At 40.6% G+C, this 121,896-nt stretch overlaps 8 protein-coding genes across 15 annotated transcripts; 3 read left to right on the forward strand and 5 right to left on the reverse strand.

Moving 5' to 3' along the window:
* Positions 1 to 7,607: 7,607 nt before the first annotated feature.
* On the reverse strand, positions 7,608 to 16,312 carry usp18 (ubiquitin specific peptidase 18). 2 transcript variants are annotated; one of them, XM_041977233.1, is made up of 10 exons: positions 15,345 to 16,312; positions 13,919 to 14,015; positions 13,530 to 13,672; positions 13,381 to 13,460; positions 13,167 to 13,301; positions 12,946 to 13,041; positions 12,707 to 12,868; positions 12,507 to 12,638; positions 10,023 to 10,037; positions 7,608 to 9,088 (listed from the first exon to the last, which is right to left on the reverse strand). In XM_041977233.1, the coding sequence occupies exons 1-10, from the start codon at positions 15,382 to 15,384 to the stop codon at positions 9,062 to 9,064; spliced, it is 927 nt and encodes a 308-aa protein (XP_041833167.1). In that variant the 5' UTR covers positions 15,385 to 16,312; the 3' UTR covers positions 7,608 to 9,061. The 2 variants fall into 2 exon arrangements, with proteins under 2 accessions (XP_041833167.1, XP_041833166.1); XM_041977232.1 differs by having other exon boundaries at positions 9,994 to 10,037.
* A 134-nt stretch (positions 16,313 to 16,446) lies between these two features.
* On the reverse strand, positions 16,447 to 20,066 carry pex26 (peroxisomal biogenesis factor 26). 2 transcript variants are annotated; one of them, XM_041977235.1, is made up of 6 exons: positions 19,975 to 20,066; positions 19,621 to 19,840; positions 19,398 to 19,538; positions 17,693 to 18,018; positions 17,467 to 17,607; positions 16,447 to 17,374 (listed from the first exon to the last, which is right to left on the reverse strand). In XM_041977235.1, the coding sequence occupies exons 2-6, from the start codon at positions 19,824 to 19,826 to the stop codon at positions 17,262 to 17,264; spliced, it is 927 nt and encodes a 308-aa protein (XP_041833169.1). In that variant the 5' UTR covers positions 19,827 to 19,840; positions 19,975 to 20,066; the 3' UTR covers positions 16,447 to 17,261. The 2 variants fall into 2 exon arrangements, with proteins under 2 accessions (XP_041833169.1, XP_041833168.1); XM_041977234.1 differs by having other exon boundaries at positions 19,621 to 20,011.
* Positions 20,067 to 20,105: 39 nt separating this feature from the next.
* On the forward strand, positions 20,106 to 22,871 carry llph (LLP homolog, long-term synaptic facilitation factor). The gene is made up of 3 exons (XM_041977236.1): positions 20,106 to 20,195; positions 20,872 to 21,100; positions 22,302 to 22,871. The coding sequence occupies exons 2-3, from the start codon at positions 20,884 to 20,886 to the stop codon at positions 22,463 to 22,465; spliced, it is 381 nt and encodes a 126-aa protein (XP_041833170.1). The 5' UTR covers positions 20,106 to 20,195; positions 20,872 to 20,883; the 3' UTR covers positions 22,466 to 22,871.
* Positions 22,872 to 22,875: 4 nt separating this feature from the next.
* Positions 22,876 to 28,830, reverse strand: hcls1 (hematopoietic cell-specific Lyn substrate 1). Its single transcript, XM_041977231.1, has 16 exons — positions 28,695 to 28,830; positions 28,076 to 28,159; positions 27,918 to 27,991; positions 26,823 to 26,946; positions 26,620 to 26,730; positions 26,389 to 26,443; positions 26,212 to 26,322; positions 25,079 to 25,189; positions 24,894 to 25,004; positions 24,758 to 24,813; positions 24,163 to 24,232; positions 23,933 to 24,081; positions 23,722 to 23,853; positions 23,441 to 23,597; positions 23,295 to 23,360; positions 22,876 to 23,209 (listed from the first exon to the last, which is right to left on the reverse strand). The coding sequence occupies exons 2-16, from the start codon at positions 28,157 to 28,159 to the stop codon at positions 23,076 to 23,078; spliced, it is 1,545 nt and encodes a 514-aa protein (XP_041833165.1). The 5' UTR covers positions 28,695 to 28,830; the 3' UTR covers positions 22,876 to 23,075.
* Positions 28,831 to 31,610: 2,780 nt separating this feature from the next.
* golgb1 (golgin B1) lies at positions 31,611 to 51,367 on the reverse strand. Of its 2 annotated transcripts, none has more exons than XM_041976891.1 (20): positions 51,278 to 51,367; positions 49,314 to 49,392; positions 47,764 to 47,955; positions 47,553 to 47,666; positions 47,253 to 47,417; positions 46,605 to 46,727; positions 44,654 to 44,767; positions 43,815 to 44,499; positions 43,641 to 43,717; positions 42,016 to 42,073; positions 36,809 to 41,798; positions 36,313 to 36,724; positions 35,995 to 36,228; positions 35,072 to 35,914; positions 34,764 to 34,957; positions 34,508 to 34,667; positions 34,257 to 34,354; positions 34,114 to 34,185; positions 33,340 to 33,430; positions 31,611 to 33,252 (listed from the first exon to the last, which is right to left on the reverse strand). In XM_041976891.1, the coding sequence occupies exons 2-20, from the start codon at positions 49,380 to 49,382 to the stop codon at positions 33,115 to 33,117; spliced, it is 8,829 nt and encodes a 2,942-aa protein (XP_041832825.1). In that variant the 5' UTR covers positions 49,383 to 49,392; positions 51,278 to 51,367; the 3' UTR covers positions 31,611 to 33,114. The 2 variants fall into 2 exon arrangements, with proteins under 2 accessions (XP_041832825.1, XP_041832824.1); XM_041976890.1 differs by having other exon boundaries at positions 47,253 to 47,420.
* Positions 51,368 to 54,778: 3,411 nt separating this feature from the next.
* Positions 54,779 to 58,927, forward strand: guca1a (guanylate cyclase activator 1A). Its single transcript, XM_041977677.1, has 4 exons — positions 54,779 to 55,556; positions 57,010 to 57,159; positions 57,243 to 57,336; positions 57,965 to 58,927. The coding sequence occupies exons 1-4, from the start codon at positions 55,359 to 55,361 to the stop codon at positions 58,090 to 58,092; spliced, it is 570 nt and encodes a 189-aa protein (XP_041833611.1). The 5' UTR covers positions 54,779 to 55,358; the 3' UTR covers positions 58,093 to 58,927.
* Positions 58,928 to 59,746: 819 nt separating this feature from the next.
* On the reverse strand, positions 59,747 to 88,141 carry orc5 (origin recognition complex, subunit 5). 5 transcript variants are annotated; one of them, XM_041977364.1, is made up of 16 exons: positions 88,063 to 88,130; positions 75,828 to 75,890; positions 71,182 to 71,330; positions 70,088 to 70,180; positions 69,116 to 69,301; positions 68,689 to 68,763; positions 67,080 to 67,191; positions 66,685 to 66,815; positions 66,554 to 66,602; positions 63,261 to 63,351; positions 63,128 to 63,180; positions 62,605 to 62,717; positions 62,433 to 62,480; positions 62,233 to 62,343; positions 60,576 to 60,688; positions 59,749 to 60,479 (listed from the first exon to the last, which is right to left on the reverse strand). In XM_041977364.1, the coding sequence occupies exons 3-16, from the start codon at positions 71,293 to 71,295 to the stop codon at positions 60,434 to 60,436; spliced, it is 1,335 nt and encodes a 444-aa protein (XP_041833298.1). In that variant the 5' UTR covers positions 71,296 to 71,330; positions 75,828 to 75,890; positions 88,063 to 88,130; the 3' UTR covers positions 59,749 to 60,433. The 5 variants fall into 5 exon arrangements, with proteins under 5 accessions (XP_041833301.1, XP_041833298.1, XP_041833299.1 ...); XM_041977365.1 differs by lacking the exon at positions 75,828 to 75,890 and having other exon boundaries at positions 88,063 to 88,141; XM_041977363.1 differs by lacking the exons at positions 75,828 to 75,890; positions 88,063 to 88,130 and adding an exon at positions 71,591 to 71,696.
* Positions 72,250 to 120,651, forward strand: lhfpl3 (LHFPL tetraspan subfamily member 3). The gene is made up of 4 exons (XM_041977368.1): positions 72,250 to 73,165; positions 116,099 to 116,329; positions 118,165 to 118,220; positions 119,952 to 120,651. Exons 1-3 carry the CDS (start codon positions 72,730 to 72,732, stop codon positions 118,185 to 118,187), a joined length of 690 nt encoding a protein of 229 aa, XP_041833302.1. The 5' UTR covers positions 72,250 to 72,729; the 3' UTR covers positions 118,188 to 118,220; positions 119,952 to 120,651.
* Positions 120,652 to 121,896: the final 1,245 nt, after the last annotated feature.

Raw genomic sequence — 121,896 nt, forward strand, 5'->3', positions numbered from 1 at the left:
TTTTCATGATATATTAATTTGTTCTGTCTTTGACCCTTTGGTACATGCTGCACCTTTAAATATCACCAGTTGGTATGCCAATGTTCTTTTTAGAGCTAATTTCATTCATTGGTGCAAAATGACTTTGTAGAAATCCCTACACACTATTGCCTCTTTTTCCACCTATATTTTAACAAATTCTATCAATGACTGAATAATTAATGTCATGTCAAAGACTGATGTTGTAACTATTTGACAAAATCCCCTAAAAACAACTTTTAAATCCCACTCGAAACACTTTCTACGACATATCGAGGATGTTCAGTGAACTGGGAGTGAGAACTTGTTGCCAAAGCATATAGTTTTGGTGCCAAAAACTAACAAGTTTTGCAAACCAAATAAGAAACACGGTACTTGAGAATATAAATTAACAATTTTGTGCTTTAAGCTAATCTCACCATGCTAACAATGCTAATGTCAAGCACATACAGTTTGCCTTGTGTGTTTATATTCTACCAGCTGAAAACTGGCTCTAGAAAGTGTACTTGGTATGTTTTTGTGGGTATTTTGAACCAAAAAATTACATTTCAATTCTTGGCATAACATCATTAAACCCAATCAAGGTGACTTTTCATTATGAAGTATGTGATAAACAAAGCTGAAAGCAAGGAAACCTGTCACAATTCATCATGAAAGGTCATAAAGATCCTCTGTCAGAATTCCCATGAGTTACACTTTTTCCCATATCTAAATATTCTTATCAAGAATATCTGTTGTTGTGGGAGAGGGAAAATGCTTTAACAGTAAATTCTCCTCCAAATCTTCCCAAGCCAGAGTTTACATCCTTAGAGGAGGGGAGGAGAGAATTAACCACTGCATGTGGAGGTGCACCTTCACAAATAATAAAAAAAAGTTGGTAGAATGATTTCTGATTAATGATGCCATAAATAAAATCTGGGTTCTGAGTTCTGACATTAAACAATAATTCTTGAGGTGATGATTTAATTTTTTCTTGCTGTATGTCATTGGAAATGAAAATATTTTTTATTTCAGAACCTGTCCATGATTAAACTTCACCACATTCACGGCCACTAAAAGGTAAACCTGCTGATCCAACATCTGCACAGCACCAATGATTTAGAGAAAACTTGCCCTTGTTTAAACTTGACACTTGCTAGATATCTGATCCTGATCCATCCAAACGACACAGGTGATCCGTTCTGTTTCTTTAAGCCCCGTGGACAGTAGTATTGTTTGTTGAGTGCTGTAAGTGTCAATAAAACAAACACTTCACGTGCTTCTTTTGTAACCGCTAAAATAACTTTCCATTCCTGTTTCTGGTTAAACAAGTTACATAAAGTAGTAGCAGAGGTTGTTTTGGTAGTAACCATTTTTCTGAGCACGTTATATTCACTATTATATATTTGCATATAAGGTGCACATCTGAAAATAAGACTTCCCCCGAAAGCCCTGGTCTTGCGAGCCCTGGCCATGGTGCATGTTCAAAATGGCCACCATACTGATATCCAGTTGCTGACATGTGACACAGTGTCATAAAGCAAAACTCAGCTATAACATGACGCAGCATCCTGGAAGCTAAAAGTCATGAAGTACGGTTTCATGCTGCTGGGAAACGACAGCTCCAGAAATGTACATAATAAATGTCACTGTGGCACAAGTCCGAAACACATATTTTTTTGGTCAGAAAGTTACATAGTGCTACTTTAATCATCAGTCATGAACACAGTATCACTCTAAGATTTCAGCTTGAAAGCAAAAAAGCATTTTCCCACAAGACATTAGGTTTGGCAACTACATTTTTAATGCATGTCATTCTTGCTTTCCTGTTGCTATGAGTGAAGACCAGTAACATCAAAACTGTGCAACTTTCCATCCACACATTTAATCCAAGCACTACTCATAACGTCTGCCACTGGAAGATTTAACTGTCAAAAGCAAACATGGGAAAAGAAGGGTGTAGTGCAGTTATCCGTACTCCTATCGTCCTCTTTCATGACTTCTGACTCCTCTATGTAAGAAGACCTCTTCCTTGTCAATGTGTCTTTAGGTTTGTGTCATAGAGACTGTGTGAGCTATGCCCCGCTTTGCATTCCTCTGCCATCCAACCTCTGTCCAGTCTGGACTTTCCCACAGAACCCTAAACCCTGTGAATGAGAGTGGGTCTTTGTTTCAGGCATTTTTCATCCTGATCCCAGCAACTTCCCCATGGTGGAATGCAACAGGAATGCCAGCAGCAGCTACCTGGCATTAGAGAGTCTTTGTGCGGAAATGGGAGAGGCTGAAGGAGAGAGCAGGTCAAAGAGGTTCGACAACAGATAGCTCACTTCTCAAGGTGCCCAGCCCATCTAACAGAATGGCTGTGCAGCACGGATGGGGTCAAGTAAGCTCAGAGAGGTGCACAAAGAAGACACTTTGCATCTTGACCATTTTCACCATAAATTCTCTACTACTGTACAAATTATTAACCGGAGCACTGATCTAGCAACTGATTGTCATGCATACACAAGCTGAAATGTGCAGCAGTTAACAGGTTGCTGTGAGCTTATCACTAACTGAGAGCTGGAATGGTGAGGCATTGGTTAGCCTCGAGGTGCAATTCCATTCATTCCTGTCTACTGAGACAGATGAAGTAAGATTTTGTGGGAAGTAAAGGTGGGAATTTAAAACTGAGAATAACATTGATTTGAATACATATTTCTACCTGAACATGTCACAACACAAGTTTATTTTTCTTTTGCTTTGAAAATGAAAACAAATCCCACAATAAATCAAAGTACTTGAAGTGACAACAGGAGCTTGCTTCCAGGAGAGAAGCTCCCACCGACGGCTACCTGCACCCATTAGTAAAACCGTTTCTTGTGCAACCTGAGCAGCCAGGCCTCTGAGACGGCGGCTCAAAATGTCATCTTTCCTGGATCCTGAGCCCGATGATAGGGAGACAAGATAAGGTGCTAGCTGAAGGGTAACGACAGACTTATGAAGACATGGGTGGGGCATTAGGTCATATATCCCAACATGTCATGACTACAATTACTTCGGGGTCTCCAGTCACCAGTTAGGACCGACATCTGCAGTCTGCCACCAACTCATCGCTGCCAGAAATCCACTTTATAAAACTGAGACTGAATAGGAATCATGAGCTTCTAAAGAGCAGTGTAATTCATCATGTTGAGCCAGGTGAAAGCAAATGAACCTCTATTTCAGTTCTGCTCCAAACTGATGCTAGATTCCTAGAAAACTCAGCAGATGTTGTGTTTATTATGCTCAGACTGCCAAGAATCTCTGGGAGGACAACTGAACATGGGAAGAGAGAGGGAAAACATATTGCTAACCCTACTCCACCTCTCCCTCCTGAGAGGACATTTTAGGAATTCACAGGAGAAAGACGAGACTCAACAAATGACATGTCTGTTCATATTATAGAAATCACTAGAATATTTTCAGGCCAGTTTTTAAGTTAAACATTTAAAATAGATGCAGTTTGGATAAAAAATAAAGAATTTTCAATTCTGTCCTCTGTCTGCTTTATCTGATTTACCAATTTTTTATATGAGGAAAAATCTAAGTCATGCAGCAGACATTCCCCTTCAGTTCTTGTTTGCTATTTACAAAAGCAGACTTCAACATGGACCTGCATGTTGAGCAAAAAAGGAACTTTTTCCTATTTGAAACCTCATTATGTAACCAAAGAATAGCAGTGCGAGCTGATTTGCCACCCTTGGAGTATCCAGAGATTTACTGTTAGCTTATATAGGATCAGAGCAGTCAGGATGGAGCTTGTTAAAGGGTCTCAGTTTTGACATTATGAGAGAAACATTCATCTCAAAGATATTTCTGAAAATCAAACCACTATTCACAATCTGGTGTGTGCAGTAAAGGAGAAGTGTGAGTGGACAGTGAGGGAACCATTCCCTTTAAAAGCTTAAAATCTAAAAATGACACGTATGAATTCTGAATGAAAGAGGCAACTCGGCCTAATCACAGTCATTTTGTGTGGAAACATTTTGTGGTTATTGTCATCATTTCAAAAATACTCTGTCAATGCAAATACATAAGCAGTACTTAAAAACAATGGAATCTCATGTTTTCAGTACCACCAAACACAAAATTAACATAGTGTCAGAAATGGTCACATGTTCACTGAGGTGTTACGTTAAATAGTTATTCTGGTCTTTGGAAAGTGGGGGAGAAGAGGGGGTTGCTGCATACCCCTTTAAACGTTCCTTTAGCATTCTGTCGCGCTGTGTAAAATGTAAACAGAATACAATGACTTGCCAATCTCACCAACTCATATTTTATTCCAAAACATAAACATATTAGATGTTGAAACTGAGATATTTTATCGTTTTATGGAAAATTTTAACTCATTTTGAATTTGTTGGCAGCAACACATCTGGTTGCTGCCAAAAGGTTGAAGAAGGGTTAAGAACTGGAGGAGTATTTGACAACTAATCAGGTTAATTGACAACATATCAGTAACATGACTGGGTATAAAAGGAGCATTTCAGAGAGGCAGAGCCTCTCAGATGTAAAGATGGACAGAGGTTCACCAATCTGAGACAAACTGGGTCTAAAATGTCCCTCAACATAAAATTGTGGGCATTTTGATGATCCTATGATTTACAATGTAAAATATCATCAAAAGATTCAGACCATCAGGAGGAATCTCTGTGTGCATGGGACAATGCAACAGGTCAAAACTGGATGCCCCGCGCTGCATTAAAACTAGACATGATTCTCTACTGGAAACCACTGCATGGACTCAGGAAGACTTCCAGAAACCACTGTCTGTGAACACAGTTCACCCTGAAATCCACTAATGCAGGTTAAATCTCCATCATACAAAGAAAAAGAAGCCAGATGTGAATAGGATTCAGAACTAGCACCACCTTCTCTGGACCAAAGCTCATTTAAAATAGTCTGAGGCAAAGTGGAAACCTGGATGAAGATGTGAACTAGTTTGTGGAAAGCATGGACGACGTGTCCTGCAGACTAAAGAGGAGAGGGAGCATCCAGCTTGTTATCAGTGGCTTTGCAGATTTCAGAAAGACGATGCTGAACCACATCCTGCATCATCAGAAGAGTCCGGCTGCTGGCCTAGTATGTTACTAGTACACATGCAGACATCGCCCGCTACACATACATAAGTATGTTTACTACACTTAGCTCTTTTTACTAGTGTTTGATCATTTTATACACTGTAAATGTAAAACACACATTCATTTGCATTGAGTACGCCCTACTTTGGCTGTCCCATTAAGGTTAGAAACACTTTAATGGAAGAGCAAATTTAGTTAAATGGTTTAGGTTTAATTTGCAGTGTCATGTATTCACATGCCAAGTAAGAGAAAAAACATCAGATTAGACAAAACACAAGTTAACCTGTTTAATTACTTGTGGTTTTAATTTTTGACATATACACATTTGCTCTGTGGTGTTTAGCCACTTAGTGCCTTGAGCTAGCACTGTTCTCAGTGGATTTTAAGAACATCTCTCCCTTCTTTACTGTTACAGACTTTTGCTCATTTTGAATTTGATTAAAACAGAACAGGAGCATGTTTTCAATAATGTTGCAACACCTCTTCTTTTAGAAATCACTCTGTATGTTTTGAGGAACTAAGGAGACTAAAATGTTCTCTAATTTTGCTTGGATTTTGTTTGCTCTGCAGTTAAATGTCGGGTTTTTGGTCATTTTAGTTTCATAATGCTCCAAATGTTTTCAGTGGGTGACAGTAGGCTGCACACAAGCCGGTTTAGTTTCTTGACTTTTTGCTGTGTTGTATTCCACAGATTTAAAACTCCAGGCCTTGTGGGGCACTATCCTGCAGGTTTGGTTTGTTCCCTGCTCCAAGACACCTGAATGAATTATATGGGTCATTGGGAAGAAGTTGACAAGAAGTTGTTGGAATCAGGTGTGTTGGAGCAGGGAAACAACAAAAACCTGCAGCCCTTGAGGACCAGAGTTTGAAACCCCTGGATGCAGACTGTGGTTTGGCATTGTCTTGCTGAAATAAGCCAGCCATTCCCTAAAAAAGACTATTCGAAAGGCAGCATGTGTAGCTTAACTCTTTTTTTCCTGCTCAGTTTTTATAGTGCTTCACTATATGCTAAGTGATAAGATTGGGTTTTTATTTCAACCCAAAGCATCATAAACGGGCTGAAATGGCTATAAAGTTAAGGGTTTTAAGAATTATTGTTTAATCATTGCACAGAGAGTTGAATTATTGCACAAATAAGAAAATAACTGTGCAATGTGCACATGGATCAGCACTGGGAATGTAATTTCTTTTGCAGGTGTTTGGTCGTAAACCAAAGTGTCAAGCAGGTTAAAATCTTGACTTAATAATGCTACGGGCAGAAAACTTAGGAATGTGTGAAACTAACTGAAATGCACTTTGAAAAGACAAAATCTTTTGACCAAAATGTCACGGCCCCAAATGACTAAGATATTGCTCAATAACAGGATGAGACTGCCAAAGAGTCATGCTGTTGGGATGGCTAAAAAGCCATAAAATAAGGGGTTTGGATTCTTTGTGTCTGACAGAGTTTGCCCATCATCTCACAGCTGAACTCCATTGCTTTCTTATTGCTCTATCTACAGGAGAGCTTGCAGGATACTCTTTGATGACTGGCATAAAGCGGTGGTTTTCAGACAGAGGATGGGTTATTTGTTAGCTAGTAAATTTGAAAATAAATTAAATCAGACACAAGCATTTACCTAAGCTGTTTTCAAAATCCTCTGCTTGCAAAAAAGAGAAAATCTAAGTGTTCACAACCAGCCAAAGTCCACGTATCACCTAGTAACTGGTAAACACGCATCAACAATCACTGAAAAGCATTTACAAACATCAGCATATTGTGTTGCCACCCTCCAAACCCATGAGGACATAATTTCTGCTGCAGGCCCACTGGTCGTCCCACTGCCAGCTGTTTTATGGATTTATTGTGTCAATCACTATCACTGCTGCAGAAGCAACCTGCCAAAACAAAACAACATAAGGTGTCCTTGAGTGACCGGGTACCACCTGACAGAGATAAGGAGCACAATAGCAGAGATTATGATCTGCTGTAAGGTGTGTAAATGAGTACATCTAGGGATCTGGGCTCAATCAAACAATGAAACAATGGCCTGATGTATTTGTGACACATGCTTGAGGGGAAACGGAGACGTGCAGACGTTTAGTCAGACTTTAAACGTGCAGCCTCGGGCGGCCGTGGTGCTTTCGTGTCATACAGTTACATTGTTAGCATCTGTGAGGTGGTCTCTGTCATGCTGGTTCTGGACAGGTGTTCATCTAGCATGTATTTCACACATGGCTGGAGAACATGCATAATTAATTAAAAACTTTTCCAAAGAAGAATCAGCTCTTTGGATAACATTTCAGTTGACCTGTTTTACAATCAGGACCGCCTTTCTGGTGGCACAAATACACCAAATGTGACTGAAGCACCACAAGGGATGAAAATTCACTGAAAGTTTTATTGAACAAACTTTGTACATTGTTGACTTTTGCATATTTTGCTACACTCATTTCAGATTTACCTTTTTTTTTTTTACTATACTACGAGTAAGTAAAGCTGAAATCAATCGCGTGTACCAATATAGATGATTTCTAAATACAATATACAGCATTTTATTAACCAAACCAATCAACAGGATATAAAATGGTTTAATTAGTTCCACTTTGAACAGCTTTAACACCAAAATGAACCCTTCATTGCACATTTGGCTTCAATGGAGATATTAGTGCTCTTATACTGAACTATATATATATATATATACATATACCCTAATTCCAAATAGTTGTGAAGCTGTGTAAAATGTAAATAAAAACAAAATGCAATGATCTGAGAATCGTATGAACCCAGATTTAATTCACAATATAACATAAACAGCATATCAGATGCTGAAAATGTGACATTTTACCATTAAATTTAATGCAAGCAACACATCTGTAAAAATTATTGATTTGTTAATATGTGCTTGAATGAAAGCATGTAAGGCATCTAAAACCCAAAGTTGTGGCACATATTGATTGAAGACTCAGGACCGTTTTAAATGTCAGCGTTGTTTCATTCTGAGAAAGATTTATGATCTTCCGTCACCAACGAAATTCAAAGCAGCTGACCGTATCAGCGACACCAACTCAGGTCAAGCCAAACATCTAACAGCTTCCTGCGCTCTGACCGTGAGAAGATACCTTCTAAAGCTGTAAAAAGACTGCATCTGTGCTACACAGCACAGAGATGACTAAGCACGACGCCCTGCTGCCTCTGGCCCTGTGCAGACATGTTCCATTCAGTCAGCGCTCTGCAGCACATAGGAACCATTTCACACGTTTCCCAGACTCTTGGCTGAGCGACTGGGAACTTCAGTGGCTCGACTGACGGGCTGCAGCGAGCGCTGTTTACACACCGTGGCTGCATCTACCGCATTTCCCCTCTTTTCACTGGATGGTTCCCTTAACATGCAGAAGCACACACACACAGTTGGTGGTGTTTTTGCATCAGTAAATGAATAACAAATTCTGGTGATCGGTTTTTAACAGTGGAAAGATAAAACTTCATAAAATCACAGCTGACATGGTGATAATTGATTATTCTTCCAGAAAAACAAGATAAAAAAATTAGTTCATTCTCTTTGTAAGCAACTTATTTGTAAAATTGTTGGGAAAATTAGTCATATTGCAGGTATTTCCTTTAAATGTCAAAGCTAAGCATTCCCTTCAAACCCACCGCCCCCCTGTGTCACCGAGTGTGTTTACAGTGTGTGTGGTCTGAGGGGGAAACTGTTCATGCTTTCAGTCTTGAGCTACACCTACTGGTCACTGACAACAATCACACTGCTGGTTCACATTCCTGATGAGCTCATTCCTGATAAGAGCCACAAAGTCAGAAAAAAACAGAAAGAAAAAACATACACAGTATATCCAAACCTATCCAAATGCAATAAGTTACTTCAAGAACATAAAAAGTTTGGGTTTGCCTATGTTCATCCATCTTTCCACTGCTTCATTATCCAGAGAATTCAGGCTGTTGTCCCTCTTCTCCTGAATTTCTTCTATACATCAACATATATGCTGTCCCTCTGTAAAACAAAGGAAAAGAAAAGAAAGGTGGACTTCTTAAATTTAGGAGAAAAAGTAAAGACGGTTCCATTACACCACACAGGAATAAAAAAATCACAACCAGGTTTCCAAAGGCACAAGTGACAGATGAGGCGGATTTCCTTTAAGAACTCAGAGGTTTAAGCATCTTTGTGTCAAAAATACTGTCACCTTTCGACTTTAATCTTTATCATGAACCAGACAATAAGGCTTTGTCTAAGGAACATAAAGCAGTTTCTCAAGTTATGAGAATAAAAGCTCCATGAAGCCGGGACTGTTGAACTTTTAGGTGCTGTAAATATTATTAATAAGATCCCATTGAACTCTAAAACAAAACTGAAGCAGCTGTAAAAAGAATAAAATGAGTCACATGGTTTTGCTGAGTTTTGTCTTCCAAATGTTGAGATTTTATAGATGAGGATGAAGTAAAAGAACAGAAGTAAAAATGAGAAAAAATTAATCTGAACATTTTGTTTTGGGCTCAGAAAGTGTTTTCAGAACATTTTTTCATGCATCTTTAAAAATAATTAAAGGAACAGTGTGCCATTTAGGAGCATTGAGCAGAGACCAGAACAGCTTAACTTAGAGTTAGCTTAGCTTAACTTATAAAGGTTAAAAACAGGGCTAATAGCTAGCTTGGTTGTGTCCTTACATCAAACGTATTCATCAGAGGCACTGCCAAGTTGCAACGTGTACTTTATTCATTCATGGATGGAGTTATTTTTTATCCTGTTTTGAGTCTATTATATTATTAGCTAGTATATTAAGCTAGTTGTTATGGCATGCCCAGTATAAAGATATAAAGTGTTCATCTTTATCATGTGTCCTCTCTTAGTAGGAAACCAAATAATCACAACATAGGAATGAAAACTGATGAGCGAAGTACCGATCACGTCCTCCATATGTTGTCTTCACCTTTTCCCAGGAGACCTGTAAAAATAAAGATAAAAGATAATAAACTAGAAGAACTTGCACTAGAAGCTCGCATACCTCCACCAAGCCCCTGTAATTGTTTTTCTTTCTTTTTGTTTGCCAATTATTGTGGACATTGTTTTTGAGTTAGAAGCTGTAATGGCAAAATTATCCCCATCTCCCCACAGTAGAGAATCCTTTACAAATTCCTGGATCCAGAAAGTGATCCAGATCACCCCCAAAATGTAATCACTTGTTCCTTATTCCATTTCTGAGATTTTCCAAAAATTTAACCAAAATCCGTCCATAACTTTTTAAGTTATGTTGCTAACAGACAGACAAACCAACGCTGCCGAATACGTGACCTCCCCTTTGATGGAAGAAATAATTCACAAAACTGAACATTATTTTTTACAGTAAAACCCTTGTTACACAAATGTTGGTAAGATTAATCTAGCTTTTAACTAAAATTAGCACGAAATTACATAATAAACTTTGAAGCTGAGAAATGCAATGTTTGAAACAATAAACACTAAATTTGATTTAAAGTAAAACAAGGAAAAGAGCTACTACAGAGGACTGTTTACCACTTTACTGCATCCGCTAAACAATGTTTACTGTTGCTAACAGTTTGGCTTTAAATGTAAGTTTTCTCACTTCAAATTAAAGTGTGCTAACATGCAGGATGTCCTTGGTCGTATTTGATTTTTCATATTACACCAGATCTCTCCAGCAGGTTGTAGGTCTGGACTACAGCAGGGGTGTTAGAAAACATCGATGTACTGAAATATCGCAATATTTTGTGTGACGATATTGTATCGATCTTAAAAAGAACTGTATCTTCTGTCATGTAAAATTTACTGAATATGCAAACATTAACAGTAGTGGTTCATTTTTGTGTTGCGCTTAAACTTCACTTTATTTTGTTAATGTTTACTTGAAGAGTCCTAAGCATATTAACTTTTTATTATATAGATGTACATGTTAAAAGGATACCAGTAAAAGTGTTGTTTTGATTTTACATCCAGCATACTTTCTTTTGATAAATACTTTGAAACAAGAAACTAACTTATTCTATATATGTATGATCATTGTTTACATATTTATATTAAGCTACAGATTGTTTGTATTGCACTTTGGTATGTTTGATGCTACAGGGATTACAATTTGTGATCTTTACTGATGAGGCAGATTTTATTTCTTTATTCATCTTGTACATAAAGGGCGAGTGTTTTTATTAATTCTGTAGTGAAACGTAACTGATGTAACAGCTTTAAGTGTCTACTATGCTGTAAGTTTTCTTACCATTAAATTCTGGTAAAGAAAAATCGCAATATATCGTCTTATCTCGCCAATACACACCCCCAGACTACAGGCAGACCAATTCAATACCTTTCATCCCAAAAGCATCCTGCTGTAATACACAGACTCTGGTGTGTTATTGTTTTGCTGAAATAAGTAAGGTATTCTCTGCATAGTCAACTCTTTTTTGAATTTTTGTGCTGATAACATGCAAGATGTTTTGTTAGTCCAGAGGATACCATATCCATGATTTCCAAAAACACATAAAATTTTAATCCTGACCAGAGCTTTTTTGCTTCACCTTAGTCGTTCTTAAATTAGCTCAGGCCCAGAAAAGGCATAAACATTTTTGGAGCTTATTTTTGTACAGAACGGTTTCTGTCTAAAGGTTTGAAGATTTCAACCATTAAAGGTACAGTGTGTAAGAATTACTGACATCTAGTGGTAAAGATGGGCATAGAAATTACTTGCTAATGTAATTAATGCCAAGTGCAGTTAATGTACGGTGGCCGTCAGTGGCCAAAGTTCTTCCAGACATAAACATGTTTTCATGTGTGAGTGGATCAAGTGGCCTCAGGTGCAGCGATGACTGCACTGCAGGTAACTACTTCAACATTGTGTACATGTGCATTATCTTCTTTTATTGTCCTTTTAAAGCTTTACTTATCCCTAACAGTCCTCTAGCTCCTATAGAAAAAAGCTGCTACTGCAGTTTTAAAGTTGTTTGTCCATTCAGAGACACCGTAGCTGCCATGTCTGTGGACCCCCAACAAGTAGATATAAATGGATCATTCTAAGAGAATACAAACATAATTATTTTAGAAAATTGATTAGATGCCAATAGAAACACAGTTTATAATGATATATTATTTTTTTCTGTTATTGATCTTTGATTTAGTTGCAAGCTGCACCTTTAAGAACGGGTTTTCATCTCCATCCCACACAGAGATTTGCCTGGATTACCTGATTCTTATTATCTGTCGTAAATAATGAAATCCTTTAACTTTGTGCAACGTTATGTTGAGAAACATGCTGTGTTAATACAAAACATGTTCAAGACTTTCAGGTTACTGATTAATATTGGTTACTATGAAATGCTTCATTTATTAGTAAATATTTTTAGCATCTAAGAAGCCAGAAATAACTTTAATTAATATGAGACAGACACCATCTGATTGAACATACCTGCTGTATGTGGCTGTCATCTGCATAGTACCAGTGCTTGTTCACCTTGTCACGAACGTAGGCGGTGTAGTGACCGAAGCCTGCGGAGCCAGAGTGCACCACCACCCCATACAAAGTGTACTTGCAGTTGTTCTGAAAGAACATATACAGTTTTAGACAAATGATAAAATAATTAGCTGCTACATGGGAAATAGAAGCACCTGTGCAAAGTCTGCAGAGAATGCTTCCGTCAGTATCTCGGAGAGGTCAAAGGCTTCTGGAAAAGTAACTCTGCAGTCAAGTTTGTAGGTTAAACCCCGATTGTTCCTAAATCGTTCCAGGTGCACGCACAAGATGCGAGGCAGGGAGCGGACTTTCATGCCCTGAAAAACAAATTTAACTTCCAAGTAGAAGACGTTGTTAGACGATACAGTTTGGCAGCATCTAAACCAAGCCTCACCTTTCTGGATGGTTTCTTAGTTCCACATTGTGGACAAAAGCAGCAGTTTCTGTCCCTCAGCTCCTGAGGCTCAAAGAAAGAAGTCATGCAGTCTTCCTAAAAATTTCAGAGTTAGGGCAGAAAATTTTGAGCGAAGGGAACGTGGGACTCTTAGAACAAGGATATGTTTCAGTCTGATGTTGTCTGTGTGAATTTAAGACATTATTTAACAGAAACTGCACCAGAGTGTTGGGATCTTCCTTTATATGTAGAGGCAGACTGAGCAGGTAGCTGTTTAGAGTTTGGATGGAGCCACACTCCAAACACTGCAGGTATGTTCCCACTGAAATCTTGTACAGATTCTGGATTTGAAGAGCCTGGCAGAGAAAGTGAGGGCTGTACATATAGAAGACTTAAAAGATGAAATATAGCCTGAATTTCTGATTAAAGACCAACCAGAACTTGGTCATCCATCTGCTGCTGCGTGAAGTTTAAAATGGAGAGGAACACCTCGTTGGCGTCATGCTGCGTATTAACTGCGAGACAACATTGTTAGAAGCTGTGACTGATGTCAGACATTTGCTGTGTGAGGCTGCGTCTCTTACGTCGAATGCAGTTTCTGTCCAGACAGTGGAGGAAGTCGCGATGTGGAGCCAGCTGAGGAAGGTCGCCCCGCATGGCCGCGAGGACTCTCTTTAGCTGCAGGGGAAGATTACGACTGTCCGCTCTCACACCAGCTGCTTCCCACCTTGTGAAATTCACAAACCCTCATCACTCTTCTTTATTACCACTTTAGAAACACAGACTTGCTTCCAGATGGACAACTCTGCATTTTTCAAATATTTGAAAGAGGTTATATGAGGTCAAACAGCCACAGAACTCAACATGTGGAAACTAAAACCTCACTTCAGCTCCTATTAAAAGCATTGGTTTGTTTTCCACCATGTAGTGATTATATTAGTACTTTATTGGGGATTACAAGTAGTTTGCTTACTTTTCTAGTAGATCTGCTAATTCCCAGGTAGCAGAGAAGGTCTGCAGCAATGTGTTCACACAGCAGGACAGATTGTAGTTGATAAGGCCTCTCATTCCTGAGACAGACCACCAAAAAGACAAAAAAAAACTGTCTGTGTACCAACAGTAAGGTTTACTGTCAAAAAAACACCAAGGAATCCTCTTTAGTTTATCATAGAGCAGATTTAGTGTATATTAGGGGGAAAACTGGGTAGAGGAAAGCAAAATATTTTGAATATCAACTAGATATGTGGTTGATCCAGATTTTAATTTATCCCTCATGTATAAGTTGCATCAGGTGGCAAAGCTCCAAGTCTGTGCAAGTCTTCCAGATTGTGAAAGGGTGTCAGAGAAAAATGCAGGGAAATTTGTGGACTTGCGTAGAGAAATTGCAGAATTGTTTACTATCTCTGTGATGTGAGCTTGAGTAATGGAGCATGAAAACAATTAGTTATATATGTTGCCCCTTAACAAATTGCAGCTATGTTACAGTATGATATACTGTACTTTACAGGTAAGTAAGGTGGTGTGCAGAACTTTTACTTATATAAAAGTACTGAAGTAAAAGTACTAATATCCTATTTTAATCCACAGTATTTGCTAATTTTACTATTTAAATTATTAGAACATGTGCTTTTTGTTATAATTTTTTCATATTATTGTTATTATTTATTTGTTTAACCTTTATTTTATCAGGATGTCCCCTGACCTAAAATCTTTTTTTAAGGAAGACCTGGTGAAAAGATACTAGCAAAATACAAAAGACTAAAACAGAAAAACACTCAATTTAGACATCCTAAAGTCATTTAAGTCAGTTTAATAATAAACTGAATATGAAAAGATCAAATATAAAACACAAATTTACATAATTACAGCAATATTTGCAAAAACATATTGCATTCACTAGAAAATCTCATTTTAAAAGATCTATCAACACCAAGACACCTACTGTCACAAACCTGCAACAAACTTTTCTTAAATTTTTATGCAATAATTTGTTTATATTTTATTACAATTTATTTATACATAATTCATTTTTTGTTATCAATTTATCTAAATATTGAATTATATTTTACTTTATAAAAAAAACTGTTTGATCAAGTCACTTTAAGAAAAAATTTCAGAAAACAGGAAAATAATAATAATAATAATAATAATAATAATAATAAAAAGTTAAACCAAGAAATTGGTCTTTTTTATTCTAAAGTGAGGAAAATGTCGGACAAAGTAGCTAAAATCTTCTTCTCTGCTGGTATTTGGCTGTTTGAGCGTCATTAGGAGCGCGCGGTGTGTCCTCCATCCAACCTTTATTTCATAACTTTGATCCAAATCTACAAAAGGATTCGTTTTTTATTCCGCTACTGATAGAAACAGGCACAAAGGCAAAAGTCGACAGTTTTACTTACCTAAGTGTGGACGCCACAGAGCTGGAAAAAACCTCCACATCTCTGAACTCTTGGTTTCATTTAGCAGGTTTAACTCCTGGAGGGAGACTCGCCCTCATACTTACCATCCTGGAAATAAACTAAGCAGGTCTGACTCAGCTGAGCTGTGAAAACACATTCCTGCCCAGCTTCAGTTTCACTTTCCTTTCAACGGTTGTATTGGAATCGAAACTTAAAAGCGGACATGCGCAGAACTAAATACACAAACCTTATAAACGCGTTATATGGGACAATGTCAAGATCACACACAGAAACATGTAATTAAAGTTTAAATTGTTTGACAACATCAGATTTTTAGTTACAAAGGGCTTCCATACTTCTATGAGGAGTTTTTACATAAATAGAGTTCCTGTCTCTCTAAAGCAGCAGCTCTGTAATAAAAGCTGGAGTTATTGTGTCCATCACGCTGTAGATCTTATCTGTGTGATCTTATTCTACTTTAAATCATTTCAGTATCTCTGTTAAAGCATTTCCCATCAACAATGCTCACTTCCAGAGTAATAATGCCAGTCAAACTGAAACGGCTGAACTAGCCATCAATGGCAGGTTACGGATGGATGGATAAATATTTCCCTGATGTTAAAGATAAACGCTCTTTTCTAATTATTTGGTGGAAACTCTACATCTCTTCAGTGTACATGTGTCACATTGCTTTGGAAAGACGGCCCGAAAACTTATTTTGGTGAAGAAACTGAAGGAACACGACTTGATTACAAATTTTCTTGAATCCCACTTAACTCCAGTAATGAACAAAATATTGTTGATTCATTATTTTAGGCAGTTTTTAAAACCATAAAATGACATTTGTAGAAAGATTACCCTACTAGTAGTAGTAGTACTAGTAGTAGTAGTGCGGAAAAAGGGCTGATTCAAACTTTTATTTAAACTTTTATTCCGGTTATGAATTAAGACCTAAATAATATGTATTATTATTATTATCATCATCATTACAGGTATTTAATTCTTAGGATTTTTACCTTAGTTATAAACTTATTAAACTGCCGTCTATAATATTCATTCTTATTCTTCTGCTTAAAACCTTCACGAGGTTACAACAGTCATATTTCTGCACAACATTTTATTTTACACTTTCAGACTTTTCAAATTAAGGTCTTGATGCTTTATAAGATTTCAAACTATGAGATATGCTTAACCGCAGGCACAGTTGAGCCCATCTGTCTAAATTTGGTCCTCTAGATATATAAAAAAATAAAGCTTCAAGTCCAAAATGTAATCCAACTTTCACAACCCCTGACATTTACCCTGTGATGCTTTAACTACCTCATTAACATAAGCTGGACTGATGAAGTCCTGCAAGTCTGTGTGAGCATAAGCAGTACTGCATTGGTATTAATCAAATACATAATCCTTAATACTCTGACTTTTAAACTTAAAGAGGTTTGATGATGACAAATTGTGGCTTTGACTCAGTGCTTTTATATGAGGTTACTTCTCTGTAAATGTCTGAGCTTTTCTTCCACTAACTGCTGAGTCAGTGTCATAGTAAAATAACTTTTTCCTGAAAACCAAAAAGCCAAACTCAACATTTAAAGACTTACTGCAGGAGTACCTTTACCTTATTCTTAGGCTCATAGTTTATTGATGCCACCCTGACCTGGATTATTGATCTAATAAAGTTGTAAAGCTGATGCCTGGACCTACAACTTCAATGATGAGCTGGTGGGACAGCGGTGAAACGTGGAAAGATGAGTTGCTGAACTGTAGCTTAACAAATCAAGCAATAAAATAGGTTATTGGTAATCTGATGCATCTTTGTAACATCAAAATGCTGTGTTTTTATCCCCAAAATAAAACTGTTTATGGGCTTTGGAGAATAAAAGAGCTTATTGTACAGAGAACATTGTGATTTTCAGTCTTTTACAGCCCTTGACTGTCAGCTAGAGCCTTATAATACGGTGCGAACATGGCTCTCCACATCTGTTTGAGCAGCTGAAGAAGTTTGGAAATCCACAGGAATGATGATGGGAGAGCTGTGGACAGAGCACAGATGGGAAAAGCCTTCATTTATTTCGAGTCACACAGCCTGTTAATACAAAACATGACTGGGAATCTGTCGTCCAACCTGGATCCAGTCGGAAAAAAATCATGTAGAGGAGAACAGCAACCAGAAAGACTTTCCGAAGAGGGAACGAACCAGAGCCGGTCAACAAAAGTTTTCTGTATAAAAACCTGAGCATGGCTTCGATTTTATGGATTACAGAACCTGCACAAAGAAAAAAATGTTATTACTTTTGTTCATGTGACAGCGTGATAGTGCAAGTCAAGAAGGTTGAGCTGAAATAAAAGACCTGGACTGGAGACAGGATGTGCAGTCATCTCAGAGCCGGGACCGATCCTGGGATGTGGAGGAGGTTCTTCCCTTTGCCGTTCTTTTTCTTCCACAACATCCAGCGCCGTTTGTCTCTGGTCCTCTGTGAACGCAACGGCACCCACCTCCCCGGCAATAAGCTCGCGCGCCTCTTCTGCATGCCCCAGAGGCACGAGTACGTGCAGCAGATACAACTCCGCCACCGTCCGGAAACCAGCCGCTCTGCAGTTAGACGAACAGCGTAACCAAACCCCGGCTGCCTCCTGCATTACGGCAGGCTCGTCTACCTTGGAGTAGAGGAGAATGCTGCCAAAATGAGAGAGAAAATCAGTTCAGTCAGTATTTTAACACTTTCTTTTTTCTTTTTTAAAGCAAAAATCCTTGGCTGCTCGATTTTCGTCTCATACTTGTCATGAATGATGGCAAAGTCAGATTCTTATGCTCACATAAAACAAGGAATTATGACATTAGAACAAGGCCTCTCTCAGTTTTAAAACAGAAGAATTTTACTTGATTATGAAAAGAATTTTAACATAATTTCTTTCTTTCTTTAATAAACTGCTGAAGGTGACACAAAATACTCCAAACGTGTGTATTAGCAAGTCAGATTTCTAACCATACAGGTTGAACCTGAAGGCCATTTATCAACTGATCTTTATTTATTTTTGCTCATTCATTCATTAAGTAAAAACTTTTTTTTAGGAAAATTTGGATCACAAACATGCACATTACACAAGCCAATATAATATATTTATTGTACATATTCTTAATATTGAACACTTTCTAAAATTTACTCTATCTTTATGATCTTTTACAACTTTTATCTTCATTATTTGATGACTTAGTGTTTCTGATCCCTTAGTTTTGCTGCTGTTGCAAAGTAAGTTTCCTGTTGGGGGACAAATAAAGGCGTCCTATCTTAGTTTGAATATCTCTAATCCATCAATTTTTCATATTGATTAATCCAATGCAAGGTCAACAGATGGACTGGAGCTCATCCGAGCACCTATTAGGTGAGGTCAACACAGAGAGACAACATTCACTTCTAGGGTCACTTTAGAGACATCAATTAACCTATTGTGCATGTCTAGAACACACACATGTGTGAGGAGAGCATGCACACAGAAAGACTCCAGCAGTTGTTCCAACCATGATTTGCAAATGCCCTGCTGCCATCTGGACTGTGACATTTTTAAGAGAAGCCTTGGTTATTTTATTCTGTTTTATCTATCACAGCAACATGGCTGAATTACCCACAGTAAAAGCGCTATATTAGTACAGACCATTTACCATTTACCACAGTCCAGACCTGCCATCCACCAAAAACATTTGGCGCATATAAAAAACACTTGGAACATGATAAAAGAGATTTCTTGATTTAATGTTAAAAGAGATTATGAGGCAATATTATGATGCAACTTTTGTTGTTTTGCTGCCATCAAATTTTAAATGTTTTGAGGTTTGTTGATAAGAAAAAAAAAACAACAGTAAAATTGTCTTAATTTAATATGTTGTTTATGGATGAATCTCAATCAAATTCAGGGGCCAAATACTGTGAAAATCACTGCAGTCTTTTATATTTACATTTTACAGTGTCCAAACCTATTGGGTTATCTAGCCTGTTCACAGTTATAACGTGACCAATAAAGACAAAATAAAAGACTGAATGCCTGAGCTGTCCTCACCACATCTGCATTATTTTAGCTGGTATGTTTTCCACGTGCCCATACTGCTGCAGCACCCAGGAGAGGACCCCATGCCACTGATTCAGCTCAGCCAGTGCCTGGATCCCCAAGATGCAGAAACCTGCCTTTAATTCCACACATCTGCAGAGACAAAAAGACAGAGTTATTCCCAACATCTTGGCAGCAAAGTGGATATGAAGAAATTCTACGTCTCGTGGGTCACCTGTTGTCTTCTTGGTCCATGTTCGCAAGACTCTGTAAACCTTTTTCGCAAGCATCAAAAGTTGCCTGGAAATCTTTGTGAACCATCATCTGTTCTGCAGCCGAGTCCAACATGTTGGGGGTCTGGGATAAAGCAGAGGACGACGGAGGGCTGCAGACTGCACCGAAGCTTCGCGCGAGGGCTGTTTGGCTGCTTGAACTGCTCATGTCAAATTTTGGAACTAAACAAAGAAAAATTCTTACAATTTACAGGACTTAGGTTATTTTAAATGTGGTTTAGTTGTAGCTGATTTATAAAATAAAAACACAAGACAGGTTAGTATATTTTTTTAACTCTGCACAAGATGTTGTTTACCATAAATCTTTACATGTCGATGATGTTTACGATCTAAAATTCAACAGTTTCCTGGATTTGGCTCGCGGGCCAATCAGATTACTCAGTCTTCAGATTGTCCAAAGGAGCCAATCAGGTCAAAGCTTCTTTAACGTCATGCGTCATTTTCCGTTTTTCTCTTGTAAACACGTGCAAGTAGCTGCCTGTGTACCTTTTAATCGCAACGCAGAAAATTTAACCAGGTAATATAAAATATTTGTATGTAAATGTTTTTTTTCTTCTCAAGCGTGGAGTAATAGTCAAAGCTGTGTCTGTTTAATGTGCAAAGTAGCAGTGATAAAGTTTGACTTCTTAAACGGCTGGATAACGTTACCTTAGCAGTTAGCTAGCTTTAAGTGCTGTAATAGTTTTAACAGACAAATGTCTACTTCAATCATTTAACTTAAACGAGTCAATGACTGTATGTCGTTCATTATTTTAGGTTGATCTGTAAAAATGTGTGTAATTGTATTATGTTCTTTGGGTGTACTGGAATGCAGTAGCTTTCCCAAATAGTTTTTCCTTTTTGTTTATGATGCTGTACTGTTGAAGAGGAATGGATTAATACAATTCTTTTAAATCTAATCTTAAGTTATATAATCACTATTAGAAGGTGTTTTGTAATCAAATTTAAATAGTCTCTCTTTTACAGTTCGAGTTCCTGCAGGTCTGTTTCTGTTGCTCTTGCATACAGTTTTTTTTAAACTGACTTATAGTAGTTACAGCAAGGGCAGCAATCACATGACCTCCATGTTCTATTCTACAGTCATTTTCTGATCAAACCTTTTCATCATGACTCCTTGAAATCCCTCAAACAGTTCCTAAACTAATATTTTAGAAAAAAAAACCTCATCATAGCATAACTTTCTGTGTTTTCAGAGCATCCTCACAATGGCTAAAAGCCTCCGGAGCAAATGGAAGCGAAAGATGCGGGCGGAAAAGAGGAAGAAAAATGCTCCCAAGGAGCTGGCTCGTCTCAAGCAAGCTCTGAGTCTGGACAAGAAAGGAGAAGCTGACATGACCGACTTGCAGGAGATCGCCACAGTGGTGCAAGCTGACAAGATAAAGAAGAAGACAGATGTTGACATGGAGGAAGAGGATGTTGATGGTGGGTGAAGGACAGCTAAAATGACTAAATAAACCATTATTATTTATTTTTCACTGGTATCTGTGAGTTTTAATACTTTTTATACACAGTGTTAACATCGAATCTGGAGCAAGTGAGTGGCATAGGCATTATCTCTAATTACTGAGTGCTGCATCTTTTGAACATCTTTTTAAAAAGCTGTTATAACATGTAAGATGCATGGTTGGACTGCATCATTACTCAGTGATTGGGACATGTAAAAGTAGTGTCATAATTGTCTGGATTAGATACCTGTGTATATCTAAACTTCACATATAAAGTATAGAAATCTGTGTTTCAGTCAATTATTTCTCCACTTTGATGAACCAGTTGTGTTGTATCATACATTGTTGGAAAACTTGATTAATCACCTTCTCAACCAGGTATAGTTTGTAAGGATTGTGGAACGAACAACACAGTTAAATGTGTTAGTTGTGTCCCCTAAAAATGCCTAAATCTCTAAATATATTCCACTGTTGGTATTTTGTCTTGTTCAGAGTTTCTTGGTGGATTGGATGACTGCACGTTCTTACAGTAGCATGTAGAACAGATTCTCCAAAGTCGGTCCTCGAAGGCCACTGTCCTGCATGATGGGTCATCATGCAGAACTTGACAAGCTGTTGCGGAGAACCATTTAAGTTTAATCAGGTGTGTTGGATCAGGGAAACATCTAAAACCTGCAGAATTGCGGCCCTCGAGGCCCGGAGCTGGACACCCCTGGTCCATACACAACCACAACAGCTTATTATCGCCCCCTTATACTGGTCACCAGTCTGGTCACATTTTGCTGTAAGATGGCTTCTTATTCGTCAACCAGCAGTTGCTGATGGTCAACCAGTGTGGTTGTGTTGGTCACTCTGGCACGTACAGCACGACAAAGCTGATCCTACAAGCAGGTCTTTTCATCATCTCACACTATCCACACATTTAGCTGTGGTGGTTATTCCACAGAAGCATGATCATTATAAGATATACTTCACTGTAAAGATGACTAATCAGGTTTTCCAATGATGTATCAATACCAGCTGGTATTATTCAAGGGAAGAAATAATCAACCAAACACAAATTTCCTTACTTTTTGTGCTACGTTATATCTGTATATTGTAGCAGGATGACAGTGTATTCTCTTACCAGGGCTAACTATCATCTTACAAACTCTAATCTCTAAATTTCTGGTTTTTAGATGGGAAGATGGACCTAGATAAGAAGCGCAACAAGAAAACTCTTTTGGATGAACATGGACAGTATCCTGCATGGATGAGCCAACGGCAGGCTAAAAAGTTAAAAGGCAAACGGATGGCACAGAAAAGTGGCAAGGGCAAAAAGAAGAAGGGCATTGCCTGGTAAAACAGAGTAAACCAAAACGGTGGCGGAAGCTTTGTTTCAAAGACTTTGGATACAGAAAAGATGCATCAAGTTTCTACTGTTGAACCGTTTTCAGTGTTGCTCCACAAAACCTGAAATTGTCTAAAGATTCACAGCAGAAAACATTTTGTTCAACTGGAACAGCAGCTACATTTTGATTTGACCAAGTCTTATGAACACAAGACTTGTGTAAGATGTGCCTAGAGTGGTTTAGAGAGAAATAGAAATCTTCATTCCCTGATTAACAGTTATTTCCACTTTTGTTCTGTTCACCTTTCAGAGCTGTCATAGCAGATGTCTGCACACCTGTTTAAGCTAAATCTGTCACATCATGTTAATAGTTTGCTTGAAATCAGTCAAATAGAAATAAAAACAGCTGTCATACAAACATGACCTTTGTAAATATTTTTATTGTTTATAATGAATTAGGATCTTCAGATCCTGAGTAAGATATACAGACAAAAGACTGAAATCAACTGAAAATATACTGATTTCTTCCATAAATACAGAGCTTTACTGTATAACTTCCTTATATTAGCAGTCTAAGAAACACAAGTCTGTCAGTGAAGAGCGCGCAGGACAAACTCTTCCTCTACATCAGCTGAACGTAGGCAGCTGGGAACAGACCCGTGCATCCATGACACTGTCCCTTCCACCAACCCTCGTCAATCATTTCTATGTTGGTGATGACGTCATTTGGATTGAAGGAGATCTCATCATCCGCCTCTGAGTGAAAAGATAACACGTCTGAGATGAGCTTTTGTTATATTTTCCAAAGTGAATACATGCCCATGGTACAGAAAGCTCATACCTCCCTCATAGTCATAAATTGCAACTGCCTTCTGGCCTAACGACAGGTCCTGGTAGTCGTTATCCGCTGCAGATAAAACACTGAGATTAATGCATGTAAATCTGAAAGGCTTCCAAGTTTAGCTAATGGTTTGTAAGCAGGCAGACCTGCTGGCAGAGCAGCTGGTGGCCCAGAAATTTCATCATAGTCTGTTTCATCCTCGTCCACCGCTGCAGACCTCTCAGGTAGAGGAGGGGCACCTGGTTCTAGGAGATCATCTGAGCGTGGAGGCAAGGCTGGGGGGTTGTCACATTCTGGATCCTCCTGAAAGAGGTTTGCCTTCAGTAAGATACCTGAGTGAAGTAGTTTTCTTTAATCTTAAACATTTCACACAGATGAATGAACCGTTTTATTATTTGGTATGTCTGAGGTTTGATGCCCGTCTGACCTCTGGCATTGGCTCAGGTATTTCTTTTATCTCTGGCATGAGGTGTTCGGTTTCAGGTGGCGGCAGGTCATACACCGGAGCCTCATCCTCAACAGGTGGTGGAGGAGATTCCTCCTCTCTGCTGGTTTGCTCCTTTAACAAGTGACAAAATGCAACGCAGCTCATGTGCATGCAGAGAACTACTGAACTCTGCGTATGGGGGTGGTGTTACCTGCTGTCTGCTTTTGGCCTCTTCCTGCTCTCTCCTCTCTCTGGCTTGTCTTCTTGCTTTCTCTTCTTCTGCTTTTTTCCTGTTCTCCTCATCTGAAGCTTTGGCCATGCTCTCAAAACGAGCCTTCAGTTTTCCTGCACCTGCACTTGCTGCAGAAAGCAATCAATTAAAACTAAAGTAATGGAGTCACGATAACCAACATGTTGTTTTCTGTTTTTAAATAAACTTACAGGCCTCCAGCGGTTGTGTCTTTTCATACGCAGAAGTTGGGGAGTCCATGTCTGAGAAGCCTGCTGCATTCTACAGGTTAATGATGGAGGTAAAAATAAACAATATGCATAAAATATAATGATCAGGGCTGAAAAGGATTCTTAAATCTATCAAAAAAAATTGCAGATGGTGAATCTTAATTTTAGTACTGTAAAGAGTTTATGCCATGCCTCTGGTCAGAGGAGGGAAATTTATGGGCTCGTAATACGTCTGTAATTAAGCTCATATTTTGTAAGCTTCCCCCAACCTTCCTGTCAAGATACAAACTGGGGGGTAAAATTTAAATCACACCATTTCAAGTAAAAAAAATGAGTGTTCCTTTAAAGAAAATGAGGCTTTTTTGCCCATTTTTGTTGCCCCAACTGCAGCATCCTGAGTGAAAACTGGTATGCAAACCCAGGTGTTGTCCCAAAGTTTACACCCCAGGACAACTTGATCATCTGTTTCCATTTCCTTTGTTCAACATAATGCTTTTGAAAGGTTGTTCCTTTAAATTACAGATTATACAGTCAGTCAGAGAAAAAATAATAAATTCATCTTGTTTTAGTCGCTGACCTTATCCATGCGGTCTGTCTGTACTCCATATCGACCACCAAAACCTGCTGAATAATCTAAAAAGAGGTCATCAAATTAGAGGAATTACAAGCCCTCTGCTGTTTCACATGACACGAACATGGAAACCTTTGCTCACCTTTTTGTGACTCATGCTTCTCTGTCTGGCCTTTATAATCGTAACCCAGTGCAGCTTTATCTACTTTCTCCTTCTCAACACCAAACTTCCCTCCGAATCCTTTTGAGTAATCTGAAAGTGGAGCGTAGGATAAAGAAATCAGCCCCCAGAAAAATCTAAAAAAAAAAGCTTGGTGGTTAACTCACCTTTCTGTGACTGGTGCTTCTCTGTTTCTCCTTTATAGTCGTAGCCTAGGGCCGCCTTGTCCACCCTCTCCTTATCCACCCCGTACTTCCCTCCAAACCCCTTGGCGTAGTCTGGAGAAAGTAAGACGCAGATGCAACATGAGTCAAATATCAGCCCATTTCTTTTTTTTCTCTGCCCCCCCGACACTTCATTAGGTTTAAAAATTTAAAATAAAAAGATAGAAATTCATTAAGTAATGGATTTATATATCTATCTATCTATCTATATATATATATATATATATATATATATATATATATATATATATATATATATATATATATAGAGAGAGAGAGAGAGAGAGAGAGAGAGAGAGAGAGAGAGAGAGAGATAATTTTATTGTACAGCATTTTGCCTGAAATGCTGTACAATAAAAATAAAACAGTAAAACAATTACAAGATAAAGTCAGAATTAAAAAGTTTAAATATCCAGCTCAACTGTGTTTACAAGCCAGTGCAAAGAAGTGGGTCTTAAGCAAGAACTTAAAACCAGAAAATGTCTGAGCAGCTATGATGTGAAGCTGGAAGCTGTCACCCCTGAATCTAAGCCGGGACGATGAAAGCTCCAGGAGGAGCTGCCGTCTCAAAGCTCTGCCTGGAGGATGCTAGTGTAGCATAGAGACATACCATAACATTTACGAAAGGCCTCCACTTCTCATAATCATTTTCTTTTACTGTACAAGTCAATGTTTCCAATGCCAAACTACCAGCATCTCCCTAATAAATTGTCTCAAGTTGTGTCTCTGAGTTTCCCTCCAGTTTAAAATGATTACATGTTTAACTTGTAATGAGCAGAAATGGATGAGTTTGCATTTCCTCATATTTACAGGAAAATCTCCAGGTGTGCAGCAGAAATAGTTTAGAAAGCAGTTTCTGTCTGTTTAGAAATAACTTGAGGACCTCCTTCCAGAACACCCGGAGCTTTTCACACTATTTAACAGAAGTAATGTTAAGCACTGAGTCACCACCTATACCGTAACATCTGGCACTTATTGTTTGGCTTTGGGCCTGGAAACATGTTTTCTTCCAGTCTTCTACTGGATTTCTAGTTAAAGAAGCTTTCTTCATGCAGACAGACACCAGCTGAACTCGCCTCTCTGTGACTGATGCTTCTCTGTCTCGCCTTTGTAGCTGTAATCCAAAGCTGCCTTGTCCACTTTTTCCTTTTCAACGCCGTATTTCCCTCCAAATCCTTTTGAGTAATCTAAAACAGAAAGTAAAATGTTCAGCTTAATCTTCAGCTAGTAGCAACTTCTAGAAGTGGACCAACCTTTCTGAGAGGTGTGCTGCTGCACTTCTCCTTTGTATTCAAAGCCCATGGCAGACTGCAGAGAGCACAGATTTACTGAGGTTCAGTCACATCGTTATGGTTGATCATCACTGTAGTTTCATTTCAAGAGAAGACTGTCTATCCGTAATTTAATGTGATTAATTGTATATAATATTATAATTTACTAATCTAACAAGGCTTAATGAATCCCAAATAAAGACGACTCCTCACCTTATCAACACGGTCTCTCTGAACACCAAATTTACCACCAAATCCTTTGGCCACGTCTGTCTGGGATGAGTGCTGCTCAACCTTTGCCACATAGTCGTGACCCACGGCCCCCTGACAGCAGACACAATCACCAACAGCAGCACATGATTTCTTTTCAGAGCAGAGGATGAAATGTATTGAAGTACACCAGAGTCATGTCTCACCTTGTCCATTCGGTCCTTCTCCACTCCAAACTTCCCTCCATATCCATACGATGCTTTGGGAATGTGCTCCTTCTGCTTCACTTGCTCATGCTCCACAGCGACTTTGTTTCTGAGCTCTGCAACGCTGCAGCCAGCAAACATGCACATGGATCAGTCCGCACCAGTTCTCACACCATCAGTCAGATATGCTGTTACAATCTCAGTCTGGTTCGACAAAACCATTTCATTCAAACACAATACAAACAAGCGCTTTTCCAACATGTAAAAATAATGCAGGGAATAAACCAACACTGGCACCCTGAATGAAGGAAATCTAAGCTCTCGAACCAGGGAAGCAAAGCATGAACCTTTTAGCGTCTAATCTATCATATTTGGTAGTTTCTGAGATCTACTGCATCACCTTATGGAATAAACTTTGCTCCAAACGCCTGAGACTTGTCTTCTGCCCCCCGGTGGACACATTTTGAATTACAATAATTCTGACGTCACAAGGCCATGAATAGTATGATGTTTTTGGTGTTGTTTTTTTTTATATTTTGTTTAAGGTTTAAATAAAGACTTCAGATTTCAAAGGACAAACATTCTGACCATTATTCAGGTGTTAAAAGTTTAAGCCAATAAATCCAGCTGTGAGACAAGCAGTGGGGGCCCTTCTGGTTTATCTGCAATAATAAGTGCAATTTTCACACTTTTCTTTTATTTAAACTAGTGTGTGGATGTTTATACAGCACACCGTGTAAACATACTGTAGTTAACCAGTTTTTTTTTCGTTTTTAAGTGCATAGAGGTCTTTAATCTGCACAGTTTTAAATACGCCCAAGTCTGCTTGTGTCTAACATTTCAGAGAACAATGCGGACTATGAAACTTTATTTTTTAACTGTGAATGTGAGTCACCCAGTCAGCAGTGGTTTAAATCTCACTAGCAGTGTCATCACCTTATATTACCCATATTAGGAGACTTGCTGACTGACAGCCTGTGTTCGACTCTCACTTCCTCTTCCTGTTCCTACACAGCACCCACTGAATTCTGCATTTATCTGCATTTGCAGTGCACTTGTTATTTTGAAGAAACAGATTCTTGTTCATCTTTCAACCTGATATGTTCTTTGCGTCCGGAGCCCTCAATGGTTTTGGCTCCCCACCTCTGCTCCTGCTCCGATACGTCATTCTGAAACACAAAAACCAGGCAGGGTTGACTGAGAAGCACCCCTCCTAAGAAACAGTCATGCACAGTCCAGGAAGTATACAGCACCTCAAAGTCAGGGTCTGTCTCCCAGTCGTCCCCTTCTGTAGCTGCCTTCACATTCACATTGTGACCCACAACGGACTTCCACATCTGGGGGGATAAAACAGTGATCCAGACAACTGAGAAGACACTAATACTTTGATTAAAGGCATTTTCATGTGTTCATATTAAATGCTGTGGTACGTGTATGTGTGCTATTTTTGGCTGAAGGTTGCATGACTAAAATAAAGCAATAGATAAAACCATAGACTTCATGCAGCATTTACTGATGTTTAAAAGGAAGTTGTGTCAGCTTGAAACTTCATTTCCCCAAATCAGCACACACTTAGAGTCTTAAATGTATAAAACATGACACTATTACACTAAACAAATAGGATGAAGGATCAGCTTATTCTGATCAACTTAAAGATTATTTCAACAATCATTTTTAAATTTGCGCATTCACACATACATTCACACATTTTTGTGTCTGAAAATGGACAATTATTAAAAAAACTAACAGTTTAAAGCACAGACCAGAAAACTTCAACTAGCAGCTACTTCCTTGATTACAGAGGAAAGTTAATAAAGTTACACAAACACAGAAATGACAGATTACAAGAAAAGAACTAAATATCAACATTACCTTTTAATTATCCTGTAGAAGATCCGTGTGTTGGTGCAGATGAGGACTGGGTTCAGACCAGTTCAGTCTGATGATGAGCGACAAGTGAACGCGGACCACGTGAACGCGCCTTGGCTAAAAATAGGGCTTGTGAGTAACTCGGACAACGACTTAGCTTTTTCTTTGGTTTCCATATATAGCCTAATAAATGAAAAAAATAAATAAATAAATTTGCATTTAAAAAAAATCCGAATAAAGACGTGCTGCATTCAAGTTCCCCGGAAAATCAAAACATAGTCGGTGATGTTTTTAAGTTGTTTGAACCGAAAGTTTTCAACATGATATAAATGTAATAAATAAATAATGAAAAATCTAAATAAAAACGCGCTGCATTCATGTGAAAAATTCAAACATACAGAGTGAAAAAGTGGTCTAGCAGAAAATGGATGTTAAATGTTTTAAATAATTTTTAACGTGATACGTTTGCTGTCACTTTCATTGTAAAATAAATAAGGCAACTTAAATTCATAAAATCGGAATAAAGACGTACTACACTCACTGTCCTTGAAAAATGTGGCGACGTCCTAAATTCGTGCTCCAAATGTTTTATCACGACTTAAAAAAATGAACACATGTATGAGTTTCCGCGTTTCTTCACTTTTTACTCTCTAAACACAACATCAATACAGGAAAAACACTTTTAGTTACAAGAGAAAATAGATAAGCTGCAGATGAAGTTTCCAGGAGCACGAGACTAAAACAGCATAAAACAAAACCAGTTAAAAACATGACTTAGCTCATTCTTTGTTGTTGTTTCAAGCTTGTCTCATAATTTAATTTCCAACATCCATTTAAATGTCAGTGGTGAAACTGGAAAAAAGGATGTATACTGTTTAGTTTGAAGCACTTATTCAGTAAAGTGTATTTAATATGGTTCATTTATAATCTCACTAGCCACTTTATCAGGTCCATCTTGCTAGTCAGTGTCTCACCATCTGGTCCCATACAAAGCTTAAGTGTGTGACTCAGTCAAATCCATACCTGGATGTTCAAGATCTTCAACTAAATAAAGATAAAATTAAATCGCATCTGGAAACAAAGATTTGTGTCCAGCTTCCGTCAGTAATGTTAAAAACGACGGATCAATCCAGAAATTTTGGTGTTATTGTGGGATAAATAAGATAAATCTTTACTGCCAAATTAAAGCAGGAACCTGTTACACTGAAGAATAGATCTACACGGGATTGATGGCTCAGCATGATTTAGAAAAACTTCATCTGATTTCAGAATGCTGCTGCTCTCTTAACAAAGACCAACAACAGGGAACTGGTTTGAAAATGTGGCTGCTGGTGTAGAGCTCTGAATGGTTCTGTATCTGACACCATGTGAGCCACCGAGACATCTAGGATCATCTGGGTCAAGTTTGCTTCCCATCCTGAGATTAAACTAAACATTTGGTTTTTCTGCTTCTGTATGTATTCTCTTTAAATGTTAGCTGTTTTTGTTCAAACTCTTCTGTCTCTTTTGCACCCTAATGCTTTTACTGCTTTGAGTTGGAGTTGGCACTTGGAATTATCTTGTACCTTCAAAGTGGAATCCAAATAAACCTGCCATGCTGGAAGTAGCATCAGAAGATGCTCCACTGTGGTCATAAAGGGATGGACATGGTCAGCAACAATACTCAGGTAGGCTGTGCTGGTTAAACCAGGCCACGTTGGTACTAAGGGGCCCAAAGTGGGACAAGAAAATCTCCCCCCACCATTACACCAGCAGCAGCCTGAAGCGTTGATCCAAGGCAGGATGGATCCATGTTTTCATGATGTTTCCAGCAGATTCTGAGCCGAGCATCTGAATGTGGAGCTGAAATGGAGACTCATCAGACCAGCAACGTTTCTCCATCTTCTATTGTCCAGTGTTGGTGAGTGTGTGTGAATTGTAGCCTCAGTTTCCTGTTCTTAGCTGGCAGGAGGCACCTGGTGTGGTCTTCTGCTGCTGCAGCCCATCTGCTTCAAGGGTGGACGTGTTGTGTGTTCAGAGATGATGTTCTGCAGACCTTTGGTAGGAACCAGTGCTGACTGGACTTCCTGTTGTCTTTCCATCATCTCCAACCAGTCTGCCCATTCTCCTCTGACCTCTGACATCAACCAGACATTCTGGTCCAGACAACTGCTGCTCTGGATATTTTCTCTTCTTCAGACCATCTCTGGAAACCCTGGAGATGGTTGTGGGTGAAAATCCCAGTAAATACTCAGACTTAAAACCATGCCACGTTCAAAGTCACTTAAATCCTCTTTCTTCCTCATTCTGATGCTGTTTGAACTTCAGCAGGTAGTCTTCACCACGTCTACGTGACTACATGCTGCCATGTGATTGGCTGATTAGTTATTCGTGTTTACCCAGCAACTGAGCAGGTGACGTGATGAAGTGGCCGGTGAGTGTAGATGTTTGCTAATTTGCCGGCTGATCAGAGACATTTTCCATTTTTAACCTTTATTCTGTTCTTGCAGTTTAACAACACGTAACAGAGTCCTTCGTTAAAGTCTTTAACGTAGCAGAGTTGAATAAACTATTCAGAACAAGTGTCAGTAACAGTGAGATTATATACATCACCCTGCCAAAAACAAAAAAAACTCTAACAATGCATTGCCAGAACGTAACAGTTTGCCTCGTTTTGACTTAGTTGGTCCAAACCTGAGCTTCATTTCATCTTTTCAAGGAGCTAAGAGAAAACCTGGCCGAGTCAAAGGGTTTCCTTACATTTTTCTTCTTATTGTACATAAAAAAGGATGAAAAAAAAAAGAAAAAAGAAACTTATTAAACATGAAAAACCAAAACAAAGAGCACATAATGAGTCAATTTTAAAAAATGACATTATCTGCTTTTTTCTGAATTACACAAGTGTGAAAAAATAATTCTCAACATGTTTGGTCCCTGATTCAAATAACTAAGATTTTAATTACATTATATTTCACTGTACAGCCCTTTAGACGGTTATTTACAGTGTCAGGATGAAAAGAACGAGAATTTAGACAAACTGACTAGCAGCTTTACCAACACGGTGACAGAGATGGTGGAAACTTTAACTAGTTCTTTTAAAAACAAGTTATGCTACATTAGATTTAATGGGATGGATAGCACTAAAAAGATAACTTCACCCACCAGAGCCCTGGCAGTCTGGAAACCCGGGAAAAGGAAAAACCTGCATCCATCTTACACGTAGTATGTGTACATAAGTACAGATGTGAGGATAACAGCCATTTAGAGGAGAAACAAGGTTAATATGAGGAAAGTAAAAGATGAAACAGGAATGTATGCGATCAGAAACAGAACTGGGCTCCGTTTTTGTGCATGAAAGCAGATTTAGCTATAACAATCTGAACCTCAAGCCATCTTTAAAGTTCAGTATAAAGGTTGAACCCGCCTTCTAGCAGCCATTTAATTAGCAGTTTAACCGTTTACAGGGTTACATACTGCAGGACGGTACCATGCTTTTCACTGACTGAGCTCACACTCGGTGGCCATGCCATCATGAATCCGTGCCATTTTCTATTCTCGCTTGATCTGAGACTGTTTCTTGTCTTTTATGCAAACACACCCTGAATTCTTCCCTCAAGCTTTAGGATGTGCATTTGCTCCAATTTCTACTCTTCATAACCAAATGTTAAACATGTCTGTCCGGTGCAGGTTAATGAGTTTAAATATGAAATGTTTATGTAGCGACTCAAAGTCTTCTACATATGATTTCATTACATCACTAAATGTATTTGGAAGTATTGTTTTGTTTAATAAATTTGCCAAAAGGTGGCATCAGATGTAGCAGAGGATCAGATTCTGGTTCCCTACCGGCTTAGTAATTCACATTCTACAGTGTACTTTAGTTACTACCAGTGAGGTCCATTTTCTCTCTTCACCCCAAACTAAACTAAATCTAACCAGACAACAAGATGGCGCCTCCATCCCATCATGCAACATGGCCTGAAATACCCCCACATTTTCTAGTTTGTACCAGAAACTAAAAAGCATTTTTTCAAAATAGATAACATTTGATTTATTGTGAACTCTGAAGACAAAACCACCACCTACCATACACTTCAATATAAATCTACACCTCCTCTCAACTTTTTACTTATTTAAAGACGTTAATATTAAAATGTGTTCCCTTTATGTCCTTCTGGGTTGAGATTTGAAGCCATAACATAAACCCTCAAAGATTTAAAAGACAAAACATTGAGCTCCCTATTTAGATCTACAGTATACTTTGGCTGAAAATGCAGTGCTGTAAAGTGCAGTGTTCGTATCTTCTTCCCCCTTCTTTCAGTTATTACATGAAGCCATATAAACTATATTGATGGTTTGGGTTAAGTTGGTGTCACGTTTCCATTTTCTTTGCCTGCCTCTCTATTTGTCTTCTAATGGTCAGCTTTATTAAAGGGAGCAGGATTTAGAGGTATCCACCCAGACACAGGAGCAGCAGGACGTGCACGGTGAGCAGATAGAGGCCGAGCAGTGCAGGGGTGCGTTGACGAGAGCAGAAGGCCACACGAAGCATCCGTGTCAAACCCGGACCGCCTCTCCGAGTCTGAGAGAGTGGAAACACGAGGTTACAGGACACATATGTCTTCATTATCATGGTTACCACAGTGACAAGACAGTAGAGGAACCTTACTCGAGTGACAGCTCCTTCTGGGGGCTCGATGAAAACGGCAGTCTCTGAGTGATCCCCCTCCGGTGCAGGGTGCCATGCAGCCTGACTGTGACTAATAACAAGAAAAGCAAAGGTTAGATGACAAATTGTGTTGACTGGGCTCAATTATTGAAAAGAAAAGAGCAGAAGCTGTTCGGACATAGGGAAATCTGCAGGAAAAATACCTGCAGGGTTTAAAAATAACAAAAGACATTAGTGGTATAGTTGCTCCTCTGCAGCAACATCTGCAAAGTTTGTACATGGATGCTTTAACACACCTGATTTTACAAGATCTGAGGGCTTGACTGCTCTACATTTATTATGATCATCATCATCACATGCTACTATTTTTAATCCTTGAAGCAAACATACTGAAATTGCTTTCTTACAATAACATATAAACACCTTCTAAAGCAGGTTATTGTTCTCCACTGTCTCTTTTTATCTGATTCAGAGAAGCACCACTTCCAATTAATCTAGTGACAAGTTAGCGCGTTGGTGTCATAAGTGATTAAATCAGACCTTTTGCACAAATATTTCTCCTGTTCCTGGAATAACTAGCTGCAGCATCCAGTTTTACATCATCTGAGCTGCAACAACAAACTGTTGGAAAGGGACTGAGCTGCAGATGAAGCTTGTTGATAAATCAAATATAGTTGGAAAGTCTGTTCCTCACTTTTTCCACTATATTCAGTTCACATCTAAAAGGCTGTGCATTCTCCTCTAACTCTGGATTTTTATTTCCTTCGTTCATACCGTTTGAATCGATCCTGCATGGCCATCATCTGCTCCTCCACAGTCATCCTCTGCTGAATCTCTTCTTCAAGTCTGATTTACACAAGTTACAAATCATTATGGCTGTCACATCATGTCATCTTAAAATTTCCAAACAGGTTTACCTTCGCTGTAACTCTTTGACCTCAGCTGTGTACGCATGGCTGTCGAGGCTGCTTCGTTCCTGTGGAGCTCCAGGAGCACTGTCAACCTCCTCAGTGCCCTGAGATAATTGTTTTATAGTTTATATTACAAATTCTGTACCCTAAAAATACTACCATAGGACAAGAGATGACTTTAGGACAACTTTAGAACAAAGCTCAGGCATAAAAAGGTGAAAGCTTGAGCAGACTGCAGCAGATGTTTAGAGCCTAACCTCTCTTTGATAGTGTTCCTGCTGGAGTTTGGGTTTCTGGGCTCGAGCATCTTCCAGCATGGCGGTGAGTTGCCGCAGTTGTTGGTCTCTCTCTGAGAGCGTGGTGAGAGTCTGCTGCTTCAGCTGCTCTGCTTGAGCCATCCAATCAATCCGCTCCAACCTACGGAGACATTCCACACAGCAGGTTAAAGGCTAAATATACAACTTCGCTTTTAAACTAAAATATAATCAAGCCAATTCTACGGCGTAGCATCACCTAAGAGTCTCTATTTCCTGCTTGCTCATTTCCACCACATCCTCCAGCTGAGTTAGAGCCACCAGTATGTCTTCGTTCTTCTTCTTTTCCTCAAACAGCTCCTGGCTGACTTTAATCAGCTCTCCTGCTCCCAGCCGAGCCAGCTCTGACCTCTGCTTCTTCAGATCAGCGCTCTGCGTTTTTAGCTGCTCCAGCTGCACATACAGAATGAAGGAAAAATATGCTGGAATACATGTATTAACTTTAGTGTATCACCATTAACAGCGGCTACACAAAGAGTTATAACTGCAGTCCCACAGTTGACTCACCAGTCTCTCCCTGTCGTTTTGCAGGGCTTGTAGTGCATTCTTCAGGCTCCAAACCTCCCCAGTGGACCCTCCAGGGCTGCTATGTGCTGCTTGGCCACCTGCCTTGCTCATCTCTTCCAGCTTCTGACTCAGCTCCTGCGCCTTGTGCACTGCCTGATCCCTGCTGTCCTGGAGGGAGGCCATGGCTTTAGAAAATGACTGGTTTTCTGCTCTCAGCTGCTTTGTCTTCTCCGCCTCCTCCAGCAGTCTCTGCTCAACAACCAGCAGGTCCCGGGCCAGTTCTGCAACCCTCTCCTGAGCGCTTTCTGACTCCGTGCGCATCACACCTCCCTCCCATCGTAGCTCGGCTAGCTCTTTGCTCTTGCTATTGTGCTCTTCTTGCTCACTGAGCAGACTCTCCTCCAAAGCCTCAACTTGGGCTTTTGCCGCCTGCAGCTGCTCCCTCAGTTTCTCAACTTCTGCTCCAGGAGCATCCTTCTCCTGTGGGGTTGGCCTACTGTTCACAGCCTGACTAAGAGTCTCGTTCTCCACTCTTTGTGCCACAGCTTCTACCTCTGCCTCCCTGGCTCTGTCCAGGCTCTTTAAATGACTTTCCAGCTCCTCACGTTCCCTTTCTAGAGACGCAATCCGTTCTCTCTGAGCTGCAAGAAGTTGTTTGTGCTGCGAATCCTTCATGCTTAAAACTTGGTTAAGTTCGTCACGGTAGCCATGAAGCTGAGCAGATAGCTTGGCCTTCTCAGCATAAAGATCGTCTCTCTGGACTAGCAGAGACCGCAGCTCTTCCTTAAGACTGTTGTTTTCCCCAGCAGCCTCTTGGATCAAAGCATCCTTCTCCATCATTACCTGGAAAACAACACAAATGCTAAAATGTGGAAGTTGAAACATGCTTTCTATATGTTCAGATGGTCATGTTTATACATTACCTGCAGGTGTTTCTCCTCCAGCTGCTTGTACATGCTGAGGACTCTGTCTCGGTCATCCTGCAACGAACCCATGGCCTTTGTAAAAGAGTCCAGCCTGGCTTTTCTGTTGTTGCTCTCTTCCTCTGCTTTCCGCAGTTTTTCTTCCAGATCCCGTACTTCTCCTCTCCTCTGCTCCAGCTCCTCCTCAGCTTCCTGTGCCCTACTGTCAGCCTCCTTTCTGGCCTCCTCTGCAGCCTTGGAAATAAATTACAAACATTGGTAATTCGTTAAGCATGTCTAACAAACCCTGGCTGATTTTTCTGTAAATGTTCCGTTTACCTGAGCAACAGCCTGCTCCTTCTCCCCTAGCATCTCCACCTCCCTCCTTTCCTTCTCATGTAGCTCAGTCTGCAAACTCTCCGTCAAGGCCTTGGATGATCGCAGGTCTGTCTCCAGCTGCTCCACGTTCAAACACAGCCGCCTCTCTTCTGCCTCCCTATCCCTCAGCTCAGTCTTGGTCTGGTCGACTTCACCCTGAAGTCTACCTACAGCCTCCTCCAGAGCTCGAGTTCTCTGATACAGACTCTCCAACTCGGTTTTCATGGCGTGGACTTCATTTTGTGCAGACAGTAACTCGGCTGTAGTTTGCTCAAGCTTCATCCTCTCCTCCTTTAAGGCAGCTTGGTGCTCTGTGACTTTCTTTTCCTCCTCTTCTAATCTCAGCTGCCAATCTTTGTCTGCTTTCTCAAATCTGAAATAAAAAAATATTTTTAGTTCATAAGTTAAAGATAATTAAAATGTCTAGTGAAAGGGGGAAATATGCTCATTTTGGTACCTGTTGACTGAAAGCTGAAGTTCCTCTCTGAGTGCAGTCTCTTTCTGAAGCTGATCTGCCAGCTGTTTGGCCCGTGTTTCAGCTTCACGAACTTCCGCCTCCTTACCCTGCAGAGCGCTGTTAAAACGAGTCTCCCACTGCCGGGTTTCATCCAAAACTCTGTCCCTGTCATCCTGCAGGGAGGACATGCAGCGCGAGAAGGCAGCCAACCTGGCCAGAGACTCATCCAGACGAGCTTGCATCTCCTGGGCTCGTCTCTCTGCACCTTCTGCCACCTCTCTGGCCTCCTGAGTAGCTTCCTCCTCCTTTTCCCTTTCTGTGTACGCCTCCTCCAGCCTCAGCTCCATCTCCTTCAGTTCAGCTCCCAGCCTGAATCTCACTGAGTCTAAAGTTTCTTCCGCTTCAGCTTTTAATGTGGCCTCTCTCTGTTGGAGGCTTTGTTCAGTAACGGTTTTTGCAGCTATGGCCTCACTTGCCTGTTTCTGGGCCTCGGCTAACTGGGATTTGCAGCTAGCCATCTCAGATTCAGTCCTTCTCAAGTCTTCCAGAGTTTTAGAGCCCTGCAACTGGGATTGCTCCAGTTTGCTATGGAGCTCATCATAGCTTAGCTGCAGCGTCTTAGCTTCCCTACCCAGTTCACTGATCCTCTCCTGGTACTGGATGGAGTCCTTCTGCAGCTGGCGCACCTCCAGCTGCTTCTCCCTCAGCAGCTCCTCCAGCTGACGTGCTCTGCTCTGGCTGCCCTCTTTGACCCTCTGTGCAGACCTCAGCTGTTGCTCCAGCTCCCGTTGCTTCCCAGACTCGGCTTCAGCTTCAGCTCTTTCCCGTTGAGCTTGCCTCATGTCTTCTTCCAGCTTGGCGGCTCGGCCTCTTTCACTCCGAGCCTCGGCTTCCAGCTCGGCTCGCTCCCTCTCCAACCGCTCAACTTCCCGCTGCAGTTCAGTGAGGTGCTCCCGGTTGTCCGCCGCTTCCTGCTGGTAGCTGGCGATGCTCCCGTTGAGCTGAGCTAACTGGTTCATCAGACGCTCCTCTAGGTTATCTTTTTCAGCTTCGAGATTTCTGAGGAGCTCTTTGAACTGAGTTTCCCTCTTTGAAGCCTCTTCGATGAGGTTGTTTTCTCTCTCTTTGGACTCTTGAAGGCACTTTTCTAAAAAGGCAACAACGCTCTCCTTCTCTTTACTCTCCTGAAGATTACGTTCAAGAGAGGCAATCTCTGTTCTAAGTTCAGCCTCGTGCTCCTGCCATCGCTCCCTCGCTTCACTAACAGCAACCTCCATCTCCTTCACTTTATTTTCTGCTAACGTTTGACCACTTTCGGCCATTTCTGCTTTCTCCGTTTCTTCTGCAGGTTGTAAACGTGTTTCTGGTCCAGAAACTGCGACTATTTGCTCATGAGTCTCCTCTTGGGTTAAGAATTTTTCGTTATGCTGACTTTCATCAGGCGCTGATGTCATGATTGTGTGTGATTGCTGGACAGAGACAACCTCCTCTACAACAACCGCAGAGCTGAAAGCATCTACTGAAATTTCATGGCTTCCTTCTCTCATTTGTGCTAGCTGCTCTTTCAGCTCTTCAATCTGCTGCCCCAGAGAGTCTCTTTCTGCCGCTGTAGCTTCCAGCTCAGACTTCATAACTTCCAGCTCTTCCTGAAGCTGCTCAACTTCAGCTCTGAGAGTCTTGTCCTCTCGTTTGATTACAGGCTTTTCCTGCATCTCTCTAAGTTTCTCATTCTCTTCCTCTAACTCTAATATCTTCTGCTGTTTTGTTTTGGCAAATTTTCTGGTCTTTTCTTTCACTAAATCCACCTCTCTCTGTGCTTCCTCTGCTTGTCTTTCGGCTTCTTGTCTTGCAGCCTCATGACTCCTCACCTTGGCCGCCAGCTCTTGCCTCTCCTGTCTGGCCGCTTCCAGCACTTTTCTCACTCGCTCTGCCTCATCGCTCACATTCTCATAAGACTTGAGCAGAGTTTCATACTCATCCTTCATCCCTTGAACCTTTTCCTCCCACTCTCTGCTCATCCTTGCAGCCTCTTCCTTTGCCAGATCCATTTCTCTCTTACAGGCATCCTTCTCATTGAGTACGCCTTCCATCACCAGCTTGAGGCTCTCGCAGGAGGAACCCAGACTTTGGTTCTCCAGTAACCTCTGATCAACCTCATCAATCAGTCTAGCTTTTTCAGTTTTTAGCTTCTCCAGCTCGTCTTCTGCTGAGTCTATTTTCTGCTGCAGCTCGGCTATGGTCTTCTCAGTAGAAGCTAGCTGCTCCTTCTGGGTTTTGTTTTCTTTGAGAGCGTCTTTACGAGAGATCAGAGCAGCCTGAAGCTTCCGCTGGAGCTGCTGGATCTTTGCTTCCCCATGTTCCTCTTGTTTCAGTGGAAGCTCAGTCTCCAACCTCTGTGTTTTTTCTTGCTCAGCCTTCAGTTCTTCCTGTAAAGACGTGATAAGTTGATCCTTCTGAGACACCGTGTCCTGCATTGTATGTATGAGCGAGCTCTGTTCGCTAAGCTGTTGGCTCAGCTCCGATATCTCATGATTTTTATTGTCTAGAAACTGCTTGAAGTTGTCCACTTCAGCCTGAAGAGCTGAAATGGAGGAATCTGCAGATGATTTGGCTGCAGCTTCCATCTCTGCTTTTAGTGTTTCTGCATAAGATTCAGCTTGGTGATACTTTTCTCTGAGATCATTAATTTCCTCAGAAAGTGCATCAATCTGTCGTTCCTTTTCTCTCAGTACTTCCAGCTCTTTGCCTACGTCCTGTAATTCAGCCTCCTTCAGCGACAGATTGGCATGCGTTTCCTGCAGCTGCTTCTCCAGCTCCGTGTTTGCCATCTGTACGGTCTGGATCTCCTCTCGGAGGGCCTTCAGAGACTCTTCCATTTGTGCACTGAGGACATTAGCTGTCTCTGCAGGACGCTGATCTGGATCACTGGATTGCAGATGTGTTGACTCAGTCTCAGATGTAGCAAAATCCACCCAGTCCTCCCGGACCCAGTCATTTGCAGCAGGCTTTTCAGCTACATTTTGAGGCAATTCTTGAGTTAGATCTTCTTTTTGGGAGCTCATTTTTTCTTCTAGCTCCTTCAGTTTAGTGAGAAGAACTTCTTGTTTGCTGCTCTGCTCCTCAAAACGCTCCATCAGCTCGCTGTACTCCTCTTTCTGCTGCTTCAGCTGTTCTCGGTGGTGTCTGTCTTTTTCTTTGGCTTTGCGGATGGTTTCTTTGCGAGACTCTTGAGCCTCTTGAACTTTCTTTTGAAGCGTTTCACACTCCGTTTCAAGAGAGGCCACCTGAGATTGCAACGCTGTTGTTTCTGAGGAAGAATCTGCCAGCTGGGAGTTTTCAGCTTCTTCGCTTAGCTTTCTATTCAGAGCAAGCGTCTCAGCCAGAACTTGATCCTGCTGAACAATTTTCTGTTCAAGAGTCTCGACTGCCTCTTCTTTGGATCTTAAAGCTTCCTTCAGCTCCATGAGTTTGGCCTCCATTTCTTGAATCTCATGTCCTTTAAATACTTCTTCCTTCTCAGGAACTGCTCTCATTTCCGTTTCATCTTTCTCTCTCCATTTCTTCTCTTGATTCTCAAAATCAGAAACCTTCCTCATGAGCTCTTTGCGCTGAACAAGTGCCACCTGTAACTTCTTCTTCATGTTTGTCAGCTGGGCTTCCAGCTCTTCTTTCTCCTTTCGTAAACCAGCCAGCTCATCATCTTCCTGAGCTCCTGAGTCTTCAGGCGTCACTTGCTGTTTCTCATCTGTGACTTTCTGAAGTTCAGCTATATGCTCCTTCAGTTTCCTCACTTCACCGTCAATCTGCATCTTCTCTTCTTCTGCCTGGAGGAGTTTGGCAGACATACTGTCATTCAGCTCCATCACCTCCTCCTCTTTCTGACTGAGACGAAGCTGTAACTCATTGATCTCTGAGTCTTTCTTTAACATAGACTCATTGTTTAAATCTGAGGTCTGGGTGTATTCCAGCATGCTGTTTTCCATATCTCGAAGCCTGCTCTCTAGCTCGGAGTTGAGGAGCTCTCTGTCCTCCAGCTGAGCACTCAGCATCAGGGCCCGACCCTCCTGCTCAGACAGGGCTCGCTGGGCCATTTCCAGATCTGCCTGCAGAGCCTGGACCTTCTGCTCCTTGGCTTGACTTTCAGCATTTAAAATATCAAGCTGTTCTTCTAGAAGCTGCATTTCAACGCTGTGCTTCTCCACCACTGAGGTGTTTTGTTGAGACCTGTTGTCCAGCTCCTCTCTGGCTGACTCAAGCTCCTTTGCAGAATTACTAGCTTGAGCTTCGGCCTCTTCTTTGGCGGCAGTGAGGGACACAGTTTCCTCTTCAAGACTCTTAATTCTCTGCTGTGACTCTGCAGCTGCCTCTTTAAGCCTCTGCAGCTCAGCCAGAAGCTCACTGTATCTCTTCTGCAGCTCTTCAGCTAAAACTTGTGCAAACTGGCCCGAGGACACGTTGGCATCTGTGGAGGAGGAACTCTGCTGACTCACATGAACCTGAACCGTCTCTCTGATGATGACCGACGAGGACTGAGCTTCGACTGTAATGGCGTCCTGCTCCATGCTTGTTGCCACCCACGACTGACCGAAGTCCTGTAGAACAGAGGGCCACTCCTGACTGCTGTCTTGATTCACAGCTTCCAGGAGGGTCCAGCTACTGTGAGCCACCTCTGAATCACTACTTGCAACCATCTCATCTGAAGATGTCCCTTTAGATTCTTCTGGGGACTCAGACTGGTGGCCAATTAGTTCTGGACTACTCTCATTACCAGCGGAAATGGAAAGGACAGAGGTGTCCTCAGCAACTAAGGTGGTCTCTTCTTCTTGTGCATCTTCCATGAAATCGGGGAGGGATGCAGAAGTATCAGCAGGAGCTTCACTGACATCTTGTTCTCGGGCCTCATGCTTTGTAGCCAGTATGAGGGATTCTCGCAAGGCAGCCAGCTCGTTGTCTTTCTCCACTAGCTGCTGCTCTAATGCCAGGAGATGAGCTGTGAAAACCAGCAAAGATACCATTAGCATGTGACTATATGAAACCTGGAAACAGGAACAACCATGTTTATTATCTAAGAAAGTCTAGTCTAAGATTATTGGACATTAAAAAGAACTCCAGTTCCTTTCATGACATATTGACATGTAATTCTATAAAATTTTCCACAACAAGAAATTAAAAACCTGAAGACAAAAACAGAACCTAATGTAGAATACCTTCTTGAGTTTCAGACGAATCCTGTGATGGTTGACGTGCAGCATTACTGTCTGATATCTAAAAGAGGAAAAGAAGACTAAGTGTGACTACAGCTTTTTAACATGAGCTGCAGGAATGTAAGTAAACAACATCCAGACATTAAGTGTTTCACAGTTAAATCTAAATGCATATAAAGCAATTCCACATCAGTCTGACAAAATCAGACCAATAAAATTACAAAAAACAATTACACTCATTTGCATCTAAACGTTGGGATGCAGTGTAAAAAGTAAATAAAACAGGATGCAATCATTTGTAAATCTTGTAAATCCATATTTTATTTCCAATAAAACAACATATCAGATGTTGAAACTGAGACATTTTACCATTTCATGGAAAAATGAGCTCATTTTGAATCTGATGGCAGCAACATATCTGTAAAAAGTTGGAATGGGGCAGAAAAAGTCTGGAAGGTGGAGGTTTTTGAGCACCATCTGCTCCCATCCAGACGTCGTCTCTTCCAGGGAAGGCCTTGCAGATTTCAGCAAGACGATGCTGAACCGCATCCTGCATCCACATCAATCTTTTGCATCGCTCCAAATTCAAAATGTATATTTTCCATAAATTTTTATTTACGTTTTACAGAGACCCAACATTTATTTAAATATAGATTGTAAGTGAGTATATAAAGGACGACAAATATGCATAAAAATAAAAGGAAAACATAAAGAGTGATTTAAAGTGGCTTTTATAGTCACTCTTAGTTTAAATCTCTATCAGCTGCATGTCTGCAGTGTGAGGTGAAGGTCGGCTCAGAGCAGGAGGATTAAGACTTTCTTTCTCGTACTGAGTGGAAGCATTGTCTGTCGGCTGTATGGCTGCAGCCAGACAGTGTCCCGTCTGAGACAGGTGGACGTGACCTGTCCAGACTCAAGTTGTGACCCTGGGCCAGTTGTGGAGGATAAAATCAGTCTGGCTGTGCAAACTGTGCCATTACTGAAGGGGAAAAAAACAAATGATAGAGCTGTCTTGCTGAGTAAAATTTCAGAAGTGATTCTTTTATCTGAGTTTATACTGAGCCTCTAGTGATATCATCACCTTTTATTTTAATTTTTAATAAAAAACAGAAACTTGGAATAAAGGTAGTGAGAAACTTTCAAGTTTAAGTTTGAGGACATGAGCTTGCAAGTCCTCATCGGGCTTATTTCAGACTTCATTTTGAAATCTACATCAAATAATAACAGCAGCTTCTATCTGGTGCTTGAGCACACAGCTCCCTGTGAGTTAAAAGACTATTTTAGAACACACAGCCTGATATTAGAACACTGAACTTGGTAAAGGAAAAACACTTTGAGGCAAGAAATATTTAAAAGCAGATCAGGTTAGACTAAAACATGACAAAGGAAAAAACTGAAATATGTTGCATTATGTTTCCTAAACTGAAAGAAAGCTGCAGTCCACTGCTTCCTTTAACGGCCAGCTCTGATTCATTTCTTTGTGTACTGAGACGTGATCACAGTGCAGACATGAAGAGGGTGATATGAAAGCTGACGAGGACATATTATTCTGTTTTCATTCATTAAGGGGGAAAAGGTTTTGCCTGCTGACAGCCACTACAGGGAGTAAATGAAGCCTCCGCACTGACCTCAACGACCTGCTGCTGCAGCTGCTGGATCCTGACTGTGGCCTCCTCCTGTTCAGCAGCTTTTCTGTCAAGTTGTTCTGAAATTTGTTAGACATTGACATTGGTCAGAAAGTGCTTCCATCCTCCTGCTGATTAAAGAGAGACATGAACAGAACTCCAGATCAAAGCTCATACCTTGAAGGGTTTGCACGGTTTGGGTGAGCTGAGCACACAGTTGGTTTCGGTCGCAGAATTCGTCTTTCAGCCTCGTCAGCTGTGTCCCAGCGGACTGCACCGTGTCCAGGAGCAGGGACAGTTCAGCTGGGATTTCTTCTGGAACAGTTTCGGGAGCAAAACAACGTAGATGTCCCCAAATTTCAGCTAGAATCTCATCCTTCTTGAGCATGCCTTCTCGCTCTTCCCTGAGGATTGCCACTTCTTTCTCCAGTTCATTAACATCTGACTTTTCTCTTTCTAAGACGTCCACCCCGGCCTGGACAGACTCTGCTTCTCTACACGACGCAAGCTCGATCTCAAGCCGAGCTATTTCCGATGCATCTCTCTCTGAAGCATCATCACGTGCTCGGATGGCAGCGAGCTCAGCCTCCTTCACCAGAGACAGCTCTGCCTCCAATCTGGCCACTTCCATCTTCTCCTTCTCCAAAGCCTCCTGACTAACAAGCTCTGCCTCTCTCAGAGAAACCAGCTCACTCTCCTGCCTTGCTACCTTCATTCTCTCCTTTTCCAGGGCTTCCAGGCTGGCTCTCAGCTCTTCATCTACCCGGCTCGCCTGCTCAGCCCACTGCTGCCGGTCCTCCTCCCTCAGCTTGACGGCCTCGGTCAGCTCCTGCTCCATCTGTCTGAACTGAGCGGTCAGAATCTGAGCAGAAAGAGAATGAATCAGAAAGATAATGTGTGGGTGTGCTTTCTGCAGCTCAGCCAAGCTCGGACCTACACTGTAAAACAAAGGTGCGTCTTATTTGAACAGTTTTCATATCAGCATGCTTTGAGTAGCTGCTGAACAGGAGTCATACCTGTTTTTGCTGATCAGCGCTGCTCACTTTCTGCTGCAGCATTTCCAGCTCTTGCGAGCGAGAGTTTAATGCTTCTTCAAGCTCGTCACACCGCTGCTGAGCTGCCTCCAGGGCCTGGGAGAGATCAAATAACCGTCCAGTTCCACTTATTTGTCATTTATTTAATCTTAAAAGGTTTTCCTTCATCCCTCAAAGAAACCACACATCATTCCTAAAATTTAAGAGTTTAAATCTAGTTTATGAGAATAATTTTTTTTTTTTTTTTTTGGTTTTACTAAAAATAAGAGTCTAATGTACAGTCCAGGACCCAGAGTCGATCCGCCAGAGGGTCCAATCTGGCCCACAGGATGAATTTGGTAAATGTGAAGATGACTTTAAATTTTTGTTTATTTTATAATTTTGTTTAATAAAAGTAACTGCAGGCAGAGGGGTAGTGTGTGTGTTTTATCTTATATCTAAGACCTGACTTCAGTTTGTATGATGAGGTGAGTGAGTTCTGGTGGTCAGGATCACTAAACACATACTGAAATGTACATGTGTGTACAATTAAAATAACTTCGGGATCTTTAAAAGTTCCTCTAATCATAATGTGAAATACTGTATTTTTCAGTTCCAGATACCTGTGGTTGAATGTTTTGTAGATCCATACGTCATTAAATGTGTAAATAATAAACTGAGGAAAAACACTGAAACTGCACTTTTCCAAGAAAATTCAGGTCGTTCATACTATGTTTTCTAAATGGATATTTTATTAAATATAAACATCATGATAATGTATTTAATGCATTAAAACAAAGAGGAAATTGTGGAGTCTTTGTTATTCATGGTTTATTATGCTGTTATTTTACTGGTCCAGTCACACTGCAGATCAAATTGTGGCCCCTGAGCTAAAACTACACCTGGTCTAGAGAGGACGTTGCCACTGTGGGCGTATATGCATCCTGTAGGATGGAAATGGAAGGTGGATCGATTCCCCTGACTTTTTGTCGTTGTGGAAGACACTGAACCCCACGTTGACTCCAATGTGTCCACCAGGGAATGAATGTGGTGGTAGTTAGAGCACTTTCTATAGAAACACATACGTGTTGTATGAAAGAGTAAATGTTGAAGGACTCTGAGCGGTCAGATAAGTCTAGAACAGGATGATAGAAATTCAGTCCACTTCTGTGATGTTTGGCTACATGAATTAAACTAGGCTGGTGCTGGTAATCACGCTACTAACAGCTGATAGAGGCGGATTAGACTGAACTACTTTAAAAGTCAGCCACCCTTTTGTGTATAAATTATGCATCAAAATACAAAAACCGTACTTTTCAATCCATGTGACTCAACTCTTCCCTGGTTAGAGGATGTCACGATTACTTAATGTCACAATCAATAACAGTATTAAACACCATGATTAATTAATCATAAAAATCCTTCAATATTGTTAGTTTCCATAAAAGATTATGTCTGAACCGTATCGGCGGATCAGCTCAGCTTCCACGTGGATCAAAAACAAAGTTATGCCACATCTGCGTGAGGAAGGAGGAATTACATCCAACACGTTTCACTACCAGCAGCTTTTTACGCTAAAGGCGAATGTTTGGTTAAAAGACGTCATGTTTAACTAACGTAACACTGAAATGAAATGTTATTTAATATTTTGTAATGATGTCCGACTCAGGCTGGACTCTCCCTGCAACGTGATGCGTTCACTGACCGTTAAATCTGGAAACATCTGGAAACTGTGCCAAATAAAGATATGAAGATTTTCTTAACTCTTTAAATTAAGAAAAACTGAAGTATTTTATAGAAAATGTCTTCAAGAGTTTAATTTAGTTTTAATTTTATGTTTGAAAACTGTCATCCAGGATGGCCAATATACTGATAACAGACAGAATAATCCCAGTAGTAAATAATCACACAGACCATGGGTTGAATTGTACAACTACACTGAGAAATACTGGACCTGCAGCAGCTGGCTGTCATTCTGAGACGGAGCTGAGGCCTTCAGCAGCTCCTCCTCATGTCTCTGTATCTGCTCCTGGAAGCGAACGTCCTTCTCGCACACCACAGCCTGCAGCACGTGCAGCTGAAAACAGAAACAAATCCAGTTTGAAACCAGTGGCAGAGCAGACCATTGGTCCACCATCACTCCACCAGTCACATCTGTACAGACCACACTCACCCTGGACACACACTCTTTACCTCACTGCCTTCTGGTAAAAGCTGTAGACTGTTTACCTCCAGAACCAACAGACTTAAAAACCGTTTTTACCCTCTGGCTGTCAAACCTGTGGCACCACTACGTCCTTCATTAGATCAAGTGCAACTGTTGTACCTCTAACGCACATGTGCTTTATAACAAACTGGCACATCTGTTCAGTAACCACCACCACGCGGCTATTTATCCTGTTTTCATTTTATTTTAGTTTTAAAGTCATTGCTTTAATTTATTGTACTTTTACAGCAATTCTACCGCTGATGCAAGAGTGAGCTGCTAAGCTGTATTTTATTGTTTTTACTAACATTGACAATAAACCTCTATTTTACTCTGTTCTATCGTGTTCATCTGAACAGACGAAGCTTTGAGAGCCTAAAGACGCATCCTCGTCACCTGCTCAGCGTGGGCAGACTCCTTCTCTTGCAGCAGCTGCTGGGTTGCCTGGAGTTGCTCTTTAAGCTTCCTGCTGTTGGCCTCCTCTTCACCCAGCTTGCTCCTCAGGTCGTGGAGCTCCTCCTCGACTGCAGCACCAGCTGCTGTAAAAGAGCTGTCTGGACTCTGCTGTGGATAAATACAAACTTTGAGTCAGATAAAACAGAACATGTGATTTTCCTCCATCTGTGGGGAATCGGTGGAATCAAGAGAATAAATACATTTACATATAAATACAAAATAATAAGACTGATAACTCACCGTTGCTCCTCCTTGTCCTTTCAGTTCAGTTATCTGTTTGTTGAGCGAGGCCATCTTTGCTTTGGCCTGGAGTTTGAGTTTGGTGAAGCGGGCCTCTGCTTCTTCTCTCTCATTCTGTGGAAACAAAATAAAACCCTCAGAAAATGGACTCAAACTTAAACTCATCTCTGTCCAGAATTAACAGCAGATATAAACATGTGGGCTTGTTTACCTTGAGCTGTCCATCTTTGCCGGTCAGCTCAGCGTCCTTTTGGACGAGCTGCGTATCTTTATCTCGGATTAGCTCCTTCAGCTGGACGACCAGCTGTTCCAGGTGAGCTAGTCTTTCCATGGCGTCTTCAGGTACTTCAGACTCAGGTGACGCTTGGCCCTCACCTGTCGGGAGCTGAGGAACCAGCATGTCCTGCACATGAAACACTAACACTTAGGTCCAGAGATACTTGGAGATGGATGATGTATTACAAAACCATATTAAAGTTACTTTTTTAAAATTATTTTCATTATTCATTATCATTATATTTGTTGAGATTAAAATGATTTTTTACAAGAGTCTGGGCCAAGACAGCAGCAGCTCAAACAACGAGTAATATCACAACTATGACAACCACACTGAAAACACATTTAACATTGAAAGCAACAACAGATATAAAAAAATTACCAAAGCTAAAAAGCACCAAGCTGACATCTAAAACACCCCGTTAAGCAAAGCATCTGCACTTGGAATTAACATTTGACCATAAATTTGGGATCATGTAGCGAGACCAGTTCCTTCAATTCAGCGTTCGGTTAAACAGGTCTAACTTGTAAATGAGACCGTGTCAGTGGGACGTCCTGTATAAATAAAGGTTAAAAAATTCCAGGTAGTTCCAGGCAGTACGAGCTGCATTTTTAAAAGTCTTTGTACCAGCTCTGCTCTGACCTCAGGAACAGCTAAAGGCCCGTTTTTGCTCCTTTTACGTACGTAAACAGGTAAGTCTGTTTCAAACGTGACTGCTCTACTTTCATGCGTCCCTTACGTTAGCATGGCTATTAGCCAATACATCCACCAGGAGGCAGTGCAGAGTTCAGAGTTTACCTCTGAGTTCCACCGTCCGTTTCAGACAATAACAACGATGACAGAGATCATGATGATGTTTATTCTCAGAAAGACACATAAAAATAGACAGCGCAGCAGAAGGCGATAGTCTGCAGTTATTAAATACATCACAACGCCTACTTCTTCTTCTTTTTTCTTGTCCCTTTGCAGGTCACATATCAGCTTTTCTACCTAAAAGTTATATAGTAAATATAACCTTAAAGCTGAAATGCAGCTATTTTAACTATTAAGTCTATTTTTACTAAACTTCATCCAGCTCAGTTTATGACGGGTGAAACACATACAGGCTGGAGGAACTTTGTTTCGTGTAAATGGGGTCTTGGAGACTAGTGTAAGCGAATAAAAATCAGGGTAAGTGTGTATTTCTGTTTTAAGTGACTTGGCTTTATAGAAGTGACGCATCTTGAGCGCATATGAGAAAACTAGTTAGCCTGATCAACATTAATTACGATGATTAATTAATATTATGTTTGGAATCAGTGGAAATTTTAATTAAAGTTTTATTTTGACACACACAGTGTGTATGCCAATTCCACAAACAGAAAATCAAACACTTCCAAATCAACCTCAAACATAAAACCCAACACATGCTTATTGAAAAGCAGCGGATGCAGCTGGGGATTTACGTTATTGATAGTCATTCAGATTTGTGTTGATCTTCTAACCTGTTGGTCTCCATCTGGGCCCTCCTCCCCAGAGAGCTCCTGGAGAACTGTGGCCAGACGGGTGAACATAAAGATGGCACTGTAAGGTGAGAAGCAAAGTAAATAAAAATCTGTGTAAAACCCTTTCCTGCTTGCTACTTGCTATTTCTCTAATCTCTCTGCAGCTGATAATTTCACCTTATGTCTACATAAATGTTTCGATTCACCTAAAAATGTAAAATTTAATTTTGCTTTCTGCAATTTGGAGTATTTAGCTCAGAGGCTCTAATCTGATCAGGTTTAGCCTATGTTGTCTCATGAAGCTGTGAACACAAACACAGTCCAATGCATGTTTATTTTGCTTAGCATGGACGAGGTGAAAAGAGTTTTATTGATGTGAGATCAAGGTTCATCCCTAGCCCTGAAAAGACAAGCTACTAAAACAATCCCTCTACAATGAGACAGTTTTCCTTCATGTAGTATAACTAACTGGGATGTAGATGTGAGACTGGGCCGAGAGTTTCAGGGTGAGGAAAGTGTTTTAAGTCTCATTTAACTCAGATGCAAATGTATGAAATTTTCAGCCAAAAAAGAAAATATAAATGTCATTGAAATATTTAAGCAACTTGAGATTGTCATTTGTAATCTGTTAAAAAACAGGGGAAAAATCCCTCCATTCCCTTTTCTCAATGTTGCATTTGCTTATTAATCTGTTTAATGCAATAACAAGAATATCTTAAGTCTTTCCGGTGTTGCTTAGGAAGCTTATTTGGGGTTTTATTTTAAGCCCTGAAACAATGAGCAAGAACAGTCCAAAAACTGATATAACAGGAAGCAAATTTAAAAGTCTTTATATTTGGAAGAGAGTATTTTTAATTGGAAAAAGTATACAAATTATTAGCTGATCACATTTTAGTCACTTTAATAATAACTAATCAGGGCTTAAAGGAAAATAGTGAAACTGATTCAGATTAATAAAATTTTATTGATCCCCTGTAGGCAATATTTTTACAGAAGAAGGCCATCATCATCATCATCAGCCCATCCTACCCCATTATGACAGATGAGTGTGTGAAGCCTTCTAGTTGCCGCTACTATGCGTTTAACAAATCTACAAGTCTGAATTCTGGCTGTAGTCTTTAAATTTATTCATATTTTAATGTGGACTTTTAGCAATTGTTCTTGCACTTATTATTTTACTAATGTGTATTATTTATTTATTTTTGGTTGTTTTACACGTGTCTTGGCTTTCACCAAATTCTTGTCTTTTTATCTGTTTGGACTGCTGGTGTACGCCATTGTTTTTATGTTTTGATAACTGCTGATATGTGATGTGGATGAGGAGCAAATGAATTATGCTTTTTAAAAATACATTTTAAAACTAAAGTAGCCTGAAAAGTGCTCCAGTTAAAGTTATTTATTTATTTATTCTACTATAAGCAGTAAAAACTGGGACTTTGCATGTCAGGATTTTATGTTTATCACTTGTGGATTTCAACAGCCATGACTTGACTGCATTTTTTTGTCTTCAACGCAAACTGTAAATATGAAAGGCTACAGATAGTCAGACACTCCCTGGCTGTATTTGTCGGGATGGTCCGGACAGAGCCGACCCTTTCCGAACCTGCAAAACACTCCACTGCGGCTGCGTCACTCTTTTAGTGAACAGCAAAGATTATAGCTAGCTAACTGAAGACAAACGGAAATCTTATGGAGCTGCTAGACGCCGACATTTTTAATAAGAAATCGACCTCAAATGGTGAGACGTTGGCCTGAATAGGATGCTCCGTAAAAACAGCCGCTGCGTACTGTGATACCAGATATTTTAGCTGGAGCTACTTAGCTAGCTGAAGTTGCTAACAGGTAAATAAAGACAGCGTCTTTAACACCTGCTTCGCTGAGTTTTTCTCCTCCATACTTGACAGTTGTGTTATGTACCCCCGTTGGTGGTGTAATTTTTTTATAATGAAGGGCCTTTGACTTACCCGCGAGAGTGCTTCTCAGGTAAATACGTGTGGATTTACTTTTCTTTATTTCCTGGGAAGGATTTCTGAGCATAGCCACATCATCAAACACTCCCGGAAACAAAACTTCCTTTGCTCTGATTGGATAGAAGGGATGTGTAAGAGACTGTCTGCAAATTAAAAGCTTCTACTCTGTTTTAGGGCGTATCTGTGAGTACATGCTTAAAAATGAAAAATAAGTCTTTAATTCTCATATTCAAACAATTGAGCTCTTTTACATCTGGAACCATATAGAAAACATTTTAAAGATGGCAGGACATGATCAAAGACTCAGCCTGATCATCAAGCATGGCAAGCAGCTGGGAAGGAGTTTGCTCCTGCTGGCCCACTACACCACGGTGTTTGTGGCGTTTGTGGGCCGCTTTGTGCAGTGGATAGTGGATGCAGTCAGTTGGACCAGCCTGTTTGCAAAATATACAGCATCAGCTTTTGACTTCATTTACAAACGTCTGCACAAGAAGAAGAGGAGAAATGCTGCTTCCAGGGCGAGATGCCCAAACTCTAACATGGAGCCAAAGTGACTTTTTTTCCTTTTTTTTTTAAATAACACTTTTTTTCAACTGTGCCATATTGGCCAAATGCTGGAATAAAAACTACAAACTGAAGCTGAAGAAAACTAAATATGATGCAGAATAAACGGAGAAAGAAAATGAGGCCTTACTAAAGTCTTATAGCTACTTGTTACACAGTTTTATCATCGTTATATTGTGTATGTGTCATTACATAATATGTCCTCCTCCAGAAGATGGAAAAAATATTGCTGCCAATCATTTGTCATACCAATTGATATGACTGTTATTAAAGTGTATTACAGGGTAATGCAAACTACAGTAAAATATGTAATGTGAAGTACATTATTGCAAGACAAGGTTTTCACCAACTATACAAAGACTTTATTGTAAGAATGTATATTTGCTCAACGGCCAGTCTACTAACCAGTTCCTGTTTGACTTAAATATTTGTTTATGGCCAGGGAAAGAAACAAACATTACTATCAATGTATACTGAAGGTAATTTCTTAGTTTAAACCATTCTGGAATATTAAGTTTGCTTTAAAAATGACATTTTTATGTTATTTTTTGTATATTTTAATCACTTATCTAATTTTTAAAGCTGTGTATTGGTTTTTGGTTTTGTCTTTTAAATATAACGTTAGCAAACTGAAGTATGTAAAGTTACATGGATCAACACATGCACTCATCATTTCTGAGTGCAGCTGACTTATTACTGTTGAATATGATTTTATGTTGTAACAAAGACATGTAATGTCCTTTAAAGCCTGTGAATGAATATTAAGCTTGTATTATTTTGCTACTTATACTGAGATAAAATGGCTCCTTTTTATATTTCCCACTAATTTTAAATATATTGCCTTCATGGTTTAGTCTGTGGTATCCAGATAAACTTATTTACTAATCTTTAGTAATCCTGTTTACATATAAACACAATTAAAGCTGAGAATAATCTGATTAATCCCCACTTTGAGTTTCTACTATAAATTGATGGGTTTCCAGTAGAAAGTGTGAATTATTGAAAACCACCAGATTCTTAACATTGTTTGTGTCCAATACATTTTTATTCTATTAAATATGACATCAATTCCAAAACCAGGACCCTGTGCTGCAAATCTCATGAACTTTATTCCCACTGCTGAGGCAGAGACATTTGATTGAAAATCTATCATCTGAAAATCTGAGCTGATAGTAAATCTGATGGCAGCAACACATGTAAAAAGTAGTTCCAGGGTGTAAAAAGTAGTTCCAGGGTTATGGTCGGCACGGTGTAAAAACTAGTTCCAGGGTGACGTTCGGCACGGTGTAAAAACTAGTTCCTGGGTGACGTTCGGCACGGTGTAAAAAGTAGTTCCAGGGTGACATTCGCACGGTGTAAAAACTAGTTCCATGGTGACGTTCGGCACGGTGTAAAAACTAGTTCCATGGTGACGTTCGGCACGGCGTAAAAAGTAGTTCCAGGGTGACGTTCGGCACAGCGTGAAAAGTAGTTTCAGGATGACGTTCAGCACGGTGTAAAAAGTAGTTTCAGGATGACGTTCGGCACGGTGTAAAAAGTAGTTCCAGGGTGATGTTTGGCATGGTGTAAAAAGTAGTTCCAGGGTGGTGTTCGGCATGGTGTAGCATCTTCTTCTTCTAACATGTCTGGAAACGTCTGGGAAGTGAGGAGACCAGTTGCTGGAGTTTTAGGAGAGGAATGTTGTCCCATTCTGGTCTGATGCAGGATTCTAGCTGCTCTACAGTCCTGGACCTTGGGTTGCAGGATTTCTGCTTCCTTGATGCTCCAGATGTTGTGTACTGGTGAAAGGCCTGGACTGCAGGCAGGCCAGTTCAGCAGCCAGACTCTTCTCCTGTGAAGCCATGCTGCTGTGATGGATGCAGGATGTGGTTCAGCATCGTCTTGCTGAAATCTGCAAGGTCTTCCCTGAAAGAGACGTTGTCTGGATGGGAGCAGATGTTGCTCTAAAACCTCCATGTACTTTTCAGCATTGATGGAGCTTCACAGATGTGGAAGCTGCCCACGCCATAGGCACTAATGCAGCCCCATCCCATCAGAGATGCAGCTTTTCACCTGTCCACTGATAACAAGCTGGATGCTCCCTCTCCTCTTTAGTCTGCAGGACACGCCGTCCATGCTTTCCACAAACTAGTTCACATCTTCATCCAGGTTTCCACTTTGCCTCAGACCATTTTAAATGTTCACATCTGGCTTCTTCTCTGCATGATGGAGCTTTAACCTGCATTTGTGGGTTTCAGGGTGAACTGTGTACACAGACAGTGGTTTCTGGAAGTCTTCTTGAGTTCATGCAGTTGTTTCCAGTAGAGAATCATGTCTGCTTTTAATGCAGTGCTGCCTGAGGACCCCAAGATCACCAGCATCCAGTTTAGACCTTCAACCTTGTCCCATGCGCACAGAGATTCCTCCTAGCTCTCTGAATCTTTTGATGATTTTATACACTGTAAATGGTGGGATCTTCAAAGTCTTTGCAGTTTTACACAGAGGAACATTTTTCTGAAATTGTTCCACAACTTTTAGATGCATCTTGTTGCAGATTAGTGAACTTCTGTCCATCTTTACATCTGAGGCTCTGCTCCTTTTATACCCAGTCATGTTATTGACCTGTTGCCAATTAACCTGATTAGCTGTTGAATGCACCTTTTGATTTGTACCAGCCTTTTGTAGTAAACTGTAAATTAATTTAAACTTTTTGGAACTGGGTTGTAAATTTTAATGTTGATTTATTAAACCAACTAATACCAATATTACCTCATTTTTATCCCTGAACCACTGACGTTAGAACAAGTAGAGCTCAGATGTAATGAAAAATAAACATCACTTAAAGACATGCAGGAACAACACTAATCATTCAGCTCCTTTAGTGGAAATAAGACACGTATACTCTCATCACAATGGCCCACTGGAAGAAGTGGATGGTTTTAAAATGCAGGGCCAAACATGAAAACCATTTCAGGCAGATGCACAATGTTGGAATATTTTAGAGCCTCTATAGTTAGAGGATGTTCATCCTGAGCTTTAATATTATGCAGGAGCAGCAATGTGCATATTTCTGGTGGGAGGAGCAGAGTAAAAGTAGTGTGTTTTGCTTTCAGTAAAGCTGCACTGCTGATATTCGAGTCCACATGCAGAACAAGATGCGTCTTATCAGGCAGGATGCATGCTGGATGTCCTATGCCTGCACGTGATGGATGAAAGCTGAATCGTGCTTGTCAGCATATCTCAGGGTAAACGTGGAACAGCCAACCTGCCCTTTTAATGAAGTGATTAAGCTGATCATCTGTACGTTTGTCTGGATTACAGCCAGTGATTAAACCCAAGGAGAACACTGAGGGGGCGTGGAGGCACAGTAAACTACAAAAGGCCCCCACTGGCTGCCACTCTCACCCTAAAGGTCCCATTGTTGTGTGACTGTGAACAGGGATAACCTCCGCTTCACAGTAGACCAATTGGGCAGTGCGGTTTGTGCACCAGCCTACATCAAGCTACTTCTTGGCCTTCTGCTCTCAGAAACATGGGCAACTCAACGGGAAGCACAGTGGATGACTTGCAGGCGGTGGAGATGCACCTCTGGTACAAGAAGTTCATGATAGAGTGCCCCTCGGGTCAGCTCACCCTGCACGAGTTCAAGCAGTTCTTTGGGCTGAAGGGTCTGGATCCAGAGGCCAACGCCTACATAGAGCAGATGTTCCGAACGTTTGACATGAACAAGGTAGGATCACACTCGTGACAACTTACACTGGAACATGAGAGGAATTTTTACTACGTTTTAAAAGTTTTGTTAACATACAACGGGGGGTTGAAATGAACGATACGATTAAACAACCTGCTCTTAAAGATAAAACTACGTATTTTCTAGCTCTTTGTGTATCGTAAACACCATATGTGGATTTTAAACAGTTTACTATAAAACAATAGAGATTAGGAAGATAACTTGTGATAAAATTCCACAGACATCTTGAAAGTCTTCCTCTCTCCAATTAAATACTCTAAATATAAAATAACAGATTTCAAAAGGTCTAATTCTTAAAGACTGTGAGCATTTCTGCCCATTAATTTGCTTTATTCATTTAAATTTAGCTTCCTCTTAAGCCTGATGCCACTTCAGCATACTTGTTTATCTAGATCAGGGGTGTCAAACTCCGGTCCTCGAGGGCTGGTATCCTGCAGGTTTTCATTGTTTCCCTGATCTAACACACCTGAATAAAATCAAATGGATCAAACAGCTTCTTGTCAACTTCTTCACAATAACCCATTAATTTCAGTCAGGTGTGTTATATCAGGGAAACAATGAAAACTTGCAGGAGACCGGCCCTCGAGGACCAGAGTTTGACACCCCTGATCTAGATGAATATATTAGGGGGACAAGTAATGAGTTATAATACAAATACAAGTCCTTGAATGTTTTTTATTTCAAGTTTCTCTATAAGAAGCTGAGAAATTAAGGTTTTAGTAAACTTTTCTTTTAAAATGCCTTTTCTAAAACAGGTCTGTTCTTGATGGGTTGGATAATAATATAAATTTTAAAGTTAAAATTTAGAGTTAAAAAGCTGGTTGCGGTTTATTACAGCTTTAAGACAAAAGAAGCCGTATAAGAAGCCATTCATGTCTAATTCATTATTTAGGAGTAAAATAATCCAAAAGTTGTTAATTTAAATATTTAGGGCTCTTTTTGTTAGAAACAGAATAAAATGTGGGAATTTTCTGCTTATAAACTTATAGTTTCAGCAACAAAATGGCTTAAACATCTGATCATAACATTCTCATGTTATTTACTGCAAAACTAGATGAAAACTACGGCTCGTGGCTACAAGCTTGCATCCAACCAGCCTGACTGGGAGTCATTTCTGGGCAAGCGACTGGGTCATCACAGGATGTCATGTTCGGAAGCTTTATTTAGTTTCCCCCTCGGCTAGCAAAAGGCTTTGGTAATCTCTGCTTGATTTAAACAATGAGATTATCTGCGAGACGATGCTTTGATGCTAAGATTGTTTAGACACAGACAGTCCCCGGAGATAATCCTCTGTCCTGGCACAGGATCAGTAAACAGATGCAAGACGGTATCTGCTTATTACAGCTCTGAAGAGCTGGAAATATATGAAAAAACATGTAGTCTTGTCTCTTATGACAATCTGATGTTTGACTCTCATCGCTCGTTTCTGCAGGACGGCTACATAGATTTTATGGAGTACGTGGCTGCTCTGAGTCTGGTGATGAGAGGAAAGATGGAGCACAAGCTGCGCTGGTACTTCAAACTTTATGATGTGGATGGAAACGGCTGCATCGACCGGCACGAACTCCTGAACATCATCAAGGTTGAGTCCATGACCCCATCACACTGCATTTTGTGTCCAGCCACGTCGTTACTGCAGCAGCTGATTCTCTCCTTTTCCTTCAGGCCATCCGTGCAATCAATGGGAACGAAAATCAGGAAACTACAGCTGAGGATTTCACAAACGGCGTGTTTGACAGGATTGATGTAAATGGAGACGGTGAGTACGTGCTGGCAATGCTGAATGTTGTTTAGATGTTAAATCCAGTCTGAATGCAGAAAAATGAAAAGCTGGAGCTGGAACACAGAAATTAACCCTAAACATTTAACAAAAGATTCAACTTCTATGACAAGAACTGAAGCTAAGATCAGCTGCAGTCTTCTTGCTTTTTATTCTGATCATTCTCAGGTAGGATTAAGTCCACCAACTCCTGCCTCATTACCTCATTCTGACTCCTAATGCAACCTTTACATTTGCATCCTGCAGGAAGTTGTATTGTGGGAAGGGTAAATATCCAAATCAGTACGGTGAAATGTGTCGGATGCCTGAAGAAAAGGAAAGCTGTTTCAGTATTATAAATGTGTGCATGTACCAAGTCCTGGCTTATGTACGTGTGTTTTTGAGTTGTTGAAAAACCCTTTAATGTAATGTTCTAACATAAATCATGAGCTGACAGGGAGAAAGAAATGGTTAAAATCTAAAATTATTATATAAAAGGCTGGAAATGTTCTGTTTGGCTTGTCACCGTTAACCTGTACTAACTTTCATGTCAAACCAGTACCGTTTCAAACCGGGCTTCTGTTCAACCAGTGTGCATAGCTTGAACATGATGTGCCTCTTTGAACAGGTGAGCTCTCGCTGGAGGAGTTTGTGGCCGGAGCTCGTACTGATGAAGACTTCATGGAAGTGATGATGAAAAGTTTGGACCTCCGCCACATTGTGGCCATGATCCACAACAGGAGGCACAGCGTTTAGGTTACGTCTGTCCAACTACCTCATCCTCATTCGCGATTTGACCTGAGTGCTACACTGCCTCTGGAAATAAAAATAAGATGGTCCTTTTCTTTTTTTTTTTAAAGTGGGAATTCTAATAATGAACCCACTGAAATGTGATGCCAGTGCACTGCACACACTAACATATGTTGTGTTTACTCTGTAGAGGGGTGACACCTATGCACTTTCAATGGGATGACTCAGTCAATCCTTGCAGACGAGACATTGTCCTTGTTAAGTGATGGTGAGCTCTCCCAAGGCCACCCTGGCATGAAGGATGATCTTTAGGACAGTCCACTTAGTCTCAGGGATAAGGAGGGGGATGGCGGAGCAGAGTGGCAGCCACGTGCACTGAAGCACATGCGCTTTACATTTTATTTTCTGTCCAAGTTCCTCTGCATCACATCACTCAAATCTCTGTTTACCTACTCTTGCTTGTGGGGTTTACAGGAGGAAGCAGTGTGGTTAGCATCCATGCTAATTTGAAGACGTCTGGGCTGTGAAGGTGAAAGCCTGTGGAGTTTAGTTGAATATGCTCATAGGACCCTCAAATGTTTACCTTTTTTATCATCTTTTAAACTTTTCATTAAAAAATAAGTAAATAAAAAAAATCTGGAATATCTAAAGAACCAAAAAGTAAAATACAAGCTGGTCTAGCATCATTTCTTTGGCTGAAAGATCAGCATCTAATTCAGCTTCAACACAGATCGAGATGTTTTTGTTTGCTGGCTGCGCTCATCTGGTGCCTTCTGTGTGAAGAGTGCTGAATATGTTCAGCTTATGCTAATTTGTACACTCAAAATAAAAACTCTTTAAACACCTGAGTGTGAGATGTTTCATTAAGATTTTCTGGATCTTACACATTCCTAATTTTTTTTTTTTTTACATTTCGTTGTCTAAACGCAACACAAAACTAGTGATGAAAATAAAGCTAAATATTTAAATAATCAGGATTCACACAAAAAACACATGTTTGACAGCTAAAACCTGCTTCACAAGATGAGGTTATCTAATGATGCAACATTTTCATCATGTTTTGGCTTTTTATTCATGTCTCAGTGAATACTTATTTCCCTGTTCTCTCATTGGTTTCAGCTCAATTCACCTAAAAATGTTAAACCTATCATTGTAACACCTTAATTTACAATCTTATATTTAGATTACACAGAATATATCATAATTTGCCTAAAATGTGAATCTGTTAATCTGGGATCAGTTTACCTTTCATCACACAAAAAGTGAAATAATTTGTGATTTTTGTTCTGACTCCTTTAATAAAACCATCTGCTGTTGTATTATACATCACTGGAAAGCCTGATGAGCCACCTTCACAAGGTTTAACTTGTAAGGTTTGTGTTTCTGCGGTTACTCCAAACATGAGCCCAAATCCCCTGTAATTTTCTCCCGTTGAACAGCTGATCCCACAAGTGTTGAGTTGAGTTCTGGACTCAGCAGGTCCTTCCATCCTCTCCACTCCCACCTTCTGGAGGTACTCTCAGATCATCCTGGCTCAGAGATTTGTGTACATTTTTGGGGTAACCACCCACAAATTAAGCTGTTGCCCCCCCACAGAAGCACAACCCTTAAAAGTTCTACCTTCCCATGTCTAATATCAGGTGGTATTATTGAAGAGGAGAAATCAACATGGATTTACCAGGATTACAGATAAATTAACACATTTCTACATATAAAAAAGTTCCAATCTTTGCCTTCTCATGAAAGCATGTCAGGCCCAAAGCAGCATTACAACAAAGTACAGGAATAATAATCCAACTGATAACCAGTTTAATGGGTCAGAAATGTTGAGAACCAGCGTTGTTTAGTTGTTTAAAACCTGTGCATCTGCCCAGCTGCAGCAGTTACATCATCTGACTTAATGCTGTACCTCAACAGGGTAAAAACACATCAGAGAGAAAAAATCCTGCCTCTGAGCAACGACAATGATTCACCTGTACGGTGCCAGGATGCCTTCATGTCAGGGGAAACTGGTAGAAAGCCACAAAAGCTCCTTTTTAAACGACTAGAGACAGAGCAGCCTGGCTGCTGAATCTCTGTTCTATAACAAAATGTACAGGATATTTGTTTATTATGACAGAAAATAAAGTTTATTTTGAAAACACATTTTTAGGATATTTCAAGTCAAGCAAAGGCTTTTTATACAGGCAACCACAAGGGGGCAGCAACATAATCAGATTAACGTCCCTCCACATCAGTAATCTGAGCTCTTATGCTACCAAACGCTTGACCTGAAGTGTGCTCTTGCAGATGAAATCTCTCTTTTGTCTTGCTGTCTCTGTCTCATCTCTCTTTCACGCTCCGCGGCTCACAGGAAGTCATACAGATACTTCACAATATCAAAATTCACCGTCCTGGAAAATACATCAAACATGTTCTCTGAGCAAAAGGTCAGTTCACCTGAATAACTCGGTTAGCCTCTGCCATGACGAGCGGGCGCACACACTCACCTGGATATGGCACAAATGAAATCCAGCGAAACTGCACATTTGTACTTTGGGGCATCAAGCTGGTCGTCATGACTGACCTGAACCAGCAGTTGTAAGGTCACCAGAGACGAAATCTGGGCGAGGACAGAGAAGAACAGAATGACTTCCTCATGCAGCAGTCAGAAATGATGAAAGCCAGTGGCACAGATATGGGTCGGGTCTAGTTTCCTAAACCCATTTCATGCTCAGAGCCCTAAATAGATCTGTTAACCCATGACCATATGGGTGGAAAACTCTCACATGAGACACTGGGTTTGTTAGGCATGATTTTACAATAAATAGTTCACTATTTTCACTTAAAATGTATAAAAATATAGTTTAACATCAGGTTCCTACACTGAACATCCCTTTTTAATTGCTTATCTGGCAAATTGGAAAAGTGTGAAGTTATTTTTGTGATATTCCGAAGCTTCAGCTAACACTGGAAACTCGGATCACAGAGAAAGACTGCAGGACTCAACGAGGGAAAACTAGACGACTACACAACTAGTGCAGTGAGTAAAATGGTGGCATTCAGAAAGACAATCTCAGGAAAATAAAAAGCTTTCTAAGTCCAGGGCTTCTCTGCTGTCGATTAGAGAAAGACATTTAAATCAGGTAAGGCTAAGAATTTTATACAATAATCATCCCGGCAATCAGTAGATACCGATACCACGATACCGAGTAGTCTCACCTGCAAGAATATGAAGTTTTTAACATCTAAACCAGCCTGATGAATCATATGGACGGACTGACTGATGGGGAGCCTTATACCCATAAAGCTCTGTTTGGCAAAGCAAATTTGTTCGGCCCAACACAGCAGCCAGACCATCATTCTGCCGCCACCATGCTGGACAGGACAAGTTTAAAAAAATAAAATAAAAAATAAAAATCAAAGCAGAAACCAACTCTGTTCTGGTTGGTTGGTAAAAGTCAGTCTTATCTTTTGGACTCCTTTTAGCTTAGATAACAGCATCCATTCATTTCAAAGTTTGGCCTGAAGCTGCATCGATATTCCACCATGTCGTGATGGTGATACTGAGAGTGCTGAATTACGTCTTTTCCAGGACACGGAAAACTGTCCGCGTGTTTAAAACTGAGACATTGTGGTGACAAACTCTTGTAAAAATGGCGTCCTTTGCTTTGTGAACCTCTCTTTCACTATTTGAACCCGTGAATCCTGACACAGTCGGCTGGGACTCTCAAGGCAGCTCACAATTTAACTCTAATGCTACTGGATGCATCTTTTTTCAGTAAAGGACTTATTATTAACTACTTGGTACCTGCAACACAACGTATTTATGACAAACTTCATCTACTTCTAATATCTAATAAACAGAAGAGACGTGGTTTGATTTTCCAACTACTTTCCCAACAACGTAAAAAAACAGGAAAAGTGTGTCTGCAGCAACACACATGTACTAAATAAACATAGATGTCAGCAAATTCTGACTCACTTAGAAAAAAATAACAGAAATCAAACATCTACCTGTTTTGTGCATTTAGCTATTAATTCTAACATTTATTGATCTTGATTGAACTATCTGCCAATCATCTGTGTTAAAATGTGCACAAATGAGGACTCGAGATTCTCTGCTTCCTCTCTGATTACATTAAGTAGAGCCGAGTGGAGTCTGACCTGAGAGAAGATGCTGGCGGTCGGGGCGACTCTGCTGTCCACTACGCTGTAGAAAATGGCGAGCAAGCGGTCCAAAGGGAAGGGCTTCGGGCCCAGAAGGTGGTTGCTGGTCTAGAAGAGACAGATTATATGAGCACTACGTCAACTTCTCACATAAAAATATATCTAATTAAAACCAGGATTAGTTAGAGGATTATCACCTTTTCATTTTTCTTCAGGAAGTTTGTTTTTCTTATTTTACCGTGATGCTGTTGAGCAAAAACAGAAGATCATCCTCTCAAATTCACACAGATCAGATCCTGCAGCAGCACAATGTGGCATCACAACAGCATGGATTTCCAGGAATACACGGCTAATATAACATTTTTCTACCTTAAGAAAGAAGCGTTTATCCGTGCGAGCTGGGTTGTAGGAAGCCAGATAGGCAGCGATCAGCAGGTACTTGGAGTAATACGGCAGTTCAACGTGAGTGTGAGCTGATAAGCCTTCGACGGGAGGAAATAACTGCGTTAAGCCAGCATTCTTGCAAATATTGATGCACTAGTGTTCTGTTAAACGTACTGGAAAGAAAAAGTATATTTAACCTTTGTGTCCTCAAATTTGTCAAACTGGGATTTAAAAAGAAGTTTCAAATTGATTAAATCTTTGGTAAGTTTCTGTAGGACTGAACTTGTATAAGTGATTCATTAAAATATGAGTGAAAAAAAATATTTTACATCAGTTTTTAGTGTGTGGACATTTTGCATCAACAGAGTATTAAAGACATGTAAGAGAAAAAGACACTGGATTAAAAAATGTGACTAAAAATGTTATTGCAACTGTTATTGAAAAAATGTACAAAAACGGGTCAAAGTTCAGAGTATTGAGCGTGAACCCAGCGGTTTTGTGTTAGCACCTCTCAAAGCTCCAGTCTCGTCCTCCGTTTGCTGCATCTGCTCCCACTGAAGACTACAGAAACAATCAGCTGTTACCAACTCAAAAAGCAACGACAGAGAATTTCATGAGCAAATAAATGACACAGCTCATACCTGGACACCTCCCTCAGGTAAACCGTCTGCATGGCTTTTTTCAGATGAGGCTCAATGTTTTTCCACAGCTTATGTGTGTCAGTCTCTTTCACTAAATATCATAAAATACTGATCAAACATCCACATCGGTAGCATATATTAAGTCATATTTTGTTTATATTGTTAATATATCAGTAAATTAATAAGAAAACCACAAAAAAAACACAAATAACTGAAGCTGCATTCACACAAAAAAGAAATAAAAAAACATTTAAATTTAATTTCTACAAAACATTTAGATATTAATTAGGAAAAGAGTTGAGCATCAAGCAGTCAAAGCTCTGGAGGACACCAGGAAGCCAGAGGAAGAATAATTTCAGACACATTCATAAAGGTTTGATGTGTTGCTGTGTGCCTGGTGGGTCTGGAGATACCACATGGAGAAAGAACGAACCGAGACGGAGGACGTAAACATGATATCAGTTTGTGTTTTAAAATTAAACAAGGCAGACCTTCACCTTCATTAAAATGACTAATAAATTTATGTTATTAATTATGTTCGCTATTGTTGGCAGGTTAACAAACCCTCCTGTGTCAGTAGCACCTGAACTTTATTCCACCAAGGCTGCAATGAGTTCGCTAAATTCTACACAGAAAAAATCCAGAATATCAGACAAACACTTGGTTCATCAGCAGCAGCAGGTTCAGGAAATATGCTGTGTCCACTGAAAACCAGTTTAAGCACCATGACACAGTTTAATCCCATTAACAGCAAAGATCTGGACGACATCTTGTGTCAGTTGAACTCCTCCTCCTGCTACTTGGACATCCTGTCCACAGGTTTCTTCAAAAAGGTCTCAAGACCTCTGGAGCCAGATCTGGTCCAGACTGCAGCATTTCTGTTCGGCTTGATTCACTGACTAGCTTGAACACCAGTCAGTAAAACACTGTAATCATAAACTGTATGTATGTGGAAATATCAGAAATGTGTTCAAAACTCATATCCTCGTTACTGAATAAAAGTACATTACCATATATATTGATATTGAATTATTTTCCAGCCCTACTAGACACGTATGAACAACTACAGGCCGATCTCAAATCTTCCTTTTCTAAGTAAGATAATTAAAAAAGCTGTTTTTCATCAACTAAACGACTTTTTAACACAAAACAACTGCTATGATGTCTTCCAGTCAGGTTTTAGACAGCACCACAGCACTGAGATGCTCTGACCAAAGTCATTAATGACATATGTTTGAATACAGACGATAGAAAAATGTCAGTCTTAGTCTTACTGGACCTCAGTGCTGCTTTTGATACAGTCGACCACAAAATATTACTTAAACGACTGGAGAACTGGGTGGCCTCTCTGGTGCTACACTCGTTTAAATATTATTTAGAGAATAGAAAGTACTTTGTGTCTATAAGTAACTTTACATCTGAGCAGACAAGAATTACATGTGGAGTTCCCCAAGGTTTCATCCTGGGGCCTCTTCTGTTTAACATCTACATGCTCCCACTGGCACAGGTCATAAAGAAAAACAACATTAGTTACCATAGCTACGCATGTGTCAGCAGGACCTGGAAAAACTAGTCCAGCTTTCATCTTTAGTCGGCTTGATTATTGTAACAGTGTTTTTACAGGTTCTACCTAAAACATCAGTCAGACACCTGCAGCTGATCCAGAACTCTGCTGCTCCAGTCCTCACTAAGACCAAGAAAGTGGACCACATCAGTCCAGCTCTGAGGTCTTTACACTGGCTGCCTATTCGTCAGAGGATAGACTTTAAAGTTCTGCTGCTGGTCTATAAAGCTCTGAATGGTTTAGGACCAAAAACATCAGTGACCTCTTGACCCAGTATGAACCTACCAGAACACTCAGGTCATGTGGATCCAGTTTCTTATCAGTTCCCAGAGTCAGAACCAGACATGGAGAAGCTGCATTCAGCTTCTATGCTCCACATGTCTGGAACAAACTCCCAGAAAGCCTCAGATCAGCTGAAACACTCAGTTTATTTAGATCCAGGTTAAAGACCCACCTGTTCTCTGCTGCACAAACTAGTTTTTATTTAGAGTCCAGATCTGGATCTGGTTCTTTAAGCTGAAATCTTAACTTTATTTCTTTATCTGAGCTATTTTCTTTCTGTTTTTATGTAATCATTTTTATCTCTTAATCTTTAAACCATAACTTCAGGAGATGGAGAATTTAGTTTCTTTCTGACCCTGTGCTCACACAAGTAATGGTTTCAGCTATCAGTGGAATTCACAAGTTGTCTGTGAACTAAACCTTTTTTCAAAGAATTCGTGCTGAGTGGTTCATACAGAAAACCAGTTCATTGTTAAATAAATTGGTCTTGTACTGCAAACAGTGGTTTAACAATGAAAAAAACTGGGAGAAGAATAGTCTATTTACAGGCTTTTTCCCTCACACATTAGCAGCTAACGCTAAGATCATGAGCGCCACCATGTCCAACAAAGACTGGAAGCTTTGAAAACAACTAAGTTTGAGTTTTATGTCTCTACATACATTCATACTCTGGAAGAAACCCGATGATGGACTGTAAAATGTAGCCAGCGGTTTCTCTAATATCACATTTCAGTAGTGAATGGAGATGTGTCAGATTAGATTATTACAGTTATTTAATAATTCCTAGTTCAGAGATTGGCGTGCTCCACATCCTCAGAAACAATTGAAAAAATGAATGGCATTGGAGTCAATCATGCATAGAAACAAACATCAAAATACCATGAAAACAGTGTCATTTTGAACAATACCGTGACATACAATATTGGCAATACCACCCAGTCCTACAAAAGATTGCACCACAGTATACTTCAGACTGCACAGAACATGAGAATTTGCAGGATTTAAGCAATTAGCATTTGTTTAGGAGATTAGCATTTGGATGATTTTAAGATCAGCGCAGAAAACAAGACAGCTGCCCTGTAGCTGGGATTTAAAGCTCCTTTAGTTACGGATATTGGATAAGTGGTCACATTTCCCCCCACACTACCTTCGCCTGCTGATCACCGGTATACTGCAGCTTGCATGTGGATGGTGCTAATTTCTGGGTATGTGCACCAGTGATGCTTCAAGCAAACAGCACAAGTGGAGGAACTCTAGTGCATGAATACACAAACTTAAAAGCAAACATAGTTATAGTCTAACAATGCTGAGTTCATTGTGGATGTGGTGAATGTTGTTTTATTATTTGTTCTTCTCTCACAAAGTCCTGCTCAAATGAACTCATGTTTAGAAAAAACATGTTAAATGACTTTTTTTTATATAACACAGATAAATGAACACCCTTTACCTTTCCCAGCTGCCAAAGGCTCGCAGAACTTTGAAAAGTTGAGGGCAGCCTGGTTGAAAATGGAAAAAAATAAATGAAAACTAAAGGCAATAAAAAATGAGCAACAGCTTATGTGAATGCATGTTTCTGACCAGGTGTCGCAGCTCTCGGAGGTCTCGGCAGACCGAGTAAAAGACTCCTAGCAGGATGTTGATGTAGGACGAGTAAAACTCGGCTGAATATGAAGGATTTCTGTCCTGGGATAAAATCTGTTGCAGCTCACCTTCAAACGGATAATTAACACAACGTTACGAACCTCAGCTTCACACATAAAGAGATATTTTAACAAGCAGTGCTTCTATAAAAAAAAAAACAGCTAGATTTTCACAACTGTTTCTGTGCAGTAAGTGCTAAATTTATACAGCACCGTAAATAAAATATTTCTCTACAGTCGCTAAATGAGGTGTTAGAACAAAATCACAGGTTCAAATCTCACACCTCATGTGTGCTTCATCATTATGCAGTGTGGTATTAGGACTGAAAATACCTTTACTGTAGTCAGGGAAATGGAGCAGAAGTGGTTCAAAGCAGCCGGAGTTTGGTCTGAACTGGTCCCAAACGATTTCACTGAGCAGGATGACGGTAATGTTGTCCTCAACCTGAAGGAGCAGAGGAACATATACGGCAGATACGTCACACTGAGGTGGTGTCATCTAACAAAGAAACTCAGGAGTCCAGAGAAGACAAATCTCCAACTAAAGCAACTCTTCTTTTTAAATACATGAGTGTTAAAGATTCCTGTGCAATCTGTTGACAGAAAACATTTTAAACCAAGTAAAAGCAAAACTGTATAACTTTCACACCTTAAAACTATGTGCTTCTGGCTTGTTTTGATGGGACACAAATGATATTCCGGGGGACTCGGCTCGATTAGCCAGGAAATGTTGCACCTTCGTTTGGTTTGCTTTACCCTACACTTGATTCAAGCGGACCAACCCCCTGGACAACGTGGTCACACAACGCCTCATTTGTGGCGATATTCCCTGAACTGACCACTGATCAAGAAGGAAAAAATGGTAGGAAGAAGAAAACCCAGCTCACAGACTGGCCAAGACTGAAAACAGAAATCCTTTCCCTTCAGTCGACTTGTTAACTGCAACATGGAGCGACACAAGATGTATGAAGTCTTAGGACTCCTGTATTTAAGTACAGTTTTCACAAGAATCCGTCTACTATGAGCAGATGAGGCTGCAAGATGATCCAGCATGTTGCTCTACATCTCTTCCTCTCTCTGGTTCGCTGGATGCTTTCCCACTGCAAGCGAACCGCACCAGAGTTCACTTGCTAGTGGACCAAGACCTCCTGTTTTCAAGTGAACCAGTTTGCATTCACACTACTCTGAAAGAACCGTGCTGTCTGCAGAAGTGGAGCAGAGATTAAAACGGACTCATCGGTGCCAATGTGAACACGCCCTGACAGAAATCGTGGAGTTGTCGTTCCCCTGCAGCCTCTCGAAAACACCTAGACAGTTTGGAAAATAAATCCAATAGTGATTTTTCTGACCAACATTGCAATTTTGCTTGTAATTTAACCTTTTAAATTCCATCTTCCATTCACATGAAAAAAATTTATATATATATATATATATATATATATATATATATATATATATATATAAAACTCACGTAAAGAGAAAGAAGTTACTCTAATGCTAGAAATTCTGATGCTTTTTCCCTACAAACCAAAAGCTGTGCTGAGAAAAATATACAAACAATTAGCAACACTTAACAATGAAACACATTTAAGATGCAAAAATTCATCATCCTCCTGTTCCACTTCACATTCACACAAATCTGCATCCTGATTATCATTCTTTTTTAAAAATCACTGGACAGCAGTAAACATGATTGTTAGTATTTATCTTTTACTGGACTGAATCCAACTATCACCTTTTATTTTTGATGTCTTTAATTAAAATGCAGAGAGAGGCTATCAGCGTTCCTTTCTAACAGCATTATGAAAGAGCTCCTCACACTCAGCTCAAGGTCACCCACTACAAGTGAGGCCATTCCAGTCCTCCCCCATCATCTACGGTGAGACAACAATAAAGTGTTTTACTTTATAGATGACAGAAAAAGCATGCTGCACTGGCTCACCAGTTCCTGAAGACGAAGGAGAGCGGGCAGGAGATTGGCATCACTGTCCCTCAGAAGTTCAGCTTTTTCCATTACCTGAAAGTACACATGCACAGTTTTATTTAATGTGCAGCATTTATATATGATGAAATAGATGCTGAGTTATAAGGAATATTACTGTGTTTTGTGCAGAAAATATTTTGAGCCAAAATCTGAGATTAAACCTACGTCTGTGCTGGCTAAAAATCTCTGTTCTGCAGATTAAAACATCTGGACTTTGTTTTACATCTATTTGCAAATGCTACCACAGCTAATCATATTATGGTGGATACACTAAGTGACACATGCAAGGAATATATTACTTGATGTGTTTTGGATGAGAATATTTTGCTGTGCCAAGTGAGGAGTGACTTTCTGGTTGGTTTGGCATAAAATGCACGGCACTCACAATGTATCGCGTCTGCTTGGCAGGCGACCAGGAGGAATATTGTCTGTAGATGCGCACAAAGTCAGACAAGGAGGGACTGCGGGGGAGCAGCGAGGCGGCTTCACAGCCGAAGAAGGACAGCAGCACTTGTTCAAACAGCAACGCGACAGAAACGCATTCGACACAGCTGACTGTGGCGTGAGGCAGCTGTAGAGAGAAGGAGGGGGAAGAAAGATGGCTAACAGTGATGGATGCGGAGCCCAGAAACAAGAAACACTGAACAAAAGTACATCAGAGATGTCTGCTGTAGTTTGTTAAAATACAATCAATGTGAAGTTAAATTAAGGTTACACTATAAATTGGAGAAAACTAACAGTACAAATTAACTGAGCAAAAGAAAAAAGAAAAATATTTGGATTTCTACTAAAGCTCTGAGGCAACAATTTCATTATTCCACTTGTTTAGGAAAGAGCATCTTTCTGTTGGTATTAGTTTTATTATATTCTCGCTATGCTGTGGTGAAATTTAACAAAGCATTTGTACTTTCTTACGTTCCACGCCGCTCAGGGAAATGCTAGTACAAGTACTTCATTACTGTACTTTAACTGTACACCATCTCTGAGAAGAAGACAATTAAATTATATTTCAGAGCTGCTTAACATAATAAAAAAATCTATTTGCAATAAGATGGTGATGTTTCTAAACTGGAACCTGTGGATTATATGTTTGTTTTTATCAAAATAGGAAACGTCTGCCTCACACACATTTAAAGAGACAGTATCAGTATTAAAAGTCAGTATTTCTTTATAAGGATGGAAGAGTCACACTCTGACATTAAACACCCACATGTTCAACTATGTGTCCTTTTGCAATTTCCTTCAGAGAAATAATTTCTCATTTTGATGATAAATACTCAACCTTGCAAGCTGCACACATTAAAAAGAAACACTATTAAGACACAAGCTCATTTACCAGAAAGCAAATGCACCTCACCTCCAATTCCTTCATTAAAATGTTGACAACGTGGCTCTTTCCTGAGGCTCGATGGCCATAGATGAAGACTGAAGGGTAGCAGTAGTGCTGTGGCTGCAGGAACACGATGAAAAACACCTTCAGCCTTAATACAGCTGCACCACGTAGACATGATCTAAAAGTAAATACTTTTCTTGTTTTACCTAAATGAGTAAAGTAAATAAAATAATCCACCCAAAGATTTTATTTCATGTTAATAAACGAAAAATTTGCCATCAAAATTCAGAGAGCAGAAACATAATTTTAAATTTTTAATTTAAAATTTACTTATAACAGATTATAAGGTTGAAATTACTGTGTGATCATAGCTATAAATGAAAAATATAGTTTTAGTGGGTTGAAATAACTGTAAAAGGTGTAAAGTTTTCTGTATGTTTTACACTCTACGTATACTTTGTGCATGTGTATTTAAACATAGGTCAGTCAAAATCATTACATAATCATAACTGGAACATTTGAGACATTTATATTTATTCTGTGTAATTTTCATAATTCAACTGGAAAAACAACTGGCTTTTTATAGTTTCTATAGTTAGGACCCTTTAAATTATATTAATTTTTTGCACCTGTCTTCTGCTGTAGATATGGCATATCTGTTAGGTGCGATTTTCTGTTTACATGCCTACATGACAGACCTATGAATTGCTTTCTGGACAGTTCTGTTGCTAAAACAGTGAAGACAACACAGGACATCACGACTAAATTTGCTGTTTCTTGTCTAGTACTTCTTGTTTGAGCGGCTTTGTCAACATAATTAGAGTTTGAGACTTACAGACTTAAATTTAGGTACTTCTTAATAATTAACTGGATCCGTCCTGGTTCAAGAAGCAACCTAGACCAGTATAAAACCGGGAAAAGCGGTCACATACTAAACTGGAATCAGCACCATGTATCCAGTCTTAATCTTTTGTTTGGCATCATCCTTAAAACTTATAAGCAAGTGGTGTAACTTCGTTTTACATTTAAAAGTTATTAAATACTAATCCAGTGAAGTGTTATAGGTTGTTTAAACAGTGTAAAGTGGATGGTAGCGATGGTCTGACCATCCAATTTACCTGTCCCATGAGAGACAGCAGCATCCCAGCCTGGACCTCCCTGCTGGGCAGCTGCTCTGCGGCTCTCTGCAGCCTCTCCTCCTCGTATCCTGGGTGCTGTAACAGCCCTGTCATCCTGCTCGCCTTCCTCCCAACAAAAGTAATTTAATCTAAAATGTGCAGAGTACGGAAAAAAATTCGATACAAGGCAACGTTAGCTTAGCTCTCGATAACTACACACTAAACTTCACGAGACTGAGTCTGCGAACACCGGTGTGCAGACATAAAAGACGAGCGAGAAACGATGTAAAACAAAAACAATTATCCCATCTAAACACCGCACAGTGCTGCTGAAAAGCCCCACACCTGAAAATTAAATAGTAACAATGTTAAAATACAATGAAAATAGCAGTTAAAGTTGGAAACTAACACGAACTGGTTACAGTCTGTTCTCAGTGGCGTTTCGCGCGCCTTCAGTTTGCGTCACGAACTATCATTCCGTCCCAGCCAATCAAATGTCAACAAGGAATTGTGGGTAACGTAGTCTAAAAGTCAAACATACAAAGTAGCCTAGTTTTAAGCCTAGACCACTTGTCTCTTATATATATTAGTCCAATCCCACCATATAATAAAAACGTTCCAGTTAAGTACATATTTCACAAACACATGTTTTATGGTATGAGTAGCATAAATAGCCTAACTAAATAATAAGAAAAAAAAATGACGAGAAGATTATCACATGTTAAATTATAAATCAGCACAGGAAAAGGCAGGAAAAGGTTTTCTACAGTTACGTTTGTGAAACTGTGTGCACTTGCATGACGGGGTCCAGGACTGAGGCAGAAAAATGTCAGAAAATCCTAAATAGCTCAGCGCAAGGTTTTCCAAGTGAACCCTCCCCCAAAAAAACAAAACAAAACAAAACAAAACAAAACAAAAAAAAAAAAAAAAAAAAAACATGACATTTTAGCCTATGAACATTTCTGGCTATTTTATATAAAATCAAGTAGGCATGTTTAAAGATTTCGCGCGTTACTGGAATAATGCGTCAGACTGGGATTAAGGGATGTGGGTTGGCCCAGTAGTATCCACGGCTATCCTCCAACTCTAATTCAATAGGATCTGAGCTGCAGTTGCTGCTCCGTCAACGTCAACAGACTCACTATTTCAGCGAGATCGCACACATACTCAAATCCCGAGAGGTGGAGCGGTTGGTCGGAACCACAGACTCGGCTTGGGAGATTTTACATAGCCGAACATGACGGCAAATCTTGTGTAAATCTGCACAGAGGATTCTTGTTTTTCCTCAGATCATTTTATTCTCGCAGACTGATTAATGCAAATCGACAGGAAACGCAAGAAGAAACCAAGAGCGACCTTGCCGCGGATGCGAGAGAGCAGTGATGCTGAGGGAGGAACTGTGACAGGAGAGCAGGAAAACAAAAAGATAAGAATAAAACCAGCGCCGAGGAGAAGTTCTGCTGAATATCGGAGTCAGATGTGTCAGGTGTTGACTTGCTGAAAGCAGATCCTGAGTAGCGAGCAGACCCACCTAACACAGACTGGAGGATGGTCCCCGGGGCCCCTAGCACGACCACCACCATGCTCCCCGCCTCCGAAGCTGCCAAAATCTACCAGACCAACTACGTCCGCAACTCCCGCGCTATCGGCGTCTTGTGGGCCATCTTCACCATCCTCTTCGCCATCGTAAACGTGGTGTGCTTCATCCAGCCCTACTGGATCGGAGATGGCATGGACACCCCGCAGGCGGGCTACTTCGGTCTGTTCCACTACTGCATCGGAAACGGGCTGTCCCGGGACTTGACCTGTCAGGGCAGCTTCACTGAGTTCAGCAGCATCCCCTCAGGTGCCTTCAAGGCTGCTTCCGTCTTCATCGGCATGTCCATGGTGCTGGTCCTCACCTGCATCGGCTGCTTCGCGCTTTTCTTCTTCTGCAGCACCGGTACGGTGTACAAGATCTGCGGCTGGATGCAGCTGGCTGCAGGTAGGACACAGGTGAAAGTCCTGACTTCTGGCAGCTCCAGGGATTAAATTAAATTGTATGCGATTCACTGGAAACGCTCCAAAATCACAGCTGTTGCTCTCATCTCTTAATCTGAATTTCTAGATTTTTGACGGTTGGTGAGAAAACAGCTGAACATGGTCAAAATACTTTACCTCAAAATCCAGAATGTGCTCGTAACTTAAGTGATACATCAAATTAAAGGTGGAAAGTCACTTGATTTGCATCAACTGTTGTCAAGTTTGGTTGCTGAAGAGGCTCAATATGTTCAGACTTCTTCCACTAATTTTTCAGATTTTGGACTCCCAAAGATGCTCATTTGGCCAGAAAACTCTGAAAACTCTGCTTTACAGTATTTTGCCAGCCAATGAGTCATTAAAAGACATGATGTAACTGTCTGTCATGTAGGTGGAGAGGCAGCCTCTGGGAGATAGAAACATCAGATCCAAACAGTGTACTTAGAGTTAAATACTTACATCTTTACCTTTTCTCTGTGGACACCTTGCAGCCAGAAACTCCAAATTCTTTGAACCAAAGTTGAGATAAAAGGGCTCTATTTGAATTAAGTCATTAAACTAAACTGGAAATATGCATTTGATTATTTTTTACATTTAATAAGACAAGTAGGTTTTCTCTGGCATCCTTTAACTAAACCTTAAATAAAAACAGATTGCAGCAGGTAATTTAAAACAACCAGATGAGATATGTGCTGCTAGCTGAACCATTTCATCTATATGTTTTTATTATTTTTAGTTTCTCTCTGAAGCTTACAAGTTATGTTCAGATCTTGAACTCCATCCAAGAAGCTCAGTCTCGTATCTCAGTTAACTATTAAAAGAAAAAAATTCTCATTTTGTTAAATTTTCTTTTTTGGTTGCTAAAGCAGCACAACCACAGGCAGGATTCTTTTATATAATTTTAGCTAAACACACCATTCTTGTCACTGCTGACACAAACAATGCAAAACTCATTTTTAGAGGCGAGGCAACCTCACACTAGAGAGCTCAGGAACAACAAGAAAGCTCAAATTTTGAGGACATGCAGAAAGAAATTTATCTACAAGTAGTGACTATATTAGATAGCCTCACTGTGTTGGTGTTACATTCAAGTTTGTTCCTTGACCACCGTCGTCTGGAGAGCCAAACATGGCATTTCCGCAGAGGAAAATGGTTGCAAAGCAACAGGATGTTCAATTTGGCAAAGCGTATAAACAGAGCTGCAGATACATATAAATAAAATACTTAAACCTCTCACGCAGTCTGCACACACAAGAAAAACATAAAAAAGTAAGAAAAATGTTGAAAATGTGCAGTAAAGGTTATTTACAGCAGTTACAAATATAACTAAGTGAACAAATAACAGGTTGTACTGCTCAGATTTATAGTTGTATCATGCAGGACGTGTGATTTCAGGATTGATGGTACAAATTCATCATCAGTCTTGAGGAGGTTTTGATTAATTCAATTCAGCTTTATTTGTACAGTGTCAATTCACAACAAAGTCATCTCAATGCCCTTTTACAGAAAATCTAATCCATTGCAGTCCGGTTAAATCCACACAGAAAGGCAGAAAGGTGTCTGCTTCCTGGATCCAAACTAAGAGCTGATCAAACCAATTCATCTGCTTGTGTTTACACCGTTTACCAACATGGATACATATTTTTCTTTCAACCACAATGAAAGTTATTTTGTGGTTTAACTACATAACTGTGTCAGATATAACCAGCACTTAGTAAAGCTGTATATTCAGTTATACTGCTGCACAGAACAATAAAGGTTCAGTTCTTGTGTAAAGGTTTTTATTCTTTGTAAAATTGAAATATTTTGAATTAATATATATTTTAAACAGCTGAAAGTTTTAAGACTTTTGCATTTATTTAAATTAACTTCAAAAAGTCTGGTCAGATTATGCTAGCAGGTGCTAGCATAGCCTCCAGCAGGGACAGTGACTGGTTGCACAAGTTTGTTTTTTTTTTAACTTGCATTTCTATTTCCCCTCTTCATTTTCCAACTTGAAGCTTAAAATCCAGCTTTTTAAAATCAAAATGAACTTTCAGTTCAGTGCTGCTGCTTATATGGAGGCAGAAGACACTTGAACCAACTTTGTCACGTAGGCAGACATGCTCCTTAAGACCTGCAAACACTCTTTGAAGTCTAAAATCCACAGAGTCTCCCTCAAAGTCTTTTGATGTTTTTAAACTGGATTCACTGTTATTGTTAGATGGCTTGTCAGATCTGCATTTTTATGAGCTAAAAGTCAAGTGAGATTCTGTCTAAAAACTTTAAACAATGGTACAAGGTTGGTGGAAAACCCATGAGCAAAAGCATCACTATTAATAGAAACCAGCTAACATGTAAATGAAGGCACTTTAATTTCATTTCATTTGTGAACACAGATGTAACACCCCCCACAGACAAAGATTTTGAGCCCAGTCTCTGCCTCAGAATAATTTAGGTCTAAAAAATCCCTCAGCATTATGACGTGCACCTTTGTAGATGCCTGCAGCCAAACACAGGTTGTTCTCAGATGGGAATTAAATGTCATAACAATCATGTTAGCAGAGAGAATTCACTTCTCTGTGTTCAGAGGTGCGTTTTTAGCACGGAGGCATGCCCAAAAAGCTCTACAATAAATAACTACCAACCACGTTGGACTGGTGACCTGTCCTCAAACACTGGCAGCTGGAATAAACTGTGCTCCTCTGACCCTGAATAGGACAACAAGGGTGTAGAAAACGAATGGATGATTAGAGAAAGAGCTCAACATAAGCTGGTCCTAATGAGCAGCAGTTTGTATTGTTGCTGTATTTTAGTCACACATCAAAGCTGCTGCTTATTCCTCTGAGTCACGTTTTCCCACCATAGGGGAGAAGATTCTTACATTTTACAAACTAATGACTATTTTCGCAGTAGATTAATTGTGTGGTCTAAAAGATGTATAAGAAACTTATATCCTTTAAATAAACAGCTATCAAAAAGCCTGGACACCTTTTAGATCTCAAATTGAAAACTACACGTTAGTGTTGCCATTGATTTTCTTTTTGATTCAATACCAAGTAAATTTCAAGCCAGTATCAGCAATATCGATCTGATACCGATACTTTGTACAAAAACGTATTTGGAAAATCACTCTTAAAGTTGCCTTCCTCCACCCGCTCCGGTCACAATCAGACATTACGGAGATGCAACGTGGCGGTGGGCACGCAAGGATTTGGTGCATTACCACCAGCAAGCGGTAAGCAGCGTGGGCCAGATCGTCAGATGCAAAGACTGAGTGGTTACTGCGTGATGTATCACATGGACCATCCTGTGGTCATAAATACGGAGGATGAAGTGCTTTGTGTTGGATTTTTTCCACTCCTGTAACAAGTCACCTTTATACCCAAAATCTGCTTCTCTCGCCGAGAAAAGAACAATTTTTTAAAATAATAAATTTGTTTCTGGACACCTGATGAAAAGATCTACATGTATGGCTTAAAACTGTCAGAAACTTCATAAATAACAAGGATAAAGTAGTTTTTGGTGGATTCGATTCACTGTTGTGACAAATACTTACCTTCCCAACATCAGCTTCTAGTAATGGCAACACTACTGAGATGTGTTTAGATGTGTTAATATCAGTATATGTGTTGCTGGTGAAAAATAAATGAAGATGGCACATTGCATAAATAAAAAAATTTTAGACCTGCCTAAAAAAACTTTCAGGATGAATGAAAGTCCCCCTCCCCCATTCTGCACAAACATGAGTCCCTAATTTCTGTCTCTAAACTGAATGTATGTATAAAATACTAAAAGTGATCTAGCTTGATGCTGCTGTGAGGAAACAATATCATGAGGATCCATCCACACCAGAAGCCAGTCCACCCATGTCCAACAGCAACAGCCACCCCAGTCAGGGCAGACCGGGGCCTGCACCGCAGCCATAGGGCTGCAGTGCAGGGCCCCAGCCTCCCAGAGAAGGATGATCACCACGGCAACAACCCGCAGACTAAGTAGGCAAAACCCTCGGCTTTAAAGCTCTAGCAGATCATAGTGAACATTATTTCTGCAAATTCCAACTCTGACAAAGTGAAGCAGAACAAAATTAGTTTTAGTGCAGACAGTTCAGGTGAGGTCTCCAGAATAGTATTTTTTTTTTAACTAATTTTGGCAATTTTTGATCTGTTCTCAGCGGACCAAAACGAGGAACCTGGGGTTTTAAAAGCTTAAAAAGAGATTAATAAAACCAAGAAACTGAATGACAAACTGAAGTAATAAACATTTGCAGCCAGATATCATCTGAATCTGCACCTTTAACTTATAACTTTTACATTTTAGTTCACAATTCTTTTTTTTTTTTTGACAAAAGCAACTCTAGAATACAGTTAGAAATGAAAACATAAATAATGTGGACTGTGTGCTGAGCTTTTAACACCAGACAGACACATCGTGAATCATTTAGCTACTAAATGAATATGCATCTCTCAGGAGGTGATGGACACCAATTATTGAGCTTAAAAATATTAACATCACAATGATAAAACTATTCAGGAACAAAATTAGTTGTTCATGCTTTATTTAAAATAAAATAGTCATGGAGTATTTCTCTGATCTGTATAACAGCATTTCTTTAAACCTTTTTATAAAATATTTCTCTCCTGTTGCCCTTCCTCGTACGCCATTTACTCAAAGATGTCTCATTGAGGCCACTAGTCAGTAAAAGACACCATGAAGTGCTTTTTGTGCAAGCAGCCTGAAATCCCATCACAATCATAAAAACAGCCCTCCCTGTAAGAACTCATCTCAGATAGAAGCTTTTCTCTGATGATGAGATGGCTCACATGTTTGATCGGCTTCTAGTGCATAAAGAGGATCTCTGTTCCCTTACATTCTTGTTTGTAGATTTATAAAACAGTCTGGTTTGATCTTATATGCTGCAGAGTAGCTGGCAGGCATGCAGATCATTAGACACAGGATATGGCTTCCTGCCCAAACACAGCCACCTTTTATATCTCCCTTATAACTGTCTGATACATCTGATACTACACCATCTGATACACAACTGTCTGCTATTACAGGATAAGAGAGGTGAAGGGAAACAGATAGGGAGGTAGGCGAGTGCAGTCCTAAAAACAGCCAAAATACTGCATAGGGCTCTCAAGCTCCCAGGACTCTGAGACAAACAGCCACCCAGCCTACCCAGGGGAGATGGGAAGGTGTGTTCGCAAAAATAAAGACTGGAATAACCTTGAAGACATGCTGTTTTAGTAGTTGTTTTTTAGTTTTTTTATAGCTGTTTAATTTACTATTATAGCTTTGGCATTTATGACTGCATGCTTAACGGCTTGTTAGAGTGCAGGCTTTCACATCATGATGTAAATGGATGACAAATTGAAGCAAAACCTTGTGAAAATTAGTGCCACCTCAGTACTTTTTTTTTGCTTCACATAAACAAAACTCTCAGGGATACACAGTCACATCACTGAGGTATAAAACAAATGCTAAAAGTGGCAATTTGGATTTGAATTAAGTTTTGCAAATGGTCTCTGGGTTAATAATGTACAGGGTGCAAACACTTGCAGGGTGAGAAGAGTCTTGTGCATTTAGGTTTTTTTTGTTTTGTTTTGTTTTGTAGCTGCTGGCCAGTGATTTTCTGCAGTTCACATCCCTCTGTCCACACATTTCCTCTTGAGCTCTCAAGTGAAGTGTTGGCAGTTTGAAAAGGAGTCAATTGTTATGTCAAAGCATTTGGAGCGGCTGCTAAATTTCCTCACCGTTTCTGAGAAGTGGATGGCAAATGCAGCTCTGTTGAAGTCTTCCACTGCTCCGGGAACATTCAGAACATTCAGCTCTGTGTTTGTGGCACATCGGTCCACCAGGGATCAAACCTCATTTTTCCAAGCTGCCTCATTATTGTTTCAAAACCCATCTAATAACGCAGTCTTGCCAGAAAACAGAGCACGAATATGATGCGAATCTCAGGGCTGATTTTGTTTCACTCCGGTCAAAAATACAAGGATCTCTTTTAAAATAACTGTTTCATTTCTCCAGAGATGAGAGGAACCAATGCCACAGTGTATTGAAGCTGCTTTTCTTATTTGTTACTCATTTGTAAGTTTTTCATTTTCTCTAATATTCTATCTGGAGGAGGATACAAAACATTCAAATGACTTTTGCACAGCCTGATGACTTGCATGGTTATTATTGTCTTAATATGTATAAATAACTGTTTATTGCCATGAATAAATCTATTAGTAACATCTTATTAATGACTGATGGTACAGATAGTGAAAACAGGATGCTCAGAGTGGAGCAGCAGGCAGGCCATGCTGGCATGAAGCTGCACCCAATAACCTGGAACTGGCCTCCCGAGTCCTGATGACCATCTGGATCTTAGAGCCACAGACGTGAACACAGGAAAAAAATTGTGTGGCATGAACAGCTGGCTGTTTTTCAACAACTGTGAGCCCATAAAACTCTGTAGAAAAAGAGGTAGGGCTGCTGACAGGGCTGCTGAAGCATCTCCAACCGCTCGTTTCCTGGTTGCCTAACCAGCAGCTCGCTGTGCAGTAAGTGTCTCTACTCATGGTGCTCTCTGCCCACTAAGTGGTCCTTGAGAAAGGGGAGCTTGGCACTCTGAGCTGGCAGTAAAACGTCATTTTGGTAGCTGGATAGTTATTGATCCAAAAGTTGCTTTCCAGAATAACAGGAAGCGGTACTGTAACAGGGCGCAGCTGCCACTGCATGGCCTTTCTTGATGCCGCGAACTGTTCAGTCGTGTGTTTGTGTTAATCTGTGAGTGACAGAAAGATGCAGTGTGGTCCAGTCGCTCAGGCTGCTTTATGTTTGATGCATGATAACACTGTTTGAAGCAGCTCCTGCCTGACTGATACTGCTACACAAATGCTCGGTGTGCTGTGTGGTATTCAAACGTGCAGCTCTTCATAGAGATGTCAAGTGGAAATGGGCTGTGCTGCTTATCAATGTGTCTGAGGAAGGAGAGACACTGTTATGCTGCACCTCCAAAGGTAAAGGATGGATAATTGAGTGTGAAAGATGAAAATGTCACAAAAACACTGCTGAAAATGATCCAATAAGAAGCCGTTGTGAATAATCCATGGTCACTGCTGTAGTTTTTCATGTCTGTTTACATGAACCAAGATTCTTCAAACTGACAGGTTTGTCTGGCACGATGAGATTGTACAGATAAAAAGACAATTAAGAGCAAATTTTCCATTTAAATTGTAAATCAACATGCATGTTGACATGTAAACCCAGGTTTGAGCATGCCAACTGCATACCTGCGAACTCACAGCGTGAAAAACGTGACAAACTTGGGGGGGGGGGTCATCCTCCCCTCCAAATTTAGTTATTTCAACATGTAAATAAGGCATTCTGGTTTACTCTGAGAGGAAAATAAAAAAGAAATAAACAACATTTGCATCTGGCTTTTCCACCAATTTGGCAGTAGTGGGCCATGTGATAGTGGTGGTCTCCTCTCTGAGCCGCCACCTTATCGTGGTGGAGGAGTTGGTGTGTCCGGCTAGGTGGCCGGCCTTTACCCATGGGGCCCGGTCGGGCTCAGCCCGAAAGGGTGACATGGGCCTCCCCTCCCGTGGGCCCACCACCTGCAGGAGGGGCCATAGGGGTCGGGTGCAGTTTGAGCTGGGCGGCTGCTAGAGATGGGGACCCTGGCGGTCTGATCCTTGGCTGCAGAAGCTAGCTCTAGGGACGTGGAATGTCACCTCTCTGGCGGGGAAGGAGCCTGAGCTGGTGCGCGAGGTTGAGCGGTTCCAGCTAGATATAGTTGGACTCACCTCGATGCACGGCTTGGGCTGTGCAACCACTGCCCTTGAGAGGGGCTGGACCCTCTTCCATTCTGAAGTTGCTCCCGGTGAGAGGCGCCGAGCAGGTGTGGGCATGCTCACTGCCCCCCGACTTGGCATTGGGTTTACCCAACGTACAGGTAAAGAACGGCCCCCCTAATCTGGTGTTTTGTTGTTGGAGTTCTGTGCTCATCATGGACTGTCCATAATGAACACCTTGTTCAGACATAAGAGTGGCCACATGTGCACTTGGCACCAGGACACTCTAGGCCGCAGTTCGATGATCGACTTTGTAGTCGTATCGTCGGACATGCGGCAGCATGTTCTGGACACTTGGGTAAAGAGAGAGGGGTGGAGCTGTCAACTGATCACCACCTGGTGGTGAGTTGGCTCAGATGGTGGGGGAGGATGCCGATCAGGCCTGGCAGACCCAAGCGTGTTGTGAGGGTCTGCTGAAAAATGTCTGGCAGAGTCCCCTGTCAGAAAGAGTTTCAACTCCCATCTCTGGCACAGCTTCAACCATGTCCCGGGTGAGGCGGGGGACATTGAGTCCAAGTGGGCTGTGTTCTGTACCTCTATTGTCGAGGCGGCCAGCTGTGGCCGTAAGGTCGTCGGTGCCTGTCGTGGCGGTAACCCCCAAACTCGTTGGTGGACACCGGCAGTAAGGGATGCTGTCAAGCTGAAGAAGGAGTCCTATCGGGCCTTTTTTGGCCTGTGGAACTCCAGAGGCAGCTGATGGGTATCGGCGGGCTAAGCGGAGCGCAGCTTCGGCGGTTGCTAAAAAAAAACTCGGTCATGGGAAGAGTTTGTAGAGGCCATTAAGAATGACTTCCGGATGGCTTCGAGGAGATTCTGGTCCACCATCCGGCGGCTCAGGAGGGGAAAGCAGTGCTCCGTCAACACTGTGTACAGTGGGGATGGGGGGGCTGCTGATCTCGACTTGGGACGTTGTGCAGTGGTGGAGGGAATACTTCAAAGTCCTTCCCAATCCCACCAACAATTCTTCCGATGATGAAGCAGAGTCCGGGGTAGCTGGTGCTGGCTCTCCCATTTCTGGGGCTGAGGTTGCTGGGGTGGTTAAAAAGCTTCTCGGTGGCAGGGCCCTGGGGGTGGATGAGGTCCGCCCACAGTTCCTTAAGGCTCTGGATGCTGTAGGGCTGTCTTGGCTGACACACCTCTGCAGATCGACAGGCGGATCGGTGCGGCGTCTGCAGTGATGTGGACTCGGCATCGGTCTGTCGTGGTGAAGAAGGAAGCTGAGCCAAAAGCCAAAGCTCTCGATTTACCGGTTGATCTACGTTCCTACCCTCACCTATGGTCACGAGCTGTGGGTAGTGACCGAAAGAACAAGATCGCGAATACAAGCGGCCAAAATGAGTTTTCTCCGCAGGGTGGCCGGGCTCTCCCTTAGAGATAAGATGAGAAGCTCGATGATCTGGGAGGGGCTCAGAGTAGAGTTGCTGCTCCTCCGCATCAAGAGGAGTCAGATGAGGTGGCTCGGGCATCTGGTTAGGATGCCTCCTGGACGCCTCCCTGGTAAAGTCTTCCGGGCACGTCCCACCAGAAAGAAGCCTCGGGGAAGGCCCAGGACACGCTAGACGGACTACATATCTCGGCTGGCCTGGAAACACCTCTGGATCCCTCCGGATGAGCTGGTGAATGTGGCCGGGGAGAGGGAAGTCTGGGTTTCCCTGCTTAGGCAGCTACCCCCATGACCCGACTCCAGATAAGCGGCAGAAAATGGATGGATGGATGGATGGGCCATGTGGTAATCTGATTCATCTTATGGCTGTTGATGTAAAAGACATACTGTCAGTGTTATTGTTGAAGTTGAGCATGTACATATAGCATGCACTTAGATAGGACTCTGCAAAATTGTCTCACTACGACTCAGGATAATAAAGAGCCAGACCAGTGGGGACCAGATACAAGAAGAACAATGCACGGACAGATGATACGATTACTGATATTACCCATCAGGTTTATTATAAAACCCAGAACGACGCATTCACCTAGATTTCGCTAGGTATTAAATAATTTCAACCACACAAAATTTTATTTCCAAAGACCTTTTTTTTTTTTTTATCAGTATTAGCTAGCACATTTATACATGAGAACAAAGAATTCATTATTCTGTTTTAAAGTATATTTACATTTTTACAAACTGGATATTTCTACACAGCTCAGCTGTCCTTCAGGTCACTCAGATTGACATTTTTTGCACAGCCTCGTTCATTATCCCTGCATCTACTATCGACAAAAAGTCCAACCACACGCTGCCAGCTGCAAAATATCAATGTGTAATTATTTTCATAGATGGTGAAATATTTTTTATACATATTTTAATGTGGAGGCACATTTGAGATTCTGAATCATGTAGTATGAGGTTGTGCTGCTCCCGTTATTAAAGAAAAAGTCACATTAAAGATGCAGTGCAGAACCTTTGCCATTTTCTTAGAGTGCAATTACACCAGGACAGTCCGCTAGACTCAGCCTGATTGGGGACTTGGTTTAGTTGCATTTAAATGTGTTCCACTCTCCACCAGATGTGGCGCTGCACCAATAATTACTGAAGGAGAAGATGAGACACACAATGAAGAAGAAAACTCCTTCATCTACTGGTTAACGCAGAACAACTTCAGTTTCTACAACAAAACAGCTAAACGTGGAGCTGCATCAGATCCTAGAGGTCTTGGGTTGATCAGAATTCTACAAGCTATTTCTCCAGTAAAAGTGGCTCCTACTTCAAAGATTCAAGCTGTTTATTGTCATTTGCCCAGTAAGGAAACAAGTTTCCCTGAGCAATGAAATTCTTACTTTGCCGTCCACATGAATGCCATAAAAGATTATAAAAAAAAAAAAAAACTTTAATAAAAACTAGATAGAAGATAAAGATAAAATAAAAAAAAATATGTACACAAATGTGCAGTGTGCTACATAAATTGTTGTGCCACATTAAAAAATGAATGATTAGCTGTGCAAAAAACTGTCATGACGTAGACGGTATGATGCATGTGCAATATCTATTATAAGCAATAAGACACATAAACAGTAAACAATATAAAAGTTATTGTGATTGACAATATAAAGTCAGTGTGCAGGTACAGGCCGTTGTTACAGACTATCAGCTGTTAAGGAGTCTGATGGCCGAGGGAAAGAAAGAGTTTCTGAGTCTGGTTGTCCTGCATTTCAGACTCCTAGATCTCCTGCTTGAGGGGAGGAGGGTGAACAGTACATGTTGGGGGTGGGTGATGATGGACTCTGTGCTGGTAGATGCTCTGCAGAGAGGGCAGCGGCGTCCTGGTGATCTTGGACCAGTCTTCACCACTCTCTGCAGGCATTTGCTGTCGTACCACACGGTGATGCAGCTGGTCAGGATGGACTCAACCACGCAGCTGCAGAAGTTTCTGAGGATCTTTGGTGACATGAAAAACTTCCTCAGCCTCCTCAGAAAGTCCAGCCACTGCTGAGCTCTCTTTACCAGCTGTGTGGTGTTGAGTGTCCAGGTGAGATCCTCACTGATTTCTCCACAGTAAAACCCACCACATGTCTTTTAGACCCAATTCCCACTTCACTTTTTAAATCATTTTATGGATTTTTTAAAGACGAGCTTTTATGCATGATAAATTGCTCTCTTCAGATGGGCGTCTTCCCTGCAGCCTTTAAAACGGCGGTGGTGAGGCCTCTTCTGAAGAAGAGCAATTTGGACTGTAATGATTTTATTAACTATAGACCTGTATCCAACTTACCTTTTTTAAGTAAAAGTTTAGAAAAACTGGTTTTTATTCAGCTTAATGATTTTTTAAATAGTAGAAATATCCTTGAGATATATCAGTCTGGATTTAGGGTGAACCACAGCACAGAGACTGCTCTCCTGAAGGTTTTAAATGATTTTAGGATTAACTGTGACTCACAGAACCTCTCAGTCTTGGTGCTACTGAATCTTAGCGCAGCCTTTGACACAGTGGACCACACTATTCTTTTAAACAGACTGAAACACCCGGTGGGCCTCTCTGGTGCTGTTCACAACTGGTTCACTTCCTATCTCACAGACAGAACTTACATGGTAAGTTTGGATACATGCTCCTCTAAGATCCATAAAATGACATGTGGTGTGCCTCAAGGGTCAGTTTTAGGCCCTGTTCTTTTTAATTTGTATATGCTCTCTCTTGGCAGTGTCATCAGGAGGCATGGAGTAAACTTCCACAGTTATGCTGATGATACTCAATTGTACATCTCCATGTCTCCTGATGACACGAGACCAATGGATGCCCTTTTCAACTGTATTTTAGATATCAAATCCTGGATGGCAGAAAACTTTTTACAGCTTAACCAGGACAAAACTGAAGTTTTAATCATTGGTCCTGAGGCTCAGAGAGAGAAACTCTTAGCTAAATTACAGGCATCCGCATTAAACCCATCATCACAAGTAAAAAACCTGGGCGTTATTTTTGACTCTGAGCTTGGTTTTATTCCACATATTAAACATGTTACTAAAATAGGATTTTATCACCTAAAAAACATAGCCAGAGTCCGTCCCATTCTCTCTCGGGCCAACACGGAGATGCTGATGCATGCTGTTATCACCAGTCGTATTGACTACTGTAATGCCCTGCTCTCTGGTCTTCCCAAAAAGAGTATTGCACCTCTACAACTCCTACAGAACTCAGCTGCTCGTGTGCTGACGAAGACCAGAGGGCGGGCCCACATTACACCGGTTTTAGAATCACTGCATTGGCTCCCCGTGTGTTTCAGGATCAATTTTAAGGTTCTCTTATTGGTTTTTAAATGTCTTAATGGTCTTGGGCCTTCTTATCTTTCAGATTTGCTTTTACCTTATGAACCCTCGCGGCCCCTGAGGTCTTCCGGTACTGGCCTCTTGACTGTACCTAAAGTCAGGACACATACTCACGGAGAGGCAGCTTTCCAGTGGTATGGTCCTCGTCTGTGGAACAGCCTGCCGGAGGAGCTCAGGGCTGCAGAGAATGTTAATGTTTTTAAGAGCAGGCTCAAGACCCACCTTTTTAATTTAGCTTTTACTTAATATTTATTCATTTTATTTTTATTTATTTTATTCCCCTAGCCTATTTATTTTTCTATGTTAACCCATTTTTATTTATTTTATGCTTTTATTCTATTTATATTATTTTTAGGTTATTTCCCCAGTGTTTCCTCGGAGGGGGCTCTCTGCACCGGGGGCTTTTCATCGGCTGTGGCTGCTGCGGCTCTGTCCTGCGGGTTCTTTCGGTCTAGTTGGGTGGCTCACCTGCCTCTCAATTGGCCGTGTGCCCTGGGTCGGTGTCATGGCGGTCGTGGCCGGTGGGCGGCTCCCGGTGCAGACGGCTCCCTGTGATAGTGTTTCCTTACCAGGCTCATCTGTGCTCAACCTCACATTAGTCTTTTAATATGTGCAAGTATGTGTGTGTGTATGTGTATGTGTATGCTTGCTTGTACACAAGCGGGGAGGGAGGGGGTTATCTGTGGGGGTGGGGGAGGGGGGTTGTTTTAACCATGGAAAGCACTTTGTGCTGCATTCTTGTATGAAAAGTGCTATATAAATAAAGATTGATTGATTGACTGATGTGGACCCCCAGATATTTAAAGCTGATCACCCTCTCTGCTTCCAGCCTGCGGATAAGCAGTGGCTGGTGAGGGTTCCTCTCCTTCCTCATGTCAACTATCATCTCCTTAGTCTTGTCCGCTTTGAGGGTGAGGTTGTTGTTCTCACACCATGTCACCAGAGAGACCACCTCCCTCCTGTAGGCTGCTTCGTCCCCGCCAGCGATGCGTCCTATCACAGCGGTGTCGTCTGCAAACTTCAGGATGGTGTTGTCCTTGTTGGGAGGCCATACAGTCATGGGTGAACAGGGTTTAGAGCAGGGCTACTCAATTCGGTCCTACGAGGGCCGCAATCCAGCAGGTTTTCCATGTATCCCTGCACCAACACATCTGAGTCAAATTAATGAGTCATTGTGTAGAACCCGATTGGCTGTTAGAGCCACCTAATTTGACTCAGGTGTGTTGGTGCAGGGATACATGGAAAACCTGCTGGATTGCGGCCCTCGTAGGACCGAATTGAGTAGCCCTGGTGTAGCGGATGGGACTGAGGGCACACCCCTGTGGTGTGCCAGTGTTAGTGAAGATGCTGGCTGAAGTCCTGTTCCCGATCCTGAGGCCTGCCAGTCAGAAAGTCCTAGAGCCAATCCCAGAGGATGGGGTGTAGGTTCTTTTAGGGGAGGGGAACAATGGTAGTGGTCTTAAAGTAGGATGGAACAGTTCTCTGGTTGAGGGAGAGGTTAAATATGGAGGTGAGAATGTCTGTCAGATTGATGGCACATGCTTTGACGGCTCGCCCAGGGATGTTGTCTGGCCCTACTGACTGCTAATCCAGCATCCATTGTGCATCCAAACTGTACTGCAAGATCTCTCAGGCCAGCAAGTCTTATCTTATCTGTATCGTGCTGAACAAATTTGCTCTGCCAAGGAGAGGCCTATGGGTAAGGCTCCTCTTGATAATCCGATTCATTTATTTACTTTAAATCATGGAATCTATGTACGTTTCTCTCTTCTTCTGATGATTTGGCCTCTTCCTTTTTTTTTGCTGAACTAGCCATGGTCTGCGTTTAAAATGGCCGGTGTGTTTATATCTGCTTGCTAGCATGTGACGCGGTGCGTAAAACGAAACTCGGCTGCAACATCATGCAGGTTCCTTGAAGACAAAGTTATATAGTGCGGTTTCTCAGCTTCGGGATGCTGCTGGGCAGCAACAACTCTGGAAATGTACACACTAGACGTCACTACACCATTAAACAAGTCCAGAACACGGAGTTTTAAGGTTGGAAAGTTATGTGGTGCATCTTTAATGTGAGCTCTATGCATTAGTGCTGGCAAGAGTTTGAAACTGAAGCTAAACGCTAATCACATCAGCCCAATCTTTATCCTATCATACATAGAATGAGACACAGGAAGAGTCTGAGAGGCTTTATGGTGATGTAACATGACCCAACACAAGACACAGTCATGGACATGCACACACAGACAGCGTGAAGAGGCCATTAGTGTGTGAGGTCTTCACCTGAGTGTTTGGATGAAACCCGCTCCTCTGCCCTTTATCCTCTGCTTCCTCTGGCCTGCCTGCCCCACAGCTGCCACCTGGACGGATTTTTTTTTTAATTAGCTTAAAGAGGTCACAGCAGTTACACAGTGGTTTTACACCAGGTCTAAAAAAGGCTACAGAGGCACAAACTGAAAAAGTGCAGCTCTCTGAATTTGTCACATTAAAAGCCAGCCAAGTCAGCTGGAAATCAGAGCAACAGAGGATATCAACTCCAGATTCTATCTGAGCCTGAGGATTAAGAAAGTAGATCACTTCCTTCTGCTGATGAGGATCTTAAAGATATAGTAGCCAATAAGAAACCTCCTCTAGTAGAAACATTACAGTTTACAGTCCAGCCATTTGTTTTCTATCAAAGGTAAACATTGAACACAACAATCAGAATCTCTAAATAAGATCATTAAATATAATATTGCCATAAAGCCTAAATCATCATTATTTATTAATTGCATTACAACTTTTATTCAGCTGCTGCTAGTGTATCTTAAAGAAACAAGCAATGGCAATTTGGGATAGTGCAAGGAACTTTTTCCTTGATTTGGGAAAAAAGTGTCATCCACAGACAAACTTCTTTTTTTTCATTTCTGCAGGAGCTCTGAATCAGAGAGCTGAGAGCGAGTCGTGTTTAGAGCCACTCATATTTCTGCTCCTCAGGTCCAACATGGAGCATCAGAAGGATGTGTTCAGCTCATCTTACAGGCAGGAAAGTTATTTTGTGCAGAGCCGTTTACACGTTTCCAGGCTTTTCCTCACATGGCTGCAACAAAACCTGCTCAGAATAAAAACTAAAAAGTGTGAAAGCTACACTTTAATATATTTAATTCAGCATGGGTGTGCTAAAACTCAGCTTTTTAACATTACAAATAAATAACAAGGGATAAATTTTTCCAATGTGCCTAGGTTTAAAAAGCAGGAGGACTCATTAAAAGCCCATTTAAACAGAAATATCCATGGTGTTCCAGATTATTCTGAATAAAGGATTCAGTTAATGAAACATTTGGGTTTTAGTTTTTCTGTGTTAGATTTATCTTGTGTTGTTAACTGTTCAGATCACTGATAATCTCAGACAGGTTTGATCTTGAGCTTCATTAAAGGAAAACTCCTGAAGGAGGTTGTTCCACGTTATTAATACAGTCCCAGTTTCCATGCAGTCTGGAGGAAAAAAAAAGGATCTTTTTGTAAATTAAAAAAACATAACATGCCTCAATGCCTTGTCATTTCATAAAAAACTTCAGTGAGATCATCGTACTGTTAATAAATGAATGAGTGATTCAGAGAGCAAGCAGGTTGGTTCAGATAAAAGCAGATCAAGAAAAGTCTGCATTAGTAAAATGCATCGTATTCAGAGAGCAGCAGCAGGTGTCTGAAGCTGCAGGTGAACCTCTCCATGCAGGATACTCTAGAGGCTGCAGGTGAGCATTAAACTGTGTTTCAGACTTCCTTAACCAATAATCGCAAAGAGAAATGTTTGCAGTGGACTCAGAAATACATGAAGACTCGTTTTCAAACAGTTTTATTCACTGATGAATGCTGTGCTAGACTGGATGGTCCAGATGGATGGAGGTCTGGAGGGATGGTGGATGGACACCATGTCCCAACAAGACTGCAGCATTAGTAAAAAATCATATTCACCTACTTGCACTGATTATTCAGGATAAATAAACAGATCATTCTGAAACTCCGAGTGAACAAGAAAGAACAACATAAATGCCAGAAAAGCCTCTTTGTCTAGAAAATGAGCCCTTTGCTTTATAGAGCCGCGAACCCGTCGATAAATCTAAACACAGTGAGGTTAAAGGAGTCACAGAGTGCAAGCAGTTTTATGAGGTGGATCATCTGAAGGAGTGATAGACGAACATTGTGTCCAAGAAGCTGCACTCACAGCCAAACGTGAGGTTGTCGTGTCTGCATGTGAGCTGCTTGCAAATCAGCTGCAGCCAGCAGCAGACACTGACTGTAATGTGCACTAACAGCTTCACAGGTAACAGCGCTGTCAGTGCTGCAGCAGGTTGCTTCATCTGTAACAGGCTGGGAGGATTACTTCATCTCTTAACTGCATATGTTCAAACAAAGCACCAACACAGGGAAGGTCACTTTATTTTGAGCCATTTTCTGCATGTGAAGAAGCAGTCGTCCTGAGGCGATGAGGAGTTTGTCATTAAAAATTAGCCGGGGTGTGATGGACAGATGGAGCCGCAGGATCGACTGGAACCCGTCTGAGGTGAAGCCAGAGTGGTGTGTCTGATTGGGGAACCGTGAGGTATTTAGAGCCTTAACTGTGACTGACAGTTTGATTGTAGAGTAGTGAGAACGTGGAATGAGAAGAGACGGAGATTATGTGAGATGGGGGAGAGTTAGAAGACACTGTCAGGGCTGCCAACCAGATGAAAATGTCATCTGAGGACCCTTCTCTCCAAGAAGGGTCTGGGACTGTAATTATGCTTCTCAAAGCCTTTGTTCAGGTTAAATTGTAAAGAAATGAAGAGCAATGATAGTGCTGTTTATTTACTTGGGAAAATACGTAGGAAAACCAGTATGTAAACACAGCAGGGTTTTTTTTGTTGTTGAAATATTGTTCTTGGCATTATTTGCTCAAAGATGATTGTTCAGATATATATTTTTTGTGTTAAGGTAGTCACAGAAAAACACAAAAATATGTCTTAGTGCAGATTTAAATCAATATTACCCTCACATGTACACTAAAAACACAGACAAATCTCAGTAGATTCACTCCTCCAAACATTAAAACTAAATTACACATTTTTAGCAGGAAACTTCCCTATTAGTTCAAAACTATGAAAAAAATCGAATCTAATAATCAGATTAAATTAATTTGCCTAATGACGAAGGTTGTGGCTCTGGTTGTGAAGACCATACAACAAGGTGTGCTTGAACTGCGCAGGTTCATTATTTCTGGTGAAATGGACCAACAAAGATATTTAACTCAAACTGTTAAGATCGCTGGATGACTGCAGCACCAGTTTAAAAAATACAGCAGAGAAAATGTGCAAATTAGCTGCAAAATTAAATGCCAAGTTACCAAGTCACCTTTCCTCCAACTCTACCGTACAACCCAAGTTCCACCTACCTGGTGTGTTCAGGAGTAGAAGTGCTCAGAAACAACATAGTGTAAGAAACACCGACAGAATTAGATCTGCAAACTGAAGCCACAAAATTGGACTGAGATTAACTGTAAGGGAAGATGAGAGGTGGGTAAAGAAGCCAAAAACTGGATCCAAGTAAAAGAAGCGTTACTTGAAAATAACAATCAAGTAGAAGCTAAAAGTTTTTATCTAAAACATGACTCAAGTAAGGGTATTTGGTGAAAACACTACTCAAGTAAAAAGTAACTGTTTGATTGTAACGTTTGATTTATTTTTTAGAAATGACGTAAGCAGACAGACAAGTTGACCGTTCATGATTCATGATGCCATAGCTGGTAAATAAGACTCGTTAATTAATTAATTGTTCCCCCGTGTAGCTGCGTGGTAGGGCCTGCGTGGTAGGGCCTGCGTGGTAGGTCCTGCGTGGTAGGGTCTGCGTGGTAGGGTCTGCGTGGTAGGTCCTGCGTGGTAGGGCCTGCGTGGTAGGTCCTGCGTGGTAGGGCCTGCGTGGTAGGGCCGGCGTCGCCGACGCTGGTGAAATGTGCTCTCGCGCTCGAACATAGGGTTACGTGGTGCAGTTTCTCTTCCGAATCGAAGACTGAATCTGAAGGTGACAGTTGGGCTGGTAACCGCTGGTAAACCCAGCGGGGCGGAGTCCTTCTCATGGTTCACTTCAGCTCAGGCATTTTCCATTTTAGAACAATGGCGGCCGACATCGTTCAGTGTTGGCGCCTTTGATTTGTACTCGGATGTCGAATTTTTCCAGTTCCCAGTTGGAAATACGCCCCCTGAAGTCGGGGAAGACTCACTAGCCCCGCCTTCACCCATTAAAGATGGATCTGATTCCCAGATCCGACTTCTGAGCCAAATCGAATGCAGGTGTTGTCACAGCATTGCAGTACAGGTGTGTGAGAACTGGAACATCTGCGAGCGGTCCAATAGGTTCTCCTTTGCATACAAACCATTTGCATGTAAACATCCAGACTTACCCTGGTCTAAATGAAAGAGAATAAATTTCCATCAGTGTTCGGCACTTTTCCTGCACATTTAATCCTGTCCTCAATAAACCTTACTTGGGGAATATTTGAATGAGCCTGTGGAAAGTTTTATTTTTTATTTTGCCATAACATTGTTTTTCAATAATTGGTTGCCAAATGCCCGGTGGCATGTTGGACATACACTGCTCTAACTAAAGAAGAACTGTAAAAATTATAGCACTCTGCACTCTCCTACTCCAGACATCTTCTTAATGGCAAATTGTAAAGGTTCACTCAGTCACTATGAGCCAAATTTCTTTTTATCTTTGTATAGAATTTTAATAAATTAGCTATTTTTTTTTCAATTGGCCTTTTTAATGTCAGACTTTTTTTTTTATTTAAAAAAACAAGTACAAGCTCAGGGGTGTTAAAGAGGGCTGCATTCTGCATCTGCACACATGCATGTTGGTCTGGTGCAGAATGCACACAACCCTCATTAAATGCTCCAGTGTGTGCTATTTCTAGTCAAAATGACTGCGGTAAAAAAGGCCTATCATTTAAGAAAGCCAATTCATGCTCATGTTGTGCAGACCTACAGCTATTTCTTTACAAAACCTGCTAATGAAAACTGTCAAACCTCTAATCACAACAATTTGCTTGCAAAGCAAAAAAAAGGGGGGTCGGGCATCATTTCTCAGAGCGGTTGTGCCCTTTAAACTGGTGGGATGATGATGGGATAGTGGCCGGTCGCTAGACAGAGGAGCCACTCGCAGAGCTGATGGGGCGATAATGAGGTCTTTCCAGGATTCTCTGCAGGATGTGGATGTGTTGAAGTGATATGGCTTCATAAAACTCCTAAACAGGTGCTAGTTATGGATCAGCAGGAGAGCTAACAGCAGGGGATTAGGAGGGAAATGAGAACGCTGAATGGTGTGAGGAGAGGAAGAGGAGTGGTGACATTACTGTTGAGAAGTGGCCGCCTCTGTAAGGAAAAGGAGCGCATGTGAGGGTTTTTTCTGACCAGCTGAGTGGGAGTAACAGCTATTAGTGTTGCTAAAGAAAATGTTCTCAATCTGCTGTTGCGTTATCCTATTGTATGATGCATCCCTGAGGGAGCGTCACTAAATAGCTTGCTTTGCTGCCCACCGCAGGAGGGATAAGTGACAAATCCCCCAGAAGGGGAAAGTGATAATCTCAATGAGCAGAAACTAGTCCCAGAGGAAAGAAGAATAAATCTAATACATAAATAAATTAAATCAGAGTTGAGGAAATAATTTTGTTCTGCATTTAAAGGCCATCATGATTGTGGCTCTTTCAATGTCTCAAATCCACTAATATATATATATATATATATATATATATATATATAATCCACCCATAGTTCTGTGTTTTCTAAAATCAATTCATCTCACCATCTTCACAGTTTTGGACCAATTCCAGTTAATCACAACTGGACTTCTCATTGTTTAATTCTTCTTATTAAGTAATTGAATCCCCTTTGCAGTCAGACCAGTTTGAAGAACGGTTACAGGAAAGCCTCTTTTCTTAAGGCCTCTCTATCAGAGCTGCCAAAAAACCAGAGTGGCATGAAAGGAGCGCTGAGTGTCAGACTGCACTGTTGTGATGAATAAACATGACTTCTTTCTGTAAATTTTAGACGGCATTAGGAGGAAAATGTTGACTGATGCTTAATGCTCCAGAAATATCATTCATGTCTGTGCTTTGCAGTAAAACAGATGTGGTGTGAAATAGGTTTTAAGACCACAATGTATGCAGATCCAGCATATGAAAATCAACAGCTCTGTTGGTAGACTCACGTCATGCAGAGCTCTGTAATCTCCTATGTCTCATTAAGATATGATTATCCCATCTCCCCAGGAGTAATGTAATTAGTGTTACCAGGATGGAGGAGGGGTGGAGCACAGAGGCCGACTGCAGCCCTGACCTGCTGCCCCAGCCTTAACCGCTCATCTCCAACAAAGCTTAGAAATACTCTGTCATCAACTCAGTCCTGAGTCAGCCGCCACCTTTTCACCGTCTGTCAACAACCTCAGACGACTTGAAACTTCTGAATAATAACTTTCCTGTTTGTGCTAAAAACAAGACTGAGCTTTGAGGCTCGCCTTGCTCTGATCAGATGTGACAGGCTGAACGCGAGGAATGAGATGCAGAGCCAACAGTATGGAAAATCTGCTGTCACGTGACTTTTTCGCATCTTGATCCCCAAGGCCTTTCAATCTAAGCTCACAGGTCACAGCTGAGGTATTCTGAAGCCAGTTGCAGTGACCTTGCAGCTTAAACGCTGCTGTTATCTCTCTGCAACGGCCTTTCAGTGATTGCAACATAAAAATATGCTTGCACAAATAACCACTTTTTTGTGACTAAATCGGCAGTGTTTGACATGAATGAAGTGTGTTGGTGTGTGTCAAGTCTCTCTTATGGTGCAGTTTTTAAGACATGCAGTCATGAAATATTCAGCTAAATAAATATCCTCATTTAATCTGCAGATGGCAGCATCAACTGCTGCAATTTATGTTTCTAAAGAAATGAATCTGTTACTTCACAAAGCTGTAAAACATCCAACCTAACCAGACTCAACGTCTCTCTTTCTTCCACTCCTCAGTTGTTTGTATTTACACTCGGTCCAAAGAAAACTCTTCTCCGCCCGGATTCATAATTACAAGATGAGGCAAATTGAATTCCTCTTAATTAGGACCTGAGGGCAAAAGCAGAGAAAGTTACTCCACGCAATTAATCTCAGCCTGTGAAAACAGCAAGTGTACTGCTGATGGGGCATATTTACAACAAAATCACCATATTTGTGTGAACATCTTTGGTATACTGGGGGAAAAAAACAAGACCAGTGGTACAAAACTGTATTTACACCCCACGAGCTGGATGGGTGTAAAACCAAAGGCATGGCAGGTCAGGTAACGGGGTTAAGCAAGCCCTCACGTGCTGGATTTACCTATAAGATGCACTCTTAATGTAAAATTATCATAACTGGCTGATGATTATTTACTATGATTCCCAAATGTCTTTTACTTTTTTGTGCCATGTAATTTGTACCATAGGCTGCATGTGTTAAGTCTTAAGCCACCTCTCATTTCTTTCCTATCCACAAATGCATTTAAGCTAAGTGATTTTTTCCCTTTTCAAATTAAGTAAACAAGAAGAAAAACACATCTTTTGTAAACAAATTACTCTAAAACATCTACTTCAAGTGTCTGGCTGATCCATCAGTCTTTATGTCTGCTGTTGTGTCCTCCGTCCACCTTGTCAACACACAGAGGAAGCTCTGCCGTTAGCTTCGACATGTCTGCGAGCTCTGAGGAGGGGCTTGCTTTATAGATTTCCCATCGGGGGTTTATCTGCTTGATCACGAGGCCAGGATGGAGACGACAGGCGCTTGATTTATTCTCCTCCTCCTGAGTTAGGCAGCAGGACAAGGACACAGTGACCCATCTAAAATTCTGCCTCTGACAGGCCCGTGTGTGTTTGACTGATGCTCTTCTCAGTATGTGTTTGATCCGATGAGTGATGCCGGTGTCGGGGGGTGTCAAGGAGACTGATGCAGGGGCCTGGGCCTTCCTCATACCTCACCCTCCGTTTTGACAGTTGTTGTCATTTAAGGCTGAGATGCTTCTTGATTTATAGCAGAGACACTTCAGTGAAGGTTGCATCGGATGAACCAAATTTAAAAACTGAAAATAGCTACATAGTCTTTTTAAGCATATATTCAATTATTTAAAGTAGAATTATGTAACTTTCTGACCTTAAAAATGTGTGTTTCTGACTCATTGTGACATTCACCTATTACGTACATATTCCTGGAGACGTTGTTGCCCAGCAGCGTCCCAAAGCTGAGAAACTGCACTTTACTACTAGTTCTTGCAGGGTGCTGCATCAATTTACATCCGAGTTTCGCTTTACAACAACTGGATATCTACACACTGGCTGATTCATCAAAGAAAGTAACAGAGGAAGAGATAAGACAAGAGTCAACATCAGACTGACTTTTACCCACTGGAGCGATCTCAGAGAAGAGACAGGATGCAAGATGGAGGCTGAATTTTCCGTCGTTAGGGGGCGACGCACTAACAAATGTTCAGTAGTGCCTCTCAGTGTTGTGCACAAGAAGTTCAAATAGCGAGTTCCTTGAACATGTTTGTTGTGAACGTTGAACTGAACGAAATGTATTTGCACATAAAGAACTTTAACGTTAAGTCGTTCAGCTTATATGAGGTCCCAGAACAGTCACTGCCTACATTTCCCATGATGCACTGCACACTCTGCCATAACAAACCAGAAACGCTCAGCGGAAACACCGGATGCTGCACAAACATCAAATGCCTCGTCTGATTTTGATTATTTACAGGAATATTAGGTACTGTCTGAAACATTTCTATGCAAATTAAGTTCGTCTGCGATTAAAAAACAAGACAGAATTTAAACTTCATGAACTTCTAATTTGAGAAGACATGTAGAGATGAAGCATCCATCCAGTGGGAGAAGATATCTATTTATAATATTTCTACAGTGTGCAGCTTTATTTTATTTATTTACTTTTGCGGGGGGTTGTAACATTTAAGGAATAGGTAAACTGAAATATGGAAAGGTTATTTAGACAACTTAAACAATTTTTGGCATCTGTCCACACATCTGTTCTATATGCATAATTATTTTAGGTGATTTAAATAATTACATTATGTCATTACAAGACGTAACACTATAATTTCTTTTTTTTCTCAAGTCCAGTCTTTAATTCTCACTTCTAGCCTAAAAAAATGGAAATTAACTGAACTTTAAACTAGTACAAAATTAAATGGCGAACTATTCATTTTAACCTGTGGGAACTGAACTTTGAACTAGTTCATGAGAAGCATATACAAAGCTTCTGCTTCTTTAACAGACGACACCAGAATGTAAAATCTGCTCACTATTCCTCTGCAGATGTGTCAGTTCATGTTGCTCCAGTGTAACTGGTTGCTTCCACATCCATACCACTTCCAACTGGTATGTGCTGATTCAAGATTCTTTATTGTCATGTGCCAAATAACATGCATCGTTACTGGCAAGGAAATTTTGTGTTCTTGGTCTCAGCTAAATTTTACAGTTAAACATGTAAAAGCAAGCAAGCTGAAAAAGTAAAATCAGAGTAAAATAGAAAATAGAACAGCATAAAGATAAAAATAAAATAGAGATGTGCAAGATGTGCAGCCTTAGAGGGAGAGCAGGGTTACCAGGCTGCGGGTGGAGATCATTAGAGATGTAGAGTTGATTGCTGAAACTTTACGCTTACATGACGTTTTCATCCACATTTCCTTTCCAAAAAGCCAAAACAAAATTTAAATCCATCAGATGCACCTCTTCCCAAACAACTTTCTCAGCAGGACATGTCGTTACTATGATATAGTTTTGAGAAATAGGAATATTTTTGACATCTGCAGCCTTTTGGCAGTCACACAGACTTGACATCCAGATAATATTTCTGTAAAGCATCTATCAATGGTTTTCTCCCAGTGTAGAGTCTAATTACACATATCATCCATCTGCAGTTGTAACAGTTGCACTGAGGTGGAAATGAGAAGGTGTCCCGTGCTGTGTAGAAACATGAACAACATGTTAACATTGAGAAATGTGTTGGTGAGGGGGGGACTGAATCAAAACGGTCTAGAGAAAACTGAGTACACAAGTTGAATACAAATGAGGTTTGTGCTTTGGAGAACATCAAAAGGCTCCAGAGCTTGTGCAGCAGCACAGAGAGGGTTGTTATTTCATAAACTTAGCAGGGGAAGTTACGATGTCTGAGCTGTGGGAGGGTTTGTGTCCCAGTGGATGTACTTAGGAATACACCTGGGAAACTGCAGAGGAGCAGTACTATGAGTTAAGTGTTTTCTTGTCTGCGAGTGTGTTTACAGGCTCACAGTTGCCTCTCCTCCGAGGCGTTGCTTGCAGTCATCACTTTCCAGAGGGTCAAAGATTAGAGAAAGCACGTTCTCGGGTTGTGTGGGGAGAGACTGACAGAGGGAAAAGCAAGGCAGAGGGGGACGTGTGTCATTTCAGCGATGTTCGCAGTCACCTCAGCAACCCATTAATGCACTCTGAGTTTGCTGGTTGCTATGGAAACACCTCTGAGTAGTTGCTGCTGCTGGCAGCATCCTATCACTCCCATTGTCCTCTGGAAGAAGTCACCAAGACGAGCTGCCCAGGACCAGCAGGGTCCATCAGGAACTGCAGACAAGCGAGATGTTCTCTTTGAGTGGTTCCAGTCAGATTTAAGGTATCTCCATGGCAACGTGCACAGATCCAAGAATTAATTTGATCAGTCCCTAAAGGCAAACCTTCTGTTTTGGGTTAAACCAGGCAGGTCAGGAACAATGTAGTGATGCAGCTGCAAGAGAAGTCACCGAGATCTTCTATTATCATGAAAGACAACGCTTCAAACAGCTTTTCTGGTTTTAGTTTTTCATACCTAACCTCTTATAGACCCATTTTATCTCCTAACAAAGCCCCGCTACTAAACTTTGGCAGATTTTTGCATCCCATCTCTTCTCTGAGATCTTTCCAGTCAGAAAGTCTGATGTTTCTCTCTCTCTCTTCCTCCCCTCCTCAAATAATGTGCTCGTGCATTTCTGTGATGAATCAGCCACAGTGCGCATTCAAAACAGCCATTCTGTTGCTATCCAGCTGATGTGTGATTCTGATGATGTAAGGTGAAACAGAGATTTTTTGGTGATGCCCAGGGTTGGAAAGAAAAGTTGTGATGTGCAGCTTCTCAGCATGGACGCTGCAGGGCAACGGGGGCTCCAGGAATGTACATTATGAATGTCAATGTGCCATAAAAATAAGTCAGACGCACAGTTTTAAGAATGGAAAATTATGTCAGATTGCTTTAAAAATGGAATAATATATAAATTATCTTAAATATTTCATCACATGTGAAAGCAGACAAGTCAAACAAAGATGAACGAAGGGAAGCATCCAACCTTTTAGTTTACATTTTAAACGTGGTAAGAAATGTCACACATCTACTAGATGTAATGTTACAGAGCTGGAGAATAGGAATATACATGTAGAAAATACAGAAGAGAAAACTACACATTACACTAAAATAGATAGAAAATGGCATGCCACACTTCACACTTCACCCTAGACTGGGTAGCTGTGCTACAAATGGATGAAAACACTCCTGTCTGCACGGTTTGCTGTGGTCATAATGACTGCTGCAAGTCAATTAGGAGGAAAAGAGCCGAGACATCTGATGCAGACAAGTGGAAGTAATTTTATTAGCTAAATGTGTCTTTTTGATTCTAGATCAGTTCTCTCTCCCTTACAGATGCACACACAGACTAAATAGCATGGCAGAGAAAACAGCAAAAACAAGCTCCTTCATATTGATGCAGACAATCGCCCACTGACGCTGCAGATTGTGAGTGCTTTCATTTAGTACTGGATCACTTCCAAACACAGCATCATAGTCCCTAAAAAAACAATAATAGGGTCCACATTTATGGAAAAATATAAAAAATGTTTGGATAACATTATGCAACATTTACTGTATCAGCTGATATGAAGTGTTCCACCAAGCAACTGGGACTATTTCTGTCCCAATCATTCTCCATCGTCGTATTAAAATATTAAAGGTACAGCGTGGAAAGAATTACTGACTGCTAGTGTTAAAGATGGGCACAGCAAAGCCTTCACATTCCAAGCACAGCTGAGAATGGACGGTGGCCATCCGGACATAAACGAGTGGATCCAGTGTAGGGCTGCAACCATTAGTCGACATTCAACAATAGTCAACAATAAAAATAATCAACAATGAATTTACCCGCCGACTATTGTTGGCAAAAAAAAAAATACAGAGTGAGACATCTTCTTTTTCCCTATCTCTGCTGAGAGTTGCACAATGCACATGCGCAAAGAAAAAAAAATAGAGAGTGAGACGTCGTCTTCTTTCCTATCTCTGCTGAGAGTTGCACATGTGCAGTAAAGTCCGCCAGGGGAAAAATATGGCGGTGGACCACGGAACAAAACGGCGGCAGAGAACGTTAAAAATCTGGGATAACTTCACGTTAAACTTAAAAAATAAATTAAATACATGTGAGATTTGTAAAGCAGACCTTGTGTACCACGGAAGTACGTCTGCAGTGCTCGAACATTTAAAGAGGAGGCACATTGGACTTACTTAACAACCTCATGCAAGATTTCAAAGCTGGAAGTGAAATAAGATCCATTTAATAATTATGAGATACATAATCCGATTGGTCGACTAGTCGTTTTAATAGTCGGTGACTAATCGAACATCAGAACAGTCTTTAGTTGCAGCCCTAGTCCAGTGGCCTCAGGTGCAGCTATGACTGCACTACAGGTAAATACTTCCACTTTGTGTAATTTCCTCTATGGTCCTTTTAATGCTGAAAATATACTTGCTTTTATTTATGCGTATGTGTGATTGTCATGGCTGCCTTACACATTTTATGTTAGTTTAAAGCATCATTTGTACGCATCCTCAAAAGATCACCAACGGTAAAAATAACGGGAGGTTTCTAAGACAACTCAAGGCATGCTTGTTGTAAGGGACTTATATACCATCTACTAGGGATAGACATCTACTAGTGTGTTAAAGAGTCCACTAGTCAGGCCGATCAAAATCAATTAATTGATTACAGATTAGTCGTAACTTCATTGTGATGTCATCAATAATGAAATTAAAAACACTCCAAATGGAAATGGTAAAACGTGTGAGACGTTGTCTGTTTCACACACAAGCATTTTTTATGTTGTTTTATTTTTGACATTATGTGGGCTCTGGTGTCCGTTATTGTACCGTTATCGGCTGATGAGAAAGTGGGTCAGGGAGGCGCCAGGACTGAACCTGGTCTGGCTGCTTTTATGGGGCAGCTGCTATCCCAGGTGAAATAAACACCCCATTCAGCAACAACAAGACCAGTTATTTGTCTTCGTCTTTCTGTCTGGTCTTTTTGCTCCTGAAACAACATTTCTGTGAGAATTTAGTAACTGTGCTGCTCTGGTCTGTTCCTACACAAAAAAATGTGTATATGAAGTAAGAACCCTCTGAGCTATCAGACTGCAGTACCGGCTTTGCTGGATAGGTGCTAGACGGTGTTGTTTTCGTCAATGATGACGATGATGAAATTATTTCGTTGATGCCCCTTTTTTTATGATGATAATGATACGGTGACGTAGCTAAACATAGCTCTTTGATGACCAAAACATGACTAAACTTGTTTGAGTTTTGTTGATGAGACTGGAAGAAAATGTTCGTGGGTGGTCTGTCAGACATATGCAAGACATCACTGCCTGTTGTGCCGTAATCCGTCTGCCAAAAGCTGAAAAGTATCAGCAATGCAATTATTCCTTCAAGGTCCCATATACTGTAAACTACAGCATCTATGCATACCACTCTTCACAGAAAACCTCCATATTATCTGATCCAGAATGTCGGGAAACTAAACATTGAACAGCACAAAGTCCTGTGTGGTCAGAAGGACCACCGGTGGCTGAAATAGGAGGAAATTATCATATTTCCTCTGTTCTTTAGATACTAAATATTAAAACTAGCTGTGATGAAAATTCACATAGCTAATTTTAGGAAAAGTCAGGGACCAGAAAAGCTTCATGATTTTATTTGTTATTAAATACGCAGATTTCAAAAGGGTCAAAATCCCCATCTTGGCCGTTCCTGTGTTAAGACTAAAACTACACTTAAGACATTTTTGGGTTTTTGTCAACTAAAACTGGACTAAAACTATCACATATAGAAATTACTAAAATGTGAGTAACACTAATAAGAATTTGGGAAACCGTTTGGGATAACTAACGCCTTAAAAGCATCACAGAAGAAGAAAGTACGGCGAACGTGTGCTTACCAGCTGACGTCATTTCTGTGCCCATCTTTACCTCTAGATGTACGTCATTCTTACATTATTTACCTTTAACGTTCTGGAGATGAGCAAACCAAATGAGTTTATAGAGACAGAGCAACAACTAAATAAATCTGCTATGAAGAACAAGCTTGTCCGCTTTAATTTGTTAAGTTAGAAAGAAACTTTGTCTCATTTTTTAAACCAACGTGGAAGAGAAGTCCTAAAAGTGCGAAGGAAAATCCATCAGCCCGACAACGTGGTGTAATTATGTGTAAAAGCGCCACTAAACAGCCAAATTATTGTGTGAGTCTTTAGTCAATAATCTAAGGCAGTGCTTTCCTTTGTCTCCATTCTTACCAGGTTGCAGGTGGATTTTCTGTGACAAGACAGATTCCCCCTTTTTTGTCTCCTGACATCATCAGTAATTAGTGCTCAGTGCTGCAGAAAGTGGGAGAGTGACAGAGTAGAGAGGAGGGGAGGAAGGCTGAGAGAGAAAGAAACGAGGAGAACGTGTACTCTGCCACCGGCACAGATCAGAAACACATTAGAAGTTGCTGAAACGGAGTGAGGCAATCCCCCCTCGGTTTGACATCAAAGCCACATGGATTTGGAGAGAAAACAAGGACAATCGTAAAAGATTCAGAGCTGCCAAAGTTGGCACTTCAAGAGCGCTGCCACCACATCTGAGGAAGCAAACGTAGAAAATATAAAAGGTCACTGGCAGGCGTAACACACCTGGACTTATGAACAAAACAAGCACTATAAATAAAATCTTAACATCAAACTTTGTCCTCTTGCTGATAAAATAAAAATGGTGCCATTTTATTCCCATTTATTACTCTCATCTCACATCACTATCACTGTGGGGGATTTTAAATTTACATGCATGCTTTAACAAATGTTTTTCTTCCTTCTGGGGTAGTATGGATCCGGCTGTGCAGATTTACACCTCATGGTCAGGGTGGGAACAGTTAATTAATAAAATAAATCACCTCCTCTGCCAACCAACATACACACTATTAGGAAAACAGGGTCTTGCTGTACTTCTAGGGGATGAGCTGGCCCAGATTAAGATCATGTGTGAGGCTATGTTGCTCATGTGAGCGTGCCGACAGCTCCAGAGGGTTGAGACATATGGCGCAGCTCAAGTCATCTGAAGTGAGAATGAGATGGAGGGAGGTTTTTGTAACACATTCTCACCACAACCCTGAAGTGCTGATGCAGTCCTGATATTCATACTCCATCCATCCAACATTCACATATCATTTGGAGCAGCAGGCAGCCCGTCTCCATGGCGATGCAGCATCTCCCTAATCCAAGTGCCGACTGGATGCTCGACGCAGGGAGCGAGCAACCTCTCACTCCTGAATATGTTCTGTGCTCCAAAAGAAATCAGAAGAAGCTTTGATTACAGTTCATCTGAAAGACGATACAACTGTTCCAACGAGGACCGACTTCAAACAAGACGGGTAAAACCTGTCTGAGCCCACACCGCCGTTTGGATGCAACCTCTGAAATTGTCTGCAGCTTGTTCCAGCTGCAGGGAGCATCTAAAGCAGGAAAACAATTCCTCCACCCTGGAGGATCATTAAAACCATTTTTATTCAGATTATTACTACATCAAGTACCAACTCTGTTTCTGCATGCCAAAAATCGTAAAAATCTGACTGTTATCCTCTTTATTTCTTACTTCTTTTTTCAAATAGCCAGGAAGATGTGAAATAGTTGGAGTGATTCACTGATATGTGTAAACAAATGAAAATCCAGTATGATGAGCAACTGGGACAGTATCCAACCCAATTTTTATACGACAAGGTACAAGAAAAATATTACAAGACCTTCAAAAAGCTTGGACAATTTATTTTTAATTTGTTCAAATGCCTCAAACACCTGAGTAACTACCTCTTAACAGAAGAACTATCATTTGATTTTCTCCAGTTTCTTCCCCTCTCATTCATTTCCTCATGCTCAACTTGGATCATGGACTGGTTTTACATGCAACATGTAGATTTAGCTTTAGACTCTCGGCTACACTCACAATCTACTTTATCAGGTCCACCTTGCTAGTACCGGGTTGAATCCCCTTTTCCTCCAGAACTGCTTTCATTCCTGGTGTGATAGATGAAGCAGGTGGTGGAAACCTTCCTCAGAGGTTTTCTCCATATTGACATGAAGCATCACACAGTTGCTGCAGGTTTGTCTGCATCCATGATGAGAATCTCCCGTTCCACCACATCCCAAAGCTGCTCTACTGGACTGAGATCTGGTGGCTGTGGAGGCCGTTGGAGTCCAGTGAACTCATCGTCATGTTCTAGAAAGCAGGTGGAGATGATCTGAGCTTTGTGACATGGTGCATTATCCTGCTGGAAGTAGCATCAGAAGATGCTCCACTGTGGTCATAAAGGGATGGACATGGTCAGCAACAATACTCAGGTAGGCTGTGCTGGTTAAACCAGGCCACTGTCAATGTCCACTTTATTTATATTGCACATTTAAAAGCCAAGGCCAACTAAAGTCCTTTACAGTAAAAACAGTCAACAACAAGAGACAATAAAACAATAAAAAGAAAAACAGTTAAATAAAACAGATTAAAGATCCAGTAGAGGTGACTCTGCTCGGCCAAAGGTCAGCATGCCATGTTGGTAAGGGGCCCAAAGTGGGCTAAGAAAATATCCCCAACACCATCACACGAGAAGCAGCCTGAACCATGTTTTCATGATGTTTCCACCTAATTCTGACCCAACCATCTGAATGTGGAACTAATACAGTAGCCGGTGAGGGTATATATTAACTAACAAGCCTATTTATCTAGTAAAAAAAAAAAAAAAAACGGCAATGGGACACTTCGGTCAAATTAAAATACAGATGTTTGTTTTAACTTGAACGTCACTGATGACTAAGATTTCTGGATGGAAATAAACGCCGGTGCCATTTTCTGTTCAGAGATGATTAGACTGTAAATCTGATCCTCTGTCAGTTTTATGGCAGACCCCTCAGTGGGGACTATTTCTAAACTACCATGGAGTAAAATTTTACTTTGCTTTTTGATTAATTAAATGAGGACAGTGAAACGGCTGCGGTCATCCCATAGCTGCTAAACTACTTCACTGAAATCTGTTTGAAGTGTGGCTTCTCTGCTGAAGGAGTGCTGCTGCATTTTTAAACAGCTTCTTTCATTCACTTCATGTCTCAAATGAAGAGCATTGGGATTTCAGTCTTGTAGCCCTTGTTCATACAATATCCCTCCAGTCTTTACCTTTCCCCTCGCTCCGCCTTGTCATATCAATCAACAGCTAAGAATTAGACCCAGCCAATGCACATTAATACGACTTATCCTGTCCCGATACCGTACGATCCTGAAAATCTCATCCTCTTTCCTTGTTTTTCTTTCTCTGTCATCCATCTTAACCTGTCACTTCAGAAAGCACCACACAGCTGTTGTTACTCAAACCCTGAGCTGCATCCATCAAGCCTTTCCCTGTCCTGTTTTTCATCATTTCCTATGCTGTGTCCTTTATTCTTCTGTTCACTTGTTCCTCTTCATTTTACCATTTTTTCCTCCCCTCTTATCATCTGACAGTGACAACAGCTGCACAGTTGTAGGAGATGGAGGAGGAGGAGAGAAAGGGAGTATGCAAATGCTTCTGTCTCAGCCTGTGTGCTGGAGTGCATACAGAGATGCTCAATGACCCCAGTCAGTAACTAAATCACTGAGAATTGTTGAGGCTATGTAGTGCAGAACAAAGTAGCTGAAAACAAGCAGCAACATGAGATTTCAGCACCAGAGGAAGTGGATAGCTCCCTGTAAGGACCGTAGCAGTAACAGTGGAGTTTAACTTCTTCCAAGGCCAAATTCAGCTGTATTCTGTAACTGATTCATTTGGTTGTTTTTAATAGCAGTACATATATTTTCCAGAGACCAGTAGTAAAAAAAAAAAAACTACAAAATTATGACTAATTAGCAAATAATGACACAACTCTAATGACAGCCCGTCAGGAGTGACCTGCATGAACAGCTGAGCAAAGCTTGTTGCTCATCCCAGAGTCCATAAAAGATCCATAACCATTCAGATTTTATAGGCTGAGTGTGCAGTCATTAACTCATCCAACTTTCATTATATCGGTAGTTTTACTAAATCATTCTCTTGTGCACTTGTTCTAATGTATAGTGCACATGTGAGCTATTTTAACTATTGCAGGTCTAACTTGGTCTAATGTATCTAAAACATGTAATGTTGTAAGACAGACTAGTAATCTGCCCTGCCAGTTACAAGTAGTTTTAATGAGAAGGGGGTATGCAGCAGGATTTATGCTGCATATCATGCCCTCTTTCCTCTTTTTCTCACAGCTCTCTTCCACAAACACGGCTCTGTAGTGCAGGACAGATCAGGGCAGAGGGGGTAAAGAGAGACAGGGGGGGTGTTTTATCATTATACCTTCCTGCATCTGCTCGTTTCTGCCCCAATTAACTCCCATTAATTTCATTTACCACTCCACCTTGAAGCGGATGCACACTGCATACCGTATGAGCCCCACACATGCCTACTTCAACATCCATGATGCTGACAGTAACATGAAGCACACAGCTACAGCTGAGCCTGAGGAAATGCATCAAGATGAGCTGTTTAACACAGAGGTCTGGGTTATCATGTGTTCTGGTTGTCCTAGTCTTACTGCCAGCAGCTGTCAGCTGGGAAAACTAAAAAGAAAGATGTGTGTGTTGAGCGTGTGTGTGTGTGTTTGAGAAATTTGAGGACATTTGTACCCATTAAAGCATATAAGATTTTCACCAGCTCTGGCCTCCACTGAAAACATGATCTGCCACTAAACATCAACCTGTGTGTTTTGCCACATATAGGCAGCTACATCAACACAGCTGGAGATGTTTAGAGTCTGGAGAATCATGATGAGCAAGCACCCTTGGGAGGCATGAAATCTCCCTGCAGCTTACAACACACACCTGCAAGAAAACTAAGATAAGCAAATACACAACCTGGACGGGTTTCCTAAAGCATTTAGAGAAGTTTATTCACTCGCAAGAAGAAAATCCAGTAGAATCCAGTGGAAATTAAACATCCATAAAAAATATTTGGCTTAAATACACCAATAAAATTATGTAAATTGCCAAGTAATGAATTAACCCATTTATTTTACTCAATAATGCAACTGATGTGTGCAGAGACAGCACACAAGAGCATAAAGTACTGGGTAAAAATATGTAGGAACAACTAAATCAGTATGTTGGTGTCTAGGAATCCAAAATATTCCCTTAATCAGTTTGGAAATTTCCATAATAATCCTGACAAAGTCTCCGTAGCAACCAGAGAGATGAAAGAATTAGATGTAGTGCTACCCAGTAATTGACCTCCTTCCTTTGTAGTGAAGAGCTGTTCTCAAGAGTCCAGTGTGAAATTCAAGTCATTACGACCCGTCTCCTGCCGAGTTACAGCACAACCATGTGGAGTAAAACCTTCAGCCCAGAAGCCCGTTTCTCAATCACGAGTCCTCCACTTTTTCAGGCAGCCCAACTGATCTGAGGAGCTACAGATTCAGATCACTCAGCTGGTTTCTCCCGGTAGAAATGTTACCATCAGCTTTGAGTTGTGTGCAATTTAAAAATAACACTCTTGAAGATTTAAAGTGAGTCATCTGAGAGAAGATTTCCTTATCCAGGATTACTGCTGCTGCTGGTGTAACGAATGATCTTACTGGTGCCCTGGACAGAAAACACCACTGTGCTGCCTTATTTGTAGATATTTCAAAAGCATATGGTTCAGTGAATCGTAACTTACTTTTAGAAAACTCAGGAATACTAGCTTTGGCCATAAAGCTGCTAAATGGTTTAAAAATTACTTGTGTCCAAACAGAGGGACACAAAACAGATTGTTTTAGATAAGAGATGGAAAAAAACGTTAAATCCCTCATGTCTACTGATGATTTTAAGAGTATCATTAATATTGGAATGAAGGAGAAATGTCATTGCTTTGATTGAAAAGATGCTGCATGAACAGCTGTTTGTATTTAATATATGTTTTATATAGTTAACTTTTTTATATATAACTGAATTTGATTGGTTGCTATTTGGCCAGGTCTCCCTTGCAAAAGAGATTTTAGACTCAGTTGGACTACCTGCAGGAATAAAAGGTTAAATTAAAGAAAAACATATAAAATCCTTATTTATGACCTGAGCTGTGTGCAGGCAGCTTTTCCTCTGTGGCAGAGAGGCTGCAGATGCCTGAGATGACTCAATGTTAAACTATAGCTGCATGAATTTGTAGATTGGTTTGTATCTACAAAAGATTTCTATGCAAGTTTAAGAATAATGCAAAATTACTCCAAAGACATGCATGTTAGGTTAATTGGTCACTAGAAAAACTCTCCCTAGGGGTGAGTGTGAGTGGTTGTTTTTCTCTCTGTTAGCCCTGCAACAGATTGTCGACCTAGAATAAAATCTAAAAAAATGCAAGAAGTAGTTAACAGTTTTGTTTTTTCTTTATATAGCAAATAGAAAAGTTTTTAACCCTGATGTAAAACTGCTGAGTCAGCAGACCTGCAGGTTTCTGGGAGTTTGTTCCACATGTGAGGAGCATAAAACCTGAACGCTGCCTCCCTACGTTTAGTTCTGACTCTGGGAACAGAAAGTAGACCTGACCCTGATGACCAGAATTTTCTGGTTGCTTCATAACCAACCAGAAGATTCTGAATGGATTCTGGACTAAACCATCTTTGTAAACTAACAGCAGGATTTTGAAGTCAGTTCTTTGCCAGACAGGAAGCCAGTGTAAAGATCTGAGGACTGGAGTTCTAGGATCTACTTTCCTGGTCTTAGTGAGGACTGGAGTTCTAGGATATACTTTCCTGGTCTTAGTGAGGACTGGAGTTCTAGGATCTACTTTCCTGGTCTTAGTGAGGACCGGAGTTCTAGGATCTACTTTCCTGGTCTTAGTGAGGACTGGAGTTCTGGGATCTACTTTCCTGGTCTTAGTGAGGACCGGAGTTCTAGGATCTACTTTCCTGGTCTTAGTGAGGACTGGAGTTCTAGGATCTACGTTCCTGGTCTTAGTGAGGACTGGAGTTCTAGGATCTACTTTCCTGGTCTTAGTGAGGACTGGAGTTCTAGGATCTACGTTCCTGGTCTTAGTGAGGACTGGAGTTCTAGGATCTACGTTCCTGGTCTTAGTGAGGACCGGAGTTCTAGGATCTACTTTCCTGGTCTTAGTGAGGACTGGAGTTCTAGGATCTACGTTCCTGGTCTTAGTGAGGACTGGAGTTCTAGGATCTACGTTCCTGGTCTTAGTGAGGACCGGAGTTCTAGGATCTACTTTCCTGGTCTTAGTGAGGACTGGAGTTCTAGGATCTACGTTCCTGGTCTTAGTGAGGACTGGAGCAGCAGTGTTCTGGACTAACTGCAGCTGGCTGATGGATTTTTTAGGGAGACCTGTGAGGACAATGTTATTCCAGTCCACTAAAGATAAACGCATACATCCTGTCGAGTTATCAGTCCTTTAATCCTTGATGTTTTTTAAGTGATAACAGGCCGACTTCACATCTATCTTAGTGTGATGCTAAAATCCAGGTCTGAGTCCAGGACTACTGCCTGATTTCTGGTTGGGTTGTTAGTTTTTAACATCACAGTTTGAAGCTGAGAACTGACTTTTAATCCTTCTTCTTTTCCTCCAAAAACTATTGTTCCAGTTTAGTCTACATTTAACTGAAGGAAGTTCTGGCACATCCAATTTTTAAGTTGATCAATGCAGTTGATCAGAGTTTGGATCTGACTGTAGACTCCTGTGAGATGGTTATGTAGATTGTTGATGTTGGACAGCAGTGGCCCCAAGATGAAGCCTTGAGGAACCTCACAGGCTATTTTGGCTCACTCAGATTTATAGTTATCGATGTACACAAAGTAGTCTTTTAGATAGGACTTAAACCAATTAATTGCAATGCCAGAAAGTCCTACCCAGTTATTCAGCTGGTCTAGATCTAGGTCTGAAATGTTGCTGCGTTCAAGCAGACGTCATTAAAGACCTTCACTAGGGCAGTCTCAGTGCTGTGGTGTGGCCGAAAACCTGGTACAAAAACACTAAATTCACTACATTTTTAAAAACAAGAAAAAAGGATTGTTGGAGGAACTGTTAAGAAAATAGCAACTAAAGAACATAATGGTGAAATCAGTGAGAAGTAAGATATAAACAGCATTTCTCTTGTGCTTGTGTGTGTAGCTTGAGTTAGACTTATTGGCTTTTGCAGCATCAAACCTACAGCTGTGGGAGGCTGAAGCTTTAAGCATCGCAACACATCTCAAGACATTCAGAAGAGACAGAAAGACGAAGCCGAAGCCTCTGTGATCTTCTGTTCTCCTCTTCCACTCGGAGCCAGTGAGAGATAAAACGTGCCGCTGAGACAGCGTTAACTTCAGCTCATTCTATTAATATAACAGCTGGAACAGGAACTGTTGTTTACACAGGAGAGAAGTTTGTGTACTCAACCAAACTCATTTAAAATTCACCATTTACAAGGAGAATTCAGAATTCAATATAAAAAAAAGCATAAGGAGCAGGGTGCACGCTGTGTCTGATAAAGATTATCTGAATGTATTTACAACAACACAACACACATAATTCTCTACTCTGAGAAAATTGATCTCCAAACTTCAGAGAGCAAAAAAAGTCGATCCTCTCAAAGCTTCCTGGGAAATGAAGGCCCATGATGCACAGTGGAGTCTTTTTACATCAGTAATGTTTACTGTGGTAGGCGCTGTTACCGGTACAGCTGTGAGAGTTGCCTAGTTATGGCTCAGGACAAAAACAAAAGCAGTAGTTGGAGAGAGGTGAGGACCAAGAGGAAGCCTAACTCTACATTGTCCTCTTTCTGTCTCACTCCCTTCCCTGGGTTCATGTAGAGCAGAGCAGTGAGGTTCATGGCTGGTGAGGCACTGACTCCTTCTGACTATTCAACTGGCAGCATACTGACCACTGGACATGTTTCATATCTTATCAGCATTATTTGCTCACTCACACACATAAACACACACACAGGAACATATCTGACCTAGACAGAATCTCTTTTATAGCAGCAAGAGACAATGAATAGAGCAAATTTGCTCATGTGGACTGGCAGTATAAAGTACAGAGATGTGAACACAAATTCAGTTTTGACCCTCAGTTAAATTCTTAGTTTTTAAAAAACTTGAAATTCAAGTGATTTAATCCACTTTAATACAGGTTGCTCATCAAGAGGATAACAAGAAAAAGCAGAATAATTCACTTAAGGTCAATTTTTTGTTTTCACATATTCAGATTGATTGATTGATTGATTGTGTCATATATTATTTAAAAAGAAAACATCCATTTGAGGTCTTACCTTTTTTTATGTGCAGTCCATGCGTCTATCCTGCGCCACGAAATTATCTCTAAAGAGAAAATGGCCACAGAAGAAAGTCTTTCTTCAAATGTTTTTTTCCACCTGTTTGTTTGTTTTCAGTCTTTTTATTTTAGTTAAGATATATAATCCTCCATCAGGGCAGTCAGACGAAGTAGAGCATCAACAAACCGATGCTGCAGCACATGACCTGCTGACTGTAGCTAACGCTTTAGCTCGGTAGCAACAAGCACCTGCCAGCTCCCGCGCGCCCCCTCAAGGTGCAGCAGAGTACTGCCTCCCTCACTTTCTAACTTCTCTCCGCCTCCCCTGAGGAGGGAGGAGGGAGGGGCGGGTCAGGTGATTATCGGGTTAGCTTAATCCATTTGCAGCCCACGTTAGCGTCGTAACCTGATTACGTAAAGGGAATGGGATTCATTTATGGTTTGTATTTCTAAAACAATTACCTCTACAAGTATACATATGCAAATATGGAGGCTGGCAGACCTAAATGAGCTGTTGCACCTGGCTGATGGACAGGAAACATGGCCCCAACATGAGAGCAGACTTATAAAACTCATTCAAGAAGCTAATTCAACCCAGAGTGCCAAAACATGCGGGGTGTTTCTAGTCAGCTGTTTATGAATTTTAGAGGAAATACAAACAAAATGGGAAGATTGTAAAAGGGAAACATACAGGTCAGGATGTCAAAGCATTCAGACAGCTTAAAGAAGTAAGTGTCCCCACCCTGACATTACACTGAATTACCCAGGTATGTAGACAATGGATGGATGAGATGTGACCAAACTAAGAAATCAGCTGAAGGCAATCAAATCAAAACAAATTTTATTTATAAAGCACTTTTCATACAAAAGCAGCACAAAGTGCTTTACATAATAAAAACAAAATTTAAATATAAATAAAATCTTCACACACACATATAGAACAAAGTTCAACCTGCGCATACTCTCACACACATCATTACACTCAGCCCCACACAGCACACATACAATCCACCCTCTATTCCACAAACATAAACTCTGACTTCTAGTTTCTGTCTCTTTAACTGAAGCATCAATATAAAACTAACTAGAGATAAACATCTGGAAATAAAAATCTGGCCTGACACTAAGGGGAGGAAACGATATCTTAGGGATCCATCCACACCAAGTGCCGCCTCACCAAGAACACTGTAAGGTTGTGAAATTTCCAGCGTATGGAAAGCTGTTAGTGTTGCAGTATCCTTTGAGTCGGATGTGAAGCTGTTGTAGAGGCTGAGATTATGCCTGTGTGGACTACTGCTGTGAACGGAGAAGAGTTGTGCTGTGAAAGCTTGGGATCGGTGGTTCTGGAGGCACCAGGAGCAGTGGCTGCAGACGAACACGCCATGCTTCGGGCCCCCACTGTCCATGCTGCTGGTCAGAGCGGCGATGAGGAATATGATTTACATCTACAACAAACATAAATAAACCATCATTAACACCTGAAGAGAAGAAAACAAGGTCACAGAGGGGTAAAGAGATGGACTGTGGATGACTGGATGAAAGTGATATTCAGTGATGAATCACATCTTTTGACAATTAACAAAATAATGATCCAACTGTTTACAAAGCCAGAATGAGCAGCTGTGAAATAAAATAAATTAGCATTTTTTCTTTGATTCCTTTGTTTGTACCACATATCTTGATGTGGGGTTGTACAAGATGCCAATTCTTGGCCTAATTATGACTTAATATTGTGTTTGAGGCAGCTGTAGCTCAGAAGGTTGAGCAGTTGTCTATCTGAGCTACAGCTGCCCAAACAAACTGTGGACTGATTCCTGGCTTCCTTAGGCTAAATGCTGCCGTGTCCTTGAGCAAAAACCCTCTACATTGTCTCCCAATGTGCCCATCAATGTATGAATGAGTAGAAGAACCTTTATACAGCATATACTTAGAAGTGCTGCATGAGAGTGTGTGTGATTGGGTGAATGTGGCACTATAGTGTTAAAGTGCATTGGTTGGTCATATATGACTAGAAAAGGGCTGTACAAACACAGCTCATTTAACCACTTCAGGGAGCAATATGGTGAATTTATCAACGTATTTTATGGTAAAGACAAGCATGCAAAGACTATCTGGATTGTTCAGATTCTTCATCTGTTTTTTGACTCGGCTTTCTGTGTAATTACTTTTTAATTTCACTCACAAACCCAAGAAAAAAGGAGAAAAAATTATAATGATTTGATCATGATGCCAAAAACAAAGAATTTCTCACACAAGCAAATGGAGCTTCATCAACTAAAATAAAGCTTAAAACTGCAACCAAAGATATGTTATAACAACCGGCACTGCCCCATTATTAATACTATTTATTTATTTATTGTTAAATATCTGCAGATTTCTTGGGTGTCCTATAAAACTTGGGTCTCCTATGAATTCAAATCTACCTTTTATTAATATGTCAATCTACCCATTTCTTTGGTGTGATAGAGTTGAAATGACTAAATTAAAATTATGAATGGAGTTCATCCCAATCTTAACACAAGATAATCAGATTCCTGTATCTGTGTCTGTCTTTGGTTTTTCTGAAATTAAAATACACTGGGAAATATCAGTATCACTATCAATAAACTGCCATGGAAAAGTCTTTTTATCCATCTGTATCTACTTCACATACAAGCTTTGCTTTTGTTATTTCAGCCTTTGGCCTTAAGGTAAATTATTCCACAAACTCAGACAATATCGATCCTCTCCACCAGCTTTGTCTAATTCCTCCAATTTTTCTATAGAAGATGTGAAGAAATAAAGTTTATCCAGTGCTTTGTTTTTGTCTTTGGTTTATAAGATTCCCATTGTCTGGGGTGTAGTTTTGGCCACATTTCCTCAAAAATGTCATAAATTTAGTGTCTGCATATGTGTAAATTTCCACTAAAACTAAACAAACTGATGGGGGATGCAGTGTGTGGCAAAATCAAAGGTTAATGACAGAAAAATGTAACATATCCTTAAAAATTTTATTTCTATTAGTTTCTAATCACTTTACCAAAATAACTGTTATGTTTTTATTCTCTTAGAATGAGCCATTAAAATCTACTTGGCGTGGATCCACATACACGACAGCTGCCATTTCATTTTTATTACGGTGTCTCTAAATGGACAAACAACTCTGTGTGTGAAGTGAGACCCCTCTAAGTTTTAAAACTTCAGTACCAGCTTTGTTTGATGGGAACTAGAGCTCCGTTTGGGATAAGTAATGCCTTAAAAGGACCATAGAAGAAGACAGTACACATGTACATGATATTGAAGTAGTTACCTGCAGTGCAGTCATCACTGCACCTGATGCCACTGGATCCACTCACACATGAAAACATGTTAATGTCTGGGAGAAATTTGGCCACTGACAGCCACCGTCCATTCACAATGTGGTATCTGAAGTCATCAATGCCCATCTTTACCACTAGATGTCAGTAATTCTTACACACTGCACCTTTAAAGAGGCTGCTAAAGAGTATTCAACAGCTCTGACTGACACCATGTACAACCAGTCGTTTGCTGCCTCCCACAGGCGCTAAATCTTTGGTTAACTTTTAAACATTAATAGCTTTAAAATTGTGGTAAGAACTTTTAGCAACAGAAATGCGAATATCAACACATTGGCCATTTTGAATGTGCACCATGGCTGATTTAGTGAAGAACGTCACGAGGGTATTATCGGAAGAAGAGAAAAAAGAGGGAAAGTGACAGCGCAGATGAGACCAAAGTCAGCATTGGACTGACTTTTATTGGCTGGAGAAGAGACAGGATGCAAGATGGACTAGCCGTTGTCAGGGGCTGCCAAAGTGCGAAAATCGCCCAGAGTCCTCTACTACCGCTTTAATATCGACGATGTTGGTCCTGTTCAGAGACATCCTGGCTCTCATTATGTAAAACTGGTTGTGAAGACATAAACTAACAAGAACGCACACACAAAATCTCTGACAACCTGAAACAGCGTTTGGCAGCTTTGTCACAGCCATGTACACCCACATCCTGTACGGCCTCACTGCCTGGATTCACTGTAAGTGTGAATGTGTGTGTGTTTGTGAAAACAGCTCCTGACTGACAGCAGAAGTCTTGTTAAATGACTGCATTTCCTAGCAAAGCCGTCCATCATAGTCAGGCGTGTAGCAGAAGGCTGATTCCACACATGGTGATAACATCTTTCTGCCTCCTTCCTCACCTCTGTGTTCAAAACGTTTTCTTTTCCTCTGACCTTGATTATCTTTTTGTTTTGTTTACATTATCTTATCTTTCATTTTTTACATTGTTTGCTATTTGGCGGTTAAGTATGGCTGTAGGTGACAAAACAATTATCTAGTGTAACCTGGTCTGTAGTTGAGCCCACTTTAGCTCATCAGTTGATTTTCCTTTTACATCTTGTTCTACCACAAATGTTTAGATGCTAACCAGAGTGTGTCTGCAGGCTGAGTAGAGTGCATGCACAAACAACCTGAATTTGTTATGAGGACTTAAAACTTGACATCCTCTATATTTGTTATGAGTGAACTAAACTTCGAGGTTAAAAATATATAAAACCCAACATACTGCTGTGTACACTTCAAATTTTCTATGAATAAAATATGTTTGCAGGTTAACACAGCTTATTGGGACGACTCACTCCCCTGTCTCTCCTCCTGATCCAGGTACATGTCTGATCCTGGGATGCATGATCTATCCTGACGGCTGGGACAGCGACGAGGTAAAACGGATGTGCGGTGAACAGACAGACAAGTACACATTGGGGGCCTGCTCGGTGCGTTGGGCCTACATCCTGGCCATCATGGGCATCATGGACGCCCTCATTCTCTCCTTCCTGGCCTTCGTCCTGGGCAACCGTCAGGACAGTCTGATGTCTGAGGAGCTGCTGGGAGACAGTAAGGCGAAAAACCTTGGGGCTTCTCTTTAATAAGGAGACTTAATGCATTTGCAGCTGAAATCCAGGCTATTTCTAAAATAAAATGAAAGATAAGTGCTATTAAACTAGTCACTACTCACATAAGGTTAGGGATATTCGGCTCTTTCTATGATGTCAGGATGTAACTAAAATGCACTTTAACCTTTACAGCTTAACTTAATTTGACTTTCTTTAAACGTTTGAATGCCCATGTACAGCTTTTCAGGTATTTATTGCACAGCATGCTGTTCTATAACAGAATGATGAGCCACAAAAAATAACAATAAAAGAAGCATCTGAACAATGAATGGCCCAATAAATGTTCTGGTTCATTAACAGTTTATATCTAAACTGTCCTTTTCATCATCCTGTTCACATTTTGGCATCATCAGACCAAACAACACCAAACAGATGAAAAGTTATTGAGACACTGACATTTTTATGAAGCGGTACAGTACGGTAGATTCTTTTTCAATAAACTCTTTTAGAAGAAGGAATTAATATTGCTTGATTCTACATAAATGCCCCACATTCCTGATATAATAATGTTGGGTGACATTTTTACATTTTAGGTAAATTTCAGCCAAAAGTTAAATATCCCAAACTTTTTTGTGAGAAGTCCAAGAGTTAATTAATCCAAGAATATATTACTACTTTGGCTTGGAGAACATCTAGTACTCAGAATTGTAAGGCTCAAGCCTAAGTCAAGTAAAAGTAAGTTTTTTATTCATCCTGAAGACATTAAACTTGTGACACAATGATACTCTGTTTTTGGTTTGTGTTGAACTGCATTTTCTGTTTAAGCTCAGTTCAATTATCACATCCGTTTACTGCATCGGTGGGAAATGGGGGGTTCAGTATCTTTGCAAACATACTTTGACATGTGAGCTGGAGGAGCTGAGGATCAAACCAGCAACCTTCAGATTGTAGGGTGATTACTAACCCCTGAGCTGCAGCCTCACCTACATGTCATAAGATGCTGCACAGCCATCAAAGACATCAAGTAAGAACTGCTGCAATCGCTCACATCCCATCATCAACTCTGTAATTAAATAGTCTCTTACTTCATGCAGCATTCCCCAAAATCAGAAAAGTTTTTAATTTGCATACCTTGGTTGGATGTTAAATTCCACCTGCCCAGCCACCCTGTGTCCTGTTACCAACAAGATTTGTCCTTTTTAATTGAGCAAAAGGACAATGAGACAAGCACACTCGGGCCCAAACAGAATGACTTAAAACAATGTGGAGGGAGGATGAAGAGGAGAATGCAGATGAAGGAGGGCAGTAATGAAAAGACGCTGGAGAAAAGAGAATGAAAGATGGGGTCCAAAAGGAAAAAAGCATGGATAGCGAGGGTTAATTGAAGCCCGGGGATGCTGGACAGAGACATGAATTACTAACGGCTGTTTACACAGCTTGCTGCCAGTCTGTCCAAATGAATCACAGCCGTCCTTTCAGCCAGGACACAGATTCTAAGTGACTAAAGAGAAAAAGTCATTATCAACCAGGTGACCGGAGAAGAAAGACAAGACAGGTGGAATGAGAGGGGGATAATGAGCTAAAATAAAAATGATGACAGAGGAGAAGAAGCAGATATACATGAAATATGAAACCAAAATCCTAAATGAATATAATTTAAACAGCAGATGAAGATTTATTTTCTTAACTTGTCACTCTGGAGTAAGAAAAAGTGACACCTAAAAGAAAGAAATAAATAAAATGAAGGAGGGGTTCAGTTACACGAACGTGCAGAGCTGAAATCTATGTAATACTGCTCCCTGCTGGCCACACATTTACTCTCTCTTTCTCCCACAGAGACCGGAAATAATGCCATTTAACTTCTGGAAATGCAAAAGCAGTCACACACACGGGTAAGTTGCTGCTGGAGTGGAGAAGACGTTTGTAATGATAAGCTAATATACTGATAACATGCATTCCCCACATATTTTAAATGTTCAGTAAAAATAAATAAATAAAAACAGGCCTTTTAACCTTTTAAGGGTCTGCTCTACCATTTGGAAAAGCAAATGTTTTAGTGGTTATAATGAATTTTAAAGAATTTGAGTAAACCTGCCACAAGTAAACGTTGATTTTTTTTTTATTGTCCAAAGGGGAAAAAAATCTCTTTTCTTTTTTTCTTTGAGCAAACTAAATGGTTAAGCAAGATTATGCAACCTGAAAAAACTACAATCATTCATTAAATTATTCCTAATTTTATTCATAAACAACCACATCCACCTCGTAGTACCAGGTAAAGGAGATTATTGGTTGGTTTCTGGTCCCTGATACTGGCTAAGAACAATTTAGCCAACTTTGATATCGTAAAGATGCCATTTTAAAGATATTGTCCTTTTATCGCTCTGCTCATTACAGCCCATCAAAGTGCTGCTTTTTTCCTTTGGTGTAGCTTAAAATGCTAAAATGTAATTATATAATCAGACTTACGTGTCTGATCTTGTGTATACTCTAATCTTTTTGCTGTGAAGCAGCCCACAGCCAGAACTCAAGTTCAAGATGTCAGTTATATATCCTGAATATCCTGAAACAGAAAAAGAGACCATTATTTTATCATTTATTCCAAGCAAATATTCACAAGGAATCTAAAAATAACAAAATCTCAATTTTGCTTTGTTAAAATAAGACAATTTATTATTTTATATCAGTCAAAAGGTTGTGCTTTGTTTTAGATGACAAGATTCTCAGTAAAACTAAAACTGTAGTGTGATCAGCTGCTTGCATCATTGGATCACCTGATTTCTGCCATGACCAACGGATCCATAAAACTGCACATTAAGTCAAGATGTAAATGTGTAGTTTTGTTTTTTTTTTAAGTTAAAGTTATTAGAGCAGACAGTATCATCTTGTAGTCTGGCAAAATGAGGCTAATGTGACTTTTCTGCTGCAGCCAGCAGCTGTTCAAATAAACCCTCAAGGAAAATGTAGCTGCTGAAGATGTCTGACCAATTGACATTTTCAGTTTAAATCAGCTGTTCAAGAAATTATGGATGCATGCTGGCACTGCGAACTACTGATGGCCATGAGGGCAAGTCCTGTTTTCTGCTTTTTAATTCCAGACGTCACTGCATTTTTATTTGAGAACCATTTTTTTAACCATATATTTTTTTCTTTGTTTTTTTTTAAAGTTATGTTCACATTTATTCATAAATAATTCATATACCCAGAAATCTTATATGCACTTAAGACACGTTCTCTACATTCTTATAAATGTTAAAAATTAATAATTCATATAAATTATTCACTATGATATCCAAGTTATGTTCTGGATGTAATCTTAAGAACTCAATCTGTGGAACGAATGAAAGAACTTGCAGGAGAACATTAAACTGAACTTTCTTCTTCTTCTCTTCACAGTCAACTCATTGAAGCATGCAATTCTATAGCGCCCTCTCTTGGTGCTCGTTCCTATAACAGAACACAATCCTTCACATTTTGCAGGGACTGTTTCAAGATTTAAATTTCTAATCAAATTTTTTCCATATTTTAACAATAAATAAAAAAAAACTATTTGCCAGGCTTTATCAAACACATTAAAGGTAACAACAGATGTTGAATCATTCTGTTATTTTTCTTATTGTCTGCAGCTTCCAGCCGTGAAGGGGTGTCATTTCAGGATCCAGCTTCCATCTCCTGGTCCTACTGGTGGCTGGGATGCAGACCTGATGGGAATTATCAGATGGAAGTAGAAGAGGAGACGATCTGGAAGAAGCCATACACCCTTGTGTTGGAAACTAAGATGCCTCTTGACATCTTTGAAAGCTCCCTCTGTAAAATAGTGTTCATATTAAACTCCAACTGCTTGTTTTTTGCAGGACGAGTTCCCTAAAACGACTTTGTCAAGAGTTCACTTGCTTTGTTAATACATCATCTTACCCAAGAGGTTCACACTGAAATGTGAGGAAGGCTGCCAGCGCACAAGTTCAGAAGAAGAAAAAAGATGTGTGGTGACCTGACAAACATGGTGGCAGCTCAGTTAAATCAAATCAGAACTAATTAACCAGACTAACTGACACAAATAAGGACTTAACAGACTTCATGTTTAACATGTCAGACCTTCTCTCTTATCAAGTCAACTCCCTCTGTTTTGTAGGAGAACAGTTCGTCTACAAAGTGAGGACTGAAAATAGGTTGAAGAACCAAACAGAAAAACTGTATTGTCTTCTTATATTTAAATCTTTGATGTGATTGAATAATTGGTAGGTAGAGATTTTTCTGTTGAGGACTGTGCAAAAACATGAATAAAATGAAATGCACTACATAGGATTTATGATATGTGTAAAACTATTTGTTGAATTTGTCTCTGTCTTTTGTCTTGACTTTGAATCATATTCTCTGAAATGTCAAGCTATTGGACAGTTAATATGTGCCATCGATTAGCTTGTGATCTGACAGTATTGTGGAGAATTGAAAGGGTGTAAGAAAAACTGGACAAGTTTGACTCCATTTTTGTATACTGTCATTTATCACTATTTCTCAAAGTAAAAACTAACACATAATAATGGGTTTTATTGGTTTACAGGGAACAAAAGACAAAAAAGTAAATGTAGAGGCATTTTCAAATTAGGTCGTTTGTTTTTCTGGCAAACATTTGACTGAATGAAGCTAGGCTAGTTAGCTGTATCAGGGAGTACGTTGTTAGCTTAGCTAAAGCTAAAACTAGCACTTTAAATGTTAGAAAAGAGCTGTGGTGGAGCCAGTGTTGCAAACTTATATATTTAGCGAGTTTTCAGACCCCTCTAGCGGCTTTTTTTCACAAAAGCAACTAGTGACAAATCTAGCGACTTTTTCTGGTAGTATTGGAGACTGATGTGAATGAATGTACAGTGGTCCCTCACCATATCGTGGTTCATCTATTGTGGTCTTGCAGTTTCGTGAATTTCTTTTCTTTTTTTTGTATGCAACACTGCATATTTAAGTATATGTAAATCCTATTTCAACCATTCTTTGTCCAAGTGTTACTGTAGGAATCAGGCCACTGTGTTTTGTGTCTTGATTGGCCAAAGGACTCTGTCCAGAGTCAGTCTGCTTCGTGTCCCGCTTTCTTTTTCTGAAAAATATAGATGGAAAAGGCAGATGCCAGACTCACCCGAGGATGTGGGGGTCGAACTGGACAGGATTCAATACGGTGACCAGCCTGGCCACAGTAGAGACCAAGTCCATTAATAAGGTGTCGACGGCGCTCTGCCGGGGTAAGACGCATGGAATCCACTTGCATGGGCTCTACGTCCTCCTCTGAGGTTGCAGCAGTAGGTGGCAGATCATGTAGGCAGCTCTCTCTTCTGTGAGCCACTTGAATGGCAAGCTGGATGAACTTTTCCAATCCCAGGCTGTCATCTTGGGCCGTGAGTTGGAGGCGGAGCGATGGCTCTAAACTCATCCGAAAGTGTGTGAGCAGGGCTGCCTCATTCCATCCACTCGATGCAGCCAAAGTGCGAAACTGCAGGACATGTTCTGTGATGGCAGTGCGTCCCTGCCAGAGGCAAAACAATCTTTCCTGTAAGGTGGCGTCTCCAGGGAAATCCCAAACAC

Source organism: Melanotaenia boesemani, chromosome 23 (genome assembly GCF_017639745.1).
Source record: "Melanotaenia boesemani isolate fMelBoe1 chromosome 23, fMelBoe1.pri, whole genome shotgun sequence".
In the NCBI taxonomy this organism is placed as follows: domain Eukaryota; kingdom Metazoa; phylum Chordata; class Actinopteri; order Atheriniformes; family Melanotaeniidae; genus Melanotaenia; species Melanotaenia boesemani.

Excerpts from the sequence above, each read along its gene's own strand:
- lhfpl3 (XM_041977368.1), top strand. The coding sequence starts at position 72,730 with ATGGTCCCCGGGGCCCCTAGCACGACCACCACCATGCTCCCCGCCTCC. Across the intron at positions 73,166-116,098 it reads CTGGATGCAGCTGGCTGCAG|GTACATGTCTGATCCTGGGA; the intron begins GTAGGACACAGG and ends CTCCTGATCCAG. Across the intron at positions 116,330-118,164 it reads TGAGGAGCTGCTGGGAGACA|AGACCGGAAATAATGCCATT; the intron begins GTAAGGCGAAAA and ends TTTCTCCCACAG.
- llph (XM_041977236.1), top strand. The coding sequence starts at position 20,884 with ATGGCTAAAAGCCTCCGGAGCAAATGGAAGCGAAAGATGCGGGCGGAA. Across the intron at positions 21,101-22,301 it reads GGAGGAAGAGGATGTTGATG|ATGGGAAGATGGACCTAGAT; the intron begins GTGGGTGAAGGA and ends TCTGGTTTTTAG.
- hcls1 (XM_041977231.1), bottom strand. The coding sequence starts at position 28,159 with ATGTGGAAGTCCGTTGTGGGTCACAATGTGAATGTGAAGGCAGCTACA. Across the intron at positions 26,947-27,917 it reads GGACGCAAAGAACATATCAG|CGTTGCAGAGCTCAGAAACA; the intron begins GTTGAAAGATGA and ends TGCTGGCTGCAG. Across the intron at positions 24,814-24,893 it reads GAAGCATGAGTCACAAAAAG|ATTATTCAGCAGGTTTTGGT; the intron begins GTGAGCAAAGGT and ends ACCTCTTTTTAG.
- guca1a (XM_041977677.1), top strand. The coding sequence starts at position 55,359 with ATGGGCAACTCAACGGGAAGCACAGTGGATGACTTGCAGGCGGTGGAG. Across the intron at positions 55,557-57,009 it reads GAACGTTTGACATGAACAAG|GACGGCTACATAGATTTTAT; the intron begins GTAGGATCACAC and ends TCGTTTCTGCAG. Across the intron at positions 57,337-57,964 it reads GATTGATGTAAATGGAGACG|GTGAGCTCTCGCTGGAGGAG; the intron begins GTGAGTACGTGC and ends CTCTTTGAACAG.
- usp18 (XM_041977232.1), bottom strand. The coding sequence starts at position 15,384 with ATGTGGAGGTTTTTTCCAGCTCTGTGGCGTCCACACTTAG. Across the intron at positions 10,038-12,506 it reads ATGACAGCCACATACAGCAG|GTCTCCTGGGAAAAGGTGAA; the intron begins GTATGTTCAATC and ends TTATTTTTACAG. Across the intron at positions 9,089-9,993 it reads ACATATGGAGGACGTGATCG|AGGGACAGCATATATGTTGA; the intron begins GTACTTCGCTCA and ends TTTGTTTTACAG.
- golgb1 (XM_041976890.1), bottom strand. The coding sequence starts at position 49,382 with ATGTTCACCCGTCTGGCCACAGTTCTCCAGGAGCTCTCTGGGGAGGAG. Across the intron at positions 47,667-47,763 it reads GCAAAGATGGACAGCTCAAG|AATGAGAGAGAAGAAGCAGA; the intron begins GTAAACAAGCCC and ends TTGTTTCCACAG. Across the intron at positions 43,718-43,814 it reads AACCGTGCAAACCCTTCAAG|AACAACTTGACAGAAAAGCT; the intron begins GTATGAGCTTTG and ends AACAAATTTCAG.
- pex26 (XM_041977235.1), bottom strand. The coding sequence starts at position 19,826 with ATGAGCAGTTCAAGCAGCCAAACAGCCCTCGCGCGAAGCTTCGGTGCA. Across the intron at positions 19,539-19,620 it reads ATGGACCAAGAAGACAACAG|ATGTGTGGAATTAAAGGCAG; the intron begins GTGACCCACGAG and ends TTGTCTCTGCAG. Across the intron at positions 17,608-17,692 it reads ACATCCTGTCTCCAGTCCAG|GTTCTGTAATCCATAAAATC; the intron begins GTCTTTTATTTC and ends TTCTTTGTGCAG.
- orc5 (XM_041977365.1), bottom strand. The coding sequence starts at position 71,295 with ATGACAGGGCTGTTACAGCACCCAGGATACGAGGAGGAGAGGCTGCAG. Across the intron at positions 66,816-67,079 it reads TTTCCCTGACTACAGTAAAG|GTGAGCTGCAACAGATTTTA; the intron begins GTATTTTCAGTC and ends ATCCGTTTGAAG. Across the intron at positions 60,689-62,232 it reads CCGCCAGCATCTTCTCTCAG|ATTTCGTCTCTGGTGACCTT; the intron begins GTCAGACTCCAC and ends GTCCTCGCCCAG.